Source organism: Falco biarmicus, chromosome 4, assembly GCF_023638135.1.
Source record: "Falco biarmicus isolate bFalBia1 chromosome 4, bFalBia1.pri, whole genome shotgun sequence".
Lineage (NCBI taxonomy): Eukaryota > Metazoa > Chordata > Aves > Falconiformes > Falconidae > Falco > Falco biarmicus.
In genome coordinates, this window is record NC_079291.1 from 40371152 (window position 1) to 40493047 (window position 121896).

The 121896-nt window shown below is 38.5% G+C and overlaps 3 protein-coding genes across 5 annotated transcripts; all 3 read left to right on the forward strand.

Annotated features, from left to right (window-relative positions):
- Window positions 1-12796: 12796 nt before the first annotated feature.
- Window positions 12797-50388, forward strand: LOC130147531 (macrophage mannose receptor 1-like). The gene is made up of 30 exons (XM_056334806.1): window positions 12797-12964; window positions 14799-15200; window positions 16316-16489; window positions 17893-18051; window positions 18986-19099; window positions 19576-19710; window positions 20562-20744; window positions 22397-22554; window positions 23207-23320; window positions 23652-23767; window positions 24056-24204; window positions 26544-26743; window positions 28140-28267; window positions 30485-30572; window positions 32409-32553; window positions 33549-33584; window positions 33704-33879; window positions 34489-34556; window positions 36179-36279; window positions 38271-38407; window positions 39438-39552; window positions 40099-40295; window positions 41540-41630; window positions 42990-43222; window positions 44002-44167; window positions 45943-46095; window positions 46516-46632; window positions 46839-47000; window positions 48839-48871; window positions 49534-50388. Exons 1-30 carry the CDS (start codon window positions 12907-12909, stop codon window positions 49695-49697), a joined length of 4272 nt encoding a protein of 1423 aa, XP_056190781.1. The 5' UTR covers window positions 12797-12906; the 3' UTR covers window positions 49698-50388.
- A 2121-nt stretch (window positions 50389-52509) lies between these two features.
- Window positions 52510-86496, forward strand: LOC130147532 (macrophage mannose receptor 1-like). 3 transcript variants are annotated; one of them, XM_056334807.1, is made up of 29 exons: window positions 52510-52689; window positions 53769-53942; window positions 55424-55585; window positions 56515-56628; window positions 57716-57862; window positions 59096-59278; window positions 60158-60312; window positions 61563-61676; window positions 61996-62111; window positions 62991-63139; window positions 64019-64218; window positions 65536-65663; window positions 66939-67026; window positions 67610-67754; window positions 70094-70129; window positions 70230-70393; window positions 70885-70952; window positions 71865-71965; window positions 72300-72439; window positions 73713-73827; window positions 74522-74703; window positions 75353-75455; window positions 76959-77188; window positions 79096-79261; window positions 80572-80718; window positions 81766-81882; window positions 83176-83343; window positions 85148-85177; window positions 85562-86496. In XM_056334807.1, exons 1-29 carry the CDS (start codon window positions 52629-52631, stop codon window positions 85804-85806), a joined length of 3948 nt encoding a protein of 1315 aa, XP_056190782.1. In that variant the 5' UTR covers window positions 52510-52628; the 3' UTR covers window positions 85807-86496. The 3 variants fall into 3 exon arrangements, with proteins under 3 accessions (XP_056190782.1, XP_056190783.1, XP_056190784.1); XM_056334808.1 differs by having other exon boundaries at window positions 59099-59278; XM_056334809.1 differs by lacking the exon at window positions 55424-55585.
- Window positions 86497-88223: 1727 nt separating this feature from the next.
- On the forward strand, window positions 88224-121333 carry LOC130147530 (macrophage mannose receptor 1-like). The gene is made up of 30 exons (XM_056334804.1): window positions 88224-88390; window positions 90761-91159; window positions 91983-92156; window positions 92440-92598; window positions 93409-93522; window positions 95871-96017; window positions 96918-97100; window positions 97641-97798; window positions 98202-98312; window positions 99457-99572; window positions 99995-100143; window positions 101167-101366; window positions 101664-101788; window positions 102420-102507; window positions 102698-102833; window positions 104964-105002; window positions 105108-105271; window positions 106396-106463; window positions 106914-107014; window positions 108150-108292; window positions 109470-109575; window positions 110396-110592; window positions 112218-112320; window positions 112985-113217; window positions 114396-114561; window positions 116076-116228; window positions 117714-117830; window positions 118090-118257; window positions 119435-119470; window positions 119829-121333. Exons 1-30 carry the CDS (start codon window positions 88321-88323, stop codon window positions 120026-120028), a joined length of 4323 nt encoding a protein of 1440 aa, XP_056190779.1. The 5' UTR covers window positions 88224-88320; the 3' UTR covers window positions 120029-121333.
- Window positions 121334-121896: the final 563 nt, after the last annotated feature.

Genomic DNA, 121896 nt, shown 5'->3' on the forward strand with positions numbered 1-121896 from the left:
TAAGTGAAATTCTTCTTACCTAGTTTTAGAGCCCACTGACATAATTCTCCTTTATAGTCAATAGTTAGGAACATACGTGTAGGAGTTACACTTGTTCTGTGGTCCACCAGAAGAGGCTAATGATGGGATAGGGATTCTGGAGATAATATTCAGTGGGACAGAGGTTCTGGAGGAAATAACATTCAGTAATAAGAGGAATAGAAGCTTGTGCAGCAAGAAAGATAGACCGAGGTTGGTAAAGGAATGGTACAGAAATACAGCGTGAGGTGTCTAAACAAGAAGATCGAAGGGAAAGGCCAAAATCGCAATTAAGGAGTTTGGATCAGGCCAGAAGTGCTGACCATCCCTGGGAAAGCCAGGCAAGGCTGGGCCAGTCAGCAATGGGCTGGCGCAGCAGAGGTCCAGGAAATGCAGTGGCTTCAAGGGATGGTTGGTTTCTGCAGGAGGACAGGACTCCTGGTCATGGGGAAGCCATGCATGCTTTGCATAGGAGACAGCCGAGAGAAAAAGCCATCTGGAGTGAAATGTTGCTCCAGGAGCCCAGCTGCACCATTCAGACCAGGGAAGGGAGGGGTGCGGAAAGGGAGGGTGTGTGTTTGTTCCTATGTGCCTGGGTACTCCGTGTTCTTCAGAAAGGCCACAGCTGGGGATCAGGGGAGAAGGCAGACTGCTTCCCTGCCTTGCCCTGGCTCCTGATATCTTTGACAGGGCAGAACTGTCTAGGATGATGAGGAGATGGTTTCTTCTTTGAGAATGGAGAGTGTGCACAGGAGGCAGGCAGAGGGATGCTTTGGAGCACCATGCTGGACTGCACAAGATGGGAAGGAAACCAGGGTTTTCCTAAGAGGAACAGAAAGTGGACTTGTGGGGAAGCCTCTGGGGTGATGGAAAGGAAGAGGCATCTCCTGAAGAGCTACAGAGGAACTGTATGGGCTGTTTTGCAACCCAAGAAACCGCTGAGAGAAAGCTTACAGGCAAGCACTTTCTCTGCGAAGATACTGTGGAGAATTGAGACACATTAATTGTTTTTAATTTTTATTTTGTTTTTAATTTGTTTTTAAACAATCTGTTAAGAGAATAAAAGCTTTTCTGGTGTCCTGGGACATGTTCAGTTGGAAGAAAAGGTGCTGAAAATTCCGCCTGCTGGATCTGGCCAGCTTGGGGTCTACCCCTAGCGGAGTGGCGGGAAGCAAGAAAAATAGGAAGAAGAAAAGGTGCATTAGGTGTACAATGCCTGTGATCAATGAGGGGGATGAGTCAGCTGTCAAGAGGCAGGTGGAATAGTAATGAGGCTTGATTAAACATCTCCCATCTGCCCAAAGATTTCTCCTGCACCCCATGTCGCAAGAAAATGTTTTACTACCAGGCAGTGGAAACAGCTGCCTTTTCTACTGGTGGTAGTACCTTTAATTTCAGAGCTACCACGTGGGATGGTGATGGTTGTTAGGCTGCTATCTGTTAAAGACACGGTTTGCTGCATGCTCTGACTTAATGATGCATTTTAAAAAAAGCAAAATTTAGGATCTATTCAGAGGTAAAGCTGTTAAGAAAAAAATTTTAACAGGAAATGGGAAAGTAGAAGTGTGCAACCTTCATGCATCGAAAGATAACAAACGTCTGGGCAAGAAGAGACCATTTAGCTTCTTGTCTATTTGTTAAAGCAGATACATTTAGTGCATGTAACAGTGGAGCTGTTCATTCTCAGATTAAACATGAAAGGGAATCGATTATGCTACTAAAACCTTACTGAAGATGTGAAATTTTAGCATAGTGACACAAAATAGGGAAGGGTTTTTAGATAAATGAGGAAGCTGGAAGTAAGATAAAAAGGAAGGAAATCCTTAAATTTTGCATGAAAGCTATTTGCATTCAGCTAAAGAATCACAAGAGAAAGCACATTCTATGAATTGTCTTCCTCTAAATTTTTTCTGCTTCTGCACTTTTATAATATAATTGAAATTGCAGTGAATACTAGAATCATTTCAATTCCAAAAGTTTTAAATGTTAAGATTCTAAAAGTTTAAAAACTCACTCCAAATATTCATACAGTGGGGTTTTTGCTCAATTATTCATATGGTGTTTCATAGTTCAAACAGTTGAAGTGCCATTCAGAGTGAATTTTGTAAACTATTTCTGGCTGTTCTTACACTTCAGTCTGTCAACATACATAAATTTTTCAATAGAAATGTCATTAGTTGTGGAAATACTCAAAACTCAGCTGAAAAAGGTCCTGAGCAACCTTTGTGACAGTATGTAGCTTTGAGGCCCTGCTTTGAGCAAGGGGTTCAACCAGATGACCTCCAGAGGTCTCTTCCAGTGTAAACCATTCTGTAATTCTGTGGTCAGTACTGGTATACAGTATTTCTTCAGCATGCTTACTTCTTTTTTCTTCCTATTAAATCCCTTCAGATGTTCTGATACTTCACACATATCAAGACAATTTCCAACAGGAATATTCTTTGCTGTGTTTTTCTAACCATAGAAAAAGTTAATTTCTTTTCTGACAAATTCATCTTACTAAATGCCCCACAGAATGAACATCTTAGGGCAGTGTAGCATAACTTACATGGTGTCAAAATATGGAAAGATGTTTAGTGGTCTGTGCATCAGAAGAGAGAGATCTGGTGTCCTTGAAGAGACATATTGGGTGGTTGGTTTTTTTTTTCTCCAATTTAAAAGATATTCTATAAACCTGCTTAATACCTGCTGTCATGCCAACATGGCTTGCTCATGGTTTTTCAACTGATGATTTCTATCTAAAAGAAAGCATCTCTGAGAACAAATATACTTCTCTTTTTGTAAGTAGCCCAATGGTAGAATATTTTGTTTAGTTCAGACAACTAAAATATTAATTCATACCTTTCAGTGAAGAGCAGTGGTAGCTCTCTGTGTGTATTATCCTTTACTATTGCTTTCATTAAAGGAAACTTTGTCTGGTCCATCTTTCCTTGCATATGAATCTTCAGGTTTGCATTTCATTTCACTATCCAGTCACGCCATATTCTTTACGAACGTCATGCTGTGGTTTAGTTTATGGCTGTTTCCTTCTGTCCCTCTGTGCCCCAGTGTCTGGGCTTCATCAGAAAATGTATGTGCCCATAAAGCACAAGATGAGGCCTCTTCTAGATATTCATGAAAATATTCCTCATATATTTTTAGATGTAAAAATACCTGAAATGAAACATACACATACATGCCAGTGTGAGTAATAAATATAGTTACTGATAAAGAATAAGAATGGCAGAAATCTGGAAACATAGCTAGAAAAGCCAGCCCATTTTGTGAATTTGTCTGTAGATAATGAGCTAAAGATCTCGTGCCACTGGTAACGCTTGCTGAAACAGGGCCAGAGATAAAAGCAAGCAATTTCAGAGTAAAATAAAGTAATTCCTTACCCTATATTTTAAAAAAATTCTTATGATCTTTACTGTTTCAGGGAAAGCTGTCTGTCCATTGAAGTCATGGCCTGCTCTTGGTTGGCGAGGGAGTGACTTTGCTGCAGCTCCGGGTCTGCTGAGACCAGGCAGGGCATTCAGAGCCCCACCAGACCCAGACTGGGGGTGTCTGGGGGGCATGGCTCACATGGCACCTGTCTCACTGTGTAAAGCAGATCAGCCTGGGCACAAGGCTTTGGATTGCAGACAGGAGTGAGGTGATGCTCGGCCAGCTCAGATCACTGGCTCTGACACAGGGACCACAAGCAGCTTCCCAACACGCTGCTTCCCTTAAAAGCTGCAGAATCTTTTATTTACCACTGAGTGGAGTCTTTATCAAGGCTGCAGATGTGCAAGACTTGATTCCCCAATCTGCTGCACGACATTTTGCTCAGAGCAGCTTGGCAGCGAAGCTGTGCCTGGCTTCACAGCCAGACAGTTCAGGGCTCATCAACAGGGTACCACAAATACAAGGTTAGCTTTTTTTTGGCACCACTGTCAAATCCATAGTTTCTACCAATGGTTTAATGCAGGCATTTTTTTAATTTAACTGAGAAGTTATATGCTTATAAAATAATATTAATTTCAAAATACATGTATCTCCATTCATTACAGTTCACTGGCACTTTCTTTGGACAATGTTCTGTATCAGACAGGATACTCTGGATCGCTTCCTGTGGCCATGATTACTACTACATTAACCCACTTGGAAAGCTGGGCTGATGCTCCTATATGTTCAACTCCTATGGTCAGTTAAATGAGTGCTTCCAGTAGGTTGTAAAACTTGCAGCTGGTATTCCAAATCGGGGCCCAAACCAGATGTGAGGTTCCAAGCAACTGAGCTCCCATGTCCTCAGGAAATTAATTATAGTGTCATCATGAAAAAAACCCCAACAACCAAACAAACCAAAGAAATCAACTGAGAAAAAGTAAGGAGGCAGGAGTTCAAAGCAATGTTTTCCTCCTCTTCATATTTCCGAGTGTCTGTGGGTACACATTGTTTGTCATCCTGCAGTGACTTATCTTCTGTCCCTCAGTGTCAGATTCACTTCCAAGACTGCTATCTACCTGTCAGGCCTCTGCTTCTTGTTAGTATCTTAACACTTACACATTTCTTGCCAGTTCCCTGTTTTACTCAATCTCTCATGACGGGACTGATGTGCAGGGACCCTCAGTGAGTGCCCATTAGTTGCTGGTCTCTGCAAAAGCAAATTGCCATGGAGGAGTACATGTGGATCCAGTCTCTTTCTTCACATCATTCCTGTCTGTGCAAAGGGACAGAAGCAACAGAGGACAGAAAAGCACAAAGGTGCTTCCCCTGGTAAGTGAGGAAAAGTAGATTATGATCCTGCACATGGAGTGTAGAAGTTATCCAGCCATTCTAGTTTGTACACAAGAGCAGGATCACTCAGAAATACTACTCAAATTTTGAAGTCCAGCCAGGTAATTACAAAAATAATTATAATTCCTAACATACAGCATCTGTGCAAATCTGTTGTGATACTGGAAGTGTAAAGGTCTTTGCTGATATAATTGCATTTTACTTCAAAGTCTGATAAAACAAATCAGTCTATAAAGCTTCAGTACACAGACACGTTATGTTCTTGTACTGGGACGTGTCACTTCATGTCACACTAGCTATATTGTGGAACAGTGTGTCACTTCAGATTTGTAAGCTTAAAAAAATATCTGATTTTGAATTTAGGAGAGATTTCAATCATGTTTGAATAAACATATTCTCTTTTGTTCTGGATGCAACCAAAAGAAAAGTGCTAATGGGGTTTCTTCTGATGCTGAAGTACACAATAGAAGGCATGACATAATTTAAAGGTTAAAGATCTTAGAATTGTATATATCCTGTGAACAGGAACCTTTTATCAGATACACAATAGAAATTGGGAACTGAAAAGGTCCTGCCCAAAAGCAGTGTTGGATAAAGCTAAGCAGCTGCTGACAGATACAGCCTTCTATAGTTTCCAACAGTGATGATTATTTCATTCCTCCCCTGGGCAGCTTAATCAAAGCTTCTATACTAATAATGTCAGTGTGCTTTGCAATGTTGCCAGCTTCTCAGGACAGCTAGGCTAGAGCATCCCAGCTAGTAATAAGCTCTAGGTTGCTCCAGAAGAGGCTGGCGGTGGCTATGTTCAACCTGCTTCTGCTTCACGGGAATGGTCCCTCGAACGTCAGATGTGCCAAACTGGACCTAGAAGTCCCTTTTGGGAAGTGCTCGCTGGCACAGGTGAAGGACACATGTCTTAATCTGTTTACAGGATAGACAACTGCAATAACATCTCTTCCTGAGCGCTGTTTAAGTTCATTTGCCAAGTGTTGATAATTTATTAAGAACACCTTGTGCCATTACCTGAGCTGCTAACATACAGAATAGCACTAAATCTTCCATAAAACCCTTGTCATTACACCTTCCAGTTCAACATAAACTGTTAATCACTGCTCTTTCCTTAGGGACTATGATTCCTTACTGTCTAGTTATCCTCTCATGTTTAACAAATATTACCATTTTTTCTACTGCCTTTCCAGGAATTCAGGTTAGTTTGCCTGATTTATAATTCCTTGTTTCCTCCTTTTTCTTATACTGTTTGTTGTTTTCTGATACACTCAAACCCTGACTAGCTTTCATCAGCATTTACAGAGAATTATAAAACTCACCAAGTACTCCAGCCAGTCTCTAAGTGTTAAGACTAATCAAATTTATCTTCTTTAAAAAAAAAATATATATATAGTTGATGAAAATAACATATGGGGTTACGAATTAAGCTCATGAATGTAGTGACACAGCATCATGTGATAAAATAAGGAAAATTTATTCTGCACTGAAGCTGTCCAGAACAGACTTAAGTTTGACAGACCACGATGCTGCCAAGAAAAAGAGCAAGATTACTAAAAATGTGGGCAGGAGCCCAAACTTATTTCAAATGCACAGTGGCTTCACAAATATGTAAATTCAGCTAAGAGCACTCTGTACATGGAGTGATATGAACAGCATCCACAAAAAGATACTTCGATGGACGATGTGTCTACTTAGACAAACACTTAAAGATAAGTGTTAACTGAAAAAAAAAAAGCATGACACCAGCTGCAGAGAATGTGGCCTTGAATAGTCCTTTAGTTGGGAACTGGCTGTAACTTGAATTTGAAGTTTCAACCAAGGCTTACCAGCTTTCTAGAGGTAGTTCAGATCACCCTCAGTTTTTAATGCCATGTATTGTGACACAAGGTCTTTTATCTGAGGAACTGAAAAGATTTTTCTACATGTCAGTCAGACTTCAAAACACCACCATTTTTGTGCAGATGTAAAAATTAGAGGATGTATAGTTTTACTGGAAAGGAGGGTGGCCTGATAGGTTTGCACAAGGGCAGGCAGAGCTGGGAACAAAACTAGTAAACTTTAGCTTTTTCTGTGTCCAGATATGTTGAAAATCAGTGCAGATTTGGGAAGTGCAAGATTTTCTTACTCGCCATAGAGATTCTGGTTTAGTCCATGGAAATCTGGCTGGAGATGACCAGCTCATTTCACAGCTGTCTGTCAATGGATGTTTCTATGTATAGCTTGTTCTTACATTCTCAATTATTTTTCACTTCTTCCATCTTCTTAATGTTTATTTGTGGCAGAGACAGGAATGGCAAGATTCGGCTTTGCTAGTTCCCGTTTTCTCTTTCTCCACCTATGCTTTAGTGAAGAAATTGCTAGGTTTTGGTTAATAATGCAAAGGAGCACCTGGTGGGTTGTTTTTTTTTTCTTTTCTTTTTTTACATTAGATAATTCCCAGGCTGTTGACATTAGTGAGTGCAATCCAGTCTTCCTGTCCGAAATGCCCGGGTTGATCACTTCCCCCCCCCCCTCAATTTTCTCAATTTTTCTCGGATTTATTTTTAGCAGAGTGCTAAGCAGTACAATGGGTGCTTCTCCCTCTCTACACTTTCTTGGGATATATAACCCCACAAAACAGCTTGGTGCATTTATGCTAGGCGCTTACCTCTTCGCTGAGAAGGCAGGACTCAACAAGTAGTATTAGATGCCTTCAACACTTTGTGCTCTGGTCTACTGAAGTCGTTTTAAAGATGGTTACATGATGCTAGCAGTGGCTGCAGATTAGTGACTGTCTTGTTTGTAACAGCCAAGATATTTGTCAAATGCCAGCAGTGGGTAAAAGGAGTTGAATCTAAACCCTTCAAAGTTCCCTAAACGTGGTGCTTGTCTTTCCTTAGGTGAGGATGCTCTCCACCCCTTTTTGTGTCCATGCAGTAAGGAATAGGCGAGTCAGAGAGAAGAGGCAAGAGGGAGATGGTAACTGCATGGCCATGGCTGGTGGCTGTATAAAGCAGCCCTGGAGCCCTGGCCTCAGCTCCCTGTGGCATGCCTGGTCTGCATTCTCAGCGCAAACAAAACTTGCCCCACAAACAGGATCCGAATCATAAATCCTAACCATGACCATCACCCTTTTAGCTCTTTTCATGCCTATTAGTGGAGCTCAGATGACTGACTGTGTAAATAAGGATTACATTAGGCAATGGATAGATACTTTTCTCTCCAAAACGGGCAATTCTGCACAAATGGCATGACCAAAGTAGTGTGCCCAGGGCATGTTCAGGCTAAGTAAGGCGATAGCTTCAGGATTATGCAGCTGTGAGAAGCAGGTAAACTGAACTGATGATTGAGTCTTAGGAAAACTGCTTTCTGCTCCCAGAGTTATTAATTCAAGCCCCAAAAAGAAATAAAGGAAAAACAGATTGCATTGATAGTGCAATCCTCAGACTACACCTGGAAGAGCCATAATAGTTTTAGATTCCCTTTCTAACAGAGAAATCTGGGAAAAATCAGATTAAAGCCAGCCCCGAGAGCTGTTCAAAGAGCTCCTTTTACTTTTTATTTGAACTACTGCATATAACTTCCTAGAAAAAAAGAAGAAACCAAGCCCTACAGTTCTTTTTATAGTTTTGTAGTCAAGAAATTTCTTTGGTAACAGTCCCTGTGAATATCTGCGTTCTCCATCTCCTTCTGTGCTGTTAATTATGAAGTTTCCTTCCTCTTTCAGAAAACAGGTTTGATACAATTGTAGTTGGAAAGTGCATGAGGAGGGGAAGAACTACACAGTCTTCCTTGCCAGCTGATGTGAAGAAACTTCTGTTACTACATACCTCCCACCCCACTAGAGACTGACAGGCAGGTCAGGCTGTGAATTGGTGTTGAGGGCCTTGCATTAGGACATTTTTCAGATGTGACATTTTTCACATACCCTTGTTACCGTTACCCATATTTAAAATCGTGTTCTGGACCTCACCAACCCACAGGTAGTGGGGGAAGAAAACAGTCGAATATATTTTCTGTCACCTTTTTGCTTCAGTATACTTCTCCTAAATATTCAAGTCAAATGCTGCATTTAGATATGGTAGGAAATTAAAATAAAGGGATTTAAAAGGTGTAGAAAGTTAGAGTATCTGAAGTTGGAATGGATCCATAACAATTATTGAGTCCAACTCCCTGCTCCTCACAGGGCTACCTAACACTGAACTATACGACCAAGAACATCATCCAGACACTCCTTGAAGTATTAGCCTGTGGAAAATACTTTGAAACATTTCTTTCTGCAAAGTGGTATATGGGGTTTTTTTTATAAGGAAGGAAACAGCGATAAAGCAAAGGAAGAAAACAATGACTTGTCATAGAGATAATATAAAGAACAGGCACTTTTCCCGTTATTTTTATAACTATATATTGTTACCCAGGAAGTATGTCTGGACTAGTGCTGTTTTTTCCTTACACAACCCATTATTTGAACAATAGTCCAAAGATACATGTTGATTATTTCCAGTCATTACTGAGCATCAGTTCATGAGAAGCAGTTAAAAGGTAATACAAAAAGTTGATTAATGTATCAGTAAATCAGCAGTTATGGAGCATACCTTGCTCTGCTGTACCTCAGCCAAAACACTGAGGTTCAAATGCTCTTGGGTCATCAGGCAGGGCTAGGCAACGCCTGCAGCTGTGACACGTACCCTTCTTAAAGTACATTATCCTAGAGGTACTACTACTGTCACTGATGGGCTCAGCCTGGGCCAGCAGCGTGTCAGTCTCAGAGCTGGCTGGCATCGGCTCTATCAGACACAGGGGAGGCTTCCAGCAATTTCTTATAGAAACCACTCCTGTAGCACTCCCACTGCCAAAACCCTGCCACAGAAACACAATATAGTAGTACCCGTACTTACAGACTCCGGCAGCGCATAATGGACTTAAGATATGAGGACATCATAAGTATGATCTTCTGAGAGACTCTTTGGTAACTACTTATTTATGCAATATCATTTCTTCACAAGGAATGCATCTAAATTCTCATTCTTTAAAAAAGGTTAATAAAAAAAATCTCCTTTCTCAAACAATGTTAAAACAGTTTTCCCCAACAAAATCTTTTCATTCGCCCTTTCACGATGAAGCCGTCTTTCTGCTTAGCTACTCCATGCTTTGTGGTTGTTTTCACTTAATTATATACAAGAGTCAATCAAACTAATGCAATAGCCACAGTATTTTCAGTCCCAGAATATATTTCTCCAAGTTCATTCTTCTTTTTACCTGCATGGATTTTATTGTTTGAACTTTAGATAAACAGAACAGCTTAAACTGATGCCTTTATCAGCCTGAATGAGAAAGGTTGCAAAGGATAACAGGCAATACCTACCGCCCCTGCTAGAAACTGACCAAAAAAACCAGCAGGCTCATCTCACTGCTGTATCAAAGCATTCAACTACATTTTGCACAGTAAGAACAATTAATGCTAAAACCAGTGAGAGCAACCCCTTTGCAATCAGCCCTCAATGGCTGGGACTGATCTGGATGTGCAGGAGCACATCAACAGCTCTCAACCACTGTGGCTAGGTGCATGGGGACACTTACCCTAGTGGGGATGGCTTTTCCAGCAGAGCAGATCCCAAACAATCTTTACTCTTGAAGAGCCACTAAGTACTTTACTTTTTTTTTTTTTTTATGTCACTGTAGCCACCTATGAACACCTGGTGTCAGTAATTGGCAAATTACCACCTCCAGAGCAACCACCACATTACCTCCCACCTGCTATTCATTTAGTCTCATTGGATGGGCTAAGGTATAGGGTGCTATTGATACTGCACAGCTCTTCCCTTAATCTTTGAGTGAGTAGAAGTTCAATGAACTTGGTAGGACTTCCAGGGAATCCTTAACAAGTCAACTTTTACAGTATCGGTAATTTCTGTATCGGTTTAGTATGTAGGAAGTAGGTCTAACAATTGAATTTGAAGTAACAGAGAAATGGCTAAATTCATGCTAGGGAAAACAACTTTGCTTTAGCCCAGCCTCTGAGCTAGGTGGGGACTGGCCCACCTGCGCTTTGTCGCTAGGTGCAGTTTGCAGGGGGTACACCCCTGAGCAGTGGTGGGACGGAAGCTCCTGACATTGTCAGATTTCTGAAGCGCAAAGGAGCAAGAACACGGTGCCAGCTCCTGCCTGGTGCTCCCTGAGGTATGTGTCTGGTGTCTCACAGTGACCAGGCGGCGTCAGGTGCAGGGGATGTATTGAAGTTTGCTCTTCTGGCTTTGCTCTTCCTTGAAGGCTGCCCTCGGGGACTTTGAAGCCTCGAGCAGCCACCCCTTTCTAGGAACTAGCACAGCACCCCGTAATTCACGGGGCTGGCCATGTGAGGAAAGGTGCAAGTGTGCACGGTGTTTTTGGAGCATCAAGAACACAGTACCAGCTGTTCAGATTTTTAGCCCTAAAACTGGTCTGCATCCTGGCTGAAGGGGTTCCTGTAAGTGCTTGGTTTTTTTCTTCACGAGCCAGCGTTTGCTTCACTGCCAGGCTGCAGCTGGCTCTGGTGTGGATGGAGGAGCAGTGGAGGGTGAGGGGACGATCCCCTTTTTGCTTCTTTGTTTTTACACAATGTCCAACTGAGAAGGAAGTGGAATTCCTTTTGGCCTTGTGCTGTATGAGCTCCAGAATAAAGCAAGGCTGTTAAAACTCCTGACAATATAAATGACAATGTATCTTTCATATAACTAGACCACATGCTGTAAGGAAATGCAGTCAGTTTAAGATAAATCAGTTGCGGCCAAAGAAATTTTTTTCTCTTTCTAAGCAAGATCTTCAGCACCTAAGAGACTTATGTTTAAAAAAAAGTTTTAGAAATGTCTTTTCCAGAAAACATTGGCTTTATCATTGTTAGTATATTTTGTCATCATCTGAAAAAGAAAATTCAGTTAACTTTGCCCGTAACTTCCTAACATCTGTACCTAGCATTTCCTTGTAATTTCTTCTTTCACAATTCAATTTCTCCTTTTTATTTTAATCCTGTAGACTTTCTGAGGGAACTAACTCTCTCTCTTGAATTGTCTTTCTGCTGAGCAGCCACGTAGGAACAAGTTCTGTACTTTGGAAAAGCAATCATCTTGGCAACACACAGGAGATGATGCCAAATTTCCTTGCTATCCCATTTTTGCTACAGGAGCTGAACAAATATGCTACTATGCTTCAAATAGTATTTTCACACATTTTTTTCCCGTTTAGCAGTTTTTCTAAACAAAACAAAATATTTCCACTGCAAAAATCTACTGTGATAAAGTCAGGCCTGTATGCAGTTATAGGGACAGCCTATAGTGGTTGGGAAAGGAGTCCTATTTCTTCCAGGTGTCCACCTACACATTTGGAAACCAACCTCCTGAGTGCTTGTGCTGTGATCTGAGTGAGGAGGAGAGGTTCATGGCGTTGCCTGAAGCTGTGGCCGGCTCTGGGTATGACTGTTTGACAAGACTGACCTACTTCACAAGAAAAACAGGGGTTGTTTTGAACATGAGCTATTTTTCAGGTAGCTTTTGGTGCTGGTTTGGGTGCTGTATTTATGCAGAAATGAAGGTTGGTAGGACCATGGCAATGGCATTTAGAAAGGAAGAATTTTTTTTAGTGTCCTGCAGGATGAATTTCACTTAAATCCCCTAAAATTCAATCCCGTCTCATCTCACACATGGAAATACGAGACTGACGTGTTTTCCTGATGTATTTTTTCACTGTGTAATTAAAGTGTAAGATTTAAAAGTTGAAGCTGAATTTCCGTCTTTGGTATTTCCCTGTTGATGGATCCCATGAGCTTCCCCGATGTCTAGTCAGGAAAGACAGGAGGGAAGTATTGGGATATAACCTTCTGTGTATCACGGGCTTTCCCAAGGCAGCTTGGTTTGCCCTCAGTGAGACTTCATTCTTTTCAAAGGCAAAATTTGTGCTGTGTTGTCTTGTTTGGGTTGTTGGTTTTTTTAAATGTGGCATGTGACAGAATATTTCCTTATTTAGCACTCGACGCTTTCTAACCAACCAGCCAGCCTTTGCAAGTGAGGAGGACTGGGCACTGTCCTCTCTTCAGCAGCACTTGATCACCAGCAACTCTCATCATTCAGCTTTGGGTGACAGGAAGAAAACGAAACAGCATTTACAGTTATGTTCTCTGGGTTGCTGCTTGTTCTTTCTCTTGTTCACAGCACTTTGCAGCTGGCGGGTAAGTGCCTCTCGCTTGCCTCCTACAAACGTGTCTGTGAAAGTGCTTGCATGTCCTCTGGCATTTCTGGGTGATTTATGGTTCTGTGGCAGTGCCTATATGTACATTATTAGTTTGGGACATATAGAAAGCGAGCCTCTTAGAGGCGGGCAAGAGGCAAGGGCAGGGTCTAACAGAAGAAAAAAATGAATAGAGAAGGAAGCAAAGACTGAATTCTTAATGGCTTTATTAATTTATAGTGGCACTATCATTTCAATAACCCCAGAAGATTAGACCTAAGAATATAATGAGATATATTTAATTTTTTTTCCTTTCATTTTGCTTTATTCTTCTGTGTTTTGATTTTTGAGCTGTTGGTGTCTGGGTAATGGTTAGCAAAATCAGGCAGGAAAAACTTCAGGAGTGGTGAAATGTGGAATTACTTGTAGGACAGAAAGGTATTCCCATATGATGGCTGTGCAATTCAGAGAGACTTAGTTCTTATAAAAAGGTTATTTTAATTCACTGTTTTGAACAGTCACTGAATTCACCAGAATTGATAAAATACATAAAGTAAATTTTTTGAAATAAAGTTGGATTAAGTTTAGGAAAGTTATTGTAGAATTGCGGTGATAATATTACTGCCATCTCTTTAGCTGCACTTCAATTTAGTGTTAAACAGATGGCTTCTGGAGACTGTAATGTTAAATCTTTTTAGCTTTGAAACTCCTGAGTAAAACTGTTACAGATTGCCTCAGAGTATGGGGTCGTTTGGGTTTTTTTAATTGCTTACGGTATCACTGCAGGCCAGAAAAATTTTTTTTCAGTATACTGTATATTAGCAACTAAATTGATTCAATTTTTTTACAGGCTTTTAAATGAAAAGTCTTTAGGTTTTAAAGTACATTTTAATTATATATGATGCCCACCAAGCAAAAGATGTATCAGGGACCAAAACTGGTTATGAATCCCACAGGCTTTGGAAGGCAATACAGCTAGGTGGGTCACAAGGCACACTGCAAAGGGGCAGCGCACGTGATGCACTACTGCTACTAATAAACTCGTTATAGGACTCACATAAGCTCAGCTGCTGCTTCTTTACATTGGAGCCAGCTCTGTAGACATGATCACAGAAACTACCTGGAGAGTTAGAGACTCAGTTTCTGGTACATGTGGACCTTCTAACTTCCACCAGCCTTTCCACATTGCCAGGCGGTGGTCGGATGCCACTGCTCCCCAGTGCTAGCTACTTTCTCAGACTGTGATTGGTTTCCCAATGTAATTCCTAGTTTTATACTGCAATGGCTCACAATAGCTACTGCAGGTCTTGTAGGTCAGCAAGGCCAATGAGCCCAGAGTACTGGCTGTGAGACCCAGTGAGAAGGAAAGGCAATATGGATTTGGGAGTGGGGGGACAAATGGCTTGGCAGAGACAGCTGTGACCCCAATAGGAGATCTGTAAGGGTGAAGGAAGTTTGTAGAGGTCAGAGGTCTACAAGGCCATGTATCTGGGGATGGATGGAAAGACAGTAATGGTAATAACAGTGTGACTGAGGGAATCAGTGTGACTGATGTAACCAACAAGCTGTGCTCAGCTCTGATGATGGCTGCTGACTGCTACTAATCCATAGTATGGTGACATATAATAATGAATTACATACTCTATTGTCTACCTTACTGCTTTTTAATCAGTAAAACTCATGTTGCACTTGAGTCTGTTCCAGAACATCATATTTTTATTTGATATGAATGCAGTGACTCCCTGTTCATGTGAATGGGAAGCAGAATCATGTCACACATGCGTTATACACATATTCTATATTAATCATTTGTTAGGCATTGTTTTGTTTTACAGATACTGAAACATTTTTAGTATATAATAAAGTCAACAAGCTCTGCCTTCAGGCATCTATCGCACAGTCAGTTAGAACTGCCGCTTGCCATCAAGACAATGAATCACAAAAATTCAGGTGGATCACTGATCATCAGCTTATGAGTGTGAAACTGAACCTATGCCTGGGGGTGCCATCAAAGAAGGATCGGGCCTTGATCACCCTGTATCCATGTAATCAAACGAGTGGGCTTCAGTGGTGGGAATGCAGAAATGAAAGCCTCCTTGCAATCCAAGGAGAGGATTTGTTTTTCAGTCCTGGCAATGAAGAATATGATAATGTTCTGTTGAAGAAGGGGCTGAGTGCAAAGAGTAAGTGGAAGATCTACGGGCCTGTGGATGTTTTATGTTCCCAGGGATATGAAGGTACAGAAAACTGATTCTTTCACCCTTTGCACTAACTTGTTTGTGACTATTAGTGTGTTTTGGATCTTTGACTGTTCTGATTCCTTCAGTGATCATCAGAGTTTTATAAAATCAGTGTACTGAGGGAGTTAGCCTTGATTTTAACATAATATTTATGGACAAGTATGTATTATATAACATATATATAAATATATGTAAATAATACATGCTATATTAGTACAGACATTATAGTATGTCAGTGTTACAAGTAGTATAAGTATTACATATACTCTCTATGTTTTCTAAATGTATAATATGTTAGTATATACATACTCAGACTACATATGAGTATTCTCTAAAGTCACTATTGGTCACCATATTGTGTCACTACATCATTAATAGAGAGTGTAAACTCTTACAAGTTTCTTATACAGCAGCATGGAAATGAAATTACATCCTCAAGAAAGTAGCACAATATGGGTGAGCTGAGAAAGGGCTGGAAGTACCAGTGCAGGTGGAGGAGGTGTGGCTTTCGTTTCAGCAGATGAGGATGCTCACAGAATAATGACAATTACCAGTGCCAGTATCTTTTTATGATTAGCTGAAGTCTGATTGCTCTGAAGGGCTTTCCCACGTTCAGAATGGACTTTCTAAAAACCACCTGACAGGATATTTGAAGAATTAAACTCCGAGCCTTGCATGTGGGAGCTGCTCCACTGCATGTGAGATACTTAAAACCAGAGATGGATTGTCTAAAGTGATGCTTACTTTCTCCAGGAAGTAGGACTTCTAAATATTGGTTCCTCCTCTTACACCTTTTATATAAAATCTTAACACTGTTTGAAACAGTAGTATCTCAGGTTAGAGCTCTGGGGTCTTAGTAAGTTTGTAAAAGCACCTTGGTCAGAACAAAAATCTACACTCACCTGTGAAATGTTACTTTACATCAGAACAGCACTGCTCTAAAACATGTGTCAGCAAGTTCAGTCTGGAAAAGTGTTGAAATGAGTTTTGTTGTTATGGGAAAAGTAACATGGAAAGCACTTGAGCTGCAGTTCAGCCACTAGCACTGGCTTCACATTTTTTAGTTTACATTCACTTATTATGTTCCATACTATATCATTTTGCCTTCTCAGAGACCTTTACACTGCTAGGAAATGCTTTCGGGGCCCCCTGTGTGTTCCCTTTCATGTACAATAAGCAATGGTATGCTGAGTGCACGGCAGCTGGCCGGTCAGACGGCTGGCTCTGGTGTGCAACCACTGCAGACTATGACACGGACCAGCGATACGGATTTTGCCCATCAAAAGGTAAGTTACCTGTTTCCACGCAGTTCCCCTCAGTGTGGTATTGGCAAACCAGCACTAGCAGATCATTAATATCTTTATAATAATGCATAGTTTACAAGAATCTATTTTAGTATATGCTGTATTGCCACATTCTGCAGCTCTCTACACAAGGAAGCAACATGTTGCATGAAGACGTGGAGAAAACTGTGATTGAAGAGTAATCTGGCATGTGGTTCCCACTAGTTGTGGGGGTGTTGCTGAGCAGCACGATAATTTTGAGCTCCTTGCTGTTTCTCAGCCAGAATGTGTGCTGTCACCATTGTACAACCCTTCTCTGAGGACCTCTGTTGCAATGGATGTGGGCACAAAAATGAGGGCTGTAGGAAGATTAATGATGAAAACATTTTAGTCTGCGTGATTCTCATGTGAATATATTTTTTACGTAGGTGGAACGTGCCTTTTTATCCATGCTATTAAGCCCTATTCCTATTGCCTGGGAAGCAGTATTTCCACCCCTTCTAACAACTGCCTTCCATCCCTGGCATTCCTCTACAACTTCAATCACTTTCTGAAAACTGCCTTCCACTTCTGTGGTCACTTTCCCCTCTATCTCCCTTTATGGCCTTGTTCTTGACAGGGGAGCTTTACATTTTATGTGTTGAAGACTCCTTCTGACACTTCTCAGTTTTCCCTGATATTCCTCCCCGTCGGTCCTGTTCAACTTTACATCTTTTATTATTAAAATGCCCCTTTACACCAATTGACTAAAAATGTGCTTTTTGTGTGGTTCAAATTCATCGTCAAATATGCTTTCCAGGTTCCTACAAAGATGCAATGGACACTGAGTCCAAAAGACATGTGACATAGCATCAGTGAATAATTTTCAAAGCTTTTGAAAGCCAGTCCCAGCTCTTAGTTCTTTTTAAAATCCAGCTTCACACTGAGTTTTGGGAATACTCAAATATCTGATTCAATTTTTGTATTGTGCTTGATTGAGGAAGTGCAGTTCTTCAACGGACCAAAGATGCAAAAGTCTTCAGAAGAGGAGCTAATGTGGCTTAGCACCATTGAAGTGCCTGGGTCCTGAAGCTGTGTGACAGGCACTTCCAGAAGTCTTTGCAAGGGGAAGATTTATCTGACAACTGTTTTGATGCTAGATTCAGGTCTAGAGCTGGTTCGCTGAGCTCTCAGAGGGAACCGCTGTCCAGAAAGAGGAGATGTTGCATAACTTTTTATAGATTTCACCTAGGATTTCTCCACAGCCTTGACTTTGTCCTTCTCCGTCCCACTCACAACATTTTCAGTGCTCTTGAAAGAACAGCAGAGGTGACATTCAATGAGAACGCCATGCATAACAAGAACCTGCAACTCATTTTCCTGTGGCGGAGTTACTATCCTCTCCAAAATATTTATTTTCTTCACAGATAAAGACACCACCTGGACTACAGATCTGTTAACAAATGTCCATTACCAAATAAACTCTGAATCTGCTCTCACATGGCATCAAGCCAGGAAGAGCTGTCAGCAGCAAAATGCGGAATTATTGAGTATTACAGATATTCATGAGCAAATATACCTTAAAGGTGAGGAAGTAAAGCAAACGCTGACTTACATCCAGGATCTGTTCAGTCCATCATTACAGTTAAGGACTAATTAGTATGGTTTTGGCTAATGTCTATAGAACTAAATATGCATAAGTAAGTAAACAAAACCTTTTAGAATTTGCAAATTGATATCAAAATCATTGCCAAGTTTAAACAGAATTCAACACATTTCAGTGCCCTGAAAGTGTAACAGTTTGACTATTTAAAAACGTTATATTAAAAATTCCTTGGGTTTGGTTTGTGTTTGGTGTTTTGTTTTGTTTTGTGTTTTTTTTTAAGATAAAAAAGATATTCTGAAAAGTAAATGGAAGTTTCCCTTTTGGTCAAAAGTAACCTTTAAAACAAATTGAAAACAAGAGAAAAAGAGATATTTTTATGCTAAAAGATGTTTTGTGTCAAATGCAGTTTGGCATCTGATTTCTTGAATTCATTTGACATACTGAAAAATATCAGTTATTCATAGATCCTAAACTGTGGCTCTACTTACCCATGTATTGATGAAGGAATGGTACTGAAGAAACTCTCTCCTGTTATTTTTAATGAATTTAACTTCTAAGAGCTTAATTATTATTGTTTATACTGACACTGTACCGATATTTCTACCTAAATAAATTCAATGTTATACAGAATTTAGTCTGTTCTACAGAAACATTTTCATTTTTGATATACTCTGTGGCACCTCCTCCGTGCTCATTTTGCATTAGGTGACAGAGTAAGAGAGGAGTTTTTTGTTTGTTTGCTTTTTACAGTAATCAAAGCTTTGGCGTGTGTCAGTTTATCAGATATTTCGGTGTCTAAAGGTATTTGTAGTTAGATATTTAAGAACTGTAAGTCCTCCTAGAGACATTATTAGTGACTATTGCTAAACAAAAAAGTGGTTTATAAAGTCATTTATCTTTATTTGGTTACTTAGAGTTAACAGAAGGTACGGATTCTGCACTGTGGATTGGACTCAACAGACTGGACTTGAGGAGTGGATGGGGGTGGATTGGAGGCAGCCCGTTCCAGTACTTAAACTGGGCCCCAGGTATCTGTGCCTTTGATTCTGTATTTCAAAAGAAAAAATATACGTGCCTCAAATTCTGCAAAGCAGATTGTGTTAGCAGCGAGATATGCCACAAGGTATGTATTTTAGCTTTACTTGCTTTAGCTTTATAAAACCCTTTTTTCTATAGCCATATAAGCCAGAAACATCTCTGTATTGCAAAAATATTTTAGCTCTGAAAGCAATATTGTCATTCGCAAAAATATACAGTCTTGCATTTCTTGTCTCTAGCAACAGAACTATGAGGGGGTTAGATGTTCGTATCCACGTAAATGATACTACATGTCATACAGACATTCCCACTACCAGAGATTCACCTCAGTTGCCAAAGCTGGGAAAGACGTTATCTTTGGGGCTCTCACTTCAGCCAGAAGTGATTTCTCCTGTGCACTTTAGACCTTAGCATTCTATTTGCCTTTCAGAAAAGTTCACTTTTTCTTTCTGTACCTTTCCCAAAGGAAGCCCCTCTCCAGAATCTGGAAAGCTCTGTGTGGTTTTGAATCCTGAAACAAAAGCTAAATGGCAAAATTGGGAATGTGATCAGAAACTTGGTTACATTTGTAAGAAAAGAAACTTTACCTTGGCTCCCTCAGGTATGTTGATAAATGGTGGTAATTACAAGTAGAAGCTGTTACCTGAATTGCTCGGCACTCACGTTGAAAGGGTGAGCAGAATAATTATGTTAGAAATAGCAACTATTTCTTGTGTAGTTGGTTTGCTTTTTTAAAACCACTGTACCCTTTCTAGGCTGATTTCCAGTCCCACAACACACAGAATGAAACAGGTAAAGGCAAAGAACATCCAACTTGTCCTGTCCATATTTTGTTAGTCAGGTCTTCCCTTTGAATACACACACTACAGAGCACAAAAAGGGAGAACAAGCCAAAAATTACTTTTTGGAAGAGGGACATTAATAAAAATAAGCCAAAGGTTGAAGATCGATATATTGCAAAGATAAGATATTTTAAGTTTATAAAGATTTTCCTGTTCGTGTTTCCATATATATATATGTCTAGTTCTAAATCTGTCTAGATGAGTTTTACTCTCTCAATATACTTACCTTTTAAAATTCATAAGCATTCCCTGGTAGGTGCAGATAATTTTTGATTTCTTTTATCTGACAAGTAAGTACTATGTAATACAGAAGCTGTTAAAATTGATACATTACTGTATTTGTTACAGACATTTGACTATTTAAGAATGATAGAATTTGTATTAAATAACATTTGTATTAAAAAAACTTTCCTTTTCCAAGCTAAAAAATACCAGATTTAAAATCATATTTATGTTTATTATGTTTTGTGTGTGTCATTTCCTTATAATAAGAATTTGCAAAGAAAATTCTTAGTTCAGAATTTTTGCACAGAATAAGTGAAAGTATTTTCAGTTTCATGTGCCTTGTATGACATTTGAACCCCTCTAAACCATTGGTACTTGTTCCTAGGTGACTTTGGGGCTGCTGTTTGTCCAGATGGTTGGGTACCGTATGTAGATCACTGCTACAAGATCTTCAGGGAGACCAAAGGATGGGAAGAAGCTTTGACCTCTTGTCAGAAGGAAGGGAGTCACCTGGCCAGCATCCAAAGCCTCGAGGAGCACAGCTTTGTGCTGTCTCAGCTTGGGTACAGTGAGTGTTTCCAGAGGGGCTTTTGCCTTTGTCAGCATGTAAGAAGCACCAGCCTGCTGAATTGAGATGTAGGAATTGTATTCACATGAACTACTGCAGTCAGAGACATGCAAGGAGCTAGAGGCATTAGGCTGGTGCAGTGCTTTCCTTTCTGCTTCAAAGCAGATGCCTCCTTCCCTGCTGGAACTTGCAGATTTACTTAACTGTCTTGACTTGTGCTTTGTTTTGCATGAGGGTAGGGCATCTGTCATCCCAGTGAGAAGCTTTCTCAGTGAAAGGATTAAGAAATGTAAGTTCCACTTTGAAATAGCAGTTTTTATTGAAGACTAACATATTTGTACTGCTTTCTGTGCATTTGAGGAACTTACAGCGTGGGTTTACGATGAGTTCTCCACATCTTGTGGTTAACCAGCACCCAGACCAGTAAGTTCACAGGTCTCTGCAGAAGTGATGAAAGAAACCTACTAAAGAAAAGTTTAGGTCTCCACACTGCTAGGTGGAAAAGATCAGCTGAGCTATTCAAGGTGGTTCCCAGGCAGCAAGCTGTGGAATTGCCTGGGTTGCCTAAAGAGCTGTGAGTACAGGTCATTTGATCTAGCATGTCAGTGAGGTCTCACCATGGCCTTTTTAATGTCCTGGCAGAAACATGAGGAGTCTGTAGACGCGTTACTACTTTTTACTCTTGTTAGCTATTTGCCTTTCCATTCCCCCCCCCCCCCCCCCCCCCCCCCCCCCCATGCTTAGAGGTAGTGAAAATTCTCAATGAACTACTGAAAAAGTGAAAGATATTCAAGACAGAAAAGTTCTTTCTTCGGCAAGAGTCATTTGTCTGCTTAGTGTTCAACTATACAAGGAGATATTTTTGGATTCTTATATTTTTGATTCTGGTATCGTACCCCAGCTTAGTGACTACTGAAGAAACCGAGAACATCCTTCCCTATCTATCTTTCCCATGTTTGTGAATGCTGCCTAAATTTGCCTTTCATTTCCCTTGCTGTCCTTGTATTAAGAATGCCTAAAACCGTAGGATCGTGCACTGGTTGAGGCCAGAAGGAACCCTGGAGGTCGTTTGGTCCAGCCTCAACCTGGAGCAAAGCCAGCCTCAAAGTTAGATCTGGCTGCTGACAGCCTTCCCCTTTTTTTGGTTTTGGATGTTGTTGAAACTCCGATTTTACTTCTTGCCTAAAAAATTGTTGTAGGGCTGGGAGGCTAGGCTTAGCGGGTTTTTCCTTTTTTATTTTGTTGAAAGAAACTTGAAACATTCACACTTCAAGTTAGATTAAAATAGTATTTTAAAATCTGACCAGTGCAACAGAACCTAAAAAGTAACTACTAATGCAGTTCTATCATACCACCATAGTGTAGTAGCATTAGGCTGGTAATTTGCTCTTCTCCCACTGCTATGAGGAAAGGAAGCAAAATTTTTTGATCCAGTGCAGGCATTTCATTACAGCCTAATTTTCCAAAACATGCTTTCTTTATTCTAATATCTATGTGAAAAATATTAATTTATGAAATGAACATGCAACACAGCAAATAATCTTGTTTCATAAATTTACGGAAGGGATTGTATGTTCTAGAGCTCGAGGGTGCTGTGAAAAGAATGCAGTGCCATAAGAGGTCTTTTCTAATTCTGTGGTTCCGTGTTTCAGAGCCAACAGACAAGCTGTGGATTGGGCTGAACGATCATAAGGTTCAAATGTATTTTGAATGGAGTGATGGTACACCAGTGACATACACAAAATGGCACCTGGGGGAGCCATCCACCACAAACAACAGGCCAGAAGATTGTGTACTGATCAAGGGCCAGGTAAAATTATTCAATGTATGTTTTACTTTAATATTGAAACTAACGTTTTAATAAAAGAATTATGAACCTGCTATTTCAGCAACTGGCTAGGGCCAGAAAAAGGGATGTGGGGACAAAGTATGAGATTAAATACGAACTTTCATTAAAAAAGTAAGAAAAAATAAAATGAAAGTATTACTGCATCACAGATGAAATTTCCTCTAAGTTAATCTGAAAGACAGCGATGAATATATTAGGACTATAAAACAAGTCTCTGACTGTAGTTTGAGCATGTTCTGCTCCTTCCCCTCTGGCAGTGATGGTGGCATGTGGGGATCCCTGCTGCCTCCTTTGTGCCTGCTCATCTGCCCATCCCTGTGTGGCACAACTGCCTGTGCAGGGCCCTGCATAACAGGTCTGGTAACCAGCTCCCTGCACCCTCATCCCTTCTTACCACTACCAGTTGTAGCTGTACTATAGACCAGTCTGTTTCACTAAATGTGAGAAGATTTATTTTTGTTATCAACTAAGGGAATTGGATAAGGAAAAAGAAAATACTTCTGTTTCAAAATGAAAGGAGGAAGAAAATTAATAGCTTTCATTATAAAGAAAGAAACTGCTTTGTATTATTCATCTTATTCTCATTGTTACTACATCCTTTTTCCTGCCACAGGATGGCTATTGGGCAGACTATGACTGTGAGAAGAAAGCTGGTTACATTTGTAAAAGAAAACCTGTATCACAAATAGCTGGAGAAAAGGAAATTACTGATACAGGTTGCAAAAAAGTAAGTATATAAGAATGGACCACCAATTTCCCAGATTGAATAAGTACCTTGTCTGACAATCATCTAGAATTATTTGAATTATTTATGTTATTTACATATAGATTTTTGTCTTTATTCTGAAGTTTCTCTCTGTCTCCCAGTTTCTTTAAACGTTAGAAAGCCACTTGCAGAAATCACTGAAGAAGGGATCTGTAATTTCACTGCAAATGGTTTCTGATTCATAATATTCACGATTATTGTGCTTCATTCATTTCAGAATGGTATAGCTCACTTAATACATGTTATCACAATTATTTAAAAGTTATATAGACATCCTGAAATCATGTTATAGGGCTGGAGAAGATATGGGACCTACTGCTATTTTATTGGGCATGTTCCAGCAACATTTTCAGAAGCAAATACCACTTGTGAAGGAGAAGAAGCTTACCTAGCCACAGTTGAAAGCAGGTATGATAATACCTTTTCCTTGGCTTTTAAATAGGTAAAGGTTGCATGTTCTGAAATATTCCTAGAACTACAAAATCTAACACAGTGTCAAACAGCCACTTACAGATGAGGTCTCTAGTTCAACAAAGTATTGCTTTTGTTCTTTGAGCTACAGAGAGTTGAAATCCTATTGTAAGGTCTTCTCCCCCAATCTGACGTAAGGAGAAAAGAATTCATCAGCAGATTAGACAAGTAAGATTTGGATAAATGAATTTGTTTTCGTTTGTGTCTTTACGATTCCTTCTACAGGTATGAACAAGCCTATCTGACTAGCCTTGTTGGGCTGAGGCCTGAGAAATATTTCTGGCTTGGTCTTGGTGACATGGAGGACCAAGGCACTTTTAGGTGGGCCAATGGTGAAGCTCTCTCCTTCACACACTGGAATGCAGCAATGCCTGGTAGGTGCCGTAACAGTGGATGGGAGGTGGTCTCTGAGGTCATGGTCCCTCCTTGGGTTTGCATTGGTAATGTCCTCTGAATTTTACACTTTAAGCCTTCAGTATATTTTACAAGAACTGGCACTTCTCAAACCCCATCTTTTAATTTCAAAGGGAACAGTTTGAGCTGCAGTTTTATTATATATATATATAACTTTATATAATATAAATGTATATTATTTTATTTATTTATTTATATAGGACATCTGACTATATTTATCTGTAAGATTAACATTTTGTCTCATCTTCACAAAGAGATTAGCAGGAGTTACAGGCAGGTCCTAGGACTATTCCATACTCATCACTCTAGTAGAAAAGTTAGCCTGGGAGAAGAGTCTGAAACAGAGTGATTGTAATAAGGATTTAAAATGACAATTACAAAATCTCAGTACCAAAAATGATCATGCCATCATTTTCCATACTTGTGATGCTAAGAATGCATTCACAGGATCATACTGTGCACAGGCACAGAAAACAAGATTTCAAAATGCCATGAGGGAATCTGCTTTCCCCAAGATATACCACATCCCTCCTAGTGATCATTTGTCTGAAAAAATTCTCAGAAATCTTCAGCGAGGTTATAACATGCAAAACAACATTTTTATGAAAATGGTAAAAGAGTAATAAAATTTCTGTAAATGCCATGAGAAGAAAGCTTGCCAGGGAGTCTCTGCTGCCAGCAGATGATTGGAGTATAAAGTGTGCACTTGTAGATTTGTCTGGAACAGTGAAAAATGAGTTTCACTGCACCTGTGTTCGCTGAGGAAGAAACTGTGTTTTCTGTGCTGCAAAGTTTCTTTGTGAGGGTATGACTGGAAAGTCTATTTCAGGCTGAAATAGCAGGAGAGTAGATTATGATGATCTGAAGAAAAGCATTTCAGGACTAAGCATAGATGCAAAAGCATCCAAATTGTAAAGGTTACATGAAGTGTAATGTGTACCTAACTACCTGCTTACCTGCTAAAACTGCCTTGACAGCTAAGGGGTGAAAAAAGGCAAATTTGATGCCAACATTTAAAATGATTCCAGGGAACTGTGGGCAAAACCAGACCAATGAGTCACTGCTAAATTGGTTGAATCTGTAATAAAGAATAGAATAAAGAAGACATAGTGGGAACAATACATAAAATTGCTTGTGTAAAGGGAGGTTATGCTCTCAGGTCTCCTGGAGCTCCCCACAGGAGCCAAAAGCATATGAATAAGGGAAATCTAGTTAGTGTGGTCTATCTCAATCACCAAAAGCTTTTGAGCTAATCTGACATGACACAGGAAACCTCCTACATGATTAAAAATTTTGGTTAAAAGGCAGGGAATGGAAGGTGATGTTTTTGACTGGGGAAGAACATTCACCAGTAGAGTCCCATAATGATCTGTGCAAAAGCCCAAGATGTTAAACTTAATTACAGACAATCTGGAAAAGGTGAAATAGTGAGGTGACAAGATTTGCTGATGATACTAAATTATTTCTGATAGTGAAGATGTGCCTGTGAGAACACACAGGATGATCTCAGGAGAATGACGGAGCATGATCATTAAAATGGCAGGTGAACTTTGATGCAGGTAAAGTGATGCTCGCAGGAGCGAACATGTATCTTGACATGACATAAAGTGATGGACTTAGAGTTGACCATTTCTGGAGTCAGTTCTTGGCACCATGATAGACAGGTCCATTAAAACATCAGGTCTGTGCTCCACAGGAATCAAAAAGTAGCCAAAATTTTAGGAATGCTTAGGAAATTAAGAAAGAACACAAATAAGCCATTGTATAAACCCAGTGGGTGCATTTGACTGCATTTTGTGTGATGAACGCAACCTGCAGTTCCCTCTGAGAGAATACACTAAAGTTACAGCGAACATCATGGGATAAGCTTCATCGTGTCTGGGTTGAGGTTTGTACACCTGCCTTATGTATGCACTAAGGGTTTTGTTTCTATCTATATTAGTGACCGAGGTTATGCTGCCTGATATAAAACAGACTTAATGTAAGTAGAATGAGGTCTTCACTTGAAAATACAGGGTTTCACTGTAAAAAACCCCGCACAAATCAATTCATTTTCTAACATAGAATTAATTATGCAGGATATAGCACATAAAAAAAGCAGGATCCCAAACTGATCATGACCTCCTCAAACAGAAAACATTACTTTTGTCTGTGTGAAAAACACCTAAACTCTCCAACTCTCCTATCCAAGTGTTACAGTACAGCAAGAAGCGAATGGTTGCTGCTCAAAGATTTTAAGTAAGAAATAAACAATTCAGTCTGTATAAAATATCCAATGTGTTTTTTGTTTCTCACAAAGGAAGTAATCCAGGATGTGTAGCCATGAGAACTGGGACTGCAGCTGGATTATGGGATGTTCTTGACTGTGAGACAAAGCAAAATTACATATGTAAGCAGTGGGCAGAGAATGCAACATCTCCACCTATTCCAACTACAGCTCCGGTCCCCACATGTCCTGAAGGTTGGGTATCAAACAACCATGGTAGTTCCTGTTTTAAAGTAAGTGCCTAAATAGTTGAAAGAAGTTTGAACTGCTCAGCTGGGAGGGATGAGGGGCGGAGAGGGGAAAGAAAGAAAAAGGAAGTGACATCTTCATTTTGCAATATGTGAGACTGGAAAATAGCAAAAAAACCCCAAACAAAACACCACAGACATCTCAGGGGATAATCTATAAAAGGGGAGAAACTAAGGAAGAAAGATGAGGTTGTGAGGTTGAAGGGACTGGCTGGACACAATGGGAGGAAGAAGGACACAGGAAAGAAAATTAATTTTGTGTCCTAGGGGTTGAATGAATTGGAGCAGAAAATGGAAGAAAAGGGATATAAATACCAAGTCCCTAGAAAGACATAAAGAAAAGAGAAAAAAGAAGAAACAAGATTAAAATTATTGAGAGAACAATGTGAAAATGCTGTATTAAACAGCAGAAGCAGCAAAGCTTGGATGTTAGTATGGCTCTTTATATCAGTTGTGATCACTAGGTTGTGCAAAGATCCCATATTTCTCTGAGGTGTGTGAGATTTCAGGGAACAAAGTAGAGAAGCAGTGAGGTGTATCCATAAGCAGCACAATGCCTAAGGCTGGACCTGGCAAAGATAATCACACTGTTCCTCAAACTAAAGCATAAGTCACATTAAAGATTTATTAAACCAATGTTTATGAAGGACATGAGAGAGCTTCTTTAGCAAAGCTAGAGATAACTCGTATTTGAAGTACAATCAGTTATGTCTGAGCAGGCATACAAAAGAACTTCGTACAAGAAAGGAGGGTAATGTGCAAACATTGATTTGGGATCATGCAGAATAGAAATGTGCTAGGTAAGTGTGAGATAATATTTCTTACCCCTTCATTAAATTAATGAGTCCTGGTTTTATTATGTTGTTGTTTTTTTTTTTTTCATTTCTTTCAAACTCAGCTGGAATGCTATTTACTGGGGTTCCTTTATCCCCAAATCATCATTTTTAGATTTGGTCAGACTTGTGCTTATTCTTTGAACTACCAAAATGTTAGACATCATGTTGCAAATGTAAAGTGAGAGTTGTAAACCACCACAAGGTCATTCTATTGCCTGTATCTTCAGTCTCCTCCTAGGCCACCTTGACTCTCCACCACAAACCCTCTTCTGCCTTCATCCTAAAGATGGCCTGGGCCCTCCCCTAGGTAAAACAAGTTCAAGAGAATTGTATTCCTTTCTAGCGATTCCTTCCTTTTGTTTGCCACTGCTACAATAACTAGCTAGACAACTCTAGTGCAAAAAATTTATGAACAGAGTAATTCATGCTATTTCTCTTACGGATTTTTACTTGGCTGTATGAAACACCATTTATGGGTAAGCAAGACTACAGTTCTTCATTTTATTATGAAATATATAGTATATTTTAAAGTAATTTCTCCATAGTGTTTTTGCAGATCAAATATTGAAAAGAAATCATGGCTTGAAGCTCGAGATTTTTGTAGACATATAGGAGGGGACCTTGTCACCATTAACAGTAAAGAGGAGATACCATTACTAAGACAAGCATTGTAGTGAGTATCTGCTATATGTTTATCTTACCAGATTTAAGAGATGTTTCATATGAACTGTTATGAAGTTTTTAGATAATGTAGTGGTTTGACCCTGGCTGAATGCCAGGTGCCTGCCAAAACCACTCTGTCACTCCCCTCCTCAACCGGACAGGGAAGAAAAAAATATAACAAAAAGCTTGCGGGTTGAGATAAGGACAAAGAGATTACTCAGGAATTACTGTCATGGGCAAAAGAGACTCGACTTGGGGAAAATCAGATTAATTTATGACCATCCAGATCAGAAAAAACACCTTCCCCCCACCCCTCCCTTCTTCCCACACTTAACTTAATTCCTAATTTCTCTACCTTTTCCCCCTGAGCGGTGCAGGTGGATGGGGGATGGGGGTTTGTCCTGGTTTCAGCTGGGATGGACTTAATTATCGTCTTAGGATTAGTGTGGTGCTCTGTTTTGGCTTTGTGAGGCTTTTCAGTTCCTCAGGCCTTGCCAGCAAAAAAGGCCGGAGGGGCACAAGGAATTGGGAAGGGGACACACCAGGTCAGCTGGCCCTAACTAGTCAAAGAGGTGTTCCATACCGTGGGATGCCATGCCTGGTATATACCTGGGGGGTTGGCGGGGCAGGCAGGTCATTGTTCTAGCTGGGCATCGGTCAGCGAATGGTGAGCAGTTGCATTGTGCACCATGTGTTCCTTGCTTCCTTTCCCTCTGGATTTCATTTTTTCCCTTCCCCTTTTCATTATAACTGTTATTGTCATAACTGTTGTTATTGTTCATTCTTTTTTATTCTATTTCAATTATTAAATTGTTCTTATCTCAACCCTCAAGTTTTACATTCCTTTCCAACTCTCCTCCCAACCCCTCTGGGTGAGGGGGGAGTGAGCCAGTGGCTCTGTGGCACTTGGTTACCAGCTGGGGTTAAACTGCCACAGGGTTATGGTCAGTTCATCACAGCTGTCTCTGCTGCTCCTTCCTCCTCACACTCTTCCCCCTGCTTCAATGTAGGGTCGCTCCCACGGGAGACAGTTCTCCATGAACTTCTCCAATATGAGTCCTTCCTACAGGGTGCAGTCCTTCAGGAACAGGCTGCTCCAGCGTAGGTCCCCTGTGGGGTCACAAGTCCTGCCAGCAAACCTGCTCTAGCATGGACTCCTCTCTCCACGAGTCCCCAGGTCCTGCCAGCAAACTTCAGAATGAGCTTCCCATGTGTCACAGCCTCCTTTGGGCATCCACCTGCTCCAGAGTGGGGTCCTCCATGGGCCGCAGGTCAATGTCTGCTCCACCATGGACCTCCCTGGGCTGAGGGGCACAGCCTGCCTCACCCTGGGCTTCACCAGGGGCTGCCGGGGAATCTCTGCTCCGGCACCTGGAGCTGCTCCTGCCTCCTTCTGCACTGACCTGGTGTCTGCAGTTGTTGCTCTCACATGTTCTCACTCCTCTCTCTCACTGGTGCAGATTTCCCGCCCCCCCCCTTCTTAATATACTATCACAGAGGTGCTACCACTGTCACTGATGGGCTCAGCCTTGGCCAGTGGCGGGGCCCCCCTTGGAGCTGGCTGGCATTGGCTCCATTGGACATGGGGGAAGCTTCTGGCATCTTCTCACAGAAGCCACCTCTGTACTCCCCCCAGCACCAAAACCTTGCCAGAAAAACCACTGCAGATGATTTCTGAAACATACAGATTCCTCAAAACCCCAAAAACACATGAAACTTTGACATTTTATCTACTAACGAATTGTATCTACTCATTAACAGTTTAATGAAAAAAGAGTGGTTTATATCCAACAAATAATAATAAAAAAACCTCACAACCCCCCGATATTGTGATTACTAGATATGATTTAGAAATGCATGAAATTGTGGGGTGTGGTATTTTAAGTAGTGTAGAAGACATGATCAATCTATTTACTTTTAACTCAGCTTGAAGTAGTCAATGCTGAGACCATTTTCTGAGTCTGTGAAGGCCTTCCCTAAGGAAACAGAACATAGAGGAAATACAGGATCACTACTGCTAATAAGTCTGATATACAAGCCGTTGTCACTGAAATACTAGATATTTCTATGACAAACATATGCACCTGTATGCCCTTCATCAAAGGTAATAGGATAATTATTACAACTTCACTGCACTATCCGATGTGCTCTGGAAAGTTTAATGATGTTTTATGGAAGTTTTCTGTGTTGATGTTTACACACTGCTCTGCCTTGTAATTTTTGTTAGTGCCGTTTCCTGTGCCTTTCAAAAAGTTTGGCTCGGTATATATTCCTTGAATCCAGATGAAGGACTTGCCTGGAGTGATGGCTCTCCAGTGAGTATTTTATTTTTTCATCAAATTTGTTTTCTTAAAATGCTTTGTTGTTTGTACAAGTACTTTTCAGGTTTTTACTGTTACCCTTGTCAAAGAAAACACTAATCCTGCAAATAGTGACATGGCTGTTAACCTGTACTACCATGACTAAAATCACGGTAACACATTTGAATACATGGAAACTATCTGTATCTCATCAGGATCTGTAGCTTTCCGCACAACACTCCAGCATATTTTCTTTTCCAAGAATATAATATGAACACATAATGTCAGAACATAAAAATTCGTCACACAGGATCTTATATCCTGTCTCTGGCAGTGGCCAGAAGCATCTTAAGAGCTAATCAAACAGCAAGCATATTTCCCAGTATACTTTAGCATCCCCAGTGATGGCTCAGGGTTTTTCAGAACTGGAGTTCAGATCTGTAATCTTAATTTATTTATTTCCATGAATTTATCCAGTTGTCTCTTGAGCCAATATAAATATCCACAGATGTGTAAAAAGTTCCTGCAGGATTCTACTGCTTATTGCCTTCCCTTTACTCCTGCCCTCTGTTCCCTATTTTTTAACCCAAGTAAAGACCTTGCCTCTTATTTGGTTGCACATTAGTTTCTGTAAAAGTTTTGGGAGGTGATCTTATCAAGAACTTTTTGAAAATCCCAAGGAGGTTATATCAAATGGTTCTCCCTTCCCATTTGGATGTTTCTTCAGAGGTAACTCCACTAGGTTTGTAGGACATGACAGCCCTCCCAAAAGCCACACTCCCACTCACTAACCACAGGGAAGGGAAGATGCGAATGCTGAATTGATGCGTGATGTGGTCTCTGCCACTGGACGGCTGTTGGACAATGTAATTTTGGACCAGGCCACAGTTGATGAATTGAAAACTAACTTGTCTGCACATGATTAGCATGCGTGGAATGGTGGTGAAGTTCATAGGTAGGTGAAGTTCACTAGAAACACTCCATTTGCCTGTTTTGATTCTGGCTGTGTTTGGGGCTGTCGTGCTTTAACCCCAGCTGGTAACTAAGTACCACGCAGCTGCTCGCTTGCTCCCACCCCACAGCAGAATGGGGAAGAGAATCAGGGAACAGGTAAAACTCAAGGGTTGAGATAAGAACAATTTATTAATTGAAAGAAAATAAATAATAATCATGAAAAGGAGAGAGGAGAGGAATAAAATCCAAAAAGAAGGGGGGAAAAAACCCAAGTGATGCACAATGCAATTGCTCAGCACTTGCTGAGTGATGCCCAGCCAGTCCCTGAGCAGCCATTGGCAGGCCCTGGCCAAGTTCCCCCAGTTCATATACTGATCATGATGTTCTATGGTATGGAATATCCCTTTGGACAGTGCAGGCCAGCTGTCCTGGCTGTGTCCCCTCCCAATTCTTGTGTCCCTCCAGCCCTCTCACTGACAGAGTCTGAGAAACTGAAAAGTCCCTGGCTTAGTATAAACATTACTTAGCAACAACTGAAAACATTACTGTTATCAACACTATTCTCCTACTAAATCCAAAGTACAGCACTGTACCACCTACTAGGAAGAAAAAATAACTCTATCCCAGCCAAAACCAGGACAAATGTGTGAAGCACAAAGAGGAAAAGCCCTCCATGGCCAGACAGCCTCATCTGATCACTGACATCATTTCCCAACTGTAAAATTCTTGTATCTTTCCTTACATTTTTTGCTTACATGTATTGCTTTCCTTACATTTGCACCTCTTTTTAGTCAGAGACAGAATCTTTCAGACAAAACCTATTTGTTTCTGTTTACCAATATAGAGTACAACTACTGAAATGGATAAGAAGAGTAACAGAGATGATTTCTTCTATAGGTTAGGTACACAAACTGGGATGATGATTCAAGAAATTCAGAAGGACGCAAGTTGTGTGGCGCAGTCAATGGTGTGACTTATTCTAAACGATGGTTTCTTTCGGTCTGTGAAGTGCAGCTTAACTGGATTTGTCAAATAAAAAAAGGTAGATTTATTCTTCTCTAAGCAAGAAGCTTAAACAACATTCTAAGTATTTGCTTTCTAATGTAAATTGCTGGAGAAAGACACAAAATTTTGAAGAACTACTTTTTCCAAATGGACATCAAGAACATTGGTTAACATAATATAGGCCAGGATTTTTCAATGATAGATGATAAGAATAAATAAATCTTTTTCTTCATGTAAATTAAGATGTATAAAGAAACTATGTGTTTGCAAAGGTTTCACAGATTGCAAACTTCTTGAAAATTAAGTCGTTTTTGTAACATAGGAAGTAAGGAATGGTGAATCATTACAATACTGGTTTTTACACTAATATAAGTAAAGCTAAAACCCAAATATGATATGTTTGTACACCAAAGATTTAGTGGTGCTCCAAGTTTTCCTTTAACATTATTCAGGATTTAACTGCTTTTAGAAAACCAAACGTTCAAAACAGTGGCATTTCTTTTTCTATCAGAACCGGAAATAACTCACAGAATATATAGTCATATTTCCTTTTGCTTACAAATATTTGGGTCTGAGACAATTTTTTTATAGAGCTAAAGTAAATCTAATGGAAATTTTCTCCCTCTCAATAAAAAGACCCCTCTAGAGGATTATGGAATGATGAATCAGTAAAGGTACTGCAAAACCAAGGCTTAAAGTGTTTTGAGTAAATCTACTGTGACTTAGAGACCAAAAGAGCAGTTTTCCCTTGTTGTGCTCTGTGCAGGAATGTGATCCAGCCAAAGCTATGACTTTCCTGATGTGAAGCACAGCTTATGATACAAAATTATAAGTAGATGACCACGCATATTACGTAATGTGTATATCTGCATAATGTGCACAGGCTTAACCACAATTTCAGCTTTCTAGTCAATGGCAAAGAAGTAAGGAATCCTGCTCTGTTCCTTACTCTGCTCCTTGCAGGCTGTCACAAGCTGCATCATAAATCAGGCTATGGAGATGCATCACACCTTCTATTCTCTTGTTTTGCAGGAGTACCATTAAAATCTGAACCTACTGACACGTATGGTAGGTTTTTGTGTACGTTTATTTTTCTTGTTTCTTGTTTTTTATCAAAATAATTATTCTAAAATGAGCTTTTGTGTTCTACAGATACAGAATTTAAGGCTACCTTATTTATCTTCCAGCATATAAAACCACTGTGGACGGATGGATCGCATATGAAGATAAGCTATACTACATAAGCAAAGAATATGCCTCCATGGAAAAAGCCCAAGAGTTTTGCAGGATGAATTCTGCAGACCTGGCTGTTGTTAATAGTAATAGTGAGAGAAGGTTTCTACAGAGAAGACTCAAAGAAAATGTAAGAATCATTATAGACAGCCTGAAGTAGAAATGCTTTTGGCCATCCGCTTACAAAACTTGAATTCCCTCAGAAGTAGAACCATCAGCGCTTTCACTAACGAAATCTGCCTGAGACAGGACCTATGACATTCCCCCCAAACATGTCCTTTGGTCCAGTGGGATTTGGTCTCTCCTGCTCTGTGCCAGCTGTGCTGAGGTGGTGAGGCAGGCTGGCGGGAAGAGCAATAGGGGAAGGTGCCAGCTATGCTGGCTGGGGAACTAGCTGGTGTGAGAGGGAGACTTGAGGCTAGCATTACACAGTGCTGCCATCCTGGAGGGAGAATGAAATATATGTACCTGTTTCTGACTCAAGATCTGATTCTCTCCTACCCCATCTTAAGGTCCCTCAGCACTGCAGGACCCGGCTGTCATGCTCCAGATAAAAACCTGGCTTCTGCACCGCAGTCTGAAAACACATCACTGTGCTTAACTGTTTTAGTCGACATGCTTTACTGCTGTCAACCGCAGCGACTGCTCTGTGAACCTAATCAATGGCATTTCCATTCCTGCTTGTTTTACTTCAAAGATATACTTTTTAACAAATTAAAACAGTATCTTTCTGGTTTAGGAGGGATTCTGGAGTCAGTCAAGAGCATACTTCATTGGTCTAAAAGTGAGTCTTGATAAAAAGTTTAGGTAAGTTAAGATGATCACTGCAGCTCTTAACATGTAGAAACAAATACAGTATTTCACGTAGCTAGAGGCACTAAATGGGCTTTTTTGAAGGATGGAAGATAGTTCCACATAACAAGTACAAAGCAGGACAGAATAGTACTAGAATATTCTAAAGTCCAATAGTTTTCCCTCAAAAGAAATAGGAAAAGAACATTTTTTCTTGAGTAAACACTTACCCAAAGAAAGGCTTGGCAGCTGTACTCTCCATACACACTTTCTCAAGTTTCTTTCAAAAGTCTGTCCCATAAATTGGAGTGATACTTTACTATGCTGGATTTTATACTTATAAACACATACACTCAAAATATGCTACATAACAAAGAGCTTGTTTTCTCATGTTTCTTATTTATGTATCATAGCTCCAGAGAAGTCCTCCAGAATTAGGAAGATGTGTGCAATAAGTACAAAAGCTGCTTCTGACAGAGATTTTTAAGGTAGCCTCTTCAAACTCCTGTTCCAGGAGAAAAGTCAGTAGAAGTTTACAGAGTTTACAGTACTGTAAAGTTAACAAGTATTGAGAAAAGACCAAAATGCAAATTAACTCAAAACTATAAAGTAAAAGACACTGAAGAGCATGATACTGACACTGCTTACTTGCCCATCTGCTAGTTAGGACACATCTGGGAGGTGAAAGACCATGCTTCTAATTTTGAACTGAAACAGGTTTAGAGGGGATTTGATTTTAATTTTTCTATTTTAACGCCACTATTGAGTGTCTGTAAATCACTAACCTTGGAAAGGCCAGAAGAGGAGTGGGGAGAGACAAGTTGGTAGTGACTGAGATAGTGCATGATTCTAACCTCCTGATTTAGGACACACACGAGGAAGGTAGGGCATTGCTTGGGTCCAGGGAGCATCTCATTTATTTAGATCAAGTGTATCATCATCAGGAAGAGATAGATAAGGGAGATGAACTTGTTTCCCATCTCAGGCTGAGTGACTTAAATTCTGTAATATTGATTAAAATGCAGTGCCATCCTCTTTTTCCTTGAATAGCAATGTTTAAAATATATAAGCATAACGAAAAAAACATCAATGTTGATACTTCAGAAAGGGTGGTTTTAAAGCTGACAGAATGTCCATTAGTTTCCAGACCCAAGACTTAATAGAAATTACCTATGGAGATATTTCTCTTCAGGTTAAAAGCCACAGAAAAGTATTTTTGTCCTTGTTTGCATCTATGACAATATCAGGAATGCTCAGACTGAGAAGCATAATATTAACTATGTGATATAAGGAAATCAGTTAAGATAAATAAAACTTTTAATAGTCTTCTCTGTATTACATGTTATGGCTAGTTGAAAATAGTTTCTGTTATTAAATGATGTCTGATCATTCCTGCCCATTAATGGAAAATACGCTTGGTGCTTTCTTTTCCTGTTTTGCAACCAGTAATATTTTACATAAATTTCTTCAAATCACAATAATCAGGTAAGGAGAGGAAAATCTGTAGCAGTCCTTTCAGTTTTAGCCCATTCCTATTAATGCTCATGGACCTTCCTAACTGTGAGTTTTTGATTAGGATTCTCATCTCACAACTGAAGTGTATTAATTAATAACTATTTGTATATCTTTTCTTTAAGCTGGGTAGATGGGACTCCAGTAACCTATGTGGCCTGGGCTCCTAACGAACCTAACTTTGCAAATAATGAGGAAAATTGTGTGGTAATGTTGTCAGAGCAAGGTAGGTAACAAAGCTATACTACTATATTTTACTTGTCTCTTCTTGGATTATAACTGATGCTGTCAAACTTCTGCTGCCACGTGATCTTTTATGGATGTTTTCTGCACTACCTTTCCAGTGACAAGCAAACAAGATGTAGGAACTGGTGTAATAACCAGTCGTGGAAAAGTCTATGTCTTTAGAATGGGGAGATTTTAGCAGATGTCTGTCTGGATTTGTGAGATTGATACTGCATCTTCTTACACAGCTTTTCACTGCTCTAAGTAAAAAGTTGAGTGGGGTCTGTCTTTGCTCCTTTGAACTTCAGGAAACATTTATGACAGCTACAGGAAATAGGGATGTTGAAGGTACAAGCCAATGAGCAGAGGAGAGAGACAAATACATCTAATGACCTAAGACTGTTTTACATGCTTATAAATACTCTTAAAGGTAAATATCTTGCAAATCCTAGGCGTAATTTTTCCTCTTGGTTGTATTGTCTTAACTTAGCTGAGGCTAATGGGAATTCAGTAGCATATGTTTAAGGAAATCTATCTCTCAATTTATGTTTCATAAAAAAATAATTCAGCAATCCCACCTGAAAGTCTGCTTTGATCTGAAGACATCAAGAACAAGAATCACTTTTTCTAAAAAAAGGCATCTGGTCTGACTGAAATGCATCTCTCCTTTTTCAGTTGTTCGTATAGAAAGGGAGAGCTATCCCGCTGGTCCCTGCCATACTTACTAGCTCTGCACAGATGGCTCAGCATTCCTGAGCTTGTCTCAGGTGATGCTAGAAGTTTATGTGTGGGCAACAGAATTGGACCACAAGGGAAGCATTAAGCTTGAGTTGATAACAAAATGTAGCTAAATTGAGCTAGACCTCTGAAGTGTCATTATGGTCAAACGGACATCTCACCTGCACAGCCAGTGCTGCCTGAAGAACAATTCAGTTTACTCTAGCCCAGTGCACTATTCAGTTGCCTACATTTGGTGACTGTAGCCACCGGCAGTGTTCTACAGTTTAGCCCACCTGACTGTTAGCTTCCCACAGAAACAGTGTGTACCTGTCCGCTCTCTGCAGGCACCTTGCATAGCTTCTCAAACAGAGCTAAGCACCTCAGTTCAGACAAGTGAATCCTACCAGGTCTCTATTGACTATAACAGTAGCTTATAAATCTAGCATATAACTTGATAACCAAAATGAGGTATTTTAATCTGCAAAATGAATCCCTAGATAACACTATATTAACTTGAGATGTTGGCCCCAGGAGATGGCCATAGTCCATAATGTATAGTTGAATATTATATTCTGCCCTTAGATGGATCTAGTATTTTCTTCATTCATTTCTGATCTATTTTCTTTTCAAATTTCCCCTGCTGCCTCCCATGTGATGATGCCATAGCTTGAAACATCACAAACAGGTACACACACTGTGGAGAGCCCTGGACGAGCAGCAGAAGGGTCAGGCAGTTCACATTAAGCACAAGGGGCTACAGCTGAGCTACTATTAGAGCTTCAACTGGCTCATTCAAAGCTGCCATGGTTACTTTGCCTGCAGATCAAGCTGCAGCCTGAAATATAAAGAACATTGTGTTCTACTAAAAAAAAAAAAAAAAAAAGTTCATTTTTTTTCTTACCCTCTTTCTCCTGTAATTCAGCTACTCAGGCTTTTTGATGGATAGGGGTGGGGAAGATGGAGAAAGCAGACTGAAGTTAACTGATGACCAGCACATTTCTTCTGAGTCACTGTCCCTTTCTTCCCAGTCCTTTATTCTTTTTCAATTGCTAGGTGGTAGCCCAGTAACTAACAGTGCTGAGCAGCTAAAGTCCATAAAAATCCACTTTTTGTAAAAAACAGTTGAGTGCATAAATGTAACGCATGCTTCTTTTATGGTCTGAACAATAGAGATTAGTAAAAATATCTTTCCAACTCAAAATAAGAAATGATAAATTATTGTAACAAAGTGTATAATATCTTGACTTACTTATTCAATCTAATTATTTTTAGGTTTGTGGAATGATGTAAACTGTGGTTCATCTAATAAATTTGTATGTGAAAAACATAACAGTACAACTAATTCAACATTTGCTTCTCCATTGACTCCTGGAGGATGCCCAGAGAGCTGGTTTTTCTTTAACAACAAGGTATGTCGACAAGTAACTTAAATTGTGTAAAGCAGTGGAAATGAAAAAAAAACAACAACCAACAAACAACTGCAAAAAAATATGGTTTTTAGGATTATTAAATAAATTTGAACAGTAATTATCCAGTCAGAACGTGCTGGCTGGATGGCTGGGCTTTTTTGAAGGTGACTATAGGCATTTAACTTAACAGAGAAATACAGTAAAAGCAGATGTATGCTGAATAAACTTAAGAGAACACAGTTTATGCAGGCTTAGAATACAACATTACTATTTAAGAAAACCCCTTCTCCTCCTCACCTGTTTCATATATTTCTGTTAGAAACTGAAATTTGTAATGGTCAGTCATAATGAAAAAAAAAAAAGCCCTTCAGGTGGAATGATTTAGAGAGAATGTGTTTAAGCAATCCCTTTGGCTTGTACAGGGTTCCCAAAGATCTGAATTCACAAAGATGCTGCCAAACTACCATTGTTTTGAGTACAGTTTTACATTCAGGCAAGGTCTGGAAGTCCTCATTGCTGTAATGGAAGAATATGTACCAATTTGAGTTGAAGCTCCATTTGCCAAAGGTTCTTTTATCTACTTTATATACACTTTGCTACTATTGCATCCTCAGAACATTAGGTGAATGTGTCAAAGGGTATTTCACACTGTTTGCCAGGATGAACAGTTGTAACCACAGTTATTGGAAACAGAACAAGGCATAGCAGAGATAATTCCCTGCAGCTGTGTCATCCAGAGATGCATTTTCTTGGTTTTATATGATCCCTCTGTTATTACAGGAAGCAGGCAGATAAAAATGTGAAAAGGGATTATGTATTTGACATCATTACAATCAGTTCCGTTGGTACTAGACTCCTGGATTACATCTTGTGCAATGAGTGGGGCTAAGTATCTGCTTTTGAGCTCTGTTGTTTCTTCTAGCCCTGATTTACGACACTGAAATGTACATTCTAGAGCTAATTGATATTAGTCACATACGACAGTGCCTGCCTTTGCTAGTTTGAATGAAGTGCTTGCTTTTTTATGCAGTGTTTCAAAATATTTGCTTCAAATATAACATTAAAGCTCACGTGGCATGCTGCACGAGATGCTTGTATTAGTCTGGGAGGAAACCTGGCTGCCATACCGAATGAACAAGTGCAAGGTACGTAGATGGGCTCTATTGAAAGAAAAAAGTATTAATTTCTCACCAAAAAAAAAGCTCTCCAAAATAGATTATGGGATTATCTGCTAAAAATTGCTTATCAGCCAGGTCAGTTTATGCATCATTTTAACCCCAAAGTGTGAAAAAAATAGCTAAAAGATTTCATATAAGAAATGCTGCATTTCTCATTCCTTCAGTTGCTCAGTTTTCATGAAACTTCCAGTATGATTTGAGTGCGGTTACACAGACCCCTCAAACCGGCAGGCATGATTTGCTGGAACACTACATGTGCATGCACAACGGGGAAAGGGACATTTTCCAATTTGCTCCAGGGCTTTCTTTCTGGCTATTTTTTCAACTTTAACGCTTGTGTAACATATGTTTCTACGGATGCTTATCTAAACATCTAGTTACAGACAGATGGGCTCTGCAGTGAGAAATGTTACTCTTTTAATATGGCCCCAGTTCTGGGCTTTTGCATGTTTTTCCTGTTTTGGGTAAGTCATTATGAGCTTTCCTTAATGAGAAATCTTTGCTTCCTTCCAGCATTCCTCTTCTATCATTTAAAGGATGCCATGGCTAATGTTTGGATTGGGATGAATGATATCAACAAAGAGTCCACATTTCATTGGACAGATGGAAGCACCGTTTCCTACACCAACTGGGCTAATGGTGCACCAGAACAGAAACAAAGCTACTTTGACTTTTATGACTATGCACTGTTGACAGACATCACTGTGGAGGTATAGGAAATTTAAGTAACCTGTATGTCTTAGGCAGCTGGATGACTTTCCTAAAAGGGAAGTTACAGCAGCAATAACAAGATGCTGCAAGTCCTTTTAAAGCAGAATGGAGCTTAGCAAATCACCTGATAACAATTTCAAATACACCAAAAATGTTTGGCAGAGGTTCTGAAGAAGAGGGACCTTGTGCTTTCCATTTGACCTATTGCAAATACCTGTTCTATAAAACAAGTCCAGAGAGGCATGTATTACACCAGTTCCCCCACAAACTGCATTACCACTAACATTACAGTTCCAACACCAAACACAGAAAAATCATGATAAACCAAAATTAAGGTTGTTGGTGCAACATTAATTTGTCTATGTATATATCCTGTTCCTGCCTAATGTGTTCCCATGCTGCTTTACTAGTTTCTGATGGTACAAAAGGATGTATTCAATAAAAGGGCTATCCCTTTGCTGAAATTCATTCTCTTTTCCAAAGGAGGTAAACATGTAGTTTCTGAAGAAATTATAGGCAGCTACTAATTGGAGATTTTTAACATCTACCATCAGTCAACTTGCTTACGACTAAAACTTGTTTAAATCACCGTAAGAGAGAAACTCAAGTGAAATGCTGCAAGACGGTCATGGCCAGTCTTGAAATCAGGGGAACTATCAAGGAAATCTGCAAGCAATTAAATGTAAGGAAGTAAAGGGAAAATTTGGTTGTTACTGAAGATATCTGATAGCGATAACTTGATAATGACTACAAACAACTGGTAAAGAGCACCTGCTTTCTGCAAGACAGTCTGCCTGAGTTAAGACATATCCAGACTAGTGCTTTTAATAATAGTCCTTATATTGTTTTACTCATTATTGGAAATGTTTTGAAGCAGTTCTACATAACTGTAAATCAGAACTGAGAAGACATATTATAGGTACCCTAGTCATTTTTGTAGTCAACAAAGGATTGATTCTTAATAAACCTGGTAGGATTATTCGTTACAGACCTTTCTTTCAGACCTTGACTGGCACCAGTGGAAGCCTGGTTCAAATTTAAGGGGTCACTAATAAATACTAGGTCAAGCTGTTTGGCAGAAACCTAGCAAATCTGAACTAATTACATAGGTGGTCAATGAGCTCCTCATCTCCCTTACCTCTCTCCTGTCTGCCATCAGGCTGTCATTAGGAGTATAGGAGCCTCAGTTGGCCACCTCCCGATTGCCATTTGTAGTGACTGTGTATTTTCCCCTGTCCTTCAGACAGATTGTGTCTTCGTCGTGAAGTCAGATGGGAAATGGAGAGATGATAGCTGTGATAACAAGAGAGGCTATATCTGCCAGATGAATTCACGTGAGTTTTGTTTAACCCAGACTCCTAAACAGAAAAATTATCTCAGTTAGATAAGCTGAATATATAAACTGATGTGACTTCTTTCAGCTTTGAGTCTCATTCTGAATCTCTCAGGTTTTCAGAGCTCCACCAGTCTTAAGGCTGTACTATTTTTAAAGTACAATTTGTTCCGCAGAAATTGCTGGAGAGGAACCACTATCTTAACCGTGGGGGTGTACATAAATCATGAATAATACTAGAGAATAACATATGGAAATGGATTTATTCTCAGTGAAATATGAGGCTTTTAGGCATCCTTTTGAAATGCAATATAAAACCATGCTTTTGCAGTGGTGTTCCTGTACTCCTGGCTGTCTCTGACCAGAGTATTTAATCCTTTTCTAACACTTGTACTGAATGCCATATGATGTCTATTAAAATGTACAGCCTCTTGGCTGTGTCTTTATTGTAGAAGAATATAGATTTATTTTTTTTTTACACCAGAATGAGTAATGAATGTTGACTTTCCTGCTGTAGAACTGTAATTATGCAAATCCCTGCTGCCCAGCCATATAAAAGGAATAGAGAAGGCAAAGCACAGATAACAAAACAGTTTTGCCTCACCTTTATTACAGCATTAGTAAAAACTATCCCCCCTCCCCACTTCAGTCAGCTCCTGCAGCCTGTTCACTCTCAACGTGGCTAACTTGCTTGTAAGAACCCCCTCTCCCTGAACAACATATAGTTTTAGGGAGGTATTTTTAGTTTGTTTAATTCCAGTTACAGCTCTTCTGAATACATTTACAATCTCAAGGGTGGAAATATATACTGCCTGACTCAAATATGCAGGCAATGGTCAGGCAGCCCTTACAGACAGGCTGATGACCTTGAGTCAACAGACAGGGGTGATGGATTAACATCGAGCACCCGTCTGAAGTTATGACAACAGGGTACAACAGGAAATGCCTTAAACATCTGTCCCTAAGTCCTCTCCACCAGTGATCTGACATAAGCGTATAGTCAGATATCCAGATTTCAAAATATCTTAAAGCACAGGAACTCAAATATCCAATTTATGAGTCTTAATCTGCATTAGTCAGGACTCTAGCAAGTATGCTCTCTCCTTCAGGGCATCAGGGATTTTGTTTGGCTTTTTGCATTAACAAACTTGGTTCATGTTTCACAAGTTTGTTTTGACCTTTTTTGGTTTGTTTTGTTTTTTGTTTCATTTTGGTTTGGTTTTTTTTCTCATTATTCATGAGCTTAAATAAGGAGTTTTACTTATTGTTAATACTGGGCCTTTTGACCTATTTTTTATAGCTTCCATGCTAGAGATGAGTGGTATGTTTTTAATTCATACATTCAGTTTTTCCTCCATAGTTACCATGCAGTCTGAAATACCAACAACAAATCCATCCTCTGGCTTTGCCCGTTATGATGACAGTAGCTATTCAATCATCTTGTCCGAAATGCAATGGGAAGAGGCCAGAAAAAATTGTCAAGACAAATCCGCAGAACTTGCCAGCATTTCAGATGCCTACATCCATTCATTTCTGTGGATCCAGATGTTGAAATATGGAAAACCCGTATGGATCGGTCTTAACAGCAATATGGTAAGTGCTGAGATCTCCTCCTCTTTATAGACCTGCTGGATGCCCAGTTTATACCAGTGCTGAAACAACCGCACTCTCAATGGCTTTACTGTGTATATGCATAGATTTCTAGTGGTCCTGTTAGAGTTGCTCAAAGACTTTCATGCATCAAATGGAGTAAAGAGTCACAGAAAGGGTTAAGAAGGAAGTAATAGATCAAAGTAGAAAGCTCTAGAAACAGTAAAAGAAATAAAGGTGCATACTGAGAGTCACAAGCCAGGATGTGCAACTGTCATGAAGCAACTGTTAGCTGTTCTGAAAGTCCACTATAGAGGGGGCTACTTATAACTATTAATATATTAATAAAAGCTATTAGGAGTATTAGAGATACATTTTAGGATTATTTTTACTCTTTAATGTCAAGTAATCTTTACTCACCAAATAGCTCCCAGTTTTAGTTTAAATAGAGCAGAGGGGATGAATTCTCTGTAATTGCTTCTCTTGATATGGGATTTACTACATGACTTAAGGTGAACTCACCTGAGTTCCTTGCCATGTTGTAGAAGGTTGTGTTACTTCAGAAAAACCATCCCAAAAGCAATGTACTGTGGAACACTCTTTATATGTAGTTCTTGTGTAACTCAGCGTGCTCAGTGATGCTGCTTAGAACAGAGTACAGTGTTTGAAAAAACAGAGCAGCACAGGTCTTTCTGAAAACCTCAGATAAATATAGGACACTATATTTATGTGCCAGAATTTTTAATGTAAAGACTCTATTACCAGAACTTCTTTGTTTCCAGACTGGCAGCTATTACAAATGGACCGACAACTGGAAAACCAGGTACACAAAATGGGCAGCAGGGGAACCAAAGGAGAAAAATGCTTGTGTCTACCTAGATCTTGATGGTACTTGGAGAACAGCACCCTGCAATGAAAGCTACTTTTCAGTTTGTAAGACATCCGATGGTAAGCAAATAAATAGCAATTTTGAAGACACGTTCCTAATTCCATTAGCCTGCTTAATTCCAGTTTGGGCTAAAGCCCTCAAATGAGTGTGTTTCAAGATACTGTCTATCTCCCTGTAGAATCTGGAGGTTTGCTACCGGATGATACATGGATTCAGGCACATGAAAGCCTCTCGTGCAAATGGATATGGCTGCACTGTTTTCATGGTAGTCATAACTGTTTGCATAAGATGAATGTTCTGTCTTCGAGGTATTTTGCTCTGAGAGGAGCATAAATCGCACTTGAGATTGTGTCTAATGTAAGTAAGTACTGGGAGTGTGCACTCACTATGTGAACTGCAGCAACTGCGTAAGTTCACACACAGGTGTCACTGAGCCAAAACAGGCAAGTTTCAATCCCATTCACTATTTGTAGAGCTAAAGCAGTTCTGATGTCAGCGTAAGAGCCTTGAGAACATGAAAGATACTTTTACTCTTAGTACAGAGGTACGTAGAGGTATGTTTGCCTGTAGATTTTGTAGAATTGTGTCATTTTCCCTCCTTGAGGTTTTAAGGCTACATAATACAGTCTGTTCTGATGTGAGATTAAAGATAGATTTTGCCGCTTGGAGGTGGCTTCCAAGTTGAAATTTCCAGCCGTCTGTTTGGTCTGCATGTGCAGTGCAAGAACCACAGACCAACAGAAGTGAATTGTAGTTGCGCACATGATCAGAAACAGAGACTAATTTGGCAGAGGCACGCTCCGCTGATGGCTCCTTTTGTATAAGCTGACATCATACAGAGACCCGGCAGCTGCACAATATGGGGCTGTAGTATCAATGATTCATGAGCCTACAACAGTTTTCTGTGCTGTGAGAATGCAAATTTGAGATCTATATCATCCCTCAGGGTTTGCTTTCCTCACAGTACTGTCAAGTCAGTTAGATGCTGCAGGATGTGATTTGTTTCCTTGTCCTAAGAAATGTGATTGGATAAATAAGATGAATCAAATATAAGAATAAATGTAGTTCATTATGTTACAATATAATAAGGGAAAATAGCATGCAATATGATAAAAGGAAACTGTACTAGTTATTATGCACAATATGATAAAAGAGCAATAAGAGCAAAGCATTAAATCATTACTGCAAAGCATTACAGAGACTAAGAAAAGGATACATCACCAGTTACTACTTTAATGTAAGCCAGGCCCACACTTCGGCTGGGAAACCCAGTTGCAACTGGTGCCAGGAGTCTCTCGGTAACTGGGAAAATACCTACATGGTGCATCCACCCGTAGGCAAGGCTTCTGGTCCAGTGCCGGAGCTTGCCCACCTTTATACTCAGTGGAAAACAAAAATAGTTTACATACCTAATGTATGTAAACTTTTAAGTTTAGTGTAAGTGCAGGCATCCACTATGTCATGATTCACAAGGTTCACACACGCCAGGGATGCTGGCCAGATGCCTGAGCATGGTGGAGTTACTGTCATGACAAAGCTGCACATAATATTATTGCCTGGATGGTCCTGCTCATATCTTGCATATTCAGGGGGCTCAGGACAAACACTAACTGCTCATTAAAGTTGTTCTCTAGCTCCCTGAGCTCCCTGTCCAAGTTAAACAATTCCTAATTAAAGACAAAGACTTTTCATAAGCAATAATCAATTTTCACCACAGAGAGAGGTCCAGATAGTTAAGGCTAGGTGAGAGAAATCCCATACTATTTACACACATACCCTATTTGATAGGTTACTCATAATGCAATACCAATTTCATACCATATGGCTTCTTCAGCTATAGCTCCTACTGACCCTGCTCAGCTGCCTGGAGACTGCCCTGAAGAAGATGAACTCCGAGCTTGGATCCCTTACCGTGGCCACTGCTACTACCTTGAAGCATCAGCCGAGACAAGCTGGGCACTGGCCTCCCTTGAGTGTGTTCAGTTGGGTGAGAGTCTGCATCATCAACTGATAAGATTTGTATGAAAGTTCATACAAAACTCATACAAAAATGTAAAAACATTAATTACAAAAATTAGAAATAGTTTATTTACTTACTAAACTATTCTAAATCTGGCACAACAAAGTGACACAATTGACTTTGTGCCCTTCCTCCCAGGGGCTGTTTCCCAGCCGTGTAGCTCCCATCGGCTCCTGGCTTCTGAGGTACCATCCCAGGAGCAGTGGGGGGGTGACCACAGCCACTAAGCACCTCCAGGTCTCTGTCCTCCGCAAGAAGCAATAGGGAAACCAACAGAGCAGCTTGCATAATACTTTCAGAAGTTATTCTTTGTAGAGACTTGAAAAAGGAGTCATTCCAGTATTTGCTCACATAAGTTATAATTATTTGCTTGCTAATGCCTTTCAGGTGCTACCTTGGTTTCAGTAGAAAACATGGATGAATCTGACTTTCTGATCCATACAGTGCAATCACTTAGAAATAAAGTAGAAGGCTTCTGGATAGGACTTTACCAAAATGTGGATGGTAATGTCTTATTTTCAATATTTAATTGAAAAATGCTTTGCTAATAGGAGAACATTGAGGATAACTGTATTTTTACAAAAAATGATATGGTCTTCTGCTGAAAAATGGGTTTCTATCATATTTTTGAAGTCATTTGCTGAGCTAAGGAGTTTAAATATCCATGAGATACGTTTTAGTATTTTTTTAATCTGTATGTTGCTTTTTAGGTCAGTGGTTGTGGCTAGATAATGCTGTACTGGACTTTGTCAACTGGGAGGAGAAAGAGTCCAGTGAGGAGCATCACTGTGTTGAAATGAATGCACAATCCGGTTATTGGGACAACACTGATTGCTCTTCTGAAAAAGGATTTATCTGTAAAAAACCCAAAGGTAAGTCCTTAGTGACTCAGCCCTTAGTGACAGAGCAGACCTGTTTACTAGCAACCATTACAGCCCTCCACCACATGTCTGGAAGTAATTTCTGACAGTTTCATTTGGCACATCCTGCTTTTCTAAACACTTGTAGTTGCCTGTTTTTGCAGACTGCAAGCTCTTCACACCACTGTTTGCAGTCACATGGGAATATGGTAACATGTTGTATGCACTCTAGGTTGGGAACGAGAATATCAGAAAATTTTTGAATAACTAACACAGGCATTGGTACGGCATCCATCAAACAGTTGTGCAAACTTATAACTTTTCCACAAACTAAGTACTGTAACAGTTATTTACCCTTGCAAGGAGGAATTACATGTGAATAATCAAGCTTCCTCTTCAGGCTTGTTATACTCAACAACTATATTACTGCCCAGCGTAAAAAATTGGTTTAGTATTGGGCATGAATCAACAACCTTTAAGTCAGTAATGCCTCAGGGATACTAAAAGGCCAGCTATTTGTGTTGCAATAATATAAGGAGCACTTCCCTATTAAATGACAACTTCAAGTCATTACAGGAGCTATTTTATCAGCATTTCTGAAAAATTTCATGCAATACTGTACATGTCAGACTAATTTTTCAGAGGTAAAAGCCCACATGTGGTATTCCTGGATGGAGGCACATACGTTATAATTGTTATCATTCCATTCTCTTAAGCTAGGTGTTAAAATCAATCTTACCTAAAAAATGGTAGGTTGCCATCTTTAAACCTTTGTACTTTCTTTTGTAGTAGCTGTGAGATCAGGTTTAATTTTGCAGCTTTTGCATTTTGAAAACATAGTCTTTAATTTAAAAAACAAACAGAAATGTAACTGACAAGCAGTCATCTCCCATGAGCTGTTAATTTCCATGCTAAAATCAGCACATGCCCGTGGCAGTAAATCAGTTAATCCCCATTAAGGATTTACTATGTACATCCAAATTATATTCCATCTCAAACAGTACTAAAATAGCAAGGAAGCACTAAAATCCACCCATTGAATCATAAGATGCTCTCATATGTAACTGTTTCCTGCCTTAGCAGGGGATGCTGTTGCTTTGTACCTATTCATTTTACCTTCTCTGCTTTAATTTCATTTCATATTTTGCCTTTATAACTTCTCCTCTGGGTAGCAAACATCTTGGCAAACTGTAATGTAAGAGAGCCAAGAGGAGAAATATTTTCTTCATAATTTAGGGAGTCTTGATTCATAATAGTTTTGAGGTTTTGGGGGGTTTTTTTTGCTTTTTTTTTTTTTTTTTTTACTTTATAAGAACATCCAGTACATTTAATTCTTCTGAGTGTCAAATATTTTTTGCACCTCTTCAACTACAACAAAAAAGATTTGATAAATATCTTTTCTTTATCTCTTTCTTACGCATAGGCAAATACAAAGATTACAGCCTTGATTCAGAGGGCATTTTCTAGGGAAGACATTTAAGAATCTTAAACTTAATTGTAACAGCAAAATCCTGCTGGACAGACAGAGCTTTCTAAAACTTGCTGTGTGAAATTAATCTCCAGACTTGTACCTCATGTTCTTAGTAAATTAAAACTAGTATTTCAGGAAAAATGTGAAAAGGTATTTTCAATTGAACGTAGAAAAGTCAGTATTTGAATGTTGGTAGACATAAAACCAATATAAAGTTTAAAATGAATGAATATTATTGTTTGGTAATGTTAAGTAGGAAGGTAAAACTTTAGTAATGTGTTTTTTACCTCACTGATGTTGCCTTTTATAACAAGCAAACCAGTCAAACTTATGAATTCTAATTCTAATTCAAATTATTTCTCTCTGATATTCATTGAAGTTGAGCCAAGCGGGAGTCCTGTACAGCAAAAAGGTAAGAGCTATCCTAAGAAAATTAACAAAAATCTAAATACAAGGACTTCAAATGAGTTTTCTCAAATCACCTCCTTTTTAGAGAACAAGTCCTGCTGACGGTTACTGGAATGCATGGCTATAAATCACTCAGGGTTATTCCACAGTGCCTTTAACGTGCACACGAGCACCCACACATTCTTGGTTGACTGGACTGCTCCTGGGCTAACCCTGAGCTGACAAGCTCATTAGTGACCCCATTTGTGACCAGCTTTGAGAGCAGGCACAGAGAGCTTTACCCAGGCTGTCAAAAGATGTATATGCAAATAGGTGTACATGCAAGTTTTTTTCCATAGGTATTATTGTAAATAATGTAACATAAAAAAATTGCAAAACTAATTCCCAAATAAAAACCATCCCACATCCATATTTAAAACATGCATTTTCATTAAATTTTTACAAGCACCCACTGCATGCATTGTATATCACTGCAATCCAGATCCACTAAAACCATGCTAGCTTTAGCAACAGAGACCTGGCTACAGATAAGCAACAATTCAGGGCTCAGATTTACACTGAACAGACTCCAAGTTCAGGCAGGAGAGAACATCCTCCATGTTTTTCATATTGTATGTGGAATAAAAACGTACTAAAGTTTTTCACAGTTATATGCATTCATTTCAGGCAAGGAAAACAATGAAGAGACTCACCCACATGTTCCTGTCTTCGTTTTGCCACTCATTTTCTTGGCTATCCTCACTTTTCTTGGAGCTGGCATGTCAATCTATTTCTACAAGAAAAAAAGACAAAACCAACCATCAACAGATTCTGCAATGAAACACTTCTGAAATGATGTCTCAGTGACTGAAGAATTGGTGAGAATGGGTCCTGTAGCATCTACCAATTCAGAGGAGCAAGTTCTTGCTGATGTTAAAGGATGTATCCGTTAAAAGTCTCCAGTGAGAATACCTGTAATCTTAAATTAAATCCCTTTTCTGTACCATGTGTATTTTATAAAACTAGAATTATGCATTGATGTTTTACTTTTGTAACTGACAGGATGTTCTCAAGAGGCTTAGCAAAAACACGGGTGTAAACAACTTGTCAAAAATAATTAAACATACTGGAAAAGGACTATAGAAGTCAGTCAGTGAGAATGAACGTCCAGTACAGCGTGATTACTATTTAAATGGTATTCCCATGACTTTGTGGACACTGCAAAGAACTGAAAAAGTAAAATCTGCCCGACTCTATTGCAGCCTTGAACTCATTTTGCCCCACAAACTTCACTCCATCAGACCAGCATGCTTATTGTTCCTCATGGGTGTATCCTGTCACACTTAGAAAACTGTGCTTCATATAATTATCTCCAATAATTTTGGGATAGGAAAGCTTGCCATTTTTGTTTTCTGCTATGGAAAATACAATTTATACCGGCAATTATATCAAGCTCAAGTGTGGGTTTTGGTCTTTTTTCAATCTGATATGATTAACTGTAGTATGTTCACTAATATGAATTAAAATACTCTCACCCTTGCATTCTTCTTTTTTTTTCTTAGTGCTTTGAAATAAATAAAGTTTTCATTAGGATAATTTTCAGCTTCAGCCTTCTCTGTGAATCAAATAAGAGGAAAGGGGAAGGGAGGTGCTCCTGCCTGTGCAATAACTTTTGTCAATAACAAGGAGCACTTCTCTCCTCACCACTTTGAATTCAACTTTCCATTTTTAAATGTGAGAAAAAGGAACTGAAAACTAAGGAATGCAGCAGATGATACTGTGCTAAGAATCTGCAAGACTAAATTTAAGATGCTAGTGAAACAGTGGAAAGCGGTTCAAAATAGCATTTAGGTGAGCTGCAATTATAACATAGACACTAAACATCTTATGTAGAAGAGTGCTTAGCAGATAGCCCCTGCAAACAACCTGCTCTCCCCAGGCTGCACAGGGTCTACTGAGCAAGCCGGAAACTTGAAAGAAATAGTAATTAAAAAAAAAAAAAGTTTCTTTTCTAGGCACTGTAGTCCTGGTTTTCTTGGTGTAAATACAATCAAGAATTTAGCACACTTGTGAGAGCAGGTTATTGCACAAGTGAAATGCAGCATGCAGGACATCAACCCCCCAAAGACTGCAACCAGCACCAAGTTGGTTGGTCACGTGAAAAGGGCAGCTCTGAAGTGCTCAGTTCTTTAAGCCTACCCCAGTGTTTGCACTAATCTCCCCTACCATCACTCTGCAGCCTTGGGGAGCTGAATTCTCACCAGCATCCATTTACACAGAAGGGAGACTACAGCCCAGTTTGGACTTCATGGGGCAGAGGAGGAAACTAGGCAGGAATTGTGTCCTCCAGGTATTTTCCCTTGGGATCCCCTCTGTTGGAGACATTTCATTTTGTGATTTCAGATTTATCTGAAATATGGTTTCACTCTGTAAACTCAGCTTCTATTTCTCTCCCACCCCATTGTTGTCTGTGGTACCGCTGAGCTTTACAACTTTGTACTACTCTTGCAAGCCTCGCTCACACTAAGCACTCCCTGAATGTCACCTGCAAATAGAAAAGTTATAATTCAACATTTTATTAAATTCCTACTTTTACTGAAATCCAGCCACTTTCTTCTGAAAATGTTTTTCTCTCTTAGTGATTTCTAACAGCCAAGTCAACAAGTTTAGCCAGCACTTGCAACAATTTTCCCTAACACCTTATAAATGAAGGCAAAGATAGTTGCTCCTCATATGACACCTCCTGTTCAGCTTCTATATATATCTCACTACTGGTTATTTCACTAATCGCTTTTTTTCAATCTCGTTACCACAACTTATTTTAATTTCACTGATGTAAACAAAAAGAAGGAACAGTAGGACTTGTCTGCATGTGAATATTTGCCAACACAGCTTTGCAGCACAGTTGTGTAAGACTCTCCATGCCAATACAGGTTTTCAAATCAGCAGTTTGCTCAAAGGAGCTCCTCCAATTTAGCTTATGTTTGACTTTGTCCTGGAATGCCCTCATTAGGAATTTCTCAGATCATAGATGAACACATCCTTTTGCTTGACAAAAGTATTCTGGGCAGAAGTTTCCCTCCTGTTACAGGGAAGCTTACCACTAGCCTATGACATCAAGGTTTTCCTTCAGATCTTTGACAAGTAGCTATGAACAGCACAGTCTCAAACTGTGATCAAAGCAAACAGTGTAGCAGTGCGGAAAAAAACAATTTTAGCTCTCTAAAGTGAGCAATAATTCATAAAGCACCGAATACTGCAGATCTGTAAAATTTTCTCTTTCTTCTAGATATGTAGAGTTGTGGCATTATGGCAATGTGCTGAACCACTGGGGGTTTGTCTCCCTTCGTTTCTGAGATGTAAGGGTTAAAGCAGAGACTGAGTTTTCAATCAGTGATATTTGACTTCTGGTTTCTTGTCACCAGTTCTCAAGTTGCTTTTTTAGAGATCTGTCCTGTGTAGCACCCCAACAACTGACCTGTATGTAATACTGGTAAAGTCCCAGAAAAAAGACAAATGTCACCACCTCCTGTTACATGGATGGAGACTTCAGTTTTGGAAGCAACTCACTTTTCAGAAAGAGAAGTGTCTGCAATGTGCACGCCAGTTATTTCAAAATACCATGTGACAGGATATTTCTGTATTTAGGGTACAGAGCTTTATCCATCAATGCTTTGACACAGAGAAGGACCTGTTACTATCTTCACTCAAAAGGATTTTATACATTACCAATTTCACAGTCCAACTTTTAGTAGGGGAATGAAAGGCAAGTTCCATTTGCAATGAGTTTCTCCAAGTTCTTAGTTTTCCTTTCCCTCATGCATGGCTCATTACAGTCATCGGGTAAGTTTCTTGTTGGCTTTGTGTTGAGCTAGCTATGATAATGTTTTTCCTTGGGCAGCTTTACAGTTTTAATGCATAGATTGATTATTTTGTATTTGTTATCAGATTTGATACATGATCTGAAGAGTATGTTGGATATGTTGTTGATTCACAGAATAAAGGAACGGAGGTGTAGGGGTAAATGGAGGTAGTAAGAGCAGAATCTGTAAACTGCAATTTCTTTCTGTGGAAATACTAAATCAGATGGCACTCTGTGGGAGGGTTCTGAGAGATGAGGAAGCATGGAGATCTCCATTTACCCTGCCCATCACACCCATCGTGCAGTGATCAAAGGGGTTTAGAGCCATGTTTTCATGCAAGTTTCTTTTTCTGCTCATGAGGTATGAGAAGGAAGACCTGACTCCTGACCTCCAGTTTGACCACATTGGATATAGCTATAGAGAGAAACGGTAAAGCAGCAATGTACAGAGAACTGAGCAGATGAATGTGAGATTGAAGGTGTATTTCAGAAATTTCAGGATAAAAGAATGCTCCTGTAATACTGTGATAGTTTAAAAAGATGAAGCATTGCTAACCTTAAAGAGTCTGAGTTGAGGGTGAATGTGCAAGTGCAAAATGTGAAATTGAAACCTAACATTTTTAGTCAGTAAATATGCTCATGACAGTCTGATCTGTATTGTCTCTGGTCAGCTATCCTTTTTCTTCAAACAATTAATGAGAAGATGGAGTGATAAAGTGAACCTATTGAGCCATACAGAATACAATGCAGTGAACTCTGTCTGAGATCTACTTATAAGTTTTCTGTCTTCAGGAACCACAATTTATCATCACAGAACTTGACTTTCCTACAGGGAATATATATCCAACTCTAAAAGCAGTATTTTAACCCCAAATTTTACTAAAACATTATATTGTATTTAAAATCTCTAGCTGCACAAGGGGAAAAATTAAAATTAAAATAGATAGTGTGACCTCTCAATTTAGAGAAATATACTGATAGATAGATCCATTTCTAGGAACTCAGATTTATGATTTTAGGATTATTTTCATATGTCCTCATAATCTTTTCTGCCTCCTAGATACTTTTACATTACAAGGAAATGCCAATGGACAGCCCTGTGTATTCCCTTTCAAATATGAAGGCCAACAGTACAATGAATGCACAGATGCTGGTAGGTCAGATGGCTGGCTCTGGTGTGCAACAACCGCAGACTTTGATGCTGATAAACAGTATGGATTTTGCCCACTCATAAGTAAGTCCTGCATTTTATTTATTAACTTGTCATGAAACACAGCAAACTATCTACTGAGGTACCAGGCTCTTTATCAGCTACCAGCTGCCCACCCTCATGACAATCCTTGTCAGAGTAGCCCAAATGAAATTGATCTGGTTGACCATTAGCCCCAGTAGCCAAGTGCTCCTTCTACAGCAAGTGGAAATGTGGCCCCAGGTATGGTTCAGCCTAGCCAGACTCACCTGCTGGAGGTGGTTTTGCGGACAAGTGAGATGAAGAGGCTCTTTGATATCTTGTTTCATGTGACTTCAGTGCATGTCATGATCAGTATGAATCTTGACATGTTTCTTCCTTTCAGAAAATTCCCATTGTCCTGTATTCCTCAGGCATGCCCTGTAGGTCTATTCTCACTTAAACTGCTATCTACTGTTTTTTCCCCCTTAACATCCATTTCCTTTCTTGTTCTTGTTTCCAGTTAGCAGCCTACACAAAAATGCTGCTGCTAAAATTATCCTCCTCTCCCATCTTCATTCTGTCTTCTGTACCAGACTTACATTTGGATCCCTTCACCTCAGTATACAAACTGTTTCACTTTCCTCACCAACTGCCTTTCTGTCTTAGTCCAACTCAGCCAACCTCACACAGGGCACCAACTGCTGCAGCAGAAATCAATAGGCCGCAACAAGGTTTTTATTTACCATTAGTAAGATTCTACTGTCCATGCTGTTTTTCCCCTTCCTCCAGAGATCAGACCACACTCCTGCTCCTCCATCCAACCCCCTCTCCCACACTCCTCAGGGCTTTGTAACCACTTAGCAGGATGAGCTACAGCTGCACATCATCCATGCCAACCAACCCACTGCCTCTGAGGCAAGGCCACAGCTGCATGTTATCAAAGCTGATCAACCCACTGCCTTCATTCATCTACACCTTCCCAAAAACACAACAGTTTCACAAGGTTTTGGGAGCTGTTCTGCAAAGAAAGACTGCAGCTGATCTGTCTGTTGGTGCTACACAGACTGCTTTTATAGCTCCTCAGCCTGTCAAGGGCAAGGTTCTGCCATTTTTTAAAAAGCTGCTTCTCTGGACGATGAGCTAAGAGGGAGTTCCTGCCCCACAGGGCTGAAGAGCCTTCAGGGTCATAGTTCACCTACATGCTTACCTTCCTCTGACTTTACCCTGGAATCTCTTTTTTCAATCAACAGATATGTCTGGTTTACTTAGTACTACGTTTTGTGTAAAACAATTTAAAAGCAAATGCTGGAAACCCATTCACTTCCTTCTAAAACCCCAGAAATTTAAATTAATGTTTTAAATTTCATAACAATTACACTTTTTTTACACTTTAATTAATGCCTAATCTGATTTCAGTTTTTCTGGATGATAGCATACAGTTAATACTGTGCATTTTTAATTACTGTGCATCATTACATACTTGCTTTTAGTTGGTGCAATGTCAGTCCTCTAACAGCAGTGCTCTACATCACCTCTTCTTCCAGATGACACAGGAAGATTTTGGACAGAGGATGTTTCAACTGGCACTCACTATCAGATAAATTCAGAATCAGCTCTAACATGGCACCAAGCAAGAAAAAGCTGTCAGCAGCAAGATGCAGAACTATTAAGCATCATAGAGATTCATGAACAAGCATATATAGGAGGTAAAATAGTAGGGAACAAGACCTTAAAATATGCTGTTCCAAAGCTTTAGATGATGAGGTTGGCTGCCTTGTCTTCTTTCTCAGTGAAGAAGACAGGGTGTCAGGGGTGGTTCAGTAGCTGCCAAAAGGGAGATGGTCTGAACTCCCTTCACTAGCTGGTGTTTTTATATGAAGGTTTGGCCCCAAACCTCTGTAGGGGGGAATATGATCCCATCCCACCTTTGGGCTCCAGGTGGGAGCTACCACATCTTCTGTCGCTGTCCCAGGGAGAGGGTTTCCTCCAGTTGCCTTCATGCTGGTGCACTCATTCCTGACCAGGGCTATGGTCTGGTTCTTAGATTTGCCTTTTTCCTCTGTGTTCCAAGGATTATTAATCTTTCTAGGAGAACATACGATGATGGTTCTAATATTGGTACATTCGCACACATAAATTCCAAATAACTCCAGTGGATTTCAGAAACAAGTATCATGATATCAGTTTGGTTATAAATGGTGTGAAGGGGGCATTGAAACCACTAAGAGAAAAAAATCTGGAAGTAACTGATTGGCACAATGTCTTCGTCTTTTATGGTGTATTTACTCCATGAAATCTGTTACAGAAACATTTTAGCACAGTTCCCTAATGGCAAAAGGTATTTTTTGCATTTCTTATATTGTAATGAAACAAAGTGAGAGAAGTAAACTCTTATTAGTAAAATAAGATGTTAATTTTCCCTTTTAACAACTGAGATCTCTGCTAAATTGATATTTATTCATTTAAATATGTTACTCTTTTAATTTGTGCAACTCAATAATGTGGAAAGTACTAGAATTTGGCTGGTTTAAACTAAGAAAAATAAATTTCTTGCTTTTGCCTTTATTTCTTTTACATGAACTTGCTAAGGATGAGAATAGGGACATACAACTGACTTTTTTTTCCCCTAATTTAGAGCTAATTAAAAATTTCAGTTTTGCATTCTGGATTGGATTGAACAGTCTGAATTTCAACAGTGGATGGCAATGGGTTGGGGGCAGTCCTTTCAGATATCTAAACTGGGCTCCAGGTAAGAACTGTATCTATTTGGTAACCTTTGAATGGATTCTGATAAGAGACCAACTAATAAAAACTGCCTTAGCTACTTTTATTTCAGCAAAGCCCATTCTGATTTACAATAGCTGAAGATATAGATCTTTATTTTAAGAATTACACTTCAAATTACGAAGTTCAGTGTGGATATCAGCTATAGCAGGTTCTTTTATTTTCTTATCTAAACAAAGATCTTGCTTATGAAAGCAGAGTATCATTTGGAGTAATATATAAGCCTACAGATCAGAGATCAGAATTTTTTCCATAATGTGCTGTCCAAGAGTATGAATATAAATAAAATCTTGCAAAGGTAGCAAACCTATTTAGAATATAATGGCACTATGTCATCTGAAGAAATTTTAAATATTATTGAAAGGCTTACAGAACCATCTCATAATTCCTCAACAGTGTAGGCAAAATTGCACTGGGCCACCTCAAGGAAGGGAGACAAGGTGGGTTTGTGGTGCTCCTCACAGGCAGGGAGCTCTTCTGTTTGCTTGTTGGTTTTTTGGTCCTGTGCTTGCTTTGTGCCACAAGTATTTCAAGCTGTCTCCTGTTTTGGAAAAGGTACAAACTGGTAAAGGAATAATTACACTTTCCTCTAAGTCTTCAAAAATTCTGTGTCATTAAATTTCCTTTCCTGATTACAGAGGCTTTTGCACACTGCAACAGAATACAGAAAAGCCAATTTATAGGAAAGCAGAACTGTGAAAATCTTGACATATACTGGAGTTAATATAACTTAAAACTCAATATTCTTAAAGTCTAGAAGTTTTTTACACAGGACAAAGGTTCATCTGCTCTGTCTATGAGCACCAGGATATCAGGAAAAGAACTAGAAATTTCCCAGTACTATCCTGAAACAAAGCTTTTACTTTACTTGTAAAACATAGACTAGAAGCAGCACCCTATAAACTGCAATAGCAGTTATCCTATAGGGCAGAGCTTCTTCACATTAAGCACTGAGGAAATCAGAATAAGTTGGTGTTTCTACTGATAATGTAATGGTTTTGTTAATCATTTTTATTTTTGCTATGAGATTCTATTTTCTCTCTTACACTAAGGAAGTCCTTTCCTACTCCCTGGGAAAATCTGTGGAGTGATGAATCCCAGAAAGAATGCTAAATGGGAAAATCAAGCATGTAACCAGAGACTTGGCTACATTTGCCAAAAGAGAAACTTCAGTTCAAAGTCTGACATTATACCCAAAGGTAGGTTAGTCAAATAAAACAAAAGGTTTTTCTCTGACTTCTAGAAAGAGCAGTCTGTGAAAGATCTGCAAATGGTAAAAGGTATGCAGCATTATTTTTCAACCAAGACATTAGAAACTCTTGAAAAACACAGCTATACAGGCACACACAGACTTTTATATGTTGCCTTTGTCCTCCCACTGTGTATTAAACATCCACAGGAGAATATTATTTTGTACCATCTCTATCATTCATTCTTGCAAGACAGATAGAAGTTGCTCTATCATGGTAACTAGTGCCAACAATCAAATTTGCATAAATACAGTAGAAATTTTATTCTCATTTGCTCCAAATGAGCAAGTGCAGTTAATCTAACATCCATGAAAAAAATCATCCTCTGATGACAACATTATGCAGTGCATTGGGTTTAGATGAGCAGAGCAGGAGGAGCAGCAGTATGCACAGGCTGCATTTCATCCATGGGCCACCCTGACCTATGGCTTCAATGACATAACAAGGCTATGAGCATGTCACATTCATGAGGGAACTGCTGGAGGCTATCACCTGGGAATGTTATAAAAGCTACTTTTAAAAAGTAGTTATATTGAAGAAAGTTGAGAAATAATTTCAGAGAACCTTTATTCCAGTATTAACCTTAAAAAGAAATGCAAGATTCTATTTTCAAAGCAAGCTTAAGGTAAGCTTTCAAAGATATTTAGAAATCTAAGTAATAAAAAGGTCACTGAGTCAATATGAAGACTACCAGCTCTGCACTAATTTGCAATGTTTACTGAGCTGCAATTACCAAAGAATTACTTCATGCTTTTCCATATCTGAAAATTATGTCTGTTTGCAAGAGGACATTGTACAGCAGGCAGAGCCTAATGTCAGCCACCCAGGCAGCGAGGGAGACCATGGCACACTGACCAAATTCCTCCGGGGGGCAAGGAGGGGAGAGGCTGACGTCTGCTTTGGTCTCTCTTTCCTCCCAGATCATGATTTCAAATTTCATTTCTGACACAATATGGGCATTTTTCAATGATTCTCTGCTTAAGGAGACATTTTATTTGCATATTTAGCATACTGTGCCTTAATGATATTTGGTTTTCATTTGAATGTATTTGCATTTCTAACTGCAGCTATATGTTTATTCATATAGTCCCACTTTTGTAAAGAGTGCCTGAGAGACTTCATTGTAGTGTCCTTTATTTCCCTCTTGCAAAATTGCTCCGAAAATCTGTGCTTTGTTTTTAGAAGAATTGAGACCTATTAAGTGCGCAGATGGTTGGTGGCCATACGCAGGTCACTGCTACAGCATTCAGCGGGAATCCAAAACATGGAAAGATGCTCTCATTTCATGTAAGAAGCAAGATGGAGATTTGGCAAGTGTCCACCACATTGCTGAGTTCAGCTTTCTAGTGTCACAGCTTGGTTACAGTGAGTATGTATGTAGGCCTGTATTGTTTGCCCCAACTATCACATAAAAGCTGAGCTTCATATTAAATATTAATAGTTTCTCTGAAATATCACAAGTGGAAGGCTGAATCTAATTTATGGTGCTCTTTTATGTTGTTGCTGTTGCACAAATAGAAGTATATTTATGTTTATCAAGAAACATTATAAAGCAGGAAAACTAAAAAAGGAAAGGTATCCCTTGCAGAGACACAAAAAGATCTCTAAAAATTGCACTTCTGGCACCTTTACTCTGTGTTCAATATATTCAGAACAGAGCTCCAAACCTAGAAGAAATCTAACTTCTTGCTGAGATTAAAACCTCTTGCTACATATTCTTCTAAGAAATTAACACCTTTTCACTTCTGATTTCCCTTGGATCTGTATTACCCAGTCCTGACACTTGTCACACATGCTGGACTTGATGAACCCCCCTGACGGGCCATTACAGGCTGTCTGATGCTTCCCCATTAAAGAGATGCATTGGCAGATGTCCTCATGGCTTGGGCTCGGTTTGACCTCCCGAGGTGGGACACTCACAGCCACTCACTGTCCCACCCTCCATGCTAGGGGCCATTTTGTCGCTCTGAATCACAGATACTCAGAAAGTTTGCAAAAGTCTTCTGCCAGCCATAGTTTATGTTTATTAAACTCAGTATTTCTGTATGGAATCGGAGGCCCTTTCAGTACCAAGGCATCTCTTACCACAGATCTGAGAGGAAACCAGCATATTTATTAAAGCACAGAGACCACCTCTCATGTGCCACATTCCACATTTATCAGTCCCTCTTTGCTCTGCAGCTGAAAATGTTCGCTGTATTGCACAGTGGGCCACAAGCAAACCTATTCTTTTCCATGCTCCAGAGCCAACAGAAGAGCTGTGGCTGGGCCTGAACGACCTGAAGGCTCACTTCTATTTTGAGTGGAGTGACAGGACTCCTGTGACATTCACCAAATGGCAGCGCAGGCATCCCACCTACACAAACGGTCTGGAGGATTGTGTTGTTATGAAGGGGCAGGTATATCTATGCAGTTATTTCATAGTAATGCAAACGAATAATTATGTCAGTCTGAAATCACTTGCCATTATATGCTTATTCAAGAGTTATTCTGTATCTTACCCTAAAATAGTTTTCCCCATAAAGTTGGCATCAACCAGAAGAGAAGTTCAGAGGACAGGAGAGATCAGAAACAGAGAGGTAGCGTTTTCCTAGTGCTGCCTTCTGAAATTTCTTATCTGCTGAATAGTCTGATCCAGAAATTTTACATCAGATTCATTTTCATGATTGCAGTGATGAAAAAAGTTATGGCTCTGGGGGAGGAATGGGGATAAACTAGCTAATACATTGTGTGGTTATCATAGAGGGTATTTGCATACCCTGTTTTCCGATCCGACAAACCATTATGTCCCCCATTGTCATGCCACTAAGACACGGCATTGAGGCATGGAAACGAAACCTGGCACTAGGTCGTGTTTTTCCAGCTGTGACATAGAGTTCAAATTTCTACCTGCCAAATACCTAACCTAAAATCCTACAGTATTTCTGACTGCTTGACTCACAAAGTCATTTTCCTGCAAGACATGGTTGTTTGACACAGTTACATGCATGTACATACACACACGTACACATGCAGTGTCATTAATTTTTTCATGAAAGCAGCAAATAGAAAATCCTGTTATGAAATACATGCTGTTGTTGAAAGAACTGCTATATCATAGAAGAACATTGCTTGCCAGTACTAGGCATTAATAGAATTGATGCTAGAGCAGATTTTATGTGGAAAAAATGTTCCTATTTAAATTTTATTTTTTACATAATTCCTTTTTAAAAAGAAATCCATCGTTTTCAGTCTTCTCCTTGATGGATAAAATAGATTTACTGCAACACGCTCGGATGTGTATTATTTCAGTTTCGTTGACCTTTTTTCCAGAAGTGTAGTGAAATAATCCTGCTCTGAATGCAGATCCATTAGCCCCTGATGAAACGTACCTTTACAAACCCTCTCATTAGACAGTTATGATGGCAAGTAACGCTGAGACTTCAAGATGTTACTTATTTCCTTCTTTCATCTGAAATGAGCATCAAATGTTTCTTAAACTAATACTGATAGATGTGTCTTTTTTATTTTTATCTTTTTTTAATAAAACTCCGGCAATGGTCCCATAGCCTTCCTAGGTAACATATTTCATTGGGCCTTGTAGTGAAGAAAGAGGAAATGATTATGAATGTCCCCTTTTTACATTCATTTCTTCTCCCTGCTGTTCCAGGACGGATACTGGGCAACAGATGTTTGCAATAAGCAACTTGGTTACATCTGTAAAAAGAAGCCTTCATCACAATCCTCTGAAGAAGAGACAATAGAGGACCCAGGCTGCCGAGATGTAAATGTTCTCTCATAAATTAATTCTTTTGGGAAAACATGAACACAAATTCATTTACTGGTTCTTGCTTCTCTTAGAGTCTTTGTGTTTGTATCTTCTAGAAAATCTACTCTTGAGGTAACCTAGTCTTTTCCTACTAGCAATTTACTAATAGATGTGCATTTTTCATTTTTGCTGTGAAAATACTCAAGAAAGTCAAAATTAATTTACATGTACATGACCTGCAACAAATTTAACATGGTATATTTATACACAAAAGAGCAGAGCTAATATTGAAGTCTCTTTCAATTTCACCTTAAGAACTTTATGTTTGTTACAGGGTTGGAAAAGATATGGTTCACACTGTTACATGGTGGGCTCTGCACTTTTGACATTCTCAGAAGCAAGTAAGAGATGTGAACAGAGCAAAGCTTATCTAGCTACGGTGGAAAGCAGGTAGGAAAATATCTCTTTTGTACTTCAAAATCAGTGCTTCTGATGAAGAAACTTGCAAAACTTGTCCATTTTTTGAACTTTTCAAAGTGTTTTATCAGCAATTTTCAAAAATTTTGTAGTAGTAAGCTAAATAAAGTTATCCATGAAGGAAAAAAATGTGCTCAATGTTTTAAGGGTTTCTACTTAATCTATTACAACATTTTTAAAATTTTGGGGATCCTTTCTGTTATTTTCAATTCTTAATTAAAGCAATTTCTATGTTATTTTGGTTTTTTTTTTTCTGTTGGAAAGTAGTTACTACAATTTTAATCTATTTACTGATGGATGTTATCTCATTATGATAGGAGGGCTTTAACAAAAATATTTTTCTAAACTACCTTCTGAGCCAAATTCCAAACAAATGTAGGAAATCTTAACCAGGACCTGCCCCACCACAGCCAGAATGTATCATTTCCAGCCTACCTGTACCTTGGTCAGGCTTTGCAGGCTTCATGGCCTCTGAGGAACATGACTGCTTTCAGAAGTGATGGCTAGCAAAGCTGACAGTTTGGTCCTGACCTGGTGGTCTGAGGTACCTCCAAGATTTGGAAAGACTAGCAAAACAGGAGAACACAGCTAGAAGCCCATGTAAGCAGTGATTTGTGACATTTCACAGAACTGGATAGAAAGAAAAGAAGGTGCCTTCAGATGGAAGGAGAAAGTTGTCCCTCACCAAGTTCTTTTGACCACACTTCAAAGCCTGCTGAGGTTTTGTCTGCACTTCACTGCAGAGCTGTTGCCTGGCGGTCATGCTAGCATGATAGCGATACCTCTATTTGTACCGCTTAGATTAATATTGCAAGACAACAGGTTGTGAATGAACACTGTTTTCCGCTTCAGAACTGAGCAAGCCTTTCTGATTAGTCTGACGGGGCTGAGGTCTGAAACGTATTTCTGGATTGGTCTCTCCAACACAGAAGAACAAGGGATTTTCAGGTGGACCAGTGGTGAAAGTCCCCTCTTCACACACTGGAATACACTAATGCCAGGTAAGCTCTGCACGGGCTCGACCCCTGTGACAGGACTGCAGCTGCAATTCATGCGGGTTTCTGCTTTCCATCCCATCCCCTAGTGTTTGAAATTAGAGTGGGCATTTGATTTTGTGCTGGTAGATGTAAATGACCAACAGCATCAGACGTTGTGTTTGACAACAGTGCAACCAGCACTGTCACAGCTGTCAGGTGTTGTGTAAGTCAATCTCCTGCAAAGTTGTACAGAAACAGATTTGTAATGGGTTAGACTGAAGGCAATACTGTGCAGGAGTTTAAAAGGTCCATGGTCTCATTTTTTTTCAACTTCTTAACACCAGCTAACAACAACTAATCAGATTGAGAAAAATTATTATGGACAGGGTTTTGGCCCACAAGGTGCATATGTAAGAAATGAGCAGCAAACATCCAGCTGTTCAGCATTTCAGCAAAACGGATTAGCGTCTGCAGGAGAACTCTTGCCTTCACACTAGCTAGTTATGCCTTAAAACAAACTTCTTGTACTTGATATCAGCCTTCTTGAAATTGAATTGCCTGGATATTGAGAACCCCAAAGTAGCTGTCAGGCCATTTACTACATATGTAAATAAAATCAAGTGCCATTTGCCCTGTGATTTCCATGGGGTGGCAACATAAAGAAGATTTAGATTCTAAAGCTGCAAATCCCCCTTTTTGGCAAAGGTGTGTCTGTGAGACTTATTGGCCCATATCTGGCCCCTGGCAGGAAGTATTTAAAATAATTTTATATCCAGGATGGGTTTTAATCTGTACAATCTGCATCTTCCTTTTCATACTTTTCTATGAATAAAAGTGAAAGTCTCATTTCTTAGAAAGCAATTAAGATTTTGTTTTTACTAATTTCTTTTCAATGCCACAAAGGAAAAGAGCAAGGCTGTGTTGTCATGGGAACTGGAATTGCAGCTGGATTATGGGATGTGGTTAGCTGCGAGAAGACAGCAAATTACCTTTGCAAACAGCAGGCAGCAGGAATGCTACCTCCTGCTCCGCCAGTACGGGTTCCTACGGCCGCCTGTGCTGAAGGTTGGGACGGAGCCTCCCAGGCAGACTCGTGCTTCAAAGTAAGTGTGTGTCTCCCTTCAGTGCCAGTCTGAGTGCTGGGCAGCCCAGGGTCGGTGCCCTGGTCACGGTGGTACTCAGAGACCAAGGGCTGGGTCAGTTTTAGGGAATTATCTTTATAGCAACAGAAGGCAAAAAACCATGAGAAAATCCATCAAATATAATGAAAGTCAACAATGAAATACCTGAAACAATGAAAACAGAGAGCTAGAAATATATTTTCTTTTATTTAAATGCCAGGTGAGAACCTCACTTGATTTATTTGCTTCCAGGAATACGGGATCTCAGAAAAACATAGTATGGCATCCCAAGAGCTGGCAGTGTCACTTGTGTAAGATAATATTTCTAAGAGAAAATTTATAGAAACCTGGGCCTCTGCCAACTTTTCCTCACACAGCATGTGATACTATTAGTGATACTTTTAGATCCAGGTTTAGTTTGACATCAGTGACTCTTCAGCAAGTAAAGGTTTTGGGCATTCTCTTGATTTAGCTAAAAATGCTTTTTAAAGTCTCCTTTTTGAAAAGAAAAAAAGGTAGAGAAAAGGCAAAACAGATCAAGTAAAAGTGAATATGCAACACTGTTCTTCCAGGTCTTTACATGTAAAGTATCCTCTCTCTTTCTTTCTTGAGACTGCCTATTGGGAGGCCAGAGATCATTTTAGCTCTGTATTTATAAGGGTCTCAACTTCTTTGTCACATTTAATTATTGTTACTAACATTATTGGTTATGCCAATTACCAAATTGTAGACTATCCTTTCCCAAAAATGTAAAGCATCCAGTTTCTTACTTCAAGAATGTACAAATTTCATAGCAGAAAGTGGAGCTATTTGTATGCCTGCCCTGCCACACAAAACTCGCTTCCTCAGCCAGGTCAGCACCTTGCCAAACAGCTTTCCCCGTCCGTACTATCTTTTCTATTCCAACCTACTGATTTTCCCTCTACCTTCCATTTCACAAAAAACTCCTGCTTTATACTGCAGAACACCACAACTGAGCTATTCCATCTTTCTTTGACCCTTTCAGTGGTCAACATTCCAACTAAGCTATAAATTATTTTTTCCTTCTCTGTACATTGTGATATCCTTTGTTCTCCTCAGACACTTATGGTACTCTTGCCTTACTTTAAAATAGATGATGCTAAGAAAAAAAATACTTTAGATAACTAATGTATGATATGACAAGTCTTGACAGATGTTATGTTGTCTTATTCAAGAATAAAGGGGTGTTGAAGTGATACTGATTTTAATTACATATGTTTTTATATGCTAAACTTTGCACATTTAGTAATTTATTTTTACTTTTTTTCTTCTCAATAGTTTTTTGTGAGAGAGGGAAACCATAAGAAGTCTTGGTTTGAGGCAGAAGAATTTTGTAGAGAAATAGGAGGAAATCTGGTCACAATCAATACAAGAGAAGATCAAATTTTGTTATGGCAATTAGCATCGTAAGTACCTGCACAACTATTCTTTTTCATGTTCATGCTACATAAGAATTATGTAAGAATTCCATCAAAATATAATGGGAGCTGGGCAAGTGAGTGAATAAACACAAACACATTTTAAGTTAAAATGGAAATGTTTCATCTGAAAATATCATCCTGAAACATTGCTTTCTCAAAAAGAAAATCTTTAGTATTTGAAAGAGGCTTTGGTATTTTTTGTATTTCCATCAGAGGTTTTTATCAAGGCTGTTCTCCAGATTTCATCAACTTTATACATGTTAGTCCCCCTCCCAAAAGGGAGACAATAAGATGTTCAGCTCTAACTGTGCCTTCTTTTTTTTAACTGGTCGCAATTCATATTTTAATCAATGTATTAAAAAAAACAACCTTGAATTACTGTTAATGTAAACCAAAACACATAATGTGGTAATTTTCTGACTATTAACTGAAGACTCCTGAAATCAAACAGGAATCAATTTTAATTAAATTTTTTTGCACTGTAGATGCTATGTCTCACCTGAAATGTAAAGATTATGCCATTATTTGCCCCCAAAGTTAGACCACTATAGCCTGATTGCATTCTGTAATGTCAAGATATGTCAGTGGCACATAATATATAGCTATTTAACCAAAACTCTTTCACACAGTGGTGTGAATCTTTTCTCAAATAGATTTAAAACTTTCATATAAAAAAGTTTTTGTGATTTCACTCTTCATTTTATTTTCAGTATTGTGAGAAGCTGAATGTGTTTTCATTTGTCTGTTAGTCTGTTTTAGGCTATGAAACCTTTGTGTTATGTACTGAATGAAAAAGGACTACATTTTATCTGGTCCGTAGGTACAAGATGAATAGCATGAAGTATTAAAGAAACTACATAGGAAGTGCCAAGAAGGAATTCAAAGCAGATGAAAACCAAATTTTCACTATTTTTCATTAGTTAAACTGTATTACAGCTCTCTATCGACATTTTAATTTTGCTAAAGCCTCTGATGTGAACTCCTGCTATAGCCAAGAGCTATGTTGCAGCCATAAGGGCGGAAGCTGAGCTAGATCCGTGTCACATCACTTATCCTTTAACTTATATTTAAATATGACAAGTCTTGTCCCCACCAAACCTCTTGACAGAGTGCAGGCGGTGAGCCTGGCTATGGACCAACGTGAAGGAGCAGCTCGCGATTCAGATGTGACAGAAAGCAGCATGTTTCTATGCTTTCCAGCATTTATATCATGTCATCTCCTTCTACACTGATGTATCTATATTGTATGATTTATTTTAGGTATAAAGGACTGCACACTCAGGCTTTCTGGATCGGTTTGTTTCTCTTAAATCCTGATGAAGGATTTGCCTGGATTGATGGTTCCCCGGTGAGTACTTATTTGCTGGATACTAGTTGACTTCCTGTCCTTTAGAATATATAGATTTTCATCTCTTTATGCCTTTTTTTCCAACCTTTTTTAGACCTTTGGCAGGTACACGGCAGCCCTTTATCCATCAGCTGAACAGCTGCAGTGCTTAGTGATGACACTGTCTTAACACACTAATGGAAGCACAAAATTGCCTGTTTGATCCCTGGCACCATGTTACATCCCATCTTCTAAAGTCCGTGCTCTTAGACCTTCACAGCATCCCAGATCAGGCACTGCTGTAGTCAGGTTGCCATCTTTCACAAAGCAAAATAAACACAACTCCCTCCACCCATCAGTTTTTCCTCCAGGAGACACATACTTTTATATACTGTACAATCCTTACACCTTCTCCAGGGAGTGATGGGGAAATTGAGCTGATCAGCATGACTTTCACAGCCCCCTCAGACCTATCTGAACTCCTACTGATCCCATAAACAAGGTACTTGAGATGATGAGATCCTGAAACTGTGTAACAAAGGCAATCTCAATTACTTCTACTCAGCTCGAATCACATAGTAATTGACATGTATTTCCAACACAGGTAATTTATGAGAACTGGGATGACGATGAACCCAACAACCATAAAGAAATTGAACACTGTGTTATGTTTAATAGATCACCTCAAATGCGCTGGAATGACTTGTACTGTGAACATTTACTTAATTGGATTTGTGAAACAAAAAAAGGTATGATTACTTCCCCATTTAATTGGAGCGATAAAGCCAAGTTCAAAAGCAAATTGTATGGATTTAAACAAATTGAAAAGAAGATAGATACTGGGAATTGTTAATTTTAAAACTGGTTGCAGTGAAGGCAACACATAAAGCAAGAGGAATGAATTGAGATATTTCAATTGTACTCAGATCCAGGAAGTTAAAGATGTCCCTATTACTTCATCTCTGCCTTTCTCTCTTTCTGCCAAGGGTTGAACAAATTTGCAAGGCAAAGGAACTTACACCCTTTCCTTTTATTTCCTCCCTGTATGTCTATCTGCTTCAGGCTTACCCAGGAAAGCCAAAGATGCAGGACATTAAAACTCTCTGTACAAAAGAGAAAAAAGCTTTGCTTCCCACTGTGAAATGAATAATGGGAACCAAAGAGAGGGATCAGTTGCTACAGGAACCAGCAACACTGAAAAAGAGATCAAAAATAGAGGCTGGTGTAGCCTTGAAGGACTCCTGCATCCACCAGCTTTGCCTGGAAGTCAGGGCCCTAGCGACAGGACTCCTGCACCTGGGGCCAGGGCATGGAAGGACCCAATGGACGTGCATCAGGGTGCCTGCCAGCAGGAGACAGGGTCTTTATGGGCTGAGGACCTCCACTGACAACCCGTGAGGAAAGAACTCATTTTGCTTACTTAGTCCTACTTTTACATCCCTTCTTCCTGGTTGTAAACTGAGTACGTGTATGCATCTCCATGGAGCAGAAAAGAGTCTTAGGAGCTTCTTGAAAAGAAAGTTGGATGCATGCAGGGAGCTTGTGGGAAGCACAACAGAGAAAGGAAGGGAGAAGTAGTTATATAAAAAACACTAAGTACATCTAATATTTGATGGCTCTGCCAACAAACTGTTACCCTTGAACAGCAAATAAGGCACCGTGCTAACATTGAAAAGTTGCTTAACCAAAAAGGAAGAATCACTGTTCCCTGGTGGGTAGATTAGTCATACAAATGCACCGTCAAACCAGTGACTTCTGCATACCAGCTTGAAGCAAGACATCCTGCACAGCCCTCTCTGGTGGGCTGAGCATGCTCCTCTGCACAGATGTGGATCTCTACTCTTGGTGAGATTACTCAGGAGGAGTTCAGAAACCATAAAATAAAGATTCTGATCATTTTATCTTGATCCTAGATGACCCTTCAAATGTAAAAATACAAAATAATTAGATTATTGTTATTGTGAATCTAGATTCTAAAATAATCAATGTGAGAGGACAGATGCTCAGATTTTAATTCCCTCATACTCACTTAAGACACATATTTACTTAAGCTACTCTATCTTTTGGAAAAAAAAAGAATGTTATAATTAGAATTAAAAAAAAATTCAAAATCAAGTGAAGCACATAAATTCATTGTGAAGACATTTGAATAATATTTTTTACTAAATACTTAGGAAGAAAATATTTAAAATCTCCCAACAGAAGAATTTTGATTGCTTTTTCATTTGTCTGCTTATTTCTCATATAACTGTTCCTGTCATTTCTTTAATAATAGGTTCCTCTCTATCAAACCACAGAAGAAATAGAGATAGCTAAGAACAGAATTAGTAGGTTTTGTGAAGAACAAAGTAACAGGCATCCAAATGAAAACAGAGCTACCAGTATAGCTGGCTCTGGAAATAGCAACAGGTTAATTGCTTCCACCTGGTCCATCCTCTAAGCAGAAATCTGGGTTTAGCATCTGCTGACTCTGCAGGACTGTTAAAAACAGACCTTCCTAGCAAAAGCTAAGCCACTGGGATAGGAGGAATGTATTGAGATGCTAGGAATGATGTATGGTATTAACAAAATATCAGCATTAAGCTTTCAGTACTTGTAAATAGTTCACTACTGTGTAGGTGAGTTTGAGAGCTTACTATATTGGTTGGAATATGTTGTTTGACTATAGTCCCAGGAATATATAAAAAAAATAATAATAGTATGGCATTTTTAAGTAAAAAAATATTTTTCATTTATTTATTAATTTATTTTAAAGTAAAAATACTTAATAAATTTTCAAACTGATATGAATTTCATCTGTAATGTGTTTATATGCATCCTGTATTGTTTAATACAGTGCTTTTGGAGAGACATATATGCTTTAAAGATATATATTTTTCACTAGATGAATTTTTCTAAATTATACACATTTTTAATGTAGTCCAGTGGTATATGCTCTAAAATCCTGAAAATGCATTACATGATTCATAGCTTGGGGTTTTTTCTCCCCCCTCTTTTGCTATACAAAGAATTTGCAACTACATAAAGCAAATCTTTCTGGATTTTTCTGAATTTGCAATATTGCTCATGATGATCTTTTATTTCACAGGTTCACTTCTAAAACCTGAACCGAACTACAAATTTGGTAGGATTTTTTTCTCTTTCAAAGAAAAGTTTACTGTATAATTTTAAGGCATTGTACAGTCCAAATATAAATGTAATATATATGATTCTTTATCTTTCAGAATATCAAGTCACTGATAATGGATGGATAATATATGAAGATAAGCAGTACTATTTCAGCAAAGAACTTGTCCATATGGAAGAAGCACGGAGAGTCTGTCAGAAGAACTTTGCAGATCTTGTTGTCATTGAGAATGAAAGTGAAAGACAGTTTCTATGGAAATATGTAAGCACTGAGCCTGTTAATGATAATCAAATTATGAAGCAGAGCAGCTGATAAAACAAAGGGAACAGCCTATCTGTTTATGTAAGCTTGAGTCCTGAGCTATTGTCCTACATTACTGGCTTATATAACAATATACTTGTTCAGGACCTGTATAAGAAAATCACTATCGCTTTTAGTAAGCAGAGGAAAAAGGCATGCAAATGTTAAAGATGCCACAAAGCACAGTACAGGCCCAAGTAGCTCAGCTCTTCTACGGTATGTTCAGCATAGTGATTATGGCTTTCCTGTTCAGCAGGCTCCTCACTCCAGGATGTTCCCCATATCCCTGTTGCCTGCTTGAAACCTGGGTCTGAACCGAAAATGTTCTTACCTGAGGCTCAAATCCTGAAAGAAAGAAAAAATAAATCACAGGCATGGTTAATGGGCTTCCAGGTTTCTGTTTGATGTTGAGGAACTGTTTTGTGCTTAACTGTTAATTGCTTTTGTTTTAGACTTACACAAAACTCCGAGGGGAAACATATTTCATTGGCTTAGTTGTCAGCTTTGATCAGAAATTCAGGTGAGTAAAGGAAAACTGATAATGAACAACAAATGACAGCAATTTCATCTCACTCTATGGGAGCATTCGTGTGTGCTTTCATTTTAAGAGTTGGAAACTATTGTGCAACTGACCTCTGGGTAGATTTCAAGAGAAATCTCAGATCAGAAGTGTCAAGTTCTCCTATATTTAAGCAGAGTAATGTGTTTTCCTTCCAAATCTGGGAAAGCATAACCAATAGAAGTTCACAGCTAAGATTCATTTCACTTAATGTCTTATGTTGAGAGATCTGAGTTAAACACCGAGGTGACCCTTCACAGGTAGTGAGAAGCAGCAGCTAATATTAGGTAGTTAATCGCCTGATTCGCTTTAGACATCAACTTTAGGATGAGATTAACTCTGACCAAATCTGCAGTGGCTACAGAGTAAGCCCAGGAGGTTTTGATAAAATATGAATGTAAGAGTTTAACCAGATTAATCCCAGTAGTTCAAGTTATGGGAGCTGGAAACAAGAAGTGTAAGCAACATCTCACCCAACAGCTTTTTGAAATTGCTGGTAGGGAACCCGTTTTGGAAATTTGTTTGTAGAAGGCTTCCAAGAGAACACGTTTCTGGGATGAAAAGGAAATCCATGCACTGGTGAGATCTTGCAGTTTCTGTCTTGCCCAGACCATAAAGAAGTCTTTGCTCGAAGTATGATGTTATTTATCCAACCTTGGGCGAAATGGGATGCTGATAGAATTTGAATGTGATAGTACTAAATAGATAAAAAGCAGCAATAAAGTTATGGATACGTCCTCTCCAGTATATGTAGAGCCTTTGCCCTCTGGTCACTACTAATGCTCTGCTTAGCCCTTTACCTAGACAGACACTGTAGCTAAATGACTGCTGGAGATGTCTGTCCAGCAGCCACTGTCCCCTTCTTTCTTTCAGATGGTTGGATGACACTCCAGTGAACTATGTTGCCTGGGCTCCAAACGAACCCAGTTTTGCAAATAATGACAAACACTGTGTGATAATGTCAAGAAACTTTGGTGAGTAAAATAGCAACAAAGAAGTATTTGGTTGAAAATTCAGCATCAAAATCCAAAATGTTTGCTACATATTTGAATTTGAGATTATCCCACAAATAGATAGTTCAACAATGCTGACAGTTTTTCATGGCATGGTTTTAAACCATGCCATCGCTATTAGGAGACAAACATACCACAGAGGGAGTATGTGTGGGTAAATGTGTACATAGCAACTTTCACCTGCCTCCAGAAGGTTTCATTCATTTCTGCTTTACAAATACTGTCTGGGGTTGACTGCTGTAATGGTGGTATGAGAGTTCCAGGCAGTGATTCTCTGTATTCCATTTATTTACAGGATTTTGGAAAGATATAAGCTGTGCTGTGAAAAATTACTTCATCTGCGAAAGGCATAATTCAACCTACTCAGGATTTGCTCCTACTGTACTTCCACCTCTGGGAGGGTGTCCTGAAACCTGGCTTTTGTTTAACAATAAGGTGCAGTAACAAATCTCAGCCTTATTTAGCAGATTTGCTATAGGTAGAGGAAAGAAATACCTTTTTTTTTTTTTTTTATCTCACTATGTGAAACCTCTCACTTTATACACCGGTTTATTAAGAGGTATTCTAATTAGCAGTGTATGCAGTTTTTTGTGTTGGCAAGTCTGCCTCTAATCTAAAAAACAAAGGTGAATTTGAATATTTTAAATTATAATTTTTGTAAATGTTCTTGTGCCCTTAGCCATAGTTACTTTTACAGTTTCTAAAATTTTCTGTTTATTTTAGGCACACTTACTTGCATGGAAATCCTGTTCCATTATCCTTACCTGTAAGTGTAAGCCCCTTTTTCTGAGCAACACTGAGATTAAAAAATGCAAGGTCACACTTTTCATATGTAATTGGTTATCACAACAACTCATTTTAAAATGAGAAACACAAACAGCAATAAATGTCAAATCAAATACAGAAAACAAGCAAGCATTGGTTTTGCTAACTTAATCAAAAGTACACCTGGCCATGTGAATGAAAAAAACAAAAACCAACAAACAAACAAAAGAAAATCACAAATGAATCCCACAGTGCAATCAATAGCAAAAGTTGTTATGCATTCAACAGGCATAAAAAGGGAGAAACAGCATATGCCAGTTAAAAGCCATGTCTTCTGTCCCTCAGAACATACACAACCACAAAACCCACTTTTTCCACGGATATTAAGGAAAAATCCCTATGGGATACTAATACACCATACAAAAGAGCATTTCTTCCTCACACTGTTCAGCTCACGCTGAGTGCTCACAGAAGCTCAGGCTTTAGTACTAAGTCTGGGTGGTGATGGTGTATGTATATATATATATACGCACACACACACACACACAAGAGCTCAAGAACTTGACCTGAGAGATACCTGCCCCAAATTACGTTCCTGATCAGGAAGTAGTTTCGGTCCCTCAAAAATTCTACTTTTCAGTGGCGTGACCTGAAATCTCTACTTGTGCACATTGGATATCTAATTAATTCCTCAAAGGCTTTTGGAGGCTGCCCACTCTTGCCCAGCACTAACCCTGAACCATCCATAGGTTTGTAGGTGCTGCACAGGCATCGCTGTGATTAGCTGGGTCCACTTCTTGCTGGCTGAAAATATTCACTTTTCAGTAGCTTCCCCCATCTGCTGCTTTTTACATGCAGGGACTAGAACTGAATTAATCAAAACCAATGGTTTCAAGACTCTTTGACACCTGAAATTTTGTCTAATCCTTTACTCTCCCCCCAGTGTTATAAAATATTTGGGTCCAGAGGAGAAGAGAGACTGACTTGGCACTCTGCAAGAAGTGATTGTATAGAATTAGGGGGAAATTTGGCCTCTATACACAATGAGCAAGTGCAAGGTAAGGCATCTGAGCCTTTTGGTGCTAAGTATGAAGCCAGCACGTTTCATCTAACAGTCGAACTAGCCTCTAGATCTAAACAGCATAACCTACAAAGGAAGACCCTGAGCTGATTGATCCAGGGAGAAGAGTGGAGTGAGATATGACACTTCCCATCTTTTGGCAAAAGCATCATGTATAGGGAATAGAATAATCTGTTCTTAATGGCCTTGGAAGATGGGATAAACAGGAGTAATAATATATAGTAATTATATAAATATATAAAATTACATATAATATATATTATATATATGTAATATAAAAATAATAAATAGTAATTAGATGTCCACAGAATAGTCAAGTCAGACAGCAAACAAACATCTACTAGAAATTACATGTGTGTTGATGCTACCTTGGGGAAAACTGATCAATCATTTTGAAGTCACTTCTAGCCCTAATCTCTCTATTTCCAAGAAGTCTATATCATTTTTATGATTTTTATGATACTTTTCTTAATGAAATCGAATTGCTTCAGTTAATTACTCATTTTAATTTTCCTCTTTTATTCTTAATTCATAGTCTAACAATACTGAATTTGCTATTTCCAATATTTTTAAAAGTTGATTGGTTGTTTTATTTGGAATTTGCTTTACACAATTTGAAGAAAGGCAACTCCTCGGCTACTCTCTTTCTGATGTTTTTTTTTTTTTAATAGCCTTCTTTACCTTGCAATTAAAGGATGTTGCCAATGAAACGTGGATCGGACTGAACGACATTAACCATGACGGCACATATCTTTGGACAGATGGAAGCTTTTTTGACTACTCAAATTGGGCAAGACAAGTCCGATTTAGAGATGAATACATGTACATTGATGGGAAGTATATTACAATACAGGTAAACAGAAAAAACTCAGAAAATGCGTAATTTAGATAATGTACTCAAGGTTAGTTGACTGACTTCTGTCTCAGCTAGGATCCTGTATTTCAATGGCTTAAAGCAGAAGGCAACGGAATATTTCAGAGATCGAGTTTTTATAGCTGTACCCACAGATTAATAGGCCTCTTCAGAGTCTACACTTACTGTCATTCCTTTGCAGAAGTCCAGACTGAACAAGAAGAGTGCTGTATTATAATTACTGCTAGAATGAAAGTTATTAGAATTATTAGATTTTACTGGAAATGTTCAGTATTATTAGCTCGAATTTTTACTTTGCTTTATTGTTTTTCCTTGCACAGCATGAATTCAAATGCAAGTTCAACAAATTCAGTACAGATTACCATAAAATACATCATAAAAATAGCTTTGGTGTACTCCAAGCAATTTTAATAAACTGACAAAATTTCTTGCAGTAACCTGCCAAGGAAGGTTCATTTGCTTGTATATATAATATCATGTTTCACTTCCAAGAAACAATAAATGAAAACAAAAGCCAGAAAATTAGGAAAGAAATCTATTAACTTTGTCTCCTCAAACTAATTTCTATTAATTTGCCAGACATTTTGCACTTTGTTAGCTTTAATTTCATTTTTTAAATTTTCCCTAGACTGACTGTATTGCAATGACAACAAGATCTGTAGATGAAGCAGGGTACTGGGAAATCACTGACTGCCAGCATAACAAAAGCTATATTTGCCAGATGGACAGCAGTAAGTTTTATTTTTTGCCGCCTTTGTTGGAAGAGATTTCCTGAAAAATCTGACTGTGAGTCCTCAGTTGTAACTGCCCAGCTGTGCCTGTAGCAGCTGGTGTGAGGGAAGCAGGGCTGCTTTCCCAGCTCAGGAATTCCAGACACAGAACCCGCTCAGGGATAAAGATTATAAAAAAGTTTTGGATTTACAGCCTTTTCCCTACCAGCATATGCACCAGCACTCACAGAGGCTCACTTCACCTACCCTGCAGACGTCTACACTTAAATCAAGTGCCTGCACGTGGTGAGCAGACACTTCAAAGGCAGGATTCACCTGCCTTGTTGTGATGCAAGTGCCCAAAACAGGTTGTTAGAAAAATTGTGCCTTCAAAATGCATTTCTTCTCTATTGACATAATAGTTTACCCACCTGTGCTTTACCCAGCTGGCACAGATAAAGGTATCTGACTCAGGTTATTACACAAATACAATGCATAAAGACAAATCCATCAGTGACCTGCACCACAGGCATCTTAGTTATGCAGATAAAACACTAAAGGACGCTTTCCCACCCCCAGATCTAACCCTTCCTCACGAGAAGAATCCTCACACATCCTCCACTGGGGGGTTAGCTACAGTCAGTCAGACTGGTTAGTATGCTCATCAGTCCTTAGCAATGCTTTTATATCACAAGATCAGCAATAATCAGAAGGGCAAAAGTTCTAGTTTTCTTTGTGTATCCTCAGGGTGAGAGATACATCTGGAGTGCAGCTACACTGCAGAGATCCACAGAAATAGGAACAGGGAACTGCTAAGCAGCAAGTAAAAATAGGGGAAGAAGCCACAGCTGCGCCAGATGTTTCATAGCTCTGCCTTGTGCAAGTGCAGAAAGCTGCATCTGGGCGTCACTAGCAAAAACAACTATCAGGGCATCCTTGACACTGACTGAACACAAAGGCAGTTTTTGTCCTTTTGTCTGTCCCCATCACTAGCTCTAGGTCTTTGTCTCCTGCTTCCACATGTATCATTTTAGGTACAGCTACAGTTTCCTTTTTCACTTCATCCTACGTGGGAAAGAAGCAGCAGCAGAGTCACAAACTGTGTTTAGAATGAAATTCACTCCTATTTTCAGACTGAAATGGTGTGGAGATCCTGCACCATGCTTGTGTGTGGGAGGAATTTCACCTGCACTGCAGGAGGGGGACCTAGAGAGCTCTGGGGGGAACATCACTGTATAACCAGTATTCACAAAATTTCATCTGGTGCAGTGTAAGTCTAGATACACACAGTGTTCTCTGCCTTTTCCTAATCCCTGAATACACTTTTTATGCTATAGTTAAAAATAATTCCAAGTTACCATTAAAAAATGTCTCCTGTGTTTTAAATAAGAAATGCTTTTACCTGATGCTTGTGCTGCCACACTATATTCAACTGTTACTCAAAAGTAATGCTGATATTCAGGCAGCTAGTAATTTTTGACTGTTTTCTCCCCTTCCTCTCAAATTTACACTTCTTTCCTTCAGAGCCTGAACTGTTCCGTTCCACAATTGCCCCAGATTCTGGTTTCATCCATTATGGTAACAGCACCTATTTAATCATTCCTTCTAAAATGAATTGGGAAGAAGCAAGAAAAGCCTGCAAGAAGAGATCTTCAGAGCTTGCCAGCATTTTTGATCATTACAGTAATATATTCCTGCTGCTGCAGGCAGCACGATATGGAGGACCCTTATGGATTGGGCTCAACAGCAATGTGGTAAGATCAATAAATTCACTGGTGGAGCAGTTTAATGCTGTTGACTGGATTACTATCCGCAGGCAGAACTGTAGCATGAGTAGATTTAGGAACCTAGGACTGGTGGACAGCACTCACTTCATTTAACTTCATCCGTCTTAAATAATTATTCCGTTTTAGGCAACGGAGAAGGATGGGAACCTCTGACAGTGCTGGCCTCTACTAATTCTTTGGGAGTCTTAGACTCTTAGGTTAAACTATCTGGGTAACTTTCAGGTGGCCATTTTTAGGAAAGCTGAATTCTACTGAACAGGACCAACAAGGTCATTAAGTCTAGTCCCTCACGATCATTGGCAGCTGTACAGAAGAGCTCACAGGACATACTATGTGCCTCTGAACACCCTCATTCTGATACCTGCTAAGTCCCAAAGATTAAAAGTAGTAAAAGCTATATTGTACCAGAAAAAGTGGATTCAGAGACCCAGGTCCACCACTGTGTAAGGCAACACTTGAGTCAGTCTTACTAACTCTGTGGCTGAGTGCCAAAATGAGCTTCACGTTTTCTAGTGAATATGTAGCTGTTCAATGCATCTAAATATCATGTTTCTATTGCATTGTCCTTTCAGATGGCTAAAATACCTTGATAATATAAAAAAAGTTCTTTCATCAGTAATAATCTTCTTAACTAGTGATTGTTTTTATTAATTGTGATTCTGCACAGATAAATAACACAGCAAAACATGTCTGAAATTTAGTATCTCTAGGGAGATCTTACAATAAATGTTCTGTAAAAATAGCATTTCTGATTATATGATGCAGCAGCACTCTGATAAAGCCTCCTAGAAGGCTACATTGTCTGAGAATGAACTTGTTATTGAACAACATGCATTTCAATGATTTTAACGGTACCTCTCCCTAACAGGTAAAATGCTTTGTCTGAGAATATATGTGTGACTAGAAGTCACCAGCTTTGACATGAATCCTCCCACTTGCACAAATCCACAGGACAACTCTATCCAAAAAAATATAATAGTGTTTAATTTCACTTGATATCAATTTTTTTTTGTTTTTACAGTTAGAAACATGGTTTAGAAAGTAGATAAAATTCCATGACAAGCAAGTTTGAAACACCAAATGTTCTCCTGGTCCTTTTCTTTTGCAGAGTAAAGCTTCTTGGTTCCTCCTGCTCCCCAGGCAATGATCTTGCCCTGATGGTGCTGAGGTCAGGAGGAACTTGTGTACCTGACCTCCTGATACATGTAGACACTAGAGAGAGATCATATTTTATCCCCCAGTTCTTAATGGCACCAACAGACTGTCTAGATCTGTCCCCAGTTCCTTGTAATTATTCTGATTCTTCCTGGGGAAAAAAAGGGGGCAGGGGGAGACTAAACAAAGACTCAAGACTTCCTGCTTCTGAATATTTCTCTTTTGCTTCTTACAAACCAAATATTTTCTCAGACTTTTCATAGTGATAACTGCAGTTTACTCCTGAATGTTTCTCCTCAGAACTGTACTTGAGCTTAGAGTCCCTGTTTGACAGCCAACTCCAAGACCCACTTCCACCTGAGCTTTCCACAAGTTTCATGTTCCTATGGTTGTATTGCTCTTCATGGTGATCTGAATCCTCTTAGACCATGATTCCACCTCACGATGGTGCCTGACAAGGGACTGAGCACCAGCAGTGCACAGCAAGCATCATTTGGCCTTCAAAACACCTTTGTGGGCTGTTTCAGCATGGGAGTGATACTGCTCTGTCTTACTTTCACATTGCTGGGTCCTGATTCAATTAATATTTTAACAGTACTAGAACAGATATACAAACTGAGCTCTACATGTCACTGTGAAAATCTGCATTTGTATAAATCCACTCACCTGAAACAGCAGATGAGAGTGTACAAAAATTATGTTGTCTGTTTCAATTATAGAGTCATGGCTATGACAGATGGATTGATAAAAGGAAAATAAATTTTTCAAAGTGGTCCTATGGAGAACCAAAACAGAAAATAGCCTGTGTCTATCTAGAGCTCCGTGGGACCTGGAAAACAGCACCTTGCAATGAAAAACATTTTCCTGCCTGCAAAAAATCTGAGGGTAAGCTATGGCGATGGCTTTCAGTTTTATGGCAGAAACCTTGCTCTATCTGCTTTGACTGAAATACAGATTTCTAAGTATGTATTAGGGAATAATAAGACTGAGTTTGTAATGTTAGTACCTTTATTTTGCATGAACAATGTTTTATTTTTATGATGTGGTCATTTATCAGACAAGATAATGCCATTTTACTAGACTAGGGTGATAACTGCAGTAGAAGTTCTCCTATGCCACAAGCAGACAGAACAGAGATTGTGGGAGTATTAAACATTTCACTTCAAGTCTAGAACATAAAACTTCTTGCTGACGGGGATTTTGTGGGAAGTATAAAACAAATACAGTTCCTTCACCATAAGCAGCATTCATACACTGGTTATGGTTTCAGTGTTATTAGATTTTAAAAACCGGGGAAAGGAGGAAGAGTTCTATCTGGGGAAAAAAGTCTGTTATTGGCCCAAACAATGTTTCATACTTCATACTGATTCTGCAGGTGTCACTAAGGAATACTACAAATTGAAAGCTACAGGCAACACTTAGGATGGGACTAAACCTTTTTGCTTTCCCATTTGTACTAGAGCAACCAGTATTAGCTCTGGTGACACAGACTTAATGGAAATTATTTTTCTTTTGAACTGTTTTTGTGTAGTTTTTCTTTAATTTCTTTTCCAGGCCATGCTCTGAACTTCCTATCTATTCATTTGTAACTTTAGTTTTAAAAACATATATACTGCTGTTTCTTTCCATAATGTCATTGCTTGCAGGAGAATGAGGGGCTACTACACAAATATTCAATGACATTCAGATTATTCCATGCATTGTTAAAGTTGTTCAGAATTTTTATGTAAGAATTATTACCTTGAGGAAAATATTAAATGGGAAGTTCCCCAGTAAACTCTGATTTTAGATTATACTTCCATTTAAAATCAAATTGTTATTTGAATCTCTTGAGAGTTTGCGAGTTTTCTGGATTCTCTTTTTCTGCTTTTAATGCATGTATCTTTTATTTATACAAATTTCTTGGTTATAACAATATAAACTAGAACCAACCCCCCCTGAACACTCAAATATCCTTGAGATAGTTCAAGTTGGATTTAGTTGGGAGTGCAGGCTCACATTCAATCATTCAGTTGTGACTGAGCAGTTCTGTTCCTCATTGGCCCTCTTGACGTAGTCACTGATAATTCTAGCACTGTATGCCGAAGTATATTTCAAGAACTTTTAAGAAAGGGGTTTTTTTAAACTTGATTTCATATCTGAAGATCTGCCACCTCTAATGAATGAAAGCGTCCATAATATCTGATTTCTTCTAGATGTACTTCCTTCTGATCCCCCACAGGATATTGGAAAATGTCCTGAATCTGATCGCATATATTGGATTCCTTTCCGAAGCCACTGCTATAACTTCAATGACAATGAAATGAGCTGGGCTCAGTCTGTGACTCAGTGCATTCAATCAGGTAATTATTTTTTTTACCTAAAAATAGGATTTCAATCTTGACATTAAAAAAAAAAATAATCACTTTAAAAAGTCTTGAAAACTAATGCTGCAAAACCTACACTTATTAAAAAAAGGAAACCAATGTCTCATTTACTTTTTACTGTTGATACTGTTTATTTTTCGGTTATGTTGAAATCTGAGTGATCAATTTTCCTTGAGGTTTTTCCAGCTGTGCTTGTTTCTTCTTGTATTTCTTCATTCACAAAAAGAGGGAACTTCTTTCTGGCCTTATCCCTTCTTTTCCATACCTTTCCCTACACAAGAAATAAATATAGTAACAATTACTTATTTTTCACACAGGGTGTGTGATCCTAAAGGGATTGCACATACTGCGTGAAAGTCCTGGCTCTACCAGTGGCCAGAGCCAGGGAAAGGCAAACCCAAATGCTTCCCTCCCCCATCTTGGAGGCATCTGGTCCTGGCCCAGACCACGAGCTGCTCCTTGGCACCATTCTACTTATGCTGCTGAATCATCAGCTACCTCATCCATGCTTCAGGAGGCAGTGAAAGGGAAGCACTATACTGCCGAAAAGAAATGGGTCCTTTTGTTTCATATCTTTTAAAATCCTCTTAGCACTCTTCCTGGACCACCATTGCCAGAAAAATGAATACTTCAATTTTAACTGTGAATTTGTTTGCTGCGCAGTATTACATACTACATGATATCCTGTCAAACCATGAAGAACAAACAAATAATCATCTGTAATGCCTATGAAAAGTATTATCCAATCACTTGAAAATAAGTGTTTCACCTGGTGTTTAAAAAAATCATCATCTTCACTATGCTTTCACATCTTTCACTTCTGGTGACACCAGTCACAGTCTTTGCTGTTCCCCTACAGCTGAACACTACTTTCTGGCTTCTATTTAAATCCTTGCATACTCCCTACCAGCAGGAGAGGCTTTATTATTATACTTATCCTGTATCAAAGGCTGTAACTAAGTTGTGCCACTGACTTCTATGGCAGGAGATACCTCCTGTCATCTTCTGTTGGTTTTCTTACAGGTGGTATGCTGACTTCTGTACAAGATCTGGCTGAATCAAACTTTTTAGTAGAGCATGCAGACTTATATACAAGCAAGACAAGCGGCTTTTGGATAGGAGTATACAGAAATGTAAATGGTAACTGTTTTAACTTCTATAAATAACCACAAATAGACTTCATTAAATGGACAGAAATGTGGATAAGACTGTTGTTTTTAAGGAACTAACTGAAGTACAATAGAAGCTAATTAAAAACAAAAAGGTAGATTGATAGTATATAATCTAAAAAGTCTTGGAGGTTGATGGTTTTATCCAATAGGTGTGAAAGGCTGTTGAAAAGAAATTTGTGGGCTTCAGTTATGGATCTTAGATGTTGTATGGATCTGCCAAAGGATGCCACCATGTGGGATTGCCTCAATTAAAATATCTTGTCTATATGTGGTTCAGAAGCAAAGATGTGGAGAGGTGATAGGAATATCTCTTGAGAGGCACAACTCAGAAGATACTGTTCTTTTAAAAGGTGAGATATAACATGCAATTTCATTTGTCTGTACCTGAGGCAATCATGGGGCCTCATGTCTAAATTTGAACAATCCAAGAATTGCTGTAATCAATGATAATTTTTCAAAGCTGCTTATGGTTGCAGTGTCACCAAGGTCCTTTACATTGGACCACAAGTCAATGGCATGTTATTTGTCCCCCTGACCTCAACCCTCCCTGAAGATATCTCCTATTCCTGATCTGTGAGATAGCCTTTCCCACCCTGTTTGCCCTGTGCCCCAGTGGGGAACATATCCTGGCTGGATCTCATCTTCTCATGGCTGGGGAGTACCCACGTGAGAGTTGGGGGGTCCAGCCACAGCCCACAGCACTGAGCTTCTCTGTACCACTGTACTGAGAAAGTTAGGCTGCTGGCTACCAGAAAGAGAGTGTAGTGGAAAACAAGCACCTGGAAGAAAACAACACTAGTGTCAATCCACAATCAGTCAGAAAGAATTATTATTTTAGATTCATTTTAACTCACTGATACTTCAGAATGTTTTGCAGCAGGAGTTTCTGAAAAAAAAAAAAAAAAGTGTTGATTTTAATTAGGTATATGTTTGTGTTACAGTAAATGTTTCTGATTTTCAATGAGTGCTGCTGAAATGAAAAAGCCTAGCTTTGAAACTTCAGTACCCCAGACAAAAATAAGGGAATCTGTAAATTAAAACTGTTATGACTGGCAAATTTGCAAATCATAATTTGGAGAAGTTCTTAAAAAGTGAATCAAGAGAAATAAAATACATTAGAAAACAATCACAAACAGCATTTTTTAAAAGAGCAGTATTGCTTTATTAGGCTGAGTAAAGTAATAATGATAATATTCACTAACATTAGTGAAGATCTTTGACGTGGAACTATTAGTATTGCTAGTAACATTTCCAACATTAGGGCAGCTGCTTTGGCAAGACAACAGTGCCTTAGGCTTTGTCAACTGGGCCGATGGACAGCCCTTGAAGGACCAGCTTGATTACTGTGTGGAGCTGTCTGCGTTCTCTGGCTACTGGAGTGTCCTTCCTTGCTCTTCCCAAAAGGGTTTTATTTGTAAGAAACCAAAGAGTAAGTGACTTTAATATTTTTTCTTGATGTTTATGGTTTTATTTCAGTAGCAATAGCACAATATGGTCACTACAAAAGACCAATAAAACACTTTATTTGCAGTCTTCCTTATCACCTGCTTCAGTGTTCAGACAAAAATAATATGAATATATAGAGTTATCTTTTTTTTTTGTGTGTCTGTACTGTTCATGTTCTATTGCTTCATAATTTCAGATTCTCTTGCATGGTGTGATGAATATTCAATTAATAACTAAGGATGATCAAGATTTCCTAAAAAAAAAATTTACACTCCTTTGTTGTTTTGCTCCCCTTTGACATCCGTATTCACTTTCTATGGAACAATAATTTGCTTTTCCTTCCCTTGCTGTACTATGATACATGCTGTTCCAGTAAGAGATGGATGAAGCAATAATAACAGAACGGAAGCACGATCCAGAGCGTGTGTAGTGACCTTTGAAAATAGTAGAAGCGTTTCAGTTAGCAGTTTTGGTTTTGTGTTTTTTTGTTTTGTTTTGTTTTGTTTTTTTAATATTGTGTTTCTGTGTAACTAAGCACCATCTGCTTTGGTCAGGAAGTAGAAATATCAGAATATTGTGAGCCAAACAGCCATGTGGTATTTTGGCATTTAACTGTTAATTCTGAAAAAAAAAAAAAAGAAAAAAAAAAAAAGAAAAAAAAGTTTTCCTGTCCTGTTTCGCAACCTTGAGGTTTAGGATGTTTCTGAGGTTCTGTCCTTTCACCTCCCAGAGCAAAGCTGCAGCTGGTGGGGAAAGCATCTGTACACATTTGTAGCAGTGTCAGAGCATTTTATGAAAAAGAAAATTCTCCTTTTAGGGCGGTTCTTAGTTGTCTTCGAGTAGTCAAAGCAATAGACACCACAAAAAGCTAGCTGTTACCAGATACATCAAACGCAGGAACTCAGTGTCAACACATACTGTATTTGATGGGTTTGGCTCTCAGTGGCCCATACGTGCAATGCCAAAGTACAGAGAATATCCCTTACACCAGGCTCTCCAGCAGAATGGGCTTTCAGCCCAGGCAGATATTAACATTACAGTGAGCTTTGCGTGCTTCCAAGGGACACTTTCACAGCTGCATTTCCTTCGTGCTCACAAACACACTGGAGCTTAATGCTTTGCTGTGCTGCTGCTGCAGCAGCCGGGCTCCTGGTGTTTCCTACCAGGAACACACACACCGACTCTTCCTGCAGCTTCCCAGGCCCATGGGGAAGATCTGCTCTCCCACTGGCCATCATCCAGCTCGCACCCAGAGTGCCGAGAAAAATCTTGCAGATGGCGCCCTCTTTGCACAGCTGGGGAAAACTGCATAAGAAAGCTTGAGCTTATAAATGTAATTATAGATGCAAATGAATTAGGGTAAATTAAAATCTGCTGGGTCTCAAATGAATTATGTGCAATATAGGAAAAGTGTCAAATATCCTTGTTGTTCCCAGTCTCCGTAGGCATTCAGGCCCAGTGAAGAGGGCAAGATTATTAACCAGTGGAGAAGAGAGAGTCATCTAAAACAGTCAGAAACTATCTGTGCTTGAAGATTCTTTGATTATTAAAAAGAAGCAAGAAGGGGGCTTTAACATGCGAAACACAGCAGTTTTATTACCATAAATATCAGGTTAAAATACAATCACCCCTTTTCATCTCTGTTAATTTAGCAAATGTGTTTCCAGGAGGAGTGATGAGGTAACTTTGATGCATGGGATATCAAACCTTTTGCTAATATGAAACTGTCAGGATGAAAATGTGATCTTTTTAGATTTTGACTAAATGTTTGTCTTTATCTTTGACAGCTATTCTTAAAGCAGCTGCAAACGTGGAAGGTAAGATTTGTTTCTCCTTCCCAATAGTTTCAAAGAGACATGAAAAGAAATGCTTGTGATTTTTTATGAACTGATATTCATTATTTATTTGTCTTTTATATGAGCTTAATTTACTTAGTTGCCATTGAATGAATTCCCAGCATAATTTAGTACTACCTATGAGACAACCAAAGCATCCCTGGATAACTAAATCTTTGGTAAATGGATCACACCCTCTTTGCTCCTTCTTTTGCAAGCTAAGATCTACGAGGGGGACTGACACAAAGACATGACAGATTTCTCCTTGGTAATTAAGGGGGAAATTAGACCAACAGTTTTCAGTATTCTTATATTTATTTATGGCTATAGTACACCCACTTCTATTTGCTTTACATTTCTTTACAGATGCCAAAAAGGACAAAGCACATGGTCACATGAGTATGTGGATGCTACTTACTCTGGTCCTCATCATTCTCTTAGGGGTGGGCTTCATGATTTATTTCTTATTCAAGATCAAAACCCCAAGGGAGTCTGAAACAGAGGCGAGGCCATGCAGCACACTGGTAGAATACAGCCGTGTCCTAACTGGAAGGGATGATGAAAATGATTCTACTAACAACCAAGAAAAAAATGAGCACAGTGTTGTCTAATTGGATAACATAGCCAAACTATATGTTTAAGCTTAAAAAAACCCTGTCTGGAACAAAGGAATGCTTAGTAATTGTTACCTGCACTTAATAGACTCTATGAACTAATATTAGCAATTATTCCTCTGGTAAGGATTAAGAGCTGTTGCTCTATGCTCTTCAAGAAGTACACTTAGGACTAAGACTCAGTACTGTAAAAATGGTTGATTAATCAAGCATTAAAAATAACACAGTGAGGGAGAATTTAGATTTAAAAGTCATGTATTAATACCTTAGTGTTCTCTCTTTTTAGAGATTTGTGGCAGCATCACATACAGCCAAGTACAGACATACAGTGAGCACACTCTTTGCAGGGCATTCAGCCCCAAAGCCAGCACTCTGAGAACGTATCTCACCATAATGTGCTGAAGTGTGCATACTGTTACTCAAGTAAAATGGTATTTGGAATAAACAGAGATTTACATTAATTGGTTTTCCCTGTTTTTGTCCCTGTCTTGCACTCCTTACAGAATTATCTTCCTTGCCCCAGTATTATAACTGAAATCAAATACTTGTCCATCATTCATGGCTTCAACTTGGATTTTGCAAAGCAAGTAAATCTTTGCAAAGAGTCATATTCTATGACTTTGAATGTTTTGTATCAATTATGAATATGAGACTATATCAATAAAGGATCTATATACCACCTAATAATACTTCAGTGTTCAATTATTGTGTGGAAATGTTCTATGGTTTGGTGTTCTGAGTCATTTACCTTAAGAGAGTAGCTAACAGGAGGAAACACAGAAATATGAACGATACCTGTGACTAAAAAGAAACATAAACAAACTATAAAATAAAGTGGATGCCAAATACCGATGGAGGAATCCATTCCTGTTTTTATTTAACTTGGCCACTTATTTTAGGATGTCTTTTCTTATGGTCCTCCAATTCTCTGACAAATGATAAGCAGTGGGGCACACCACAGTGTCTTGGTAGTGAAATGCTTCAGGGATTTTCTGTGCTGTTTAAATTTTCTATGAATTCTATGCTGCCTATGACAGACCGAAAAAAAAGATCTCAAGGATCTCTGGGAGAAACAGACCCTTAGAAAGTACGTAAGAATTGTACAGGAGAGGTCATTGGGAAGGAAAGATTCACATGACATTGGATTGATGGTTTGTAGGTACTGCAGTCAAACAAAACATATTGCAGAGGATAGGGAATGAAGGGCATTCTGTACTCAAACTATTTTTACTGACAGTCCCCTTGATCTTACACTTTTTTTTCCCCTTCATGTTAAGTTACAACATATACCCATATTTATAATTTTGGAAATACTAACACTGAATTGGATTCAGTGCTGTTTGATGGCTAACGATGAAGGCAAGGCAAATGAAAAGAGTAAACATGAGGAGAAAAAAACCCACACCTGAAATAATAGCATTATTTATAATTTTGATGTTTTGATGGTTGATATTGGTAACACAGCTCTGAAGACCCTATACTGTGGAAATAGGTTTCTTGTCTCACATTAAGTAATGTTCTGCCCTTGCAGGACATGTTGTGAGATTCGTCTTCATAATAAAGCCATGAAAAATGAGAGAAAATTCTAAGGGAAATTTCTGCTGAATGTATTTTCTCCTTTTCCTTCAAAACAAATAAGGGATTTTTGCATCATAACTGAAGTTGATTTCCACTTAACAAAAGGTTGCAGCTCATTTGTAATGTTTGCGTATATTCCTCTGCTTGTCTCATTTACTCTTAGTACAAAGAAAGAATTGTTAAGTATTAAAATTAGTTTTTACTTTATGGATTAGATAATGTGGAAAGGAAGTTTTGTTGTCCAAATCACTGGTTAACAGAAAGATTTGCTAATTTGTATTGGTTCCCATGAGAAAAATTCACATGAAATAAAAGCATAGTAGTTTTACCAGTTGATAAATCAAGAGAAGAGAAAAGCCAGTGCCCAGTTTGTCAAGTTACCAAGCAAAATTAAATTTTCCCATCTGGGTTAATTTTTCACAGTGAAATAGTTGACATGGCTTGGTGCATCAAATTAGATGAATATATCTTTTGTAGCAGTGAAGACCTAGCTGGTCGAGAAACTTGCATTATTTCTTTAACTAATTTTTTTTTGTTTGTTTAGTTTCCAGGTATGTATGTATGAGATTTGAGGTACGTCCATTTAAAGCGCACTCCCTGCTTCTTTGCCTTTGAGAGTCAGGACATTACAATCCCAGAGCAGAACCAAGAAAGTTAAAAATAATTCAGCAGAATGATGTTGACTTTTCAAACTTTGTCACTTGCATATGAATTAATGGAAACTTCACTTTCACATGCAAAGTTTGAATTTTGTCATTATTTATAGATTTCAAAATACCATGTGACAGGATATTTCCTAATTTAGAGCCCAGAGTTTTCTCTTTCAACTAAAACTCTCCAAAACTGAGAAGAAGCCAGCATCAACTGGTTCCTTAAGGACTTCTACTGCAGCAATTAATTTCATCTCATCTCTCTGTGAATAAGAAGAAAGAAATGAAATGCTTAACATTTTCTACAGTCTTAGTTCTCCTCTCTTTTATTCATACTGCTTTTCAGACATTCGGTGAGTCTTTGTCTTTTACCCCCTGCAAAAGTGGATGTGAAAGTGGGCATTTTTGTTGTCTTGCTTGTTTCTCAGTCTCTGTAATATTTTCACATTTCACTGTTTGACTACCCTGCATTTCATACTCATCCTAACTGGAATGGTCCACAGAAGTTAAAAAAGGATGTAGATACAGAGATACTGGTTCACGTTTAAAGAGAGGGGAAGAGTCAAGATGGGGTAAAGCTGGGAATCAGAAATCAGGAAAGAGTCATGTATGGGGATAAACATTCCCCTTTGGATGCAATTTAATTACTGGTTATGTCTGCACTGTGAAGTAGATGGACTTCACAGTGTGCTCCACAGTTCTTGTCTGTATATGTGACTGAATTACAAAAATTGAGAAACAGAAAATGATTAAATTGGGCATTGTATGTGTAACTCCTAGCCTTAGGTTGTGTGCGATAAGATGGAGCTTGTGGATTGATGTCAGATGTAATGCTGTGGCTGAGCAGATGCCAATGAAAAAAATACTAAAAAGATCAGAGTCAAGAACAGCCCTGGAATAACCACTATGGCTTTCAGGGTACGGGTGAGAAGCATAGTTAAGTCTCTGAAGTTGACCAAGGGCAGATGACAGGTCCCTTTTGATGTAAGGATGGTGATATGGTTCAAGGACATTTTTCCTTTAACCTTCAATTCATTAGATTTGTGGAGTGGGGTACAAATCACAGTTTCTGAAAGCAGACACTGTGCTGTGTGAGCTGTGCCAGAATTAGTCTGGGCAAGAAAGGGGGTCTCCCCTCTGCTCTACGAGCTGGGACCCAAACCTGATAGCCCAAACACAAACCTCCCAGTTTCCAGTGAGAACTAATATTAGACAAAAAAAATACTATGAAGGACAACAGCTGAAACTTAGGGCACTACACTAAGTACTTCTTTAGTAATTTAATTAAATTTAATTTAATTAAACTAAGTAAGCATTAAAGTAGATTAAAAGATTTAATTAATCTTAAAACTTTCTGTCTAAATGGACTAGGAAAGAAGAAACTAGGTCTTAGCTTCAAATTTAGATTTGAAGAAGTGAAACTTCTGAGCTGGTCAAAGTAATACAGGACTTTCCTGGGAGAGCTCAAACATTAAATACAGATATCCTAACAAGAAAAATTCTTCCTGTCATAGCCTCCCAGAATTTCCCAGACGCTTTCTGCTCTGTGCACTACTCAACATTGGCTGTGTCCTAACATCCTACCCTTGTCCTACAAATTTACTTTAGTTTTTGGAAGGGTATCTCCCTGTCCCTTACATGGTTATTCTCTCGGATACAGGGGTGATGCTACATCTCTGTTTCCAGGTAGGGATTTGAGACACAGAGAACTGAAGGGCAAAGCCTTGCCCTCTTGTCCCACAGGTCCTAGAATATTCCCTGTAGTCCAGATTTCACTCCCTCATGATCCAAAGCCAGTGGGAACTGTACGCTAGCTGACATTTTGAAAAGCAGGCAGCTGTGTTCACAGACTGATGCCCCGCACTGAACAACCTGCTTTACACAGCAGCAGTACAGCAGCAGAGCTGGGCAGCCCTTCCCGGTGGGCCTGCTTGGCTTGAGGGATTACTAGATCAGGCTGCCTGTGATCCTTTGGGAGTGTTAGCTAGCGCGTTCAGTGTTCATAGACTGTCTTTCCATAACAATGCGCAGCACACAGGCACACACCTGTAGTATCTTTACCTCTATATACTGCTTGGTGTTGGTTCTTGTGGGAATGTTTGTGATTCGATTGCATGACTGGTGCTGATTTCTTATGACAGACATACTAATGGGAGGGGTACTAGAACAGGACAACGTAACAAGTCACAGTTCCACAGTTTTTCATCCAAAAAACCCACCCCAAACCATAACAGGACATGCCAATTACAGAAGGAGCAGCTAGACTCGCAGAAGCCTCACTCACTAACTTTATTAAGAACAAATGCAGCCCCGTGGAGAAGTGTGTAACATGAGCTAAATATACAGCGCATGAAGTGATGGCAAACTTCCAAATCTTCAGTAAAGTCTCTTCTGGAAATCTTGAAAGAAATGTGTATTTCAGGAGAAAATTCATGAGAATTCCATTATAGTGATGACACTTTTGAAGATGTCATAATGTATTTTATGTGCTTTTGTTCCTCTGTATTGTATTTACACATATTTAAGTGAGCTGCACTTATTTTTCCTTCCCAGAAGGAAACAAAAGTCTTGAAAATGCTGCTTGATCTTTGCAAAAGTGACTCAGATTTACACTCTCCAGACATGAATCAGATCAGAATAGAAACAACAGCACATCCCTTTCCTCAAAGCTACACTCACCATGTGCTCACCCTAAACACATTAATTCTGATTTTTTTTTACAGACAACAAAATATTTTTAATATACAATGAGAATACTAAGCTCTGTTTAATTGCTCAGAGTTCTCATGCAGTCACAACAGCTGCTTGCAAGAAAAACGCCGAGTCACAAAAATTCAGGTGGGTGTCTGATCATCAGGTGATGAGCATGGCATTTGCACAATGTTTGGGAGTGGCCAACAAGCAAAACCAGGCTAAAATTTCTTTGTACCCATGCAACAAGAAAAATGAATTCCAGAAATGGGAGTGCAGAAATGCCACCCTGGCAATCCAAGGGGAAGATTTATTTCTTAGTGCTGGCAAGAGAAAAGAAGACAATGTCATGCTGAACACAGGATCAGCAAAAATGAATAAATGGAAGATCTATGGAACCACGGATGATTTGTGTTCTCAAGGCTATGAAGGTAATGTTTAAAGGTTAATCCAGATGGTGTATTGAATCCACCTGTTTGCTATCACAGATAGAGTCCTTTGATTTCTGCTCCCCTTAGTCTAACATCAGCTGTTTCTCCTGAGGCAATGGCAGACTGGGGGATGATTAGTTCACTTATCAGGCCTGTGTTCAACCATCCTGGAGATGCACAGCTGCTTAGCTTCAGACAGAATGAAGTATGTGCAAAAAATATGTATTTTCTTTCTTTAACGGAGAATCTAGGATGTTTTTAATTGTTAGTTTTAATCAAAGCACTTTATTTAACTGTATATTAGTACTAGTGAAGTTGTAGTAGTATTGTTGGACGAAAGGCAAAAATTTGTAAGTTTAATACATCAATATTAAATGTAAGGAAATAATTCCATGCATACTACCAATCAGTGCTCTACAAGATTTCAGGTGCCAAAAATCCCAGAACATTTAACAATTAAATCAATGATTGATTTTTAATGAATGTTGGGAAGTTAAGCTACGTGATAAGCTAATGCTATTTTTAGAAAATTACATGTAAATATATGAGACAAAAATCACTACAAGACTTTCATAGTTGTCTACAGTATGAAACTGCTCTATTTCCAGCTGTTAGAGCTGGTGACATCATAAGCAAATGGTAAACTGCAAGACCTACTGTGAACTGCCTTGGGAGGCACCGCTGGTGACAGTAGGTGGCCAGTTACACTGGTGTAACATTCGTAACATTTTCTCCACATAGTCTTACAGAGAGTACAGATATGTAGAGGATTCGGTCTCCCAGATCCCATACCTATATTACAATTTCTCTTTTGCCCCCTCAGATCTGTTCACACTGTTAGGAAATGCCAACGGAGCTCCGTGTGCCTTCCCCTTCCAGCTGAGTGGTAAATGGTACACCGGGTGCACGGCTGCCGGCAGGTCAGATGGCTTGCTCTGGTGTGCAACAACTCCTGACTTCGACACAGACCATTTGTATGGGTTCTGTCCAACTGGCAGTAAGTCCCAAATGTTGACATCGATGCTATAACACAACACTATTAGTTAAATATATCAATACTGAGATGCTGTAAATAATATGGAAAGGAAAACGCTTGTAATGATTTTATTTTACTCAAAAATGTTTCAGTCATGCCATAACATTCCTTACAGACCTTGTGGGTCTGAGCCGTATTTGCTCCAGATTTTCATTTTATAAGTACGCTAGCAGTTAAGTTTTGTCGTAACATTTTGTTTAAGATGTTTATAACAAGCTGCAAAACTAAATCTCCTTTCACACAGACAATGACAGATTTTGGAGTACAGATCCTTTGACAGGAACCTACTACCAGATAAACTACCAGTCAGCTCTCACGTGGCACCAAGCAAGGAAGAGCTGCCAGCAGCAGAAGGCAGAATTATTAAGTGTCCCAGAGATACATGAACAAATGTATCTAAGAGGTGAGTTAATACGAAAGACTCTGTGAAAACGGTGTCAAAGAGGGGGTTTTGACTGGTTACAATGTTTCAGTGCTTTAATCACAGTACAACGAATATCTGCTGTGAAAATGCTGTATGTACTGCTAGAGAAACAGCACAATTACTGTAAAGTAAGCTTTTCATAGGTGGAACTCTTGTAAGTTGCAGAATTGCTATTTGAAATTATTTCTATCATTATTATTATTATTTCAAAAAGTATTAAGAATTACCAGCTAAGTAAGTAAAATTTGGCTCAAGCTCAGAAAGCATCAGAAAGGTGCCAGGAAGGGACCTTACCCTAACATCATTATAGGAGGCAGTCATTCTATGCCTTTTCTGTTAAGAAATCAGTATTCATGTATGGCTAATGAAAGAGATTTTTGGAAATAGCATAAAAATGTTATACTATTAAACACTATTAAAAATCTAAAGGCTTTCTGGAATTATGCATAGGCTCTGTGGAATGAAAGCCCTGTATCAACTGCATCACAATCAGGCAAACTTGTAACGTAAGTATTAACTATAGCAATTCAGTGTTTCTGTTTTCAAAGCTTATTGCTTACATATAACTGTAGAATAGAATTAAATTTGAATAAACTAACAGGCAAAATAGTCTTTTGCCATTCTCTACCCTTTCTCTACACAATAAACTGAGTCTATTACCAGTAACCATGGATTCTGTACTGAACTTAGAAATCACAAAGCAGGCATTTATTATAATCCTCCAAACGCTGAAAATGCAGAGCATTTCCCAACAAATCTCATTAGAATTCAACCCTTTTGGTTTCCTAGAGTTGATTGAAAACAAGAGATCCTCTCTCTGGATTGGGCTCAACAGTCTGAAACTTAACAGCGGCTGGCAGTGGAGTGGTGGCATTCCCTTCAGATACTTTAACTGGGCACCAGGTAGTAATTTTTTTTTAACAGTTTTTGGAATTAATATTTCCCATCAGTATGATGAATTCATGTCAATTACAGTCCTGTACTACTCCCCATGAACATGAGGAAATGGAGTTCACAGGCTTATGAGATATGTGAGGTTAAAAAGCTGAGAATGATGCTTTTCTTCACTGGATATATTACAAGGAGTTTCAAGCAGAAGAGCTTGTCCTCTTCTGCTTAAAACTCATGTCCTACCAGAAGCTGATAAAGTGAAAAGCACTAGTTGAGCTGTAGCATACTAGGAATGCCTTCAAGTCAGTTAAAAGCTCTGTGTCTCCTCAGTTCTCAAAAGGGTTATCAGACCTGGCATCCTGCATGGACTGAGACATCAGTGAGCATCAGGCTTGCAAAGCCTTCCCTGTACTTTTTATGCTTTTCCTCATCTCTCCTCTTTAACATTCAAGAGAGACTAAATACAGTTGACAGTATTGGCATTTTATCTTTGAAAGTCGCTTAATGATTGCCATGGCAATAGCTGGTTGCAGCAAACGCTGAATGTTTGCTTGCTGAGTAAATGCACATATATTCCATCTTTTGGCCTTCCCCAAGTATTTGGGGAATCTTTGGCACTCCCAACCTGGTTTTATCTGGCAGAGGATGAAGAGAAAGCCCAGAGCTGCTGAGTCTGGTAGAGGATTTTCTACCTTCTGCTGAGCTGGTTAAATTCCTTAAGCCTTGCAATGAAGCAGAGCAGCCAGAACAGCTGGCTTTCAGGTCAAGCAGCCCACACCCTTGGAGTTCCCATATCTCCACATGACGGCTATTATGACGACTTAATCTACACATTTCCAATTCACTGAAAAATTATTATAAATTGTATCTTTTCTTTTTTTTTTTTTTCGTGTGGGGGGAGGGGGGCCGGGGGTGCGGCGTGCAGGGAGGGGGAAGTCAGCCAGCACGCTGTGGAGCTCTCTGAGAAGAAGAAAACATTGCCTGTTCCCCAAGGACAGTGGTCCTGAAGAACCTGCTGGAAGGCTGGTTGCAGAGGCAGGCAGAGGAGAGACACAGAGCAAGTGTGAGGGCATGTGCGGAGGCTCCACTTGCAGCAAGGAGCAAATCTGCAGCCAAGCTGCTGAATGGACATGCAGAAAGGACCTTAACAAAGGGCCTGAGTGGAACTTTTTTTATTCCAGCACAGCGCTGAAAGCTGCTGGACCAGAACCTGACATAGAAAGACTCACCTGCAAGGGCACTGTAGAAATGAGGAAATTTGTTTCCACGTGTGATTTGATATGCCGCATCCAGAAGATATGCCTTTTATTTTAGGAATTCCATATTATTATTTTTGTGCTTTGCTAAACACAGCTTTAGAAACTAGAAGCCATTTAACATGCTCCCGTAATAGGAAGCCTACCCTTTCAGGCTTTGCCCAGTCTAGGTTCCCACCACTCTCTGCTCAACTATGTGTCCCACAGATTGGTGGCTTTTGCTTTTGTTTCGTATTTTTAACAAATAATATCCATACACTGATGTTGATTTAGCCCTACAATGAAGAGCTAGAGCTCCAGTTTTCAGTTTTCTTTTTATTGTTAGCAGCTGATAGTTCTTACTCTGAAGAACACTCTTCATTCTTCACATCTGTAGAATTCCTTGTCTGAATATAAACTATGTTAAGATGCTACCTGACTGTGTTCCTGTCCAGAAACCTTACCTCCCAAACCGTGTCCTCTGATTTTATGAATGTAACTGATTGTTTTAAGCTCATTACTTAGCCCTACTAACATAACTTGGTCCTGACAACAAATTGTGTCTAAAACTAGATGTTTCATGAGCTGTGAAACTACAAACTCTGATTTCCTACAGTCTGTATATGGCGTTGCAACTGTAGCAGCACCAGGCACCCCTTCAATGTTTGAACTTTCCAGTCCAGCATCTACTCACAGGGCAACATTCTGCAGCTGGTTGTGAGCTGCATATTCTTTAATGAATATATAGGTGACCCCTATGCACAGGCTGATTAAACAGGTGGAGGGGCAAGGAAAGGTGCTGCAGCCTTTGCATCAGTGCAGGCTCAGAGTTTAGTGTCTTCTGTGCAAGCCAATGATTTTCACAAAACTTACAGGAATGGCTTATTTCTGACACTGCTATCCTGCAATCAAATATGGGGGAAAGTGTGAATTATGCAACAAGCATCTAAAGAAATGTTTTGATGGGTACTTCTAAATTACATTTCCTTATCTCTGGTATAAAAATAAATGTAGCAATGAAGTCATGAGTCCATAACTGACACATGAAAAGGCTGGAAGTAAATTGTTCTTTTAGCTGCTGACATAAAACATGTTATACATAATTCGGTTTTTTATTCTATGAAGGAAGCCCTGAGCCTGAGCCTGGGAAACTTTGTGCAGTACTAAATCCCAGAAGAGATTCTAAATGGGAAAACCAGCCATGTGAGCTGAAATTTGGCTATATCTGTAAAAAGGAAAACTCCACATTGGATCCTTTCATTCTTCCATCAGGTATGCCAAGCAAATAAAAACCCTTTGATAAAGACAGGATTTGTGTCACTAAAATGAAACTTCATGGCTATTTAAAATAAAAGAAAAAGCATTATCATTCGTTCTTCTGCTTTAATGAGTGGCACAGAACAAAGCATACTGTCTTTTCTTTAAGCAAATACAGGTACATACTGGAAATGTTCCTGGAACCCAGTAACCACACACGCAGTTTTTATTTCGTGTTATTATTCACAATTCCAGAGGCACTGGTCTAAGCCATACACTATCACAAAACTATCATGGACTGCATGGATGTGAAAATAAAGTTAGAGATGACTCACCCTTCCTGCAGGGCATTCTAATGAAAACACCGAGGCTTATCACAGAAGGCTCAGAAAGACGGCACCAATAGGCGTAAACCACCTTCTCAGTGGGATTGCCTGTAGCATAGAAAGATGGCAAAAAAAGAGCAAGTTCCTTCAGACTACTTTTCTACTACACTTTCTGATTTATTTAATGACACTTAGTATGGAAGGCCACATGTGCAATGAATTACTTGTGCTACAGTAAGAATGCCTTTATGAAATATACACAAACATAATTGGATGGGGTATATTGTATGAAAACACTGATCATGGAATTCCAAAATATTCCTCTGTCCAAAAGTGAGCATTTCACACTACTGGAGCCCAATAACTACTGTCTCCATTATTTTCCTGTTTTGTGTAAACGCAGTAAGTTTTCTGTAGAAGTACAGTGTGCAACAGCAAACAGACTAAAGTATTTTGTATGTATGAGGAATTAATAGAAGTACTGCTTGTTTATGATCACTCCATTTTCATTCTAATCAGTTAATTAACTGATTTCAAATGTAATTGCAGTTATTCAAGTTTAAAAATGTGAAACATTATTGATTTTTAGGGGATGCAGAACCTGTTAAATGCCCAGAAGGATGGTTGCCCTATGGAGAGCACTGTTTCATGATTCATAGAGACCCCAGAGTATGGGGAGAAGCCCTAACTTCCTGCAATGAGAGCAGTGGCAATCTAGCTAGTATCCACAACCCTGAGGAGCACGGCTTCATACTGTCTCAGCTTGGCTACAGTGAGTATTTCTACAGGGCAGTATTTGGTACAAACAGAGAATTATATCATTAGAAATCTTAGGAGGGTTTAAAAAATAATAATCTTGTTTGAAATGAATATTTATAGGGAAGCCCACAGATATATAGATTAAAAAAAACAACCACCAGAAAAACCACAAAAAGAATTATCAGCGCTTTCTTAGTTTTCTTTTTCTTTCTTCTCATTTTGCTTTTCATTTGTTTTTCACTGCATAAAGGAAATAACAGCTCTGGGTTTTGCAGTATTTGGGCTGATTACCTGCCTCAGACACCTTGTAGCTATAGATACAGTAATGGACTTTTACTGATAAAGCTGAGGAATCTCATTTCCTGCTGGTATCTCATTTTTTGACTTCTTGAAAAAAGAATGTGAATTAGACCTTAAAATAAACTCCACTGTCATTTAATCTAGAGGAGTTTTTATTGTAACATGACAATTTCAGCTCATTCTCATAAGTTATATCTTGCCCCTATGGAGTGTTTCAACTTGGGTACTAACACAGGTAAATTTCTGTTCTTAGAAGCTGTGGATGAGCTGTGGATTGGTCTGAATGACCTCAACATTCAAATGTACTTTGAGTGGAGTGATGGGACTCCTGTGACATATACCAAATGGTTGCCTGGAGAACCAACTCATGCAATCAATGGGCAAGAGGACTGCGTCATTATGGCAGGAGAGGTAGAATCATTCTATGTTTGTGTAGCACTATACTATTTGATTTTTGGTTCTATTTCTAGGGTCTTATTGAATACAATTTAGAAACAAACCAGGGAATGGTATCTTTATCCACTCAAAAAGATGGTTGTTCTAAATTAAATTTAAAATTAAATTAGAGATAACTAGGTAAATGTTCATGTCTGATTGTGAGTTGCATTATATGCCAAGAAATCTTACTAGTCTGCCTGTGTTACATAATTAGCTTAGCATAACTTCACAATTAAGCACAAATACGTGGAATTCATTAAAAAGTACAGATCTTTATTCTCCCATTGAAACAATATTTTTTTAAAAAAACAGTAACATTCCTAAAGGGAACAGGTTCTGCCTCACTATTTTCCACCTCTTCCCAAACTGCATCTAGGATGGATATTGGGCAGACAGTGTCTGTGACAGAAAATTAGGTTACATCTGCAGAAGAGACCCACTACAAGGGGTTTCTGGGATGGCAAAGACTGATCCTGCCTGCCTGAAGGTAAGAAAAAAGTGTAACAAAGAACCTGGTTAGCAAAAATCTATTGCTTTCACAAGCTCCACTTGACATTGCAACTACCTTCCCACCACCCCAGCCACTAAGAAATGTGATTGTACATCAAATTCAGGGTGATCATTTTCACTACATTCCCTTATTTAAAATAAAGTTATTTTGAAATCTTTTTAGTCAATATGAGTCAGGCCCATTATCTCTCAGAATCGTCTGTGAAAGAGGTTAAAGCTATTACTGCAGTTTTCTGCATATTTGTTATATTGCTCTACAATCATCTGCGGTTATCTAAGACACAGTAAAGATGGGGAACCATTTCTGGACTATGTGACATGATGCCAGATGATGATATATTTCACTATTGAAGCCAAATCAAAACAATCAAATTGCTTTTATGTGTGAACTTGTTTTGAACAAGTCGTTGTATCCTACTGCTTTTTTTCTTCTCCTTGCCTCTTCTTTTACTTTCTTAATTACTACTGCTCTACACTTAGTAACATTTCCGACAACCTCATATGGGGAACAGAGCAGAGACTCATTGTGCTAGATGGATCTAGTCAGCAGCCAAATACTGAACACAGATTTTATTTACCTTTCTTGGGTTCAGCAAGCAAATCAATCTTGAGCTGCTACAGAAGGGAAAAGTGATTTGGAATTGAGCTGTAATTTTGAGGATTTTGCTTTCTAATAGTTCTATGCTAACTCTTCAATCAGACTTTTTTAGGTGAGCTCATGAGTTCAATCAATTAGTCTAGTTACTGTTCTTTTAGCCTAGAAACATCAGGAAACTTGAATCGTCATCTCACTATAACACAGACTACTCTCTTCAGTTCTGAGCAAGGAAGTACTGTATTCGCCTGCTTCTGAATACACTCTCCATTCTGTATGCCTCTGAATTTTTATCAGTTAACATTTATCAGTTACTAATTTTCAAAAAAGGGGGACTCATATGCATTAAATCTCTTTCTAAATGTTTACTAATCTTAATTTCCATTAGTCCACTGGAATTCAAACGAATACACATTATTGCATTTGATTATATTAAAAATATGTTGATTTAGGAATATACATTGAAGTTCAAGCACTATACCATATGCTCTTTTTACTGCAAGTATTTTTCACATGTTCTTGACAGGGCTGGGAAAGACACAGTTTTTACTGCTACCTGGTAGGACATACTTCCGTAACATTTTCAGAAGCAAAGAAAATCTGTGAAAGGAGCGGTGGTTATTTAACAAGTATAAGAGACAGGTATGAAAAGAGTTTTAAAACTGTATAACTAATACAATAATATTGGAATTTTATAGAAAAGTTGAGAACTTTTTGGAAAAAAATGTGAAATCAGAAAAAAAAATGCTTTTTCTGGAGGAAAAAACGTAATTAATAAATACAGTATGTCTTTTCTAACTAAATATATTTTACACATTCATGTTTTCCAGTACTTTACTCTGAAGGAACAGACCTGTTCTGTAAGAAGCAGTTTTTCAGTATAGCACAGCTTCACCTGCTATTGAATCTAGTCCATCTGGTATGGAGTTAAGCAGTATATGTCCATGTGAAAGGAAACCTAATGGAGACTCCATTCATTCTAGTCTTGTGCAATTTAGGATGGTGAGAAACAGCAGACTAAGGGAAAGCTAGGCTTAATACCCATCTGACTCCTGTCATTTCAGATACGAGCAAGCCTACCTGACCAGCCTTGTTGGTCTGAGCTCTGAGAAGTATTTTTGGATTGGTCTTTCAGGCACAGAAGAGCAAGGAATGTTCAAGTGGGTGACTGGTGAAGGTGTTCTGTACACAAACTGGAACGCGGCAATGCCTGGTACTCTGCCACTGGAGTAAATTTACGCTAATAAGGAACTTTATGTGTTATAATTCTAAAATGTTTGCCAACTTTGTTAAAACACATCCATGATGGCACATATGAGCATCCTGCCTTTGAAACAGTGGTGTCTTTGATACACTGATGAGGCCACACCTCAAATACTGTGTTCAGTTTTGGGTCTCTCACAACAAGGCAGACACTGAGGTGCTGGAGCGTGTCCAGAGAAGGGCAACAAAGCTGGTGAAGGTCTGGAGAACAAATCTTAAAGTGGCTGAGGGATCTGGGGTTGTTTAGCCTGGAGGAGGCTCAAGGGGCATCTTACTGCTCTCTACAGCTGCCTGAGAGGAGGATGTAGTGAGGTGGGGGTCTGTCTCTTCTCCCAAGTAACAAGTGACAGGACAAGAGGAAACAGCATCAAGTTGCATGAGGGGAGGCTTGGATTGGATATTAGGAAAAATTTCTTCACTGAAGGGTTATCAAGCATTGCAACAGGCTGCCTGGGGAAGTGATTGTGTCACTGTCCCTGAAGGTATTTAAAATATGTGTAGATGTGGCACTTAGGGGACATGGTTTAGTGGTGGATTTGGCAGTATTAGGTTAACAGTTGGACTTGATCTTAAACATCTTTTCCAACCTAATGATTGTATAATTCCATGATTTTCTATGACGCTATGAAAAATATTTCTTTTCTGGCTCCTCATCTGCTTACAAGTGCAAAATCAAGCTCAGCAGAAAGGGTGAAATACCCTTCAGCTTGGGTGATAGGCTGCCAGATCCTTGCAGCGAGTAGCATAGGAAAGAGGCAGGCAAGGTGTTGTGTATGTACCTGTAAAGCTTTTCAAAGGGGAGGGAAGATGATGAAGGACTCCACTTGCTCATTTCCTCTTTTTACAAAGCTCCTCCTTTGAGCAGACCCTACACTTAGTATTTCAGTCTTTTGTAAATTAATCACATGAGCTGTAAAAATGTCAAGGGAACCACTTTACAAAATATTTCAATTTTCTTTTATATCTCACAAAGGGAATGAAGCTGGTTGTGTTGCCCTAAGGACTGGAAATGCAGCTGGACTCTGGGATGTTCAGAAATGTGAAGTAAAGGCAAAATTTATCTGCAAAAAACTAGCTGAAAAAACCATTCTTCCTCTTGCTCCCGAAACTGTTTCTGAGTCTAAATGTCCCTGGGGTTGGGATACAAGCAATAGTACGAATTCATGCTTCAGAGTAAGTACTATTTTCCCCAATAATCCTACTCATGAGACAGAAGATAACCAAACAGGGCATCAAAACCTCAGAGAATGGCACGTTATTGCACAAATGTAGTAAGCTTGTACACAACTATTCATAGAAACCACTGCAGTTATCACTATCAGTGATAGGTAAATTTATCTAATTAGCATACTCTAATCCATATTATGTATTACAATTGTAATGGAATGTTTTCCTATTTTGCTTATACAGGGTAGTCAGCAGATTTACTTTTAACATGCTGTAAACATATTGTTCTACCTGTATCTATAGGTTTTTGTGAGAGAAAACCAAAAGAAAACATGGTTTGAAGCCCGAGATTTCTGCAGAGAAATAGGAGGAGACTTGGCTGCAATTAGAAGTGGAAAAGAGCAAACAGTGATAGAAAACATAGTAGTGTAAGTAACAAAATATCTAATAACTGATATTTTTTTCTCTTATAGATATGAAATTACGTAGGAATAAATTATAATATTCTTGAGTTGCTCCTGTGATAATTGGTGGAAAATCTATATCTCTTTATCATCATAGTCCTAAGAAAAAGAAGTGAGAAAATATTTAATACACGTACTATTTTCAAAGACATTTCTGGAGTTCCTAAAATTTGTCATCATCTGCAAATAGTTTAAATTAAAAAAACCCAACCCAACAACCAAACTGGTTGAATACTTCTCCTTCAGACCAATTTCTAAGTTTGTTCACTGAACCATTTTAAAACTAAATTGTGACTTCCAACAAACCTGAACATTTTCTGTTCTCAAAGAACACTATAACCACAACATCAATGAAGAAAAAACCTACTGTGTTTTCAATACAATAATTTGCAAAGTAGAAAATTTTAAGGTGTGAACTTCACTCCCTTGCTAATGGGAGCTTGCTGACCAAGAGTATTTTGTTGTTTTTGAAATTTCTGCTCTACTTGAAGTCTTTAAATGAAGTGTGAGAGTTATTGCCCTATGTAACTTGCAAAATTTAGCAGAGCTAACCACATAACATCCTTTTCTTCCATGATACATTTTTTCACTGTAGAAAAAAATCCCCATCATCTCAGCCTTTCTGGATAGGTTTGCAGTGTTTGGATCCTGATGGTGGGTTTTCCTGGAGTGATGGATCACCAGTGAGTATTTGACCTTGCCAGTTTTCTTCTGATCTGACTTTTTTGCTGCTGGAGTTGTTTCCACAGCCACATAGTAGAAGAAAAGTAAGGAGTGGTTTGAAACTTCTTTGTACTTCTCTTTCCTTTCAGAGTATAACTTTTTTTTTCCTGTATGATAAGAATAAAAACTAAAGCTCTGTTTCTTCTGTAGGTGAATTATAAGAAAAATCATTATTTTCAGAATACGGAGTTTGAATATTGTGGAGCAATCAGTGACGAGCCTTCCATGTCATGGGTTACGGTGCACTGTGAATACAGTCATAACTGGATTTGTCAAATAAAGAAAGGTAGGTTACTTCTTCCTCTGAAGTCACATTAGGAAGACATTTAAGCTGAATCCCATTCTATCAAAATAGAAACTTCTGCAAGTTACATGTTGCTAGAAACTTTGGCTGATTTCACAGGAATTTTGCATAAGGAAACATAGATCAAGACATTTAAAATACTTTCAGAATATGTTTCAACTGATAATGATAAATGTTCTTTTTGTTTCATTAAAAATATATTATATTATAAGCATTACTGAAAATATACTTATTTATGTAATTATAGAATCAGAAAATGGGGTGAAAGCAACCTCAGGCTTGCCTGGTAAAATCCACTGCTCTGCACAAATTTTTGTCAAACAGAAGCTATGACTGACATGAAAGTGTGTGCTTCTTGGAACTTTTACTTGTAGGGAATTACCAGTTTGGGGGCTAAGGGGGAAGAGAGGGAGGAAAAAAAAAAAAAAAAACACATTACTTTAAATTTCCATATCCTTTGTGAAATGAAACTTCACTTCTCCGCTCAGGTATAGCTAGAATGCTACACAAGGACACACCAACCCAAATGATTCTATGATTAGTCACCTACTATAATTTAAACAAGACTACCAGCATACTGGAATTATTCTCTTTGTAAAATGACATGTAAAGAAACTCCTGTAACAACAGGCTTTCTGTAATGAAAAGATGGTAATCTAAGCTTCAAAATTTATATTCTTTAAGACAACAGGCAGGCTCACATCTTCCTGTCATACTAGTAGCAAAATCACCATTTATACCTCTTGCGGGTTTCCCCCGCCTCACCCCCCCACCCCCAATGTAACACTGTTGAGAAAGCTACGCAGTGAAATAAGAGAGGAATCATTTATAGTTTTGTATCGATTTACATATTTTACATATTTTACTTTCAAGACTAACAGAAGTGTTGCTTTGGTGGCTCCCTGGGATTCTTCACACAAGCACTAAGGGTTAATGTTTAAAGTGATACTTTTCTAAATGAGATTATTTCTGTGCTGGTGAATTACTCAAAATAATCTGATTCTAACCAAGGCACGTTGTCTCACCTTCTCATACTTAAAAAGTAATAGTCATAGACATCTATCTCAAAGAGATGTTGTGAAGATACCTTTTTTGGTAACTTTCTTTGTTAAGTCTTCACTTGCATGATCAGCGCAACTGAAAAACATCAGCAAATGTGACAATAGTAGTTGTATACTCTTAATTATTATTAGTGTATGAATGGCAGAAATTATAGCCTGAAGAAATTAGTATCATTGGTCATCGGTGCATAATGTCACACCGAAAGATGCCGAAAGAGTCCTAATACTTTGTACTTTCATAACAGATCTATACTTTTTTCTTTTAAATCTTTTAACCAATCACACAAGAGATTAATTTTAAAAAGTTACTTTTTTTTTAACCCTAGCATGTGCATCATACACTTAATTTAATGTAATTACACATACAGAACACAAACATTATCATGAATTCCTGTGGAAAAAAGTTATAAAGGTGATGTTTGTTTTAAGTTTTTGTATCTCTTGACCTTGCATGTTTAGAGAAACTTTGCTCCAATATCCCACTCTGTGTGATGTGGAAATTTTTCATTTAAATTATATCTGAAAAGCTGGTGGATTTTCAGTCAAATGTGATTTGTCACAAAGTAATTTCACATAAAAAAATGTTTCACAAAGAAATTAATAATAATAAAATTTTAAATACTTTGAAGCTAAAATTTGTTTAGTATTTGAATTTCTTGTTCAGATTCAAGACAGCGACCACAAAGAGTCTCCTATTATTGTTCAAAGTATACCAACACTGAAGTAAAGTATTTTCACTCTTCAATTTTCTTTCAGAAAAAAGTTCTCATTCAGACTAACTTCAGCCATCTAATTTAGGCAACATTCAGGGTGTACAAGATGCAATTACCAAAAATCTACCAAGACACAGATGTAGGCCTGTAATGCAGCTGTAATTCCCTGAACATCAATTTCTTCCCTGCACCAAAGATACTATATAAATAGTGTGCATTGAATTGTAAAATATGAAAAATTGATAGACATTAAGATAATTTCCACTGATTGAACATTTATGGTGGCTCAATATTTGGGAAACATTTTACATATTATTTTTTTTCCCTTTTCATTCCAGGGACACCCTTGAAAGCAGAACCTCTGAGCCCTTCTGCCAGTAAGCTTCTGCTTATTTTCTCTATCTAAAGGGTGGTATCACCTAATAACACCAGCTTTGTGTAAGAACTGTGAAGAATATAGAGATTCCTCTTCTGTGTTGCAGTGTATGAAGTCACGGAAGATGGCTGGATTACAAAAGGAGACAAACAGTATTTTTTCAGCACAGAAAAGATCCCTATGGAGAAAGCCAGAACATTCTGCAAAAGCAATCATGGAGATCTTGCTACTATTGAAGATAATAGTGAAAGAAAATTTTTGTGGAAATGCGTAAGAGGAAATTTGGCTATGTTGTGCAATATATGGCTGATATACCCTGCTGCCTATGCTTGTGAAGTACAAGAGAATGTGCTTGTTGCATAATACCACATTTTATTAGAAGTAGTTTAAAATATTCAGTGAAAAAAAATTCATTCTACAGAACAGAGCTTTTCTTCAGGAAAATTAATACAAAAAAAAAAATAATTACCATTTACTAGGCTGGGTATATTCTTGCACATTTAAATCTAAATAGAGTTCTACCCATGACCAAATATATATAAGGAGCAATGAGCAGGGAAATCAGGTGTATACTGAGAAAACTATCCTTTTGACAGGGTGGTTACCCCTCATCTGAATATCATATTCTAGAATTCAGTGTAACATGTAGATGTGAGGCTACTGCCAGTGTAGCTCTGATGGTCACACACCACATCATGTTGCTGAACAAAACAACTTTTCAAAGAGATGTTTAACCTGGTCCAGGTCAGGGATTGATGAACTAGGATCTTCATGAATTAGTTTTCCTGTAACCCATATCAAAACTGTTAATGTATTTCAAGGGCAATGTCTATCTGTTGCAAGATGGTTCTGATGGGCACATGCCAAAGCTGTGGCAGAGGCATGCAAACAATTTAATAGCATGGATGTTGCCTCAAACCTTCGCCATAATCCTGTTTGGTTTACTAATACCAAAGTAGCCACACAACCTCCTTTCTGTTTCACGCTATTAGATGCTTTCTTTTATTATGTGGGAAAGGATATGAAAGAAAGAGAGGACAGACAGCTTGACACGCAGGAATTACACAGCTGCATAAGAACAGGAAAGTACCAAAAAAAATTATACTAATTTTATTCTCAAGTCTTCCTTTTTTCTTTTTAAATTGAGAGTACAGCTTTGAAAGTTTTGATCATACCAGTAATGAAGCCAAAACTGAGAAAGCAGCAATAAAGATAATAAAGCAAAAGTATGTGCTGAATGGTATTTACGTCAACAGGAGACCCCTCTGGTGACTACACGTGGTACAATGTGTATTCCTCTATTTGCTTCCATAGCACAAAAATTATGCTTCTTCATATTCGATAACTACTAAATATTAGAAAGCAATAACTAAAAATACATTTTTTGTGTTTAGATCTTAAAAAATGGCAAATTGGAGTCATATCTCATAGGATTATTTCAGAATGCTGATCGACAGTTTAGGTAGGTAAAGAAGCTACACCCAGATCCTAAAACGTGGTTGTAGAAGTTTTGTACTGCCAGAGTTCCTTCTGGAGGGAGAGACCACTGCTAGGGCGTTCAACACAGATTCAGAGAGTTATATTACACGTTGAAATGTGTGCTCTCCCTTGGTTTAACTACATTGTAAAAACACTGGTTTTAACAGCATTTTATAGGGATGCTGATGATGCTGTACATGCTATGAGTACATAGATAATGTGTGTTAAAAATAAATGTGTTTTTGTTCTTTGACTTGAGATGCAGGTTTTCATTATCTAAGGTCTTTTAATCCTAATGGAAACTCAATTTACAGACAGACTTAGTTGTAATGTTTTTAAAACATATTTTTAGCATGTTAAGGTAGATTTTTCCAAACTGTTCCATGAACATTGTCTGAGCAACCGCTACTGTTTTGTTGGGTTTTTTTTTCAGTTGGATGGATGGAAGCCCAGTGCACTATGCAGCCTGGGCACCGGGTGAGCCCAACTTTGCAGCTGGTCAAGAAAATTGTGTGGTCTTAAATAAAAGGGATGGTGAGTCACATAACCTTTTAAAAAGTATTTTGATGGGTACTGCTCTTCCCCTGTTTGTTAAAAATATCTTTCCAGCTTTAATCCATTCTTTCCCAGAAATTTTGGAATATATGCATAATAAAGTATCGTAATTATATCTGAGGTTTCTTCAGGGGCAATACTAGCTATAAAATTGAATGTAAGAAATCGATTTTAGTGGGGAATGCAGGAACAATTTGATCACTGATTTTTCAGCTGCACAAACAATATGTTCTAGTCAAATCAACAGCAAATTGGTCTTTCAAAAAATAATTAGAGAATAGTTAGAAAAGGAATAGAACATATATGGAGTTTCACTTCTTTTAGTGTTTTCGCTGACAGAAGTGTTACTTTATACTTGCATGTTTCAGTGCAACAAAGCTGTTCAGGTGGCTTCTACTCAGAGGTCACAGAATTGCCATATCAGCCATCTCATATGGCCACATCCGCAACCAGTCCCTCTTTGTGAACATGAGGTCTAAGAGCACACCTCACCTCTTTCGTTCCCCCACCACCTGTGTCAAAACATTACCAGCAGTGCTCTGCAGAAACCTCCTGGACTACATGAACCTAGCAGTGTTGTCTTTCTGAGCAGGTATCAGGGAGGTTAAGGTCCCCCATGAGAACAAGGGCCTGTGATAGTGGGGCTACCTACCTCCAGTTGTCTGTAGGTCTCATCAACTTGCTCTTCCTGATCAGGTGGCCTGCAGCAAACACCCACAACAGTGTCCCCCATGTCTGCCGGCCCCTTAATCTTTAGCCATAAGGTCTTGACTCATTGTGGATCCACCCCCAAGGAAAGCTCGAAACACCCAGTTGCTTCTTCACATAAAGAGCAACTCCATCCCCTCTCCTTGCTGGCCAGTTTTTCCTAAAAAGTATGTAGCAATCCAGTCATGAGCTATGCCACCATGTCTCTGTAATTGCAGTGAGATCACAGTCAGAGTAGGACCAAAGTCCTCTTGTAGGCAATGGTGATGGGAGGTAGAGTTGAACTGAAGTATCTCACCTTCCCAGGCAGATTGCTTTTGAACTCAGAAGCATGGAAGCCAGTTCATTTTCCCACAGATTTCAACCTTACTCAGTGTCTTATTATCTGTACTTAAATGGATTTCAGGCTTGTGGAATGATGTCAGCTGTGGTTTTTCAAATGGCTATATCTGTGAGAGGCACAGAAGTTTTAGAAACACATCAGTTCCTTCAACAGTACCTTCAACTCCTGGAGGATGTCCTGAAGATTGGCTTTTATTTAAAAATCAGGTATGATAACATTCATCTAAGCACAATGATACTAGATCTTGGGAAGGTACATAAAGATATACAAGAGGCCTTTAGTCTCTCAAGATAACTTTTGGCAGTGATTATCCAAAGTTGCATTTAAAATTGAACCAGTTGCCTAATTCCTGCAAGATGGTGATTTTAGGTTTTTAGTTGTCTTCCTGAGATGTGGTCATCTGAGATACAATGTAATAGCTTTTCCAATGTATCTACTTTCGAAAAAATTGACCTAAATTCAACCGAAAGCACCAAATATAGCATAAAATGAGTCATTTGAGCTGGAAGAAATCACAAATAAGGACAGATTTTTCCAAACAGGCTTCAATATAATGCTTGCCTCTTCCCAAAAGGCGCAAATGTGATGTGCTTATTAAGCAAGGGTTCTGTTTTCCAATCTATACAACATTGTTATGAAAGCATCCATGGATAATCACACCAGTGGAGTTTATGCTGGTATACTTTTTTTTCTTTTTTTTTTTTCTTTTTGTTACAGTCATCAGAGTTGCTATTTTCCACAAACTCTGTGAGATAATTCTCTGACAGTGCTACTGGCATGTACAGAGCAGCGCATGAGCTGTAAACATGGAGAGGGCACACCAGGCACACTCCTAATTACCAAAACCATGTCAGGGTGAATGTGTACTGGTAATGTGATGACTATGCAATTTTTAAGAAATCATGAATCATATTATTTCATTAATAAAAGAGCTGTAAAATGAAAAAGGCTGAATACACACATGAGACCACACTGATCATTGGCTCTAGGTCCAAAATGTTTTTCAGAATGTTCAGATGATTCCACATAAAAACCTGTGCTAGGCTTTTCTTATAGAATCAGAACTTTCTTTTACTAATGATGATGTATGGCTTCTTAAAATTTCTGATTTAGTTAACCCATTAGATTCTCATCAGACAGACTCCTACTGTGATTTATAAATGGTTGTTTTTGTTGTGATTTTCTCAGTCCCTCACAGAAAGACACAGAGTAAATTTAATTTTTTGTAATGGTTTTGACTTGGTTCCAGAGCTGAGTCCCTGCCAACTTTGGAAAATTATTTTGTGGGAACAAGTTAGGCTAATTTTTACTTGAACTAGTGTAATTCAAACCTAAATTCCTTTTGCTGTCACTCACTAACAGCCTATACTCATTTTTCTCTAGTGTTACAAAATTTTTGGCTCTTCCTACGAATACTGGCATACTGCAAGAAGTACTTGTGTAAGCCTTGGAGGAAACTTAGCAAGCATACATAATGAAAAAGTACAAGGTATAGTACAACAGCCCTTTAGGTAATAGACAGCATTTATCCAGTCTTATATAGACAGCATTTATACAGTGGTCATTTCCTGCACAGAACATGGCAAAAAAAGACAGTATATAACTGTTTGTATTTTATAATGTATATTCAACATGGGTTATATGGCCATGGCATGAAACGTTTTTAGAAGAACTAGAACCCTTTGTTTAGGGCATGCTAGTGATGCTAAGGGTTCCTTACTCCTGTTCCATGCAAACTGCTTTACATTATTTATAGGGTATGAATTAGCATAAAATAAGAAATCCAGACCTGGCATTTGCAGTTTTAGACACAGAGAAATAAAAGGAATCCATGGTTTGTTGCTACCAGAAATACAAAGTGATATATAACTCTCCAAAATGGCTGCCTAAAGTCTGCAACTTAATTCAGCAGTAGGATGTCAAAGGAGGGCATGTTTTCACCTTGCCTACGTTCCTGGGCTGCCATTTGCAGCTGTATACAGCTACACGTTTCCATCAGGAAATCAGCTCATCCTGAGTGTTGAAATAAGTGAACTCATTACATGGTGGTCAGGCAGGATTTTTATCTCTTTACTCTTTCCAATCTTGCTTCATAGTTACAAATATTTTCACTTTCTGAGATTTTTCAAAGGCAAAGGCTTGGCATAACCTTGAAAAAGGTTATGGAACTTGAGTAAATTTTTGATCAAACACTAACTAAACAAGTTACAAGACTTTAATGAACAAAATAGTTAAGTATTTGTTTATGAGCTGATGTCCAACTGATGATGTGACATGCTCATCTTCTTCCTATTGGCTTTTTTCCCCAGCTTTTCTCACTTACCATTTGAAGGATGTTTCAAATGATCCTTGGATTGGCTTGAATGATCTACTAAGTGAACTCAACTTTGTCTGGGCTGATGGAAGTGCTGTCTCCTACACAAACTGGGCTCCAGATTCCCCAAAACTTGTAGAACCCGTTTTGTATCCCAGCCTGCATCCAGAAGATGGCCACAATCTGCAACAGGTAATACTACTGAGTAACAGGTAATACTGACGGTAAATACTGCTTAGCATTTACCATCAAGTTAAATTGAGGAGCAATATCACTTAAACTGCTCACTGCTGCAGACATTGCCTCAGCCTTCTCCCCAAGTTGTTCATCTACTTTTACATTGGGATTAGGGATAAAAAATTTCAATGTTTGAGTATTCTAGTCATCCCAGAGCACAAAATGGCATTGCTGCAATTTTGCCAACAAATTTCATGAAACTGCAGCAATAGACAGATTGAATAAAGATTGGTTGAATAAAATTTTCTTTTTCATAGTAACTTGCTGTTCATTTTGCAGAGAATATAAATGCAACATTAGAATTTTAGAAGTTAACACATGCTGGAAATATTTTCACATTTGGCAAGTGAATTGATGTTTGAAAAGGAAGGAAGAGAGGATGCAAGAGGAAAGAGTTCAACTTTTTTCTACTTCTCCCCTATTTCAATTTTTAATTGAATTGCTAATAGATGTCAGCTACTTTCTAAACCAATCACACCCTCTCCACTGCTAGCAGTGAAATTGTATCTCAGAATGCTGTAAATAAAATAGTGTTATACACTGATTTGCACAGCCACATCACCTTTCTTCCATTTATTTCCCTGTCTTGCTTTCAGAACTTGTCCTTCACACTGTCATTTCACACACTGTCCATTCTTCCTTCTTTTTGGTATCCACACCTCTAGAGAACCCAGAAATCATACCTCTAGCCAACCAGCTTCATCTGCACCTGAGCCAATTCATTTTGCTCTTGTCCATGTAGTTATTAGCTAAGGCATGTAGGAAGACATATACAATGCAGCACAATACACAGCTCTACTGCAGCTCTAATAACGCTCCTGGGAAATATTGTGGGGAAAAAGTAATGTAAAAAGGTACATTCTACTTTCCTCCTTCACCTTCAAGAGACTAACAGCAACAGCTATCTCTTTCAGAGGCTTCTTTTTCAAAGGAGTGAAATAACTTCAAAAAGTTTCTCAAGCTAAGAAACTAGAATAAAAATCCACTTAAAGCAGGTGTTCCTAAAGTTTCCACATGGCAGCCTAGTAGGCTGTGGCAGGCTGTAATAAACTTGAAGTTCCAACTTCTTAAGCACTCAGCTACCTGGTGTAGCTGAAAGAGAAATTCTAAGAATTAGAGCTGATGATAACTCTGTCAAGGACCATAATTTAGATGATTCTGTCAAGAATAACCGCTATTTAAAGTTGGCTTGGCAAGCCAAATACAAAACATTACCTAAAGTTATTTATATTTCATTCTTTTTCAAAAAACGTACTCATAGTCACTTATTAGTTGAGACACAGTATGTGACAGAAAGTTCTTGAAAATAACAGTGACTTTCAAGTACATTTCCTCGAAAAAAACCACATGAACAAGTAAGCTGAGCTGAAGGTTGCAAAGATTTATAAGATAGTAGCAACCACAAGGGAGGCCAGAAAGGACAGGAAAGGATAAAAGGAAGGTGCTTCTAGAGCTGCAATACAAACCATATAATAACAGGATTCAAAGAAAAAAGCAGTGAGACTATCCAGAGGGTTACAGTGCTTTGTTTTATAACATCTAATATCAATGTATTCATACTCTTCCCCTTACTCCAACAGTTTGATTGTGTTTCTTTGAAGAGAGGTCATGCTGATGACACAGGGAAGTGGAACAATGAGGAGTGTTATACATCCAGAGGGTATATATGCCAGAAGAATAGCAGTGAGTTCTGTATCACTAATCTTGAAAATTCTAACATAAGGACTAAAATCACTTTTCTTGTTTAATGTGCTTTAGATTAGTTATATTTTTCTTTTTTTTTTAAAGTAAAGGATCAGTAAAACTTAAGGGCCCATCTTGCAGCCAGCATTACTTAGCATTACTTTGGAGAAGAGGATGATAAATAAAATACCAGAATTTAGGAAAGGAAAATGATTTTACTTTTAAAAGTGTAAATAAATAGCTAATAACCATGAACAGTTTAATTACGTAAGTTTATAATGATTATACATTATCATAACCGATAAGTTTTACATTTATCCAAACAAACCTGAGAGTCACAATGCTTCTAAGCCACAGAGTATTTTGAAAACATGCAGGGTAGGTGTGTTATTTTTGACTGATGGGGTGAATTTACATCTGCAATATAAGAAACTGTGACTTTACTGATTCAAAATTCTCCAAGGCTGAAAATGTATTTCTTTCACCCAGAAAGTTCACTGTTGTTTTGAAGTTATCTGTTACTTATAAAAAACTAGTAAGAAGGTGTTCCATTCCATTAGCAATTTTCTACTAGGTCTGTAAATACTGAAGATGTTATTCAGTCACCCAAGTCAAATATGTGGCTTCCAGATCTTGAGGTGAGGTTTTTTCCGTATTCCTACAGATCCTGAACTCTTTAAGTCATCTGCAACAGTGCTGGACCTTGCTTCTGGCCATTCTAGTGGCATTAGCTATTCTGTCACCCGTTCCAAAATGAATTGGGAGGAAGCACAGAAAAACTGCAATAACAATGCCTCAGAACTTGCCAGCATTTTAGACCCATATACCCAGGCACTGTTATTCTTACTTGCACAGGAATATGGAGAGCCTCTGTGGATTGGTCTTAACAGCAACGCGGTAAGAACACATACATTACATGCATGTAGTCAAGCTGACACTGGACCTGATCTCTTTATGTTCTCATCTTGTAACCTGTAGGAATTTCTGCCAGTGTAGTGCTGAAAACAGTACACTACCCATTTACACTGCAGCTCTTCAAGTAAGACTCATACAGTGGAGATTTTAATGAACTAAGAACTTTCACATGCTAGCAAATGCTGCTGCAAACCAGGATATAACAATGCTGTTTGTTTTCTGGAGTCAGTTAAAGGATCTTGAATATAAATTGTAAAATCTTCCACATTTTGAGTTTATTTTAATCTAAAAGATGTTTCAGGAACAACATGCTTCCTGCCCTCCTGCCATGTGTTTATGTACCTCAGTGATCACTGACATGGTATCTTACGTTGCACATCTGTGACCTGCAAAGGAACGGATTTTACGTGTGCATTTATTCTCACACTTTCTACTACAGTAGTCTTGTATTTATGGTAGTAGTAGCAAAATACAGTTGTGGACAGAAACAGGAGCAAAAATTAGGCAACAAAATCTGGAGGCTATATGATATAGTACATATTGAACAATAGATACAATTTTTTTCATTTGAAAACGCAATTGGTGTAATTGCTTCCATTAAGAAGTTAGGATATTATTGGAAAGAAAAATCCTTTCTGTTTGTGAGATGTCTACATCAGTTGTATGACAGGAGAGGGTGAACATTTGGATGGTAGTGTGTTTTGATATGCTACACTCTTCCCCATGAATCACAGTCACAATTAACTACAACAAAAGCGATGGCGATCAGCACTGCTTATTAAGAACACTCCCACCCACACTCCCATTTTGCATACCGACTTTTGGGTGGTTGTACCAACATCATGTCTTACCTGATTCCCAGTTTTATGCCTTCCCTCATGCCCCCTTTCTTTTTTCCCTTCCACTTCCCAACACTTGGAAAAATTCTCTGAATTGATGTTAGATACTTTTTGGAGGGCAGAAAAAAACCCATTCTACATTCGCATTTGTGAATAACAGACACTGTACATTTTGTTGCAGTTAGCATTTACAAGCACAAAAAGGGGCATTAGTAAGCATATGATTCCATACTGGTTACATGAGAGTCCTATTATGGATCCTGTGTAGTAGCTACAACTTTCACAGCAATCTTGAAATTACTGTATGGATTTTGCTTCCAGACCAATGGCAAGTATCAATGGATTGACAGATGGAGATTTGTTTACAGCAAGTGGTCCAGCGGGGAACCAAAACAGACATTAGCATGTGTCTACCTAGACACTGATGGCACCTGGAAGACAGCTTCTTGCAAGGAAAAATTCTTTTCTGTCTGTAAAAAATCGGATGGTAAGCAATTACCTATAAGTCTTTTAACTAGAAGGTGTGTAGATCTATCAACTGTGCTAAATAAAATAAGCCACTGAAAATACTTGTTTATACACTAGTATACAGGAAGACATGAGTAGCTAACTAGTTCTAAATTTTTCCCAGTAAATAAATTCATAATCAAAATTACCAGAAGCTTAAGAAATAAAGGATTGAATACTCATTGATTTCTTAACTTTTAAAGTCATTCACTTGCTATAAAATCTATTTTGATTAGGCATCAGATGAAATTCTGTCTCCAGTTTGAGGCACCGAAGATTGAAAAGGCTCTCAGTCAACGATTTTCAGATGACCAGGAAACAAGAATTAAAAGGAAATATTATAATTAGAGTGGGACAAAGGACTAAGAAAAAGATTATAAATTTTAAATATTAAAAATGAGCCCTAAGGAATGGAATTAAATTTTTCCCTATGTCTCATATGAGTTAAAAAGGAGTAGAAGACTTAAATGCAGCAAGGAAAAACTTCTAATTTTATCAGTATAGAAGCCTTTAATAAATACTTTGGACAGGTCAGGGAATCTCCATCACTACAGCTTACTAAGAACAGACAGGACAAACATCTGTTAGAAATTACATAATTATATATCAACTTCATGTCATCTGTGAGCACAAGGATGAATTACATAACCACCTGAGGAGCCTTCCAAGCACCAACTTCTATAATTTATAAGGAAATAAGTATAAATATGATTTCACAATTTAGCTATGTTATTCTTGTCAACGTTAAGGAAGATCTTGAATCATTAGAAAGCTTAAAACTGCATGCCAATTTACATTCTAAGATGCTGTAATTTAACAAAAATCCTCAGGTTTTGATATATAATGTCTTCTACTTCAATATTCTGGAAATCTAATTTGAGTGCTGAATGTTCTTTAATAGGGGAAGAAACAGACTGTAGAAGACTCACACAAAGAAAATGTAATTGGCAGAACATTTAATTTTCGTTCCATCTGCATTTATCTTCTCAATCAAAATTTTCCTATTATATCAATGACTATGGAATATATTCAGGATGCAGTTTAACAAAAAGTCCTGCAAGCTATGTTTAGTTATAACCACACTTCCATTCACAATCACAGTTTCTGCTATAAGGTTTTGATCCTGTCAAACAATGAGAATGAAGTGTCAGAAGACATTTTAAAAATAGCAGTTTTAACTAATTAGGCAGATACTTATGCCAGAAAACCAGCTGGATATTTTATTAACTAGACTAATTACAAAAATCTTCATTAGACAGAATCTATACTTCTTACACAGTATTGCATCTTCTTAATCACCTTGACAAATAAATGTGAAGCAAAATATGCTCTCAAACACACACTCAAAGCCATATTCAAGCTCTGTTCAGAACAGGCTTCATTTCCTTTATGATGAAAAACCTAATACAGTCTGTTTAGTTTTGTCTTAGTAGTATAAAGGGAAAAACAAATTTTATAAAATAACTTGTTTCCAACTACCTGATCTCTTATCAGTAATGGCCCCTACTGAGCTCCCACAACTTCCTGGAAAATGCCCTGAATCAAGAGGACACAAATCTTGGGTACCTTTCCATGGTCACTGCTATTACTTTGAGGCCTCCAAGAAAAGGAGCTGGTCTCAAGCTCATCAGGAATGCGCCCGACTAGGTGAGTGTTTTGTTTTAGAAAGAATGAAGATGTAATTAATTACATAAAATAATGAATGACATTGCTAAGCAAATCTTAAATTACTTTAAAACTTCAAACTTAATGCTTTTTAGCTTGCTTTTCTGAGCATACTTTTTCACAACAGAACTAAACTTTGCCAGAGACAGAAACATCTCATATCTCAAATACCAGCTGAAATACAAATATCTCAAAAATATTAAATTCCTACTAGTTTTATGGAAATCAGTAAGTGGTTAGGGAGAGAAATACTTTTATAGTCCCATAAAGGCACAGACTGCAGGGTTAGCTCTCCCTTCCCCAAACAAGAGGGAAACCACACACAGCATAAACTAGGAGACAGATTCATAGGAAAGTTGCCTTTGTTAGTTCCAGGGCACAGTTTGTTAATTGGATCTTACTGGCTGGACAACAAATGAATCGGAGGAGTCGTTTAGCTTTCATGAATCAGTAAAACACACCCAACTGTGCAGCTCCTGCTCTGAAGCAGCCCCCGCTGCTGTCTATGATCTGTGGAGAAGAGCTGTGCGTTGATCAGGGGTGAGGAAAACACACTTTACTCTACATTTCTCATTTCTCCTGGCTGTTCACTGAGAATTGCTGTGACGCAGCAGTGAGTAAAAATAGGAAAGATCCTATACATTAGCACTATATGTCTGAGTGTTAGAGAGAATACAAGGATTTCTAGCAGCACCTCCTTGTATGTATGAAAGCATTGACCTGTGACTGAGCAAACCGAAAAAGTAGCTTTGCAAAGGCATTTTACTTTACAGTTATGTGACAACAGAATTCCTGAAGTGGTTCTGTAGAAAGATAAATCACATTATTACTACAAAAAGTAAACTTCACACTAATAACCAGAATGAAAGGTCGCATTTGGAGACTGGTCCATGTTCTAAATTCCTACACTTTTGCCTACGTGTTACCCACTGGCCAGGCCAAGAAGGTGATCATTTCCTGATGACACCAGCACAGCTTTTTGTAATTGTAATGCCAGGGCCCATGGCAATTATAAATCAATTTCTGTACCTCAACCTCTAGCTGCTTATAAATCCTATCTACCCTTGCAGTAATAGCATCAAGGACTGCCCAGCCACTGGTGGGTGATGGAGCTGTAGTGGCAACATGCGTGGTGCTGACTACATCATCTATACCACTTTCAGCTTGCTTGCATCACAATCTGGGTTGGGGTGGGACCTGTCCAAAGAGTAACGTAGGACAGCAATTTTTCTTCTCTAGAATACCCAAGGCTAAACAAAAATCCGTGTCTTCATGCTGATTTGCATCCATACAGCTCATAGTCATGCTCAAAATATGATATTGTAATATAATAAGCATAATGAGACTAGTGAATATTACCTGCAAGAATCGGTGTCTTCTATATCTTTTTGCGTATCTTTTACGTGTTTATTGACTTAAACTGTAAGGCAACGAGACATTGTGATGTGTTCGTTAATATTTTTTCAGCTGCTAATTTGGTATCAATAGGAGACTATACTGAAGCAAACTTTCTGGCAGACACCATCGAGATACTCCATGGAAAATCACCAAACTTTTGGATAGGGCTAAAGAAAAATGACAGAGGTAATATCTTCAATCTTTAATCATACATTATCATATCGTACAAAATTATGATACGCTATATTAGAAAGAAAACCACTTTGTATACTTGAAAATACACATATATACAAATTATACAGTTTATCTCAAAGCATGCTTTACATATGCTTAGAAATGTAACTGAAACATTTGACCACCTATTTTGTGTTACAAATTTTTGTTTTCCCCATCACAACGTTTAACCCCCTGTATTTTATACATATATTCTAATTTTAAATATTAGGACAGTGGGTATGGGCAGACAAATCTGCAATGGATTTTGTCAACTGGCAAACAGGAGAACCTTCAAACAAAAGACATAAAGATTGTGGAGAAGTATGTGCATTGTCTGGCCTCTGGAACACCAACGTCTGTTCTTTCAAGAAAGGATATATCTGTAAAAAACCAAAAAGTAAGCAACATTTCTAATATGTTACGGTTAATAATGCCTTATAATGTATCTTCATTGTGTAACATAAAATATAAAACATCATAGATTTGTGTGCAAAACCAATAGACCCCAATAGTGGGATTCAGCTGCCTAAATACTGACAAGCCTCAAATGGTTTCTGACTACCTCCTCATACGGCTGCATATCCCATAAGTACTGTAAAATCGCCATCAGCCCCATGCAGCCATCATGAATACTTCAGACCCCTATGTTTAGGCAAAAGAATGGTCACAGACCACTCATTTTTAATGACAAGCCAGTCTAATTTCATTAGAATTTCCCTCAAATATCACACAATCTAAGCTCAAAAGCAGCATTTTGTTTTAATTTCGCCTGAATATATTCTCAAAAGATGTAACCTTGTTCCAATGAGTGTAATGAAAACTCTGTCTTGTAGAAATGCTGGAATTGGTGATTCCTTTCATTACTGTCCCCTAAACCAGTGGATTAAAGGAATACTATAACATACATTCTTGTGGCACTCTTCATCTACAGTATGATACAATTGTGTTTAATAAAATGCTGGTACTATCCTGATAGCAAAATTATCATCTGCAAGAAAATGCATGAGTTCAATTACCAACTCAGATTAAAAGAAAGTGGTCCAGAACATGAAATTTTATTTGGTTAAGCTTCATATTTTTGTTCTCCTTTCCCTTACCTACTAAGTTCAGGAAGCGTAATTACCACAGGAACCACACCCACATGGAATGGTTGTCTATGACAGAAGGAGCTAAACTCACAGAAGATCCTTTTCAGCTCAAGTAAAATGCTCATGATACATCTCTAACACTTGAAACCTGCATTTAGGAAATTTTTCCTGTTTCAGAAAACACCTTAAAATGATTAAGGATCCTGTGAGCAGTTTCTCAGAAATGAACATATTTCAAAACACTTTTAGAAATAATAGAAATCTGACTCTTAATTTCATGTCTGGTTGAGTATCTCAAATGAAGAGGTCAGACGCTTTTGGAATGAAAGTGACAGTCATCCTACTAGACAATGATCTGGGAGAACAACTGTCACCAGCAAGTGGATGTAGGGAGAATTCTCAGGAACGTCTGGACTTCAGAAGTTAAAAATGCCTCTTTTTGTTTTTTAAGCATTCAGAATAAACATTTTCCTTTCCTTCCAAAAGCTCCTGAAAACACAGAAATGTCAACAGAAAATACAGGTAAGCATACTTCCTTTTAAGTAGAATTATAAGGAGATGCTCAAATACAACAAAAATATATTTACATAGTTTCTAGGTCTTAATTTTGAGAGTATTTAAAAATAAAAAGTCCATAAACTTAATCTGTATCTAGATACAGGAAACGGAGGTTATTCTGAAGTCAACTGGGGTTTGTTTAATCATATTTTGTTTGGGTTTGTTAGTTAAAAAAAAACCAAACCAACAAACCCACTTGTTGAACTGAAAATCTACATGCATATTGCGTTTGTCTGATTTCTAGTTAAAGAACGATCATTTACTGCTAGATTCTGAAATCTCTTGATATCAAAGGTGTTGATTCCATTTTATCCACTTACAGAAGGGAAAATGGAGAAAGTACTCTCTGCTGGCATCATTTGGCTGTTGGTTCTTCTAGGCCTTTCTATAGTTGGAGCTGGAAGTATAGCTTATTTCTGCTGGAAGAGGAAGAGACAAAACCTGCTACAGATTTCAACCAGAATGAGTGGACCAGAAGCAACTGTGGATGTCCAAGAAAAAGATGCACATACCGACATGTAGTTTGACAAAATGCCCATATATTCCATCTAATAAAACCCAGACTCTGAAATGGTGAAATTTTATGCCAGCTTTGCATTTTTCTACCCATATAATAGTCTCCTCTCTTCACAAACATAAGGTTTATGGATTTATATAAATACACACACATATATACTCGCCCCAAAATTCCCTCCAAATTGTTACAGTTTCTTTTGTTTAGTTCAGGGAGTAGACATATATTTTTCACATAAATGAGCACGGCTGAAAGCTAGTTCCAGAGGTGTTCAAGGAAAATTCTGACAGATATTTACTATGGGAAATTACTTAACTCAATGTAGAAATTCTCCTTTTTGCACCCAGAGGAAATCATTACTCATGTCTTTACATTATTTTTACCCTGCTGTATTACTTCAGCGTTATCCAGACTACGATGGGAAACACTGCTCATTTCAGATTTTCAGCTTCATAGTTTATGACACTATCTTTTCATTCATGTAAACCATGTTACAATACCTGCATCTCAATTTAATGAAACCAATTAAATACTTTTTCCTTACCAAAAAATAGACGGAAAGATGGAAAAAAATTGAAGAGACTTCATTATTCCTACCTCTAGTCCAAATTTTGGACGTAATCATATCATTTCCCACAGCCTTGCGCTTTTCTATTATTCTGTAAATATCAACATTTTTCTGACAGGTTCAAATAAAAATAAAAGAGTAGATGATCCTTCCACTGGGTTTTATTTCAGTAACGATGCTTTCAGTATGCAGTGATGCCTCTTTTTAAATCCAAGCATGTATATGAAATGGCTATCTTATACTATATCATATACCTCTCCAGTTTAGAGAAATAAAATCACTGATGTACTATTTGAAAATAAACTCTTCCTTTATTTGTTGTAATTCCATTTGATAATGTACTGCCTAGATCCCCTTTCAGCTTTTCTTCAAGTGTATAGAAAAGCAGTGTTTGCCTCGGGGGAGTTTATCATTCTGCGTATTTTCAGACACGCATCATCCCTCCTGAGTTATGAAGACGCCGTTCCCCAAGCCATGGCACCTGGCACTAACAGGCCTCAGTGAAGAAGCATACAGAGGAGCAGGGCTAGAGCAGAGGAGCTTCTACCAAATATCTGTAATGGGAAACAGGTTCTCTTTGGTCCTCCTGTGAGCACTGTAGTCAGAATTACTTACCTTCTCCCTACGCTTAAGGTCTCTTGACTGACAAAAAGTTGATGCCATGCTAAAGAATTCTTTTTAAAAGAGTATATCTGGAATAAGTGGAACAGGTTTCTACACATGTGTGCCTATGCCTGAGCAGCTTGCGAACAAAGTTGTATTACATCTATTACTTACCTTTTTTCTAGCTATCCAGTAAACAATAAAGTCTCCTAAGCAAAAATGGTATTGATAGCTACTTAGAATGGAAGTACCCCCTTCCTTTACTTCAGTTGTTTTATCAAGGGCTGTCCTAAAACACAGGGCATCTCTGCTAATGTTTCCTTCAGAGCTTTCAATTTTTTTCCCTCTGTACTCCTTTGCTGGATGGACACACAATATTGTACAGCTTTGGCTAAGTTTTAAAGAAGTTTCACCAATCACAGATATAGAAAGATGTCTGAAGATTGTCCAGCTTTTCCCTTTCTGGTATGTCTGTATGACATAACCAAGAGACCTGGTAAAAAAATCAAAACTGCCAATGTGTGTGCGTGTGTGTGTGTATCCATCCCATTATTTAAAATACAGTTAAAAGTTAAGTAAATCAAAAGTAAATTAATGTCCTTTGAACACTTTGCAAAGTCCAGAGATAAAAGCCCTTAGATAAAAAGAAATTCCTTAAATTACTAAGTCCTGTAATACCAACTCCTGCAATAAAGAAAGAGTCAC

Coding starts and splice junctions, on each gene's coding strand:
- LOC130147532 (XM_056334807.1), top strand. CDS start 52,629: ATGAGTTTCTCCAAGTTCTTAGTTTTCCTTTCCCTCATGCATGGCTCA. Junction 55,586..56,514: donor TGAACAAGCATATATAGGAG/GTAAAATAGTAG, acceptor CCCCTAATTTAG/AGCTAATTAAAAATTTCAGT. Junction 67,027..67,609: donor CCTGGATTGATGGTTCCCCG/GTGAGTACTTAT, acceptor TTTCCAACACAG/GTAATTTATGAGAACTGGGA.
- LOC130147530 (XM_056334804.1), top strand. CDS start 88,321: ATGAAATGCTTAACATTTTCTACAGTCTTAGTTCTCCTCTCTTTTATT. Junction 114,562..116,075: donor TGTCTGTAAAAAATCGGATG/GTAAGCAATTAC, acceptor ATCTCTTATCAG/TAATGGCCCCTACTGAGCTC. Junction 117,831..118,089: donor GCTAAAGAAAAATGACAGAG/GTAATATCTTCA, acceptor TTTAAATATTAG/GACAGTGGGTATGGGCAGAC.
- LOC130147531 (XM_056334806.1), top strand. CDS start 12,907: ATGTTCTCTGGGTTGCTGCTTGTTCTTTCTCTTGTTCACAGCACTTTG. Junction 24,205..26,543: donor CTGGAATGCAGCAATGCCTG/GTAGGTGCCGTA, acceptor TTTCTCACAAAG/GAAGTAATCCAGGATGTGTA. Junction 30,573..32,408: donor CCTGGAGTGATGGCTCTCCA/GTGAGTATTTTA, acceptor TTTCTTCTATAG/GTTAGGTACACAAACTGGGA.